Raw genomic sequence first — 144,179 nt, 5'->3', positions numbered from 1 at the left:
TTTGACAGGAGGGGAGAGGGCAAACGTTCAAACGAGCGCCACACATACACATGGACACAAACAGGCACATAGATTTGGAGCCGCACCATGCCACTCAGTTTCAGCTTCCTGTCAACGGCCACAATAGTATCTGCCTGCAAGCTGTGCAACCCAACCCTATCTTATCAACTGCAGGCTCAGACACAGCCACAATACTCTACAGTGTGTGTGTGAGTGAGAGAGAGAGAGAGAGGGAGAGAGGGAGAGAATGTGTGTGTGTGTGAGAGTAATAGTGCATTTGTGTGTGTGCCCCAGGAGGCATGGGGAATGAATTCACTTCACAGGAATGCACAGCTGAGTCTGTGTTTTTACATCAAAACACCTACTGTATGTTTTTGATAAGTGGCTGCTACTTTGGTCTCATTTTTCTATTAACGCTTGTGTTTTGTTGACTTTACGTCGCTGTCGTTTGGGATCCCACGGATCTCCACAATTGTATGTGTAAAATGATAATAATAATTGCAAAATCAGCCTTTTATTTCAAATATTTCGTCTCTTTTCTTCTGTCCTTAAACAAATTAAAGTGGGCTTACACACTTCAATATAGTGACAAAATAATGAAATTTGAATAAGGAAATATTATATAAGCTTTTATTTTGCATGAACAATTATATTCCTTTCATTTGCCATTCACAGACTGTGATGTTCCCTTTGTATGGGGCGGGTTAAAGCCCAGAGAGGCCTCGCTGCTTGTTGCTGTGGGAGTTGGACATGTGGGGGTGTTGAAAATATTTCGACAAAGACTTGCATCTATCCTGGAGTTTTATGAATCCGCTTCATAAATGTACAGAGACGACAGGAAACTAGTTTCTTACGACCTCTGCTCAGTCAGAGGCTGACACACAGACATCGTCATAGCGTCGATGGCTAGCTAGTTTACAGCTAACATACAATAGGCATATTGGTATTTGGGACCAATAAACACAAGTGGTCCATCAGTGAAATTTTTCCAAATGATGCAAGGCAGACATCTAAATCATGTTTATGAGCAATTCTTGTGAAATTAGGACAAGACGCGGAATATCAAGGTCATAAAAAATATATCTCAGATTGCAATTTTGTCTTCTTTTTAACTGTAAGATACAAGAATAGACTATAACACTGTCTGGGGTTTGCATTTATTTACATACAGGCTCCTTTCTTGCTAAATATCTAGTTGAACTGTGATAAAATGGGCTTGTTCTCCTCTCCACATGCATGTATTTCTCTGTCACTGCAGCTGTTGCATTCTTACATTTCCATCTTGTCCTGGCTCGAATACTTGCTCTTTACCGCCTACAGTTCTCTGAAAATAGACAAATAACCAGTAGGGAGCCTGAGAGACACATTCAGAGCTCTGCACCTTGAGAAACAGTAAATTGCCATTTGCCAACTATGATATCACAACCTAATCCTGCTTTGATTCTCCTCCTTGCTTTTCCCAAATATTTTGGAGTGTCCACACCTATGGAGAGTTATTACACCAAATACTGACAGGAAAGCCTGATAGAGAGAGTGACAAAACAGAGGATGAAGAGGAGACGCGCTTGCAAAAAAAGAAAAAAAAAAAAGCACCCTCTTCTGTTCTAAGCATTTTGTGCATAAGCCTGGAACTAACCTATCACATCAGCTACTCTGCAAGCAAGTCCCAGCCTGAAAAACTACAACAAAACCTTTTCTGATTGCTTGCATCTTAATTACTTGTTACAGGAGTATAAGCACATTTTATGTGCGACAGAGGAGCCAGGAACTTCTACACAAAAGCTGCACTGCACTGAAACGTACTGGAAAATGAGCAATCTTCCGTCCAGTAGCAGCAGCGTTTAGGAGTTAAATAGGACGTGAGATAAACATGAGACACCCATTTTCTCATACATGCAAGTACAAGTCAGTGTAAACATACCCTCCCTGTTCTTACACAGAGCCCGAGTCTCTTTACTAACAATCTGCCTTGTCTGACATTTCACCTATCATCTAAAGACTCTTACTGCTCTCAGAAAATCTCCCACATCGCACTCCTAAATCCTTAAAATCCTGTCTGGTAACAGAAATATTTCATTCAGTAAATACAGACATTTGCACTTAATGCTTCATTTTGTTGATCCAAAAATCTACACTAATCTGATGTGGCAGTCACAGTAAGCTTAACCATATTACAGTATTACATTACAACCCAAACACAATAATATATACCATATCATAGGCAGGTTTGCGCTGGTACATGATACCCACAAATCACACTGTAATTATATACTGTACACAGAGGGAGTGGATGGAGATACAACAGACAAGTGCAGACAGCACCAATTAAATGCTGGTTTAAGTGTGTTGTTGTCATGGTGACTAAGCTAGTAGGATACCTCTGAAATTCAGTTTCATATTAAATGCCGTTGCTTTTGTTCCTGTGCCCGTCTCTTCATCCTTAACCTCCCTCTGCGCTTGCCTGTCTCTCTCACTTCGTCCCTGCCTGCATCCGTTCGACTGACTGAAAAACATCAAAAAACAGTCAAAAACAGTCCCAGTTAACCAGCCTCCAACTGCCTCGTCTCCTTCTCCGCCCCTCTCTTTGTACGTCTCTTTCCATTTCTCCTCCAGCCGTGCCCTCATCCATGCTACCACGTTCGACAGTTAGCAGACATTGTGGCACAAGATGCAGTGGGGGTGGAGGATATGTGCCACGGGGGTTTTCAGTCTGTCTCTCTCCACATTTCTAAAGAAAACACCATTTTTCATTGTTTACCCCAGTGTTCAGAGACACTGAGGTAAATGGTTTTATGTGATCTGTCTAATCTGGGAGAGAAAGGCTGACTAGAGGAGAGGCGTGGGAGCTTTGGAGTACTTTGATTTCAGTGACCTTCCTTTTTTATGCTGTCTGGCTCTGCAGCAAGTCTATGCAGGTATAAAACACACAGAGACAGCCTGCCACACAAAGAGGAACATGCAAGCATCGAACGGGTTGAGGGCTCACAGCACTGGATTCAACGTTTCCGTTCATTTCAATATGAAAATCAATTTAATTGATGAGATCTGGCAACTCATGAACATAGAAACAGACAATTTGGGTAATAATTTGACCTTAACTTTTCATTCCCTCCACCGATACGTGTGGCTAACCTGGGTTTTTGTTTAAAACCTGTTTGATTGTCTATGCAGATGTGCTGAGTCAAGGACACCCGCTTAGCTTCTTGAAGGATTTTCACCTGTCGTTCATCCAACTGCTCGTGTTCACTGCCACGTGACACTTCTTTTTAGCCACGAGATCAGATGGAAATGATGCACAAAACCTAGAAAATAAGACTTACCTTGAAAACTGCAGCACATTATAACACAATGATTCTGTCCCCCGAGTGACAAAAATGAATGCAGACTTCATTTTCATTGTGATCCATGACACAACCCGTTTTTAGAGCTCGCTGACGCATAGTGAAATGAAGGAAACCAGTGATTGCCTGGGAACAGCAGACAGAAATATAGTATATTCACACTACAGCCCAAATGTATGGTTCCCCTGAGAGCTCAGTGCACTGCAACTTAAGAAAACACATGCAAATAGCCAAAACACAAGCAAATTAAGAAAACATATTCACCAATTTGACAACACATGCACGACATTTAGAAAAAATACTGCAAAGTCAGTATCTGTAAACGGTGTTGGGAACTAGCTAAAATGTTTTTTTCAGTGGGACAAGTGTGTTCATCACTTTTTTGTGTCCTCTGGAAACAGATTTGTTTGTCACCTGTGCTACTTGCAGAAATTCTGCGTTGTGTTTCCTTAAGCTGCAGTGTATTGAGCTCTAAGGGCCACCGTACAGATGAGCTAAGACATGCAAACCCCTTGTATGTTCCCTTAAATTGTGACGTTTACATAAGGCTTGAAAATTCATGCACATATGGAGGAAGGGAGATGTAGATAGAGGAAGATAAGTAAGGCAGAGCGAGAGTGAACCGACAAAGCAGACAGACAAACCTGCATATGGGCAGGCCCAGTTGGACATGTGGGAAGACGGTATGAGTTGACTTCTGCGTTATGGCTCAGGAAAGGCCTGATGACTCAGGTAGGCTGGGGGCAAGTTGCTTCAGAGAAAGATAGAAAGCATGAGATGCAGACAAGTATAGGCAGGCAGGTATAAAGCAAATACGCCAGAGAGGAGGAGGACGAGGAGGAGGAGGAGGAGGAGGAAGACAGCGAGGGGAGCAGAGAGACTGACAGATGAACACAAGACAGGCCTGTTGTGTATCACTGTTATACAACAACAGACGTGAAGGTGCAGACTAATTACAATGCACAATACAAGTACATGATACTGAGGTTGTGCTAATTGTGTGGAGCGTGTGTGTGTGTGTGTGTGTGTGTGTGTGTGTGCTGGTGTCTCTGCAGCCTTTGCATGTGGGATTTATCTTTGCCCAGCAGGCAGTGTTGTACCATATGGTCCACAGATAGATATTCCTAAAACAACACACACACACACACACACACACACACACACACACACACACACACACACACACACTCAGACACAAAGACACGTAATCTCACACATGAACGCAGACATGTGCCCACGACGGAAAAAAAAAGTGATGGAGAGGAAGAAGAGGAAGAGAGAGACAGCGAGTCATTGGTGAGAAAGATAGAGAGCCATCTGCCCATCCTGGATTGCTGGGATCCACAGATCACAAAGCAAATAATAATTACACAACAAGCTAACACTTTGCCGTGGCATGAAATTAATTTGAGATATTTGCTTAGAATTATGCAAAATGTTAGGGCTTAAAGAAAATCAGACATGGGGGGGGGGGATGCAAGATGACAACAGCCCCTCAGACTTTTTGTGATTCTCCAGACGGAAAGTTTGAAGCAGCTGAAAAGATGACAAGATGGCCCTGAATTCCCCTCAAACAGCAGGCCCTCCAAGGGGGGCTGGCTGGAGGTCCACTAAGCCCCTCAGAGCCCATATGGTCTGGAGGCTTACACACCCCGAGATGACATGAGAAGGCAAGCCCAGAGGCTGGATCCACGGACAGGAAGAAGACAGAGGAACGGGGTGGGGGTGCGTGGAGGGGACTGGAGGCATGTTAAAAGCTTTAGGAGATGTGCGCTCATGTGTGACACACTCTCGGAAAGGCGGAACTCGCGTGAGCCCGTGTGTGTGTGTGTGTGTGTGTGTGTGTGTGTGTGTGTGCGCGTGGATAGTCGTCTGTCTGGCTTCAAGGCTACGCTTGTAAGAGGAAACTAACTCTACAGGATATGTGACATGCTGGAATTTATGTGCGTGCGTGTGTCAGGGTAAATAAATAAAGAGCAATAATGACTCTGTGTCATATGATCCGCCCGCACGGTGACACTAATGGCATTAGCCTGAATGAGAGACCGGCAGTGTGGCCTCCTCTCGTCCCTCATATCCCTGTGTACCCCTCCCTCCCTGTTTCCTCTCGTCTGTCTCCTCCAGCTTGTCTCCGACACTTTTCCCTCTCTTGCATTCATTTGTTCCGTCTTGCTTATTGATTTGTTTTGGATTGTTTAGGACAGACGTGCAGCGATGATTAGGCCTAAACACCTTCCTAATTGGATGGCGTCTCATTACAGCTGACAAGTCACACACTCAGTGATAAACATCCCAGATATCAGTCAGTATTATCATGATTGGGGTCGAGTCACAACTCCAGACTGAAAGAGGATCAAGAGAGGCAATTAAAACATTGAAGATGAGATGTGTTTGTTTAAGCAATTATCCTGAAAATTCAAAGGGCTTTGTTTTTGGATATTTTTGATATGCCCGTCTTGGTACCACAGAAGTTCTTTAACACAACAGCTTTGAAAACAAACTGGATTATGGATTTGCTTGATGTTTTATGGAGTCAAACCAACACAGCAGATGAGCACAAATTAAAGGAGTAGTTTGATTTTGGAAAAATACGTTTAGTCGCTTTCTTGCTGAGATTAGATGAGAAAATTGATACCACTTTCATGTAAAGTAAACATGAAGCTGCTGTCAGCAGCTTGTTAGCTTAGCTTAGCATTGAGGCTAGAAACAGAGGGCAACAACAAAACTGAAGCTCACCAATCTTGTTTGCTTTACTCATCTAAAATGGAAAGTGCAAAAATGATCATTTGTAGTTTTTGGTTGTTAAATGCTGAGCTAGGGGACTTCCTCTCATCATGTGCACGGCCATGAAATAATCCAGTACACAGAGCAAAGCTGTTGGAGGTAGCTTTGTTTTCACTGTGTAGACATGAGAATGGGTTCGATCTTTTCACCAAACTCTAGGCGAAAAAAGCAGAGAAGGGTTTTTGAACAGTTTTGAAATGTTGAACTTCTCCTGTAAAGGATTGACAAGCTAAAAAAAAAAGAGGACAATAACTCTTGCAGGAAGCAGCTAATCGATAACACGATGACTTTTCAAAACGTGGACAGATGGTCCTACAAAAGCTAATAAAGTAAATGAAGAAAAATGTGAGTGACAGAGAGGTAAGTGAAGATAGGTTTAGGCCTGCCCTGAGGGAGGGAGGAGGACAAGAGCGAAGGGAAAAGGAAAAGAGCAGCACAAGGACCGACACTGAGTCACACAGCAGGACAGGAAGTCTTAGATGGAGACGCCCTTCCTTCCTGTCAACGCACTGATCACTGGACACCATTCAGTCTCACATCACATGACACATGTGACAAGTATTACGGTGGATAGTGGCATGTGTTGTGCTTTGTGCACTCTATGTGGAGTTGTAGTGAAGGCTATGTGATGCCCGGCATGTTTTAGCAAAACTGCAGCATCGATTCCAAAGACTCCGACTCCACATGAAGCCAGTCAGGGTGCAATCTTCTCGAGGAACAGTGGGTTTTTTTCCACCTTCTGCTTTTGATTTCAGTGCTTGTGATGATAAAAAATTGATCTCCAGGGGGGTATATATTCTATCTCTCCTTGTGGAGTTTTCTTTTGGTAAAACGCCACAGGCAGCAGGATTAGGACACACTGAAATCTCAGCAGCCAGACAGTGAATTTGAGCACACCCATTGATCAGCAAATTACTTTGTAACCAAACACACAGTGCCAAAGGCAGAAAGGAGCAGTGAGCTACAGATTTATGTACGGCTCCCATCTGTTAACATGCTTTTCAGTTATCGTGTTGCGCCTGTAGCCCAGCAAGACATTGCATATGCATATGAGCACAATTTGACTGCAAATATCATTTTGACACCTTTAGGAAAAAAAAAAAGCAGGACTGGATGTAATTTTCACAGGCAGGCACTTGCTAAGTTAGATTACACCACTAAGAGTGTGATCAGTAGTACTGGCAAGTGGCTACAGTAGCTACACACACACACCGACCATCACTCCACCTATTGTACCTGACTTTCGATTTTGGCGCTGAGGGACTTGAATTGACTTTGAGAGTTATACCACAGTCACATCATATCGTTCAGTGTTATTAAATGCACCTGACGGGGAAAATCATGACTGTAACTGAGCTGTATCGAACTGAACCAACCTGTAATTCTGAGTGTGAGATATCAGGAATTTCTGACATTTATCAGATCTCTTTTCAACAAACTGTCGGAAACATGGCGGCAAAGCCACCTTCGCTGGCAGTTACATCTAAAAAAACATGTATGCCGCTTCACGTACAAGTGAGTTAAAGATAAAATCTGTTGCATTAGCTTTGCCTACCCTCTCTGGCGGACCAATCGCAGCTAGGTGACAGAAAAGGCATCACTATGTCGCCACAGATGCTCAGTTTATGCAAATGCAGGGGCTTTCATCAGCGGGCCATTGGCTCAGTCACCTCATTCGGCCATAGGTAGTAGCTTCACAGACATTTATTTAAATTCAAATCTTCAACATTAATACTTAAAGATATTTATCTGGTGTGACTAAAAGGCTAGCAATGGGGGAACCATCTTGGAATACTGTGTGAATGCCCACAGATCAGTCGTATTAAGCACCTTAAAGACACCCTGCTGACACTAAGGAGCAAAGTTTTCATGTGTTTGTATCTGGTATCTGGTGACCCTGTTTGCACAGGAGTATGCAGGTGACAGTTTTGTGCTATTCCTGCAAAACAAAACAAAACAAAATGGTGGCAATGGGAAGACACTTGGAAGTGAACATGCAAAAGGCAGGAATAGAAAAAGACTGTTAGCCTATGTGAGCAAGTTTGAGTTAAGGTGCAAATGTTTGAGAAGGAAACACATTCACCAAACTTGATGGGCCTCAAGCATCCAGATAATGTAGAAATGGTGGATATAAACATAATGGCTGTTTGTTTACAAGAAAACTCTGCTGGGCACCTTTTAGTAGAATTGCACCAACATAACAATGCAACATGTTCTCCAAATACTGACATCGAAATCATGACTTGTAATAAAATGCAAACGTTCATAGGAACTATAAACTTTAGCCCTGCAGAACAATAGTGCTGGTAACCATAGAGCAGCAGGCTCCAGAGCCCAGCGATGTGGGTCAGTAGGCTGGAGATTCCCAGTGTCACAGGAGACTTCCTCTTCCACAGCTCCACTCAGGATATGAGCAATTTCCTCCGAGCCCAGTCCCTCCAAAATTCCCAGAAATCATTTCAATGCAGAGGGTCATATCTGGGCCATCCGCTACATCTTTAAGATAACGCACAATGCCGGCTCCATGTATGACCATTATGTTCTTGCATGTGAGAAAGTGTGCACGCAGGTGTGAGTACACATGTACACACTGTACCGCGTCAGCACAAACATATCACAGCGGTTTCAGCGAAAATGAGCCTCGTGTGTGACTCATGTCGTAATAACCTGGTGTGATTTGGCTGCAGAGGTATGAATGCTTGGGTCTGATACTGCACTGTCACGCTCACTTCCTGTTGCAGTGAGTGTTGGTGTGTGAGACAGATACTCTGGCATTCTGGGTGGGGCTTCAGAGTAATTTTACAAGGTAAACTCAGCAGGCACTCAGCTGGGCCACACACTGATTTGTCCAATGCACGCTTCCTGTCAGGGCTGTATTTGGACAATGTTTCCGCAAGGTAAACAGACACGTTCTGACACCTTGGCTGTTTGCTGTGTACGTGAAGAGAATAATAATAAAACCCATATTAAACAATCCATGAATCTCATTTTTACATTATTAACTTTTTTTTTTAATCTTGCAACTTTACAAACTTTCCCAGAGATGGTTTTAACTTTAAGGGCAAAGTTTATCTGAGCATTACATGGACTGACTGCCTGGAATGTGTTCCAAATACGAGACCCCTGAGAATCGAAAATAGGCCACAAATTCTAAAGAAAAAAATACCAAGTTTCCTTGAAGTGTAAGATTGGCTTATTGCCTGGCTGGTTAGCAGACAAAATCAAGGGTAATTTGAATGTGATTCATTTAAAGACAACAAGATCAGTTAAATATTATCTGAACATCAGAGGGTTTTTTTCTGTGGATGAGCTCATTTGTTGGTTTTGGGAATGTTATGAGAAAGCCAGTGATGAAGATGTACGAGACATCCTCACCAATCGTCCCTAGCAAACTCATGTTTCCTCAGAGCTCTATATACATCTCTATATAAGAAAACTTCAGTTCTTCTTTTTGTAGTTTCTCTCTCCCACAAGGGTCTTTTTCTGCTCCCTGGTTGCACAGGTTATAAAAGAGATGTTGCATAACCCCGCCTCAGGAGATACGTTTGATGATGAATCTGGACTCGCAACTGGGGGTAGGAAGCAGGCAGACATGTAGAGACAGAAGAGGAGTAAATAACTAAATAAACACACCCTGACGCTAACATGGTAGCAATCTGAAGAGCCTCTTCAGTTCTCGCTCTGCCAGGGAAAACGCACGCCCTGAACTGAAAAGCCACAGAGTGACACATTACTAGAAAGGCATAACAAACTAAATTGGGAGAAAGAGGCGGCAGGAATCGCAGAATATGGTGTAATGATGAGAGCAGTGAGAAACTCGGCAGAGGACGGGGGAGAAAGATGATGGAATGAGAAAAAGAAATGGGATTGCAAATGGGGGAGGAAGGTCACGGATGTCACGGCATGTTAGTCAGAATGCTGACGTTGCCGTGGTGACAGGAGGGTAACGCCAGAGTGGTGGGTGGTAGTCACATGACCCAGCATCAGGCCCTGGAGGAGGATGCCACAAACCCTCTTGCGACCACAGCTTTAACCAGATGGGGGGATGGAAAGGAAAGGAGGGCAGGAAGATGAAGCTGACTGCAAGTTACATGTGTGTTCAAAAGTTCAGCGGTGAACAAAAGTCTGCGTGGTGAAGGTTTAGTTTGGGGAAGCAGATATCTGTCATCAGGTGGTTCATACCCCGCTGACATCAAGCATCCTGTCCTGCTGTAGTGTCCATAGCAAAACATCAAATCTCACTGAGGCCTGTTGCACCAGATCCGCATAAGCTCAAACGGAGCCAAGTGATACAAAGCTTGCTAAGATACAGTAGGACATGTTTCTATTGAAGTGTAATATCTAACCTCACACTTGATCAGAATGCTGTTAAATGATGATGTAAACTGGAGATATTTTAAACTAAGTAAGGCCAATAACATTAGACTAAAGGATGTCCGGTAGGTTAGCAGAATCAGATATTTCTTAAACATACAACCCTGATTCCAAAAAGGTTGGGGTGCTGTGTAAAACACATGAAAGAGATGTGGTACTTCCCTAATCCTTTTTGACGTACAGTCAATTGAAAACAGTACAAAGATAATATATTTAATGTTTGACCTCATCAGCTTCACTGATTTTTGTAAATATATGCTGAGTCTGAATTTGATTTGGGGACAGGAGCAACAAAAGACTGGGAATGCACCAAAACACCTGTTTGGAACACTCCACAGGTAAACAGGTTCATTTCATTGGTAACAGGTGACAGCATCATGACTGGGTATGACAGGGGCATCCTTGATACTAATACTAATGCCTCTATATGACTTTCAGAAGCAAACAAGGCCATCAGAATTGGCTATTTCTATATAGCAACAACATCAACACAAAATGAAAGCTCCTTGGTGCTGCTTTAAGCTTTAAACACGCAACCAAATTTACTAAAGCATTTCCTCTAAACTAGACACCAGTTTTCAACAATTTTGCATTTTAAACACAAATTATGTAACAGATGTGCAAATAGCTGGTACAACCCAATCCAGATGCAGAACTGTTGTTTTGCTGCTAATTGTGCCCTGAGTCGACCTCGTGGTGGGGGTGGCAGTGGTTAGGGGGTGTGGGTGTTATTATATCACAAAAAATCCCCCAGGGATTATCAAAACCAATAGTTTTAAGGTTCTAGCTCTGCTGTGGTTTCACCCAAACCTTTCAAAATCACGCAAACAGCACGGTCAAGTTCAGATGACGATGTCGTTTTCCCTCCTCTGAATGTGACCTAATGCAGGACTTCTAAACATCGGATGTAGGCCTATGATCAAGTGTGACACAAACAGACTAAAAGGAAGCATTCAGGGCCTTTCGGTTCTTGTAAGTCCTCCAGCAGAGAAAAGCCAGTCATTCAAGTGAGAAACCACACCCTAACCTCAGGAGTTACATCTGAAGCCTGCTGTGCAGCAACAGGCTCGCTCAGGCTAAAGGTCACGCCATGCTGGAAGAGATGTTATTGAAGATCTTAATGCCCTATAAGTGAGACAGTTTATCCAGCAGCTTGTACCAATTATGTGTTATACCTACAGAAAGATCAAATTGCAGTCTGCCATACTCCACAGGTTTAATGACCTGATTTTTCCCCCCCATCATAATTAAAACACTGATTGTAACTGAGCTCAATTACAAATCAGGTCCTTAAGCATTACTTGTCCTCACTGACACCAGTGAACAAAAGCTATTAATCCACACAGGGGACGCGGCGAGTAACTAGTCCTGTCTGACTGGCTCATTTGGCCTAGTTTCCTTTTTGAGTTCCAGCTCTGGTGCAAACCGAGGCAACTGTGCTATGATTATCTAAAGATGGTATAAAGAGCAGTTTAACTGCATGCCCATTGGGATCTATCTTGTGACACAGTGGGGCGGTGTCTGGAGGCCTGGTCGTACAAACCATGCACTCTTTCTTTTATCCTTATCTTAACTGCTCTATCTCGCTCTCTTTGTGCTCGTTGTAGCTTCTTGGTGATATTCTTCTCTCGGCCTCAGCTGTGAGCAGCGGCGACAAAACAAGGCAAAGATTAGGAAACAACAAGGAAAAGTTGTTTCCAATCAAGACGTGAAGGGCAACTGCAAGGAGAGAGCCCTGAGATGAACCACAAAGAGCACAGAAATAGCGCTGTAGTCATATCTCCCCCCTGTTCCATCTCTCTTGCAGTTCAGGCTAAAGACATGTCCAGACATTACAGCTGAAGGAATGACAGGAATGAGAGGAATTCTGGGGCATTCCCATCTCGGCTCAGTCAGCTCTGAGTGAGAAGGCCACTCCCTGATTTACAGAGAGAGCTCAATGAAGAAACTAATGGATGATCAGTCGTGACTCGACTTACTCTCAACTGACCTTTGTTACGCTTCTCAGTCCAGCAGACGTACAGAAGAAATACTGAGTTTACACTATCAAGCCCAGTGAAAGACACTGCTGGCTCTGGCTAAATCTCCTACAATCTACTGTCAATGACCAGATATCACAGTTCAAAGATCAGTATTGTCAAACAATATGATACATTCGCACGGATTAAGTAACAAGTGGGTCATAAGGAAGCTGACATGCTCCGCTGCTTGCGTCTGGACAAAGTCTTGGCGTTGGAATGCTGCAGGAATCTAAACTGCAGAGGCTTTAAATGTGCACAACGTAGGTTAACAGCAGTGTGTGTGCTCATGTGTGAGCGAAAGAGAGAAAAAACAAAGCTCATTCAGCCTCCTGAGCGACGACAAACAAGGAGCAAAGTGGCCGTTCCTGTGTTGTTATGGTAATGCACAAAGAAGCGACGGTGACACACACTGTAAAATGAACCACGCCGCTGCAACTCAACGCAAGCACTGTCGCATGTGTGTGTGTTGTTTTTTTTTTTGTTGAATTACTAGAGCAAGAAAGGCTAATAGAGTCACATGGATTTCAGAGAGCACACTGCCGTCGACAGATACAGCCCATAACAGGCACATCTGCCAAGAAAAAAAAGGGCAGAAACCACACTCTTGAACACAACAGAGTCTCAAAAATAGCGTGATGACGCTGGGAGAGAAAGAGAAGTCTGTAATTCAGCAAGGAGTCTATATAGTGATTAAGTCCCATGTAAAAAAAAATGCAAACACACACACACCACCCACTCTCACTGGCTCTGTCGCAACACTTCCTGTCAGAGCAGGAAAAAAAAAACCCACCACAGATCTTGCATCTGTGCAGCAAACAACACACCCTCATCTTAATCACTGAGAAATCAATATTTAGTTTACAGTGACCAGTCTAAGGCTGTAAAATCTGCGTCTACGGTTCCTCTTTACGCAGCAGAAATGGGCTTTAAAGGTAGAACCGCACCTCACATCACGAGAAGAAAATATACGTTTGTGGCGTCTGCGAGAGAGATGATCAAACAGACCGACACCCTCCTCTCTTACAGTCACCATTCCAGCAGTGACTGAACTCCCATAGGTCATGAGGCCACCCTGAGCAGCCATACCACATCCCAACCCCCCTTAACCATGGCAACCACATCACATGACCATCTCCCATGACCAGCAACCACTGACAAGCCGGGCCGTCTGTAAACCTGAACACCGCTGATTTCCTGCAGGCTGCAACTGAAACCGACGCGTTTAAAAATAGCCTAATTAAATTGGTTAAAAAAACAACAACACTGCAGTTCAAGTATGCAAAAATGTGGCTGCTGCACACTGAAACTTAATCACTAAAAGGCTGAAACCAATTAAACTCACAAACACACAAAGCAGATATTGCTGAGATGTGCAAAAAGAAAAAAGAAAAAAAAAAAGACAGGAAGTGAGAACTTCACCTTCTCACTCCTTCGAAAGATATAGAAAAAAAGAAACAGGAACTCGACTGGCCCCTTTCTCTCCAAAGGGCAAATTCTTCTGCTATCAGATGTTTATACCACAGCAAGCGACTGAAGCTGCGCAGCAGTCAAAGATGGGGGGTGTACATTTACAGTATCTGGGGCATAACTGTAATAACGCTCCCTCTCATCCACCACCAGTTCAACTATATTATTTCAAGGCAGAGTTCAGCTTCAGCTCTGCTCGGGTCTAATCACACAATCTGTGGCGAGGCCTTGGAGGAAACGTGCTATTAGCCTTGACTTTGTATAGATAGCACAGCTGTGAACTAGCCACGGCTCGAGGTGGATGTAAGGAAGATCTGAAAACTGGCACCAACGGCCACACAAACGCAAAGCACATCTGCGCAGGACACACTGGAAAGATGTCTGTTCAGCTAAATACACCGAGTGTGAGCATGCGCAGATGCTTTTCTACTAACACAGACAGAATCCGCTAATAAGACTGTTGTATATCTACACTATAGCTGTGCAATACATCAATATTATTGTCAAACAGTCCTGTGATAACCTGTCATGTCTAAATTAACAATTACAAGCAAAAAAATCCCATAATTAGTCATTTAGACGTAAGGAATTTGGACAAATGTTCATGCACACATCAGCTTATTTTCTATGTGATTTGCCATACATTTACCCTAAAGCGGTTTGCATCAATATCACAAAAAAAGACTCTTATTAACATCGCAATATTGATTTCAACCATACCGCCGAGCTCCCTCGTGCACCACTGTTCAATCACACCTGTTGGATGCAGTATTCGCACTGAATTACCCCCTTGCACAACCCTGCACCGGGACCTCCCCATGCCCCACAGTCACATGGTGCAGACAAAGCCAAAGAATACACATGATACCACTGCTTACCCTGGCTAACAGGCACAGACACCCAGGCCCACACGGCAGTGGTCTGAGCCTGTGTGGGGCAGCGACAGGCGGACACATACGCTCGGACATGCATACATAACACAACACATATCCAGTGCAGCTTGAAGAGCAGCACATACCTACTCTCAGACAGACTGGACTCTATGTGCAGCTTGTCTTTGTGTTTGTTTACTCTCTCCCCCCCAAGCCATACTGCGGTCCACCAGCCAGCCCGGGATAGGTAATCCCTGTAGGTAAACAGAAGCAGAGCGGGGCTTGCACGGTCATACCAGCCTCTCCACATCACACCACTACACCCACACAGACACACTGCACCCAGGCTGAAGCTCTGGGCTGAAACACTACTACACCCACACAGTTAAAAGAGACATTTCTCTGGAGCTGCATCGCCTAGCCTTGTCTACTAATGCATGGGAGGATGATGGAGCAGATAGAGGTGCTTTCATCTTGATCACATGTTGGTGGTGAGGACAGCTATGGTTTGTCACAGTGGCAGGAATGACAAATCTCATCAGGTACTTTACGGTTATCTGTACACAAATTCCTGCTGTTCAGTGACGGCGCATGCATTCTAATAGCCTGAAAATAACCATGCTTGGATTACCAGTGTCGTGTAAACACCCTCGCACACTGACAGAGGTGAGCACGCAGCTTCTTTTCAAACCATGCGAGCACCTGGGACTGTTTTCTTTCAGCTTTTGATTTTGCACACGCACCATCACCGGCGGTCTCAGCATTAACCACACGGAATGTTTCGAGTTTGAGAAAATAAAAGCACGGTTAGGCAGCAGTAGCAAAATAAAAGCAGGTTTTTGGGGCAACTGCAACTGCAACTGCTTGAATGTTACAAATAATAATAATTAAGCAATAAAGCACCCATTAAGCTGCTCTGGGCATTTTTCAACATAAAACTCAACAAACACATTGTTATTTCCTGTTAGCATGTGGGCTATCCTCAGCTATCAAACACCTCGTGTACATCTGGGTTCTATGGGAGTCGTGTTACTGTAAATTACGCACACAAATGAACATTTCCTTTTTGAACTACTGTATAACTGTAGTGTTTGTAGTAATCCAGTTATTTGCGTGTAGTCATACATACTAAGCTGGAGTTTAAGCAATGATCAACTTGTCCAAACTGCTCATGACAACTGTTTAGACGCAAACTGGCAATTAGCCATTGTGGTAAAATGTTGAAGTAGATGTCGACAAAGAGAAAACACAGCCTGGTTTCTTTTTTTAAAAATGCCATTTGTATTAAAAGTCTTGTTTTTTTTTTTTTTTTTTCTTAAAACAGACAGCCCAGTGTTAAAAGGCTGATCTGAAATTAAACTTACAATCAGGTTAGATTTGTCAACGGTACATCGTCACATTTCCTGTTAAAAACAACAAAATAAACAGAACAAACAGAATTTGTTTTAAGTGGCCTGGAAGGTAAGCGTTTGGTGTTCTCATCGCGTCTCAGGGATTCCAGTACCTGTGCATTTCAAGATATAGGTTTGGCCAGACTAAGCAGACATTGCAAAATGAACATCTTAGACTGCGAAAAAGGCCAACGTAAATATACAGAAAACCGCCATTCCATTAACAAAAAGCCTATTGTAGTTTTTTTTTCCGCCTCCACCCCTACGAGATTATCCAGAAGAACAGTTCGGTGAATTGTGGATTGCCATGTTGAAGGGTTCTTTTGGTGATACATGTAGGTTGGCACTAAATCTGAACAGCTGATTTGTTTTGGAAAGGCACTCGACACAAGGGCGACCAGGTCACCGTCCCCATGTCACTTCAGTTAAGGTCCTCTCGCACACCAAAGAGGAGATGAAGGAAAAAAAAGTGGCACTCATCAGGTTTACTCCATCGGCAGAAAAATGGTGTCAATTTCTTTTGACTTTGGAAAAAGAAAAGAAAGAAAGAAAGGATTTGGAGTGTTGCGGAGCAGTGCTCCAAAACGGGTTAGGCAGAGATATCACCCAACTCTTTACCCTCCCCAGACTGTGCAGTTATTTAACAAAATATACTCTATCTCTCTGTCATCTTCTTATACAGAAATATCCATTTATGAGTGTCTCTAAGTGTTGCCCTCCATATCTTTTCCATTGGGGTTTAGTTCCAGTTGTGAGTACAGTTGGAACTGGCGAGGGGGAGGTGCTGCTGAAACTCTGGATCCGACACTGCGTTGACATCAATGGTGGACACTGATCGTGCAGCAAAGATACTCCAACCCAGCAGAATTCCTGAAGAGTGGACCCCTCCCTCTGTCTCTGTTGCTCCCCTCCTCCTCCTCCTCCTCTCGTCCCCCTGCAGCATTCCTCCCTGTATTTTCCTCCAAGGCCAGGGTGAGACACGAAGAAGAGCTCAACAGTACACACTTGCTGCAACACACTGCCACAAACAAGAGATTAAAAAAAAAAACAGAGTAAGTCACAGCAACTTCTGACAAAGGATCAAGAAAAACACCCTGCTTTTAAGGCTCATTTTGGGCCGGGCTCAACAAAAACCAACTTGCACGATGTCTTGAATGTAGGCCATGCATGCACACTGGAATCTCTGGACTCCTGTTAACCTCATTCTGGAAAACACCATCTGAGCAGCTGTTTGATAACTCCAGACAGTAGGTGTACAGATTCAACCTCTTCACTTTGTAAATCTCATTAAGTCAGTCACAGCCTGCCCCTCCAGTTCTGCAAATGAGTCAGACACTTCCCCAATCTGCTTAGCAAAACAATAGGCTGCAAGTGTCCTGCTGTAGGTTCCCTGTGAAAACTAACACTGAGCTCCTGTGAGCAACAGCAACAAAGGCTAAACTTGATTATGAAGGACATACATGTGCACATACGTGTTTTGCTGCTCACTATACTTAATATGGACTAAGAGGGGATTTCATGTGTGTGATAAGTGCTGGTTAGACTTCATCAAACTAACCCAGCCCGAGTGTCAGCTTTACATTTCCAGTGTGCGGCGCGTCAACTTACCATTGCAAACTTAAAACCGAGCAAAGAATAAAACTTTATGGTTGTCCTTTTTTCTTTAAAGAATGACACAAGACGAACAGCACTGGTCGTCGCCATTTGGTGTTGAGGCATAGTTCATCTGTCGGACTATCTCTGCAAACAGTTCGTCCACCGAGGTTTTATTTTTGGCTGAAGTTTCCATGAACGGGCAGTTCCAGTCGTCCGCCAGTGCCTTCCCCTCACCGGACGAGACCTCCCTTTCCCCCTCCAGGTCCACTTTGTTTCCAACCAGAATCATCGGCACTCGCTCGTACCTTTTCACCCGAATGATCTGATCCCTCATCGGTTTGATATCCTGGAAGCTCTGCTGGTTCACCAGGCTGTATACCAGGATGAAACCCTGCCCGTTCTTGATGTACAGGTCTCGCATGGAGGCGAACTGCTCGGTCCCCGCCGTGTCCAGGATCTCCAGGACGGACGGAGAGGAGTCCACCTCGATCTCCTTCCTGTAGAAATCCTCTATCGTGGGGTCGTATTTCTCTATGAAGGATCCCGTCACGAACTGGACGGTTAATGCGGATTTACCGACCCCTCCGGACCCGAGAACCACTACTTTGTACTCTCTCATGGTTCCCAAAACAGCCGACACTCCTGCTTCCTCTCCGCTGTGAGCCCGCTAGCCGCCCTGCTGGGTTTCAAACCGCTCGCCGTTGCGCCTCCGCCAGCAGTTTTGTACGGGCTCCGGTCGGTGGATACGGGGCGTGGCCGTCAGTTATCGCCGTTCAGGAGGTAAATACTGTTGTTTCGGACCCACGCTCAGCATTTGTATTGTGGCATGCTGAGTTCCCGACGACCGCCCAGCCGGTTCTTGTGCAAGCTTCCCCCGTTTTCGTTCAAGTAGCCACCGTGCGCCCGTTGCTCTCTTTGGCAGAGTCAAGTCAAACGTAACAGAATGCTACCACTTCCTGTATTATCTTTCAAAATAAAAGTACAACGGCCTAATTTGTCCGTCATAGTCAACTCTTTCACCGTTTCACTGCTTGCTATACATAATAATTACATACTCTTCTGAAAAAAACGGCTGTTTGTGGCGCATTATTTTCGCTTATTATTATTGAAATATAATAATTTCTTATTACTGAAAAAGAGGAATTTGATTTCCCGTACAATCCTTGCTAAGTCTGGCTAACTTGACGCCGCGAGCTTGTTTGCGCTTCCTGCCCACACTCAGCACGCAGTCTGCGTCCCACGTCACTCAAACACTTTCGAGCGTTTAGTTAAAGGTGCAGTGCGGCTGTTATCGCACAGTCAGCGCGGCTGCTACCCTCAGCACCCACGCAGACCTGCCACACCTTAGTTTCGACATCACTGATCCTTGGGCTTACGACTGCTTGACTCATTCTCACACATCTTACTGGAAAGGCCTCTCTTCTGCAATTTCTGCTGTCTGCTTATTGCTTAACCCCCAAAGGCACCATGGGTCATAAATACACTTAACCTAAACTCCTGGTTCACCTCATGACTTTTCCAAAGATACCAAAATAACTAAAGCTGAATTACAAAAAAAAATTATACAATTATACACAACTCATATAAATTGGGTTCAGGTGATGTGGGACATCAACACAAGTGGGACAAATATGTTGATACAATGATATGACGTGTAATATCAACAGTGAATCACCAGAACTGATCTTGAATTGCTGCAACTCTTCTGAAACTAAATACTGTTTTGATTGGTCTGACATTATCAGAGCGTGGTCCTGACCTGTCTTTACAAAAAGTCTGCTCAGTGCAAACACATGGCAAGTGCAGCATCATACATCATTCTGCATCACAATAATTTGGAAGTGACAACCCATACTACTGGATCATAATGAAATGATTTAATCACTGGTTTAAACATGCAAAAGTGTGTAAAATAATGCTTTTATTAAAAAAAAAAAAACACCCCACACCTGATTCCTCATTATTGTGTTGTAATTGTATTACATTTAAACTGAAATGGTCTACAGTGGCAAAACATTTTTAATTTTTAAATGATATAATATTCAGAATATTTTCTACATTTAATGACATGGTTAATGGTGTCTGGTTAATAAAAAGGCTTGGCATTTTCATATGAGAATGACATGAAACAAGCTGTCCCACATAACCTGAATTCACCCAATATTTCCACATTTAAGGAAAAAAACAAGAGTTAAGTGGTGGATTTCCACCATTCTAGTCTGAGCTACATGCTGTTCCAAAATATTAACAAATTTGAATGACATAACAAGTGGAGAGGAAGAGGAAGTGACTCACATCGGCAGTCCTGCGAAGCGTAACCCCACATGTGACGCAGCATAGAGCTTTTGTCGGGCATGTTCTGACACTCCTGTGCTGATTTTGTTTTCTAGATGCAACCCAGTATCGCATTAATCTCAATTTCCTGGTTCACTGACATGCGCCACTGAGCCTCTTCTGTATAGTCAGTCAGATCGATATCTGAACCACACTCACACCCACCAGGAAGGCAACTTTTCTGTTCTCCTGGTTGTTCCTCAAACATATTCTGAATCTGAAAGTTATCCATGACTCACGGCTTGTGGTAATCCAAGTGGAAACACATGATAAGCGTGTAATAAAGTCAATTACTTAAGTCATTCTCTGATTGTGTGTGTGTATAAGCTCATCATTATGTCCTTTTGCAAATTGTGAAATAACCACTGTTTCCGATCAATGCCTGTCAGCGCAGCGCAGTGATGATTAAACCACAGTCGTGACCTCATCACCTCAAGGGATGGCTGGGAAAACTGCTGCTGGATCAATGGAGTTTTAATTCATCCACAAATCACCAACAGCGATACTGCACGCACATACTCATGCAGAGCGGTTAGACCCGTGAATGGAGAATTAAATCTGTGAGCCAGTATGTGTCACTGCGGTGTCAATAAGTCATCCCACAGACGGAACAGATGGAAGCGCATGCAGTTGCAAAACACCCCTTCAGAGGACTCTATCACATGTTTGGTTTAAGGTGACAGTAGTGAAACGTGTGAATTGGCCCATCATGTGGGCATTAAAAGTGGCCTCCAGCCGGACCCTCGTCAAATGCCGTTAAGAGACAATAAGCCAAAGCTTACACGAGGACAATCAACGCTCTGCCCCGTGGGGAGTGTGGCTAATGTGACCTCGAGCCTTGTGATGTATAGACTGTCACATCTGTGAGAGTGATCACCCTGAATGTAAAGCTGGGTCATCCTGTCAGAGAAGAGTTTATTTTCACACACTGCTGATAATTAGATAGACATGGAGACACTTGATTTCCCTCCCCAGGTGAGTTCTCAACAACAAACTAACAGAGAGGTGGACGATGGTGGCGCGTGGCCTTTCACACGGTTGTCCTGGTGTTGAGGGCTCTTGATGGCTGGACCATAACTATTGCACACAAATTTACTTCCCTCTCACACACAAACAAGAGCCACATTTAACAAGGAGACAGCATTTGGTGGTAAAAACAGGTTCTAAGTTCTATGAAGTACCCAACACTCATGCGCTCATATGTAGGCCACAAAGCGTTACTGGGTGCTCTTTGTGTTACTGCAGCTCAGCAAACACAAACATGGACTTTTAGACTAACTTTTCAGATTGTAATGTTGGAAAATATCCAATTCATTTGGCTAATTCAGACAGCTGGTGACTCACGTTAGCTTTGGCTGATCATTAACAAGGGCTGCAGATTTTGTCCCCGATCTCTTACACTTTATGGCAGGGTGGAAAGGAGGAATGAATACTTGTTTTACAATTGAGGACAGCGGAAGTAAGTCAGAAACATAATGCTGACGTATCACTTGCTGATAGCTGATACGATGAAATTGTTAACAGTCAACTAGATAAGAAACAACACTGGCACTCAAGTGCAGCCATATTTCTGCTCATCTGGTGAATATAAGTTATATCAATTTTCAACTTGTTTTAACTCTGTTTTTGGTCTCCACCAACTCCTGATGGAAATATCTGTTTTTTTTAGCTGCTAAAAGCTGCACTGCGTTCTCCAGACAGTTGGTAACTTCATCTGTCAGGGGTCTGGCTGTGGGGCAGGTTGAGTAAAATGAATTTTTTGGGAGCATTTTCACTGAAAACATTCTGCTGCCTCTGGAAGTGACGTTGATGACAGCAGTGAGACCGAACCAAACATTAATTACAGGCTGGAAAAGCAAAACAATGTGTTAAAAGAAAACCTCCACAGAGCTGAGGGGAGCTGCGTCTAATTAGCAACATAAATGCAATCATTTGATCCATTGGTGATGTAAAAATGCCAGTTATTGCAGCTTTAAGGTTATGGTGAGGTTAGAAGTGTGCAGAGTGAGAAGCAATGATGTCAAATAGAAAGAAAAACAGGCTACATGTTCTGCTTGGTACTTGCATTGCTAAAACTTTGCTAGTCCAGATCTTTTCTTTCCTCGTTACGGCTCTTTATAACCTCTACCAAGGGGCCTGGGCTCATTGCCCCTCACCTAATACCACTTTCATCTCATATCATCCCCAGCATGCTCTAATTGAAACAGCCTGAAATAGCCCGAGGATGGCCCCTGTGTGATCTATTCAGTAAAAGGTGAACATCTACAACAACAGACAAAGATGTACAGCGACAGGTCTTTAATCCTCACTCCTTGTCCTGTGAGAATGACAGCAGACTAATTAAAATGTCTGTGACCACTGAGCTAATTAATGGCAGAGATAAGTCCACCCCACTGTTTTCATCCCGAAGGGACTCAGAGGCCTTTCAAACAATGAGTTTCAGGCTGTAATTTCAAAAGGGGAAAGACTAGTGGCAAAATGTTATTACCTAACCTCCCGACCTTGAATTAATTACTCTATTTTCATCGTTTGTATTTGTGCTCATCCTCTGTGGCAATGTGTGCGCTTTGATTTATGAATTATGGTGGGAGATGGTCATTCATCTCTTCAACTGCATTGGAGTGGCATAAATAAAGGCTTTCCAAAACCATCTTGTGATTAGACCTCACAGCTATAAAGCTGCAATTGTAGCCAGACCATCACAGTTATGTATTGTACATTAGTGTTCCCAAGTGTTTCTCATTATAGATGCTGAAATGAAGGCTATGAAGGGTTGTTGTGTCTAAATCGCTTCCTCTTTTTTAATCTATTCATCTGACAAAAGTTGATCACCACAGTTCCTCCTGTCAGTGTGACTAGAGCTGCTCAGTCTGTTGTTTCCACAGGTCCGACCAGTGTGTTCACTGCTGTGATGTGTTTCATCTGAAGCTTAAAGATCTGTTTGATAGACACAGACTCTCATTAAGAGCCAAAAAACACATACTTAGCATTGTTCTGTGAGCTTGACTCTTAACAACTTTCCTATTTTTTTCAAAAATTGCTTATAAACATGAAATGATGAAATGCTTCAGAAGTTGGCTACAGAAAATTACACATTACTTCTCTCTGGGGTCTGCAGCTGCAAAACAAATCCAATGGATTTTCACACATTTTCTATCAGTGCTCGGTGTCGACAGCACTTTTCATGCAGCAGTATCTTTCCCAAATCCCAAATAAGCCAGTTGGAGTTCTAGCACTACATCTCATTCACTTCATTCAATGTGTTAGTTGTTCCAAAGGGGAAAATGTGTTGATCTTAAAGTGTGCGGATAAGATTCGCATTTTCAGACTGTCTCAGGAGTGACAGTCATAGTGTTGCACTCGTTTGCTTACATGACAGAAATACTTATGTTAATAAATGATGATGATGAAAGAGAGCAACAGAGAGACGTTGAGCTATTTTCTTGCCAGTGTTGCTTCACCCATGGCGTGAAGCGATGTCAGATGCTTGGTTGTCAGTTTTATGAAGTTCCAGAAATGGTTGAACACAGCTCACACCAGAAGGATGTGTTGCAATATTGTGTTGTGAATGATTTTCTGTCCTACAAAAGGAATTACTTAAGACAAAGCCCATATGATATATAAAATATGAATCAGAGTTTTAGCAAACTTCATTCACTGAATTTTTTAAAGAATATTTTTGAGCATTATGAGTGACGGCTGTTCAGAACCAAATAAAAAAATAAATCTGCTTATCACTTAAGCTTTAGATAATTCAGTCACTAGGCCACAAAACACAAACTGACAGGGGGCATAAAGCCAAATATTTCACCTTATCTCTTTTCTGCAGTGAGGAGTTTTGTCCAGTGGAGGGCAGCAGATCTACATCCAACCATGCGAGTGCGCCGACACTTCCTGCATGCCTTCAAATGCTCAGAGCTCAGGTGAGCTCCCCAGGAGAGTCCACAGTGAGGCAAGAGTGCGATGAAATGAGCAGAGTGTGCGTCGTGGTACACCAAAAATACAGAAACTCCCATTGAAAATTTCGAGGAGTTCACATAAGAAGCACAAGTTAATCTGTGATTGTTATGATTTGAGTCAGAACATGTTTTATTGGATAAATGTGCGACACAGCTTCACAATTCTAAGAAGGACACAAACATAATGCAAAAACACAGCAGGAGAGGATTTTCTTTTGGCATCTCGCTGGATGAGAATTGTTCAAACTGCAGAGAGAGTGAAGACAAAAGGCTGTTGTCTTGTGTCAAACCCCATTATATTCGCCAACAAAGCCCGAGCAGTCTGGAGAGAAACTGATAGAGTCAGTGACACAGTGACATACCACTTTTCAACCAAACTGATTACAAAATGTATTTAAAAGACACACGGAGGATGAAAATGTATGATGCAAGATAAGACAGAAGTCAGAAAAGAGAAAGAAGTGGTATTAAATAGCAACAGGGCGACAGAGCGAGAGAGAGCAGACACAGAGTCTTTCATCCAGCCAACAATGCCAGCCTTTCAGTGAGTGGAATTTGACCATCATTAATAATACATACAGTTCTATCAGTCCAGTACAGTTGACTGCTGGGGGTTAAAGTTTAGGGTTGACCGTCATGCTCACAGAGAGGACTCTGACATTCCCACTTCCTCTCCAAAGCCAAAGGGGGAAGTTCCTAATAACGAGAAAAGCCGTGAGCGAGTGTGTTGTTTTCATGGTTTGGAGCTCGAAGTTTGCCTCGGGAGGCTGCGGCAGTTTTGTAAAGTCCCCAGGCAGATGTGAATATTCTTGTCATAACCAGATGCCATTCTGGTTGACGTGACATCCACGGTTCAGTGTTTGGCCGAGGAGAAACGACAGAATCCCAGCAGCAATGTAATTACTGCTGTTGCTAACACAATGGAAGCAATTCATCCATTAAAATAGGAGAGTGCGCATGCGTGTTGTGTGTGTGTGTGTGTGTGTGTGTGTGTGTGTGTGTGTGTGTGTGTGTGTGTGTGTGTGTGTGTGTGTGTGTGCACTCATCCTCCTACCCACTCCACACACTCACTCAATCTAAATAGGAATTGGAATTGGAAAGGCTCAGAAGTCCGCTGGGGTTTCACGGACGACCTCGAACAGACACAAATAAAGTGACTGAGTCCTCACCTTATAATCGACTGCTTACCACCATTGAAGGAAGCGCTTGGAGGACGTTGGAAATAGCAGTTTGACAATATAATCAGAACTCAGGGTCCACTGAACGTTTGAGCTTTTTCCAAGACCTTTTAGGACTGTGTGAAAGCAACACATTTCTGTCACCTCCAGCTGTGTCTGAGATGACTTTTTAATGTGTTTTCGAGATGGTCACATCTCAATACAGGATGAGAGGATCTGTACACAATACAGGTGTTCCACTGAGACAAATGTTTCTGAGTATGAAGATAAAGTGAGAAATCTGATTTGACCAACAGTCATAAACACTAAATAATCAAGGCAAACTGCACTTCCTGATTTCAGCATTGACATAATTGATCAAACTGCTAACATCGTTTTGCAGTCATCTGACTGTTGGACATGTCATACTAAGAAAAGCACAGGTGCTTAAAGTCAGTTGTCCCAGTTAGCCAGCATACACACCAGGATCCTAAACCTGCAGCAGCGAACTGGAATTCAGCCATCATTAATTTGACAATTTACACATGTCAAGATGTCGAAACGTCTTCTGTGGAAAAAAAGGCAAATGTCAGTTACAGCACATGCTCTGTGTGATATTAGAAACGCAAGATAAGTGATTACCGATAGGTGAAGGGTTGGTCATATTGATCGGTTTTTCCCATTCAGACCTCACATCAATTCATCCTGAAGAGCTTTGGTCTTCAGTGGACAGCAGTATAGACTGTACATGGATGGAAACTGACTGAATGTTACTGCATTAAGTGCACATGACCTTAAACCCACAGACAGCCCATAAAACTCTGAAGTCGAATCTCTGTGACTCACAGTGCAGCCATCCGTGGCTGGATCAATATTCATTTGATCATTAAGCAGACGTGTAGTGCTGTTTGTTTTTGTGCACGTCCACACTCGAATGTTACATGATCGTTTACATACAACTGTATATACAGTGGTGGAAAAAAGTTTTCGGACACCTGGGTGGGTGTCCGAAAACTGAATTCTTGACAGTTTCAATATGTCAGTTCTCAACATTGTCGGTATTAAAGTCAACAAATAACAAAGAATGTGTTCAAAACTGAACAAAAAATAAATAAACCATCACATCATCAAATTAATATTTAGTAGTCTTGCCATTAGCACGCAGTAGAGCTCTAATCCTGGCTGGCATGTTCCCCACGAGCCTTTCATACTGTTGAGGGGTAATCTTGTCCCATTCTTCTTGAATTACTGCTGGTTTACGCTTTGAAACAGACCTTTTGATAATCCACCACAGATTTTCAATGGGGCTCATGTCCGGGGATTGAGCTGACCACTCTAAGACCTGGATACTGTGCTCCTGCAGCCAAGTTCCACTGGCCCCGGATGTGTGGCGAGGGGCATTATCTTGTCAAAACATCCAGTTTTGACCTTGACGGAACAGTGCACGTGCAGAAGGGAGCATGTGGGTTTCAAGAATGGCACAATACTCAATGTGCCATCACAGACAGTGAGATGACCAACACCAGCAGCACTCATCCACCCCCAAACCATGATACTGCCTCCACCCTGCTTGACAGTAGGTACTGTACATGCTGAGATAATTCTTCGCCTGGCCTTCTGCGTATCCTCACATTAGCAGGAGGAAGATAAAGCTGGAACCTGGACTCATCTGACCACAGAATCTTCCTCCAGTTCCTGGCTGTCCACTTCTTGTGTGCTTAGGCCCAACGACGCCGGGCTAACCTCTGTCTCTCGTTGATCAGGGGCTTCTTGACAGCCTTGTAGGACCTTAAGCCATGATCTAAAAGTCGGCCACGTACAGTGCGGGTTGAACACTGGACACCAGTTTGGTATGACCACTGCTGCTGAAGCTCCTGTGATGTCATTCGGCGGTTTTCCCTGCACATGCAGATCAGGATGCGGTCATTTCTTGCTGAAGAAACCCTTGGACGCCCAGATCTTGATTTGTCTTCCAAGCTGTTGGTTTGTCTGTATTTCTGCAGAGTGTATCCAACTGCTGAAGGACTGCATCTGCACTTCCTGGCTATCTGGCGGCAGCTGTGCCCTTCCTGGCTGAGAATCTGTATCTTCAGGCGTGTTTCCTGCGTTAGGTTCCTTGTTTCAGCCATTTTTGTCTTTCAAATGTGCTGGCTTCATATAGACATGAAGCACGACAACAAAAATTGTGTCTTTTAAAAAAGCCACGACCTTCATTAGTGGATCACTGGTACCAAAATGACCCAATACTCAAAATTTCTTTTGTATTTTTATGGAACCAATAAATTTTTAGTTTTTAATGGCTTTTTTAGGATTTGTTTAGTATTTTGGCTGTGACTGTACTAAAAGAAATTGCACTTGAAGACCTAAGAGTGATTCTTAATGCAATATTTCACAAATGCATGGGGTGTCCGAAAACTTTTTTCCACCACTGTATATCAACTATAAATGACCACATGATTAAATGTTACCATGACTTCATGAATAGTTTTATCACGTTGAGAATGATTAGGCAGCTGTCAGCCAAACATCTTAGCTAACTAGCATTATGCAATACCAGGAATGTAGCAGGTTGTAATTAGAGTGGCATTAAGCAATACAGGAGAATGAACATGTGTTTTGAATGATTTAATTGACTTACTTGTGCCGAACCAATGAAGCCGCATTTGAAAAATCCATTCTGAGCACAAGTTGCAGTGCAGGCGGAGGTCAAGCTCATCTAACAGGCGAGCTTTCATTTCCAGCAGGATTGTGGATGCAGCACAAACTGGCCAAGTTTAACGGGCCAGCTTTGTAATGTTTCAAAACAGAAGAGTGATGATGATGATGATGATGATGATGATGATGATGATGATGATGAAGAATAAAAAGATGTTTTGCTGCCTTTTCGTTTTTACCAGTAGGCCTTATCTGGCTATAGACTTGAGAAAAAAATAATTAAATTCACTGTAGTGCTCAAAGGCTACCTGCAGCTACCACAAACTGTTAAGGTGGAATGTTTTCTTGCATGTTAGTCAATGCAGAGCTGACGTTGTGAATCAGCACACCTTAAATGTTTTATCATTCCATTTGTTTTTATTGGCTCTCTTGCAAGATGTACGCTTTAGTGATGATTGGATCCTCAATGACTCAGAAAAATGTACAGAAAATGAATTTCAACCCAATTAAGCAAACTGTGAAAGGCCTGTTTCCTCAATTTGAGAAAAAAGTGTCAGAGCACCTTAAGTTCATACAGTGGGAGCTCAGCAGGCTGAAGCAACAGGTACTCAGGCCTGCTGCAGCCAGAAAAAGAGTGCCGGGTCTCAGCCAAGACCCGCTCACTGAACCATCCTGATGACCACTCAATCATGACCCCTGCGTCTTGGCTAAGTTTAGCGGGGAATCCAGGACAAGTGGATCGGCTTACAGACACACACACACACACACACAAGTATATACACACATGCATTAGCCCAGAGGGGAATCCCAAACTTGGGGAACAAAAAGCCACAAAAACTGAACGATCACTGTGGAACAAAATCATTTACAGGCAACAGTTAACTGCTGATGCAGCTTTCTCTTCACTGTCAAACTTGTATTTTGGGGGTGTGAGGCGGTTTCATTTTAAGCTGTTACGGTCGACAGGAGTAGTTTCACAGATGCTGTGTATTCCTCTTTAGTGATCCATGGCTCCTTTTAACACACATCACTTCCACTTCAGTTTAACCACATCCCCATTTCACTTCTGTGTCTGACGCATTTCATTGAGAGAGACACAACCTTGCTCTGAAGTCTATTTATGTCCAGGAGGACAAACCCTTCCAGACAAGATATTAACAGAACACCTGAGAAAGGTAAGTGTGTGCGTGTGTGTTTATGTGTGTATATATCTTATGTGTGTTGCGTGCATGGGCGTGTGTGTTGCCGTTTTTCACCTCGCCTAACCCAAACCATTAATCACCCTCAGTCATTCGGTAGCCACTCACACACTGGCACCACTTGTGTGTGTGTGTGTGCTTATAGATGCACACGCATGCACACACACACACACTGAACTGCTGGGATTAATGGGGTGAGGCAGCCAAGCAGCACAGGGTAATAGAATCCAAACAACAAGACTGGGGTGAAGAGAAAGGAGGAAAGGAGAAATAGGAAGGGGAGGTGTCTGGAGAGAGAGAGCGGCTAATCACCGGAGGAGGTCAGGGAAGGGGAGGTGAATTTATGTCCCAGAGGGAGAGGTCACAGGTGAAATTGGTAACGCAAAGTAGGTGTTGGATGTAAAAAATACAACTTTCATTTTGTCTGGCTGCTTTTGTCTCCCTCTTTTTGATTAACTCTCGCTCTGCGGATGCGTGCGGGTGTCAGTGCAGCAGTTTTAGAGGGCAAACTGTTTGGTCAGCTACTTTCTCAAGAGCAGAATGCACTCCACTGCTGATCATCTATTTCTGCTAATGGATAATGGAGGAGAGTGTGCATAGGTAGTGTGTGGATGCGTTTGTGCGTCGGATCGTTAATATTTCTGGACGCATTTGTGTGTGTCAGTAGAATTCAAAGATTCAGAGGAAGGCGCAGCAGCACAAGGAGAAATGTAAGCAAATCTGTTTTTAGATGCTGAATAAAAAAGCAGAAATAATGTTTTGTTTTGTGCTGTTCTATAATTTTCTGGCTCAGTTCATTTCTACACCAGGTAGCTGATGATCTCTTATCTTGATTTAGATTTAATGAGGAATAACAAGACCATCCCTTGGTACATTTCACACTTTAAACACTCCCAAGCCAACAGCGCTGCAGCAATAAAAACCACCTGACAGTCACCTGACAAGCATGCAAGTTGTATCTCTTTCTAACAAAGTAGGAGAACACACTTCTTGTGGGAGGCTAGATCCATGATAATGGAGCTTTATGTGCGGTGGATCCTTAACACTCGCATGCCAGAACACATGAGGTGACAGTGCACTGAATACTGCGTCAGTTTACATGTGCGGCATCTACAGCTGCACACACTTGCAGTATGGAGAGGGGGGAAGTGACAAAATAATGGAGGCAAAGAATTAAGAAGAACTTTGAAGTGACTGACTTTGAAGTAGCTAAATCACAATTTCAAAGGCAAAGTTAAATACCAATTAGCACCATGTGTCAGCTTTAAAGGAGATTTGCTATCACTGCTTTTTCATGCGAATTTTCAAAGCTGCAGTTGTTAATTAGATTGTTCAGTTTTTTTAAGCCATTCACTAATATTTTTAAACTTTATCAGTTTTATATTGTATAGAATACCTTTGCATTAAAATTAAAGAAAAACCAACATTTGGGCTTTTACTTTTACTCAGCATGTTGCTATTGTGCCAAATCATCAGCGGTGGAGGAAATACTTACCTTTAACTTTAGTAAAAGTAGCAATACCACAGTGTAAAATTACTCTACATTCAAAATCTTACTAAATAAGTATTAGCATTAAAGTACAGCACCAAATTTAACAGTAGTCATTATGCAGCATAGCACAGAATCATAAGTATAGATAACATGAGTGGATTATAACTAATGTGTAAGCTGCAGCTGTAACAGTGGGTCTAATTTCAGCTACTTTATACATAATCTGCTGATTAGCTTAATCCACAATAATACATAATGATTTATTAGGTGATTTATATTTTCTATCAATAATATCAATCTACAAAGGAACCAGTAACTACAGTTAATATAATGGTAAATGGAGTAAAAAGTTCCAAACTAGTAAACTGGGCACATAAGAACCTCAAAAATTGAATTTAATATCCATAGACATATTTTTTATTAGGGTATAATCACATGAAAATAGGAATCACTGTGTTTTCATTAGAATGACTCTTTATATCTGTAGAGGAAGCGTCCAACCTGTTGCACGGCCATGTTTCTACAGTAGCCCTGAATGGACAAACCAATCACTGGCTCTAGAGAGCACCATTTACATTTTGCAAGTTTCATGCCCACCATAGGCTCTCCTACATGCCTGGAAAGGGGGCAGGAAGACGAGGCTTATAATATGTTGGTGAGCTGGTGTCATATGTCCTACATACTGGTCATTTAATGTTTGTTTTATACTTCAAGTTTGTTCATTATAACAGCGATCATGCACAAAAAACATAAACCTTACATAGGTTGGTAAAATAATATTAACATATTGAATAATATTGAAATAATGAATATATTAATATTAATATCTTGACTTGCATGAGTCATTCCAGTCTGACGAATGTCCAGCAGGGTTATATATACAGTGACAAGTTCATATGGCATGCAACTGATTCATAAACTTCTGGCGATTTTGTTAAAATTTTCAACCATTTTAAGCTAAAAATAGATCCATAATCTCTGCTGAGCAAAGTCAAGAGTGGTTTCATGAACATTAATCATGTTAGATCTAAACAGAAATTACTTTTATGGTGTGTGGAGTGTGTAGATGTTCATCTCCTAATCCCTCACAGAAACAGAGGTTTATGTCTTTCCCACCACACACAGCTCCGGACCTGCATGACAGCAAACCAAATGGTGAAGAAGAGGGAAGCTGCGAAGGCGAAAGATGACCTTTTTCCTTCCTTCGATGGCATATACGGTTATCTGTTTTCAATATTTACATTATTCACCTGCTGTATATAGATATGCCTACACACCACTTGTTGCAGGGCTTTGCTTTCCCTTCGCTTTCGTAAACAAGCTCTCTGTAACCCCACACTCGCTGACACACTGTGAATATGCAGCAGTGGATGTAATCAGCTGCAGCATAAACTTTGATCTTAAGAGATTTATCATCCACTGTGCAGCAGGGCAGCAGGCAGACTAAAGGGGTTGCCAGCTAATAAAAGCATTGGCCTCTCAGTGGAGTGCATAGCTCATCACCCTTTACAGGAGTTTCACAACTTGCAAACAAGCTGCAAGTTGAGAGGAACTCTCTTGTTCCCTAGTTTCTGAAAAATGTCTTCTTTTTTGTTGTCTTCACAGCATGGTCTTACCGTTAGGCCCTTGGTATTAGTTTTATTCTTACTTTCAGATGGATCTTGTTTCAGAATGTATAAATGTACAAAAAGGAAGTAGTCCAGAAACTCTTCTACCCATTTCCTCTTTAATGGACGGCCCTTGGTCTCATTATATTACACTTTGACTTCAGAGTATAATAATAAACATATTATTCTACCTCTCAGGTGCAGAGAAAAGAGCTTTGAATATTGGACAATAGAGAGACGAAATGAATTGAAGGCCAGAGCAATAGAACATGCAGAAGCCTGTACAGTTACTGATGTGATTGCCCTAACCAGCTGCATTAAGTTCGGGTTTCTTTGTGTCCTTACTTCTCAACGAGTTCTCTCTGTTTCACCTTGATCCATGTTGTACTTATTCCTCCCTCATACCCCACCAGCCCTGGCATATGTGTATTGTACAGAACATAATGCTACCGGCGAGCCAAGCGCCTTCATGTGCCCTTTTATTTCCAGCCGTACTTTCGCTCTGGTGGTGTTTCTTTTCTCTTACTCCTATATGCCTAAAGCACATTCACTATTGCCACGGCTCTCAGCTCCTCGTTCTCACACCTTGCCTTATCTTGTCCTTTCCGTATCTTCCCAAGCAGCAGACACCCTTTTATTTGACTTCAGTTCATTTCAGAGTCACACTCCCTATCTCATAACTCTTATCAGAGAGGCCAGCTAGCCTGCTCTTTCTCTGACTACACTCATTCAGCCACATCGGTCTGTTTGCGAAACTGCAACATCTGATAGCTGTTAAAAGGGAAACAGTATATACGGTATAATGCATGGACCTATAGGATGAATGTGAAGCCGAACCACTTTCAGGCTTTCAGGCGTCTTCCTGTTGGGCCGGGTTGAGCTGGTTGACGGCATTATTGTGGCCCACATTGTGCGAAATCAAAGGTGCAGGTTTGTGGATGTCAGCCAGCAAGCCGATCATTCAAGTTGATTGATGACAAGATGCTGCAGAAAATCAACAAGAAGCCTGACAGGAGTGGCTGCAGAGATATTGATCATGACCCTTATGACAGGCGAAATACGACAACCTCTGCTGTCTGACGCACGCACACACTCCCACGTGTTCCTCCAGTCCCGTCTAATCCCTGCACGTCATATGTAGTCTGATATTACTGTTAATGGCAGCAGTCCAAGTCACAAGCATGATTAAGCAAGGAGACTCTGTCTCTCATTTTGTTTGTACTTGTCCGTACAAGCGTTAGATCAAGGCCTATATTTGGCTCTGACACCAACATGTACAGTATGCCAGCCAACATGATGAATGCAAAGTCATTTCATGCGGTCAAAGCAGGCCAGCACGAGAGGCGATGGCAAACATATTGTCCTGAAGACACTCTCATTTCAAACGGCTCTTCTTGTCGAAAGCAGCCACAGCCCCGGTCATCTGTATTTTTGACAGGCTCATCATTCATGCTGCAAGGCTTCATTTATTTTTTATCTCGGCAGTATTGCTGTGGACAGCGGCGCCGCACTGTCGATGCAGACGTACAAACACAGCACAATGGATGGTCATTAGCTGAAATAAAAAAAAAGTACTGTTGTTTTTGTTTTGTGAATTCTATTTTGTTGTTCTCGTGTTTGTTACAGCTCTGCCTGTTTCATGCTAAATGCTCTTATTGCAAAGCACTTTGTGATTTTTGATTTGAAAAGTGCCATATATATAAATCCTATACTTCCTTCCATGTGTTATGGCAGTGGTGGAAGAGGTATTCAGATCCCTTTCTTCAGTAAAAGTAGCAATACCACAATATAAAAAATACTCAATAATAAAGAATGCATTACTCATCATCAGTTATTAGCAAAATGTCCTTAAAATATAAAAATATACTCACTATGCACACAAAATAGCCTCTTTCAATGGCAGATTATTATATATACTGTGGGGTTGTCATTGGTGATGCACTAATGCATTTTCATGCTGTTGCTGGCTCAGGAGGAGCTAAGGTGACCAATTATACATTCTGTTGGATGTACAGCAGTGTATAACAATGCCTTACATATCATAAGATCCTTTTTAAAAAAAAAAATCTTATTGTGCACGGTGGCGCAGCAGGTAGTGCGCGTGCCTCACAGCAAGAAGGTTGCCAGTTCGATCCCCGGGCGGGGCCTTTCCGTGCGAAGTTTGCATGTTCTTCCCGTGCATGCGTGGGTTCTCTCTGGGTACTCCGGCTTCCTCCCACAGACCAAAAACATTCATTAGGTGAATTGGTGACTCTAAAATTGCCCCTAGGTGTGAGTGTGAATGGTTGTTTGTCATGTGTGTTGCCCTGCGATCGACTGGCGACCGGTCCAGGGTGTACCCCGCCTCTCGCCCGTTGACAGCTGGGATAGGCTCCAGCCCCCCCGCAACCCCGAAAGGGATAGGCGGTATAGAAAATGGATGGATTGATTGTGCAAAGTATGGCACTTGAGTAAAAGTAGTTACGTTCCACCACCTGTTTCATGTAACGTTAAGAATGCAACTGAAATTCTAGGAAGACAGGTTCGAGCATAAACACATTCTTTGATCATGGATCCGTGTTCACCTGTGTAGTCTATAAAAAGACTACATTTGTCATCCCGCCTTCACACACTGATGATCAGGTTCAGCTGTAATAATGTGGAGTTTTGGTTTCTGATAGCTTCTTTCATCAGACCTGTGAGACTGTGTCATTACTGCGTTTGACGTTTGTGTGTGCTCGTGTGTAGCTGCACCTCACCGGCTGCACCCGCGTTTGTGATTGTTGGTTGGCAAGTCGATGACTTGTCGAGCAGAGTCTTCCCTGTGATGAACGATTCTGCAGACATACATGCACGCACAGGCATACTTGTTTGCATTCAGGCATGCATCAACAGCCTGAATCCTTTCACACACATTTTGACTGTCAGTGAGGTGTGAGCTATCCTTACCTGACCGGCAGCCGGAATCCAGATCTTCTCTCATATGCAGACTGCTGGATAATGTAAGTGTGGCCAATGGAAAAATATATCTTCTACTTCTGAAAAGTTCACAATAAAGTGTAAAATATGTCATTACAGCCTGACACTACCATATAAGTGCAATAGCGCTCCCTGAATGCTCTGGTGTTGGGCTGGGTGGTTGGTTGATGCCTGATCGGAGCGAGTAAACACATGTTAATATTGAAGTGGAGCTGTGGTGCAGTCTTGTAGCCAAGAGACAGTGAACAAAATATTTTTCTAACAGGTTTACTTAACTGCAGCAGCTGAGAACATGTGTGGTTGTGTGACTTGAAAACCTGCATCCTACTGTATACAAACACTACGCTTCCCTGATGCATGGCTCTCTGTTTTCCTCCAAGTTTCTCTGCTTTGCAAAACTAGTGCGATGCTACGTGTAAAAATCAGAGAATAAAGTCTTGTTAATGTACAGGTTTTTGATCCATTATAATGTAGCAAAAATATGGAAATGTACCTGTACAGTTTATAGTATGTTGTGTGGTCTTTGCAGCACTGTCACAGGGTTCAAATGGATTCAACACAACCACACCACAGTGATCATGCGCCATGATTGCTGACATCACGGGCTGCTCACCAAGGACCACACGCTAACATTTTGATTACGTTTGGTTTTTGTGTGGTTGGCCGTAGCTTTTGGCTCAGGCGGGCGGTGCCCCTGTGATGGATGTGGTTGCACCAGCCCCCGCTGTATATCTTCAAGAACAAAGCTCAGTATTTTAGAGTAGATGTCCTGACTGTGATTACCCTGTGCCCCCTCCCTGCCACCAACAGAGTCCGAGGCAAAAACACACACACAAAATTTACTCTCCACAACCATTACTCCTCTCGCTCGACTCTTCCCTCTGTTCTCGTCTGTAACTCTCTTCCCAGCACATTATTCAAACAGTATTCCCCTGAAATGCAGTGAAGAAAAGCTTTTGTCTCATTCTAGAATAAAGAGAGGAGGATGTGAGAGAAAAGAGGTGAAAGGTGGCTCGGAAGGGAGGGAGGAGATACTGGCAAACAGCCCAACTTTCTGCAAGTCAAGATTTGACACTCTGGCTCAAAAGCACTGATGTTGGCTTGAGATTTGGCGCTGACTGAGTCTAACCTCCCTTTCATCCAATCATGTGTACGAGGAGCAGAGGACATATGTTCCAAAAATAAACAGGCATACATGCATATTTATGTGGTCCATGTGCACGTCGCAGTGTCTCCCTTTGACAATGAAACAACGACCAATAACCAACAAAGAGAAATAACAGCGAAGACGTCCACCTACTCAAAAAAAGTCTCCACTTCCTTAAGGCTCTGTAACATAGAGACACAGACACACACACACATTTGCCAAGGCCATCTATGCAGCCTGCACCTCAAAGCCAGGAAATCAAAAGTCGTTTGTATTCATGTGGGCTGTTTGGAGGAGGAGGCTTGGTCTGTTTCCTGTGCCCACCACACCGTGCAGCCCCGGGGTCCTGGCGACAGCCTCACACCCCCGTCTGCATCAATAACCCCACGCCATTGTGACGGACACAAAAGCTGTCTTAGGATAAGCCAGGAGAAAAAGGTGCCACTCTTTATTCCTCCCTCGTCGCCTTGCTTCCTCCCGGCTGTGTTGAAAAATAAAGTCAACAGAAGCGTGGAGAAAGAGGAGGAGTGGCAAGAGGGCAGAGCTCTGCACGAATGTCTCCAAAAACCAACAGCAATCGCTCACTCACAACAGTGCACGCATTCACCTAAGAGCATGTGCAGCTGGTTCGAGCGGGGTGACATACATGCTGTAAATCATAACATAAAATAACCCACCATTTCAAAAGAATCGTCTGAGCTGCATTACATTGTCCGGCATGTTTTAAATATCAAAATTTATTCACAAAGATACACGTCGCCTCAGATATCCTGTGCAGGTGATTCACTTCCTTTCTTGACAATAGCTGACCACATTACAGATTTACAAAGGTATTAGTACAGACATCAAACATCTATGTAGTCCAGGATAAAGTATGTACAGAGAGTATGTACTTCTCCAAAGTGATAACAACAGATACAAAAGAGAAATGATAACCTGTCAAAACACGGGCACAGTGCAGTATTTACTTTGAGGTATCTCATACAAACAAGTCTTCAATATGTTGATGGAGTCACAAAGCAGGTCATCGAGTGTGTGTCTGTTCTGCTCATTTCAAAGCTATTTATTCCCTACAGTGCAGTTAGAACCTGCTGTTGTTAGTCAGTGTTTCACTGATGCTGTTTGATACTGGATTCATGCACTAAAGTTCTGGATTAGTGACACTGACTTCAAGAAAAACAATTAACAACACAAAGTCATCTGGAACGTCACAACATCCTGTACAGTACACCTCGAGAAAAAAAACAAACATTCATTTTAGTATCATATACGCAAAAATACTGTAAGTATTATCTTCTCATTTTTTTTGTCTGTACAGAGCAAGTTAACAAGGAGCGAAAGATTGCGGTAACAGAACCGTCGCAGACCTCAACCTCAGAGCTGTCAAAATGAAAAACTAGTCGACCACATTCCTCGCCCAGTCAGTAATAGATGGAGGAAGAAATGAGGAGTGATAGGTAGCCCTCTGAGCAGAGGCTCCCCGGTCATAGTGCATTACAGTGTCTGCACGGCACATCCATGCAGCGATCTCAGGTTCAGTGCATTTACATTCTCCTCTAAAAGCCATCCCAGGCACACAAGCTCTCACCTGCTTAATAGCTATTGATTAAGCATCAGCTCAGTGGCTGGAGTAGCTGCTATCCATTCTCAGTCCTATTTTTCCAGATCAAATTGACGAACAGGACGTTATAGCTCAAAGGTATTTCCCCCAGCTTTTCCTGGTCATGTGTAAGCAACACTAACTACTCGCTCAGAATGAAGAGTGATGGCTCGAACATTAAGGGTACAATACGTGTACAGGACAATACAGTACAACGGCTTATCAACACGGACAGGCGTCGAACGATCACAGGGTTAACTATGGAGTGTTTAGCCTACAGTTCTATGAACCATCGTCCATTCATTTTTACACGCAGCCTTCAGTCCACACAGTGCATTTATTCGTTCAATACAAAACCCATCGTGGTTTCAAATAGAGATCCACACCCATGACCAAGCACACAGAGGTGCCCTGTCACAGCCTCCGGTCCCCATTCTCCACATACTCAGCCAGGCTGTTGAGAGCCGTCTCCTCGCTCTTGGACTGAAGGACATTGTCCCCCTTCCTGGAGGGTTTTTTAGTGGCCCGTGACAGCTTCCTCCTGAAGGTATCTCCCGCCAGGAAGTAAAGAATAGGATCCACGCAGCTGTTGAGGCTGGCCAGCCCGCGCGTCACCTGGTAGGTGGCGTAGACGCGGTTATTAAAATCACACATGTCAGGGCTCTGGAAGTACAGCCTGGCCCTCATGTTGAGGTTCTTCATCACGTGGAAAGGCAGGTAGGAGACAGCGAAGACCGCGAGCACGATGATAACCAGGTGGATCGATTTCTGCCGTAGGGGCGCGTTGTTCATGTCATTGTAGATTAACGCTTTGACGATCATGCCGTAGCAACAAAATATGATAATAAAGGGGATGCAGAACCCAAAGACAGTCAAAGTCATGCTGTAGATGAAATAACCTGGTAACTCATCCTCCGTGGTGGTGTCGTAACAAGTGGTTGCATTACGCTTCAAGCCGGTCCTGGAGTAATAAAGGATGGGGGAGATACCTACAACAACCACCGCCCACACCAACGCGCTGGTGATAACTGCATTTTTCTTCTTCAGTCGGCCCAGAGACTTGAGCGGGTGCACGACCCCCGAGTACCTGTGAACGCTGATGCAGGTCAGAAACAGAATACTCCCGTAAAGATTCACATGGAATATAAAACGCTGGAGGCGGCACAGCACGTCCCCGAATATCCAGTCTGTTTTGTTGAAGTAGTAGAAGATGAGGAAGGGCAACGACAGGACGTAGCAGAAGTCAGCCAGAGCCAGGTTGAACATGTAGACGGAGATGCTGCTCCAGGGTCTCATGTGGCACACGAACATCCAAATGGCCAGGCTGTTGCCCACCAGCCCCGTGATGAACACCATGATGTAAACAGTGGGCAGGTAGTAGAACTGGAAACCTGTCTTGGTGAGGGAACATCCTCTGGTGTGATTGTGGAGATCTGTCACATTCAGCATGGAGGTCAAGTTCAGGTCTGTGGACATGGTGTCAGGGGAAGAGGCAGGTCCTTTTACTGCATGGGAGGGATTGACACACGAGCAGACACGTGATGTTTAAGCTTAGAAAGGGTGTTTACATGCATAATTACACTCGCAATAATGGGTTTACCATATCAGCGATCTGTTGCTATCTGCTACACTTCTTTGGTTTCAACTTTAAACGGCGTTTGCATTCAAAACCAGTCGTGCACAGACTCGACATTCAAGCCCCAAACTTAATTTTGCGGAACGCCTACGAGCAATCTAACAAACACTTGAGTGAACACGCACGCGCAAGCACGCGTACACACGCACGCACACACGCACGCACACAAACAGAGAGGGGGGGGGGGGTGATAAACATATGACTGTACTTACCGCTGATAAAGACTTGTATTCCACATTCCTATAGCCGTCACAGTTGCAGAGATTTCAGTCAACACGCGGATGAGGCGTTACGAGCTGTCAGGTGTCTCCACTCAGTCTCTTAACAGGGTTGGAAATTGTTTAAAAGTTGCGATATCCCAGGGGTTTGCGCTGACACTTCCAAAGGGCGAAAAAAAAAGAGAGTCTGCGGTCAATTCGTCACGAAGGGGCGACGATTTCCCACCACAGCGGCAGCGGGACGCAGCAGAGACAGCTGCAGGCTCTGGCACGAAGAGCAGGAATTGCAAGCAGGCTCCGTAAAGCGAGAGGCGGCTCTTTGCGCTCCAGAGAGGGGAGGTGCGCGCCACACGAAACCACTGAGCGGCTCCTCGTCTCCAAACGCGCTTCTTCTGCTCCTCCCTCTTCCCACTGGACCATGATCAGATCTGACCCGCCTGCACGGGCGGGATATAGGTACAGAAAGGCTGGATCCTCACCTTTGTAGCCAGGCTGAGTCAATGTGTTTGGGCTATGAGGAGTAAAGATTTGAAAATAAAAGCTCTATATAGGCCTATATAAAACAGTTTAGATATATATATATATATAATAAAAACTGTATCATTTGGCATCGTGTTTAACCAGGGGGACATTTAGGTTGTGTATTTGTGCAAGCCAGTCATAACATAGGGCCCATAATGCACAAATCTATTATGCCAAAAGGTTTAGTAATAACATCACTGCTGTTTCAATGAGAAATTAGAAAGGAAACAATAAATCCCATTCAGAATAATGATTTCAAAATGCTTTGGCAGTGAGAGTGCTGAGAGGAGAATCATGTATTATCATATAAATGAAAAGTGGGCAGAGCTAATGGACTACAGTGATACGTCACGGTTATGGGTTTGTTATTGCAATTCAGATTTTGTATGAAATATTCCTCCACAGTGGCTGTCAGTCATGAGGAGTCAGGAGCCAGTGATTAAGACAGAAATGGGAGAAGGCCAGACAGGGCAGAAGCATAAAAACAATGAATTACTGTTTTCTTTTTTTATATCAAGATGGTCATTTTGTGTCTCCTAACGAGGCTGGGACAGACAGCTGGATGTGTGCGGCAGAGGCAAGGACAAAGCAGTCACTGGCAGAGGCAGCAGACAGACGGATGGTGGAGAATAGTGAAGGGATCTGCCACGGAGAGACTGAGAGAGCCTAAGGTCAAGTTAATTATGCTGTGATGCCAAACATCTTAAAATGTGGATGGAGCAGTTAGCCCAGACTGCAGCAATAATCTAATGGATGTTATTAATTGGACAGAGAATAAATGCCCACCATGAACCTGGTGGATGTCCATTATGGTCCATCAGATGATATGAGGTGATAGTCTGATGGCTTCACAATTTATTTTGTTAAAACTCGAAAACCAAATATTTCAGGGAAGCGGCAGTATGTGACGTTATCCCAGTGTGCACAAAACATCCATCCATCCATCCATCCATCCATCCATCCATCCATCCATCCATCCATCCATCCATCCATCCATCCATTTTCTATACCCCCTATCCCTTTCGGGGTTGCGGGGGGGCTAGAGCCTATCCCAGCTGTCAACAGGCGAGAGGCAGGGTACACCCTGGACCGGTCGCCAGTCGATCGCAGGGGTGCACAAAACAGACAAAAGCAAATGCTCACACTTTATTTTCCAGGTCGTGTAGTTCTCTGTTAATTTCCTAGAAAGGAACTGATATGCAAAAATAATTTCTTAAGAAGGTCTCTGGAGAGGAGGCTTAATTTGATATTCATTATGGGGGAAATGGGTACAATAAAGACAGACTTTGAATCATTAACTGCATTTAATTGTGGCATGACATGACATGAGTCTTTCAGTCAGTTGTTTCAAGGAAATTCTGCTCAAAAATCTGGTTCCTCCTTAGAAACTCAAATAAGAGAGCCGGCCTCAGAACAGCATCTCTATTTCCCCTTTAATTATTAACTGTGCTGGGAAATTATTAAGAAATTGCAGGGCCTTTAAAATACAGCACTGCCAAACAGACAGCATACACATAAAAAGAGCATCATCTCTCATGAAAACATGTGAGCTATACCGTGCTAATGGAAAACTATTAGATGGAGAGAAGAGCTACAGCAGTCCCAGTGGCATGCGATCATGAGAGAGGGAGATATTTGAAGTAAATGGATGGACATTTGAGCACATTTTACTCCAAATTATACTTCTTCCACACTAATTGGCACAACAGCTGAGGGCGTTTAAATTCTTGCCCAGGCTTATTTGAGTGTCGCTGTGTTGGAAACTTGCAGCTCTGTAGTTACACATAATCAGTTCAAGATATCTAACAGTTTACATTTGCCAAAACACATGAATGATGGAATACGCACCTTGTGGTTTATCCTCTCTGTACAGCGCGAACACAGCAAGTGTGCAGCTGTTGGCTCGCAGCCATTGACTTAAGTCAACACACATTTCTGCAGCCATTTTGATTGTGTAAACTCATTGCTGAAACAAAGCTGACGGACAAGTTTCACATGTGACACATTAAGTGCATCTGATTGCTCCTTCCACTCCTGTATCTCTGCCAAACTGCTCCAAATGTAGTTTTACATAACAAATGAAAAGCAGGGGTGAAATATTCAGCGTCTGAAGGCAGGGTGAGCAAAGTTAAGAAAATGCTTGCTGCACCTGCCATTACATGTCCTGCCAAGGACCCTCTCCTATTTGGCTCTGACCTCCATTTTCAGCCCCAGAAGCTGACGGGGACAGAGACATATTGGACACGGCTGGACGTGCACTGCAAGATTCATTTGAATGCATTAACTCCGACGCTGACGAGGTCAGTGTACCTCAGCCTATTAGAGGAGCTGCTGTGCGAGGTTAACGTTTTCCCTGCATTTCTTCAAATGGATTTAGGACATTTAGTCAAATTTCGGCCTTTGGGTGAAGACCCCAAAATAAATAGATTCATTCTTACTGAGATTATGTTCAGTTGATTGTATTTATGAAAAACCACCAACAACAGTATGTTCTCTCAGCTCTTCCCATTACCCTTTGTTCTTATTCCTTATCATGCTGAAAATTGTCTGACACACACCTGGTAGACAGGTGTGGAGGAGATAGAGAGCATACAATAGAAGGTAGTAAACAGTGTCAGCATGAAGAAAACAACATTTAGGACATACATCTTTGTGAAGCATTCAACTCACAATACAAAGAAAATCTTTATTCTCAAGTGAGGTCTGCAAAAAGCAATGTCAAAAAGGAGTCACATCGCAAACATCTGGAAAATAACAACTTGAATAATTCTGCATAAAATGATACGAGCATATGACACACGAAACCTGGGAATATTGTACAAAGTCCTGGACCATCAGTAAGAAAATGAGTGACTGATTGTTGAGCTTTTGATCATGTCACATGGTCCTCATCAGCTGGAAATTTTCTGAGCAATTTGAGGACTTCTTACTCAGTTCAGCTAAAAGCTAAGTTTCAAAGTTGATTCTTAACTGTGGAAACAGCAGAAAATCTCACCCCAAGGTGGCTTTAGTAGCTTTTTGTGGAGCTTTTGATTATGCTGTTTCTTTCTCAGCGGATGGAGTTTGGCCAGTTATCGTGGAAAAAATATAAAACATAAGGTTTACAAAGGAATTAATTGTCATGAGTCAGTCAACAAATCATGATTCAAAAGACAGATGGCTGTACAATCAGGTTTAGTGACAGCAGGCAAAAATATAAACAAATTAGCAGACTGGCAGTGCAGAAGCTAAGGAGCAGGCAGGGCTCAGCAAAAAGATGTCACAATCTCCCTCGTACAACTGAAAAGTTTCATTCATAAACAATAAAATGCACCCTTGCTTGATTAAATGCACTCAAGGGGTTTCCAGCTACAACCTTACTTGGTCTGGTATGACTAGTGGTTTATGGTGGCTAATCTCGACGAACTTTAGACAGATATCAGTATGTACTAAGCGAGGTTGTTGACTTTATGACTCTTTTCTACTTGTGCTCCTGTTACATCATATTGTAGCATTATGCAGTAACTGTCACTTGTGATTACTGCTATCCAGGAAAGGTTGCACAGGCTTAGAGAAAGTCAGAGAGAAAATTTCTATTTCACCGATCTACTAATGAACACAAATACAAAGATAATGTCTTTAGGAAACTGTAACACTGCTGCACGTTGAACATTATAAACCTGACCTGACGTCCACTCAGCTCACACTGTCACAGATTCTGGTGAGTCAGGTGTTCCCAGTCAAAACCGATCCACGTCTGAGGGAGCAGTGCTGCCCTGCACATGCTTCCAGGTGTGAAGCTAGATAAGGAAGAAGATGTAATTACCTTTCGCAGCTCCCCTCCCCTCCCTCTGCAGCTCACGGATCACTGCCTTCCAGTCCAAAACATCCTAACCACTATTTCATTTGGTCTCAAGTGTGTTAAAAGCTAAAAGAATGCACCAGCAAGCGTGACATTATTGCAGGCACTTGAAAACAGGTCATTATATTAGAGACACAGCTGAAATACTCCACACAGTCTTAACTTTAAAAAGCCCATTGGGTGCCTTTGTGTCTTGACTGCACCGCTGGATTTGGGCCCACGTATCGCCACTTTTCTCTAAACTGATTGGCTGTAATAACACTTATCTTCGTGTCCCAGATGTAATCATGATGACAAGTGTAAAGTGAAGGGAAATTCTGTTTGTCTCAGGCTTTGACCTCTATTTCTTTACATCGTGCTTCACTGCGTCGTCTGACAACCTAATCACCATCAGAGTCTGGATGGCTAATAGCGCTGTGGTGGGACTGGGTCTGTGGAGCAACACTGAGATATGAAAATCAGACCTTAAGCTGCATTAGCATAGTTAAACAAGTATGTGTCTGTCTCATTAGGAAAATCTAATTGTACAAATTAGTGAATTTGCGAGAAAATGATTTTCCTCTTTGCTATTACAATCCTGTATTTCTCTTGAGCTCCCTGTTTTTCATCCCGTCTGCTCTCCTTTTCTGTTCCTCCATTCATCTGGATGCTTCTGTCCCTTCATTCATCTTTGTGTTGTCTTTGTCTACCTTTGTGGCTGGCCTGTGCATAGTTTCTTTTTTTCTATCAAATTCATTGGTTTCTTTATTTGCTTCATCCAATGCCAAGCTTATCCTCACAAGAAGACCATCACACACAACACATGCGTGCTTCTGATGGGCATCTCCTCTGGTATTGATCTCTCTTATCAGCCGTCCTACAGACTGGGCTGGAAAATAATTAATTGTTCTTTTGCCGCTCTTTCTCTGTCGCTCTGCATCACTCCACCATCCTGCCGCCTTTTGCAATCCCTCTTTCATGTTTCTCTTGCTCTCCCTGCCATTCATACGTATATGCTTCAGATGAACATCCGCACTTTCTGCTCTCTCCCCTGAGTGAACGCCTGCAAAGGTGAAGTGAGCTTTACCCACATGGAAACCCTCGGTAGCCTGTATTTTGCCATGCATCCTCTGTGTTTCCAGCCTAAACACCCATTACCGCTGGCATCCTATACAGAAGGTTTGGGAGAGCAAAACAGTTTAGCCACATTTCCAGTAATAGCATGTCTGATAGCCTGGCTGACTCTTGCCCCGTGGGACTTGCTGTAATGACACTGCATGGCTCACTTGGTAACAAACTTGGTCCCAAGCACAGTGTGATCACAGTGTGTCAGCTGTCAAAAATGTTAATGTTGTGTTTGTAGGCAGTGAGTAACATGCCATGTGATTTAGATCACAGCTCTGACATTTTTAATCTTGCATAATTGGAATTAAAGCATAATATTTATGATATCATATTTACTTTTGCACATGAATGTGAGCACACTTGAAGAATGCATGAATATATTTTGCAGGTATAACCGTGATGGACTGTTAAGTCTACATGAATATAAACTCAAATCTTTGACAGGTTGGTGTTCATTGTGTAACTGAATGAAAACTATCATGATTCTTAGCATTTAATTTGTGAGATATAAGATATCTCTCTTAGCTGTTTTGAGCAAAACCCACTTTATTCTGCCCACCTTGCACCAAACAGCCGACATTGAGTTCAAGTTCACAACTAGCTTGAATCGCGCAGCAGGTAGTGCGCGTGCCTCACAGCAAGAAGGTTGCCGGTTCGATCCCCGGGTCAGGCGGGGCCTTTCTGTGTGAAGTTTGCATGTTCTTCCCGTGCATGCGTGGGTTCTCTCCGGGTACCCCGGCTTCCTCCCACAGACCAAAAACATGCTCATTAGGTTAATTGATGACTCTAAATTGCCCGTAGGTGTGAGTGTGAGTGTGAATGTTTGTTTGTCCTTGCATGTGGCCCTGCAATCGGCTGGCGACCAGTTCAGGGTGTACCCCGCCTCTCGCCCATTGTAGCTGGGATAGGCTCCAGCCCCCCGCAACCCCGAAAGGGATAGGCGGTATAGATAATGGATGGATGGATGGAACTAGCTTGAATCACAGTGCAGCATTTGGCAGCTAAAGAGCCAGATCTTTCACTCAGGAGTTGGTAGAGACCAAAAACAGAGCTAAAAACAGAGTGAATATTGAACTTTTGCCAGTCTGACCTTTTTGCTAACACCACATTAAATTAACAGGTTTCTGTTTCTGTAGCCAAACAGTTAAAGATGTGTTGGACAGACTGTAATGTTAGATGTAAAATCATCAATCAAAAATCCAAATTGTAACTTCAAAAGTTTTTGGCGACATCAGTATCTCATCTGAAGTACCGTGCTCCACTGCTCTCGATATGTTTGCCAGAGAACTATCATTCACACTGGTTGGACCTTAAAAGAAAGGTCAGTTAAATCAGGTGGACTCTTTAGTTTTTAGTAAACAGCTCGGGTGTGTTCCCGCACACACACACACACACACACACACACACACACACACACACACACACACACACACACACACACACACACACACACACACACACACACACACACACACACACACACACAAAGGTCAGCTGCTCCCCAGGGCACTTCTGACTGCAACTGTGATCAACAGGCTGAACCTTATGACCAAGGCCTGCATGCAGTCTATGCTCCATCTACTCTTCTTTTCATCTAATCTTCCTTCTCGCTGCGCTCCTATCAGTCAATCTGCATTTCTCATATCTGCTATCTGTCTATCTTAACCAAATGGCAAAGTATCATTTGCTTCTGCTGGTCCACACTACAACACAACTGACTTTTCTATAATCTGATCAATGCAGCTGAATGTCACAGAGCCTTTCCATCAAGCAGAGAGAAGGTCAGGGTATCTGTTCTGTGTAAATACCACAGTAATGTAGTTCTTGGGTCACCGTTCTGCCAGGCCCTTTACTGTGAGTCAAAGTATAGCTGATATTTGTGCATTTTCACAAAGGCAACCGTGGTGTGAATGGGATCGGACGAAAATAAGATGAAGTTAGAGCTAATTGAATGATGAGGTAAAATCTTGTCATGATGACCGATAACAACCTGTTGAAGATTTTGCTTTCTTAAAATTTCCTCTTAAATATTCAGCAGTCAAACTGATTATATCAATTCATCTGATCAAGAAGTACTTTACTGTACTAATCCCCGTTAAGCGATTTGCCGTCATATTTCCCATAGCCAGTTTCTTGACAGGCTTCTTGGAGGGTACAAACACCTCATTAGAAGCAACAAGAATTTGTTTGTAAATTGTGACGTGGTGAATCAGATTTTCCAAAGAATGCTAATGACACCCAGTGACCTTAATTTCTAACAGTCCCCCAAGTTTGATGGGATTTTCCCCATTGCACTGTCTGTTTCCTCTGTATCAAAGGTTCAATCTATTTTTTTCTATTCCCTTGTTTATTTTCCTGCATCATTCTTCTTCCTTCAGTCCATCCATATAAAGCCAAATGAGATCCATCTGGACATCAAACAACCAGACCACAAAGTTTATGTGTGCTGTATGTCAGTGACTCAGCACACATTCATTACAGTGAATCCAATTCCACAGTAAACACTCACATTTATTGGTTTTATGTAATTACTAAGTAACATGTGAAACAAAATATACAGAATATAGAATGAAAATGTTCGCAACAAATCAAGACATTGCATTTATATACTGTATATTAAGCACCCCCCCCCCCCACACACACCATCCAACCAATCAGCTATCCCTGTAACAGACACCAATGAGAGCATTCACATCTACAAGAATGCATATCTGCATAGTTGCAGCAGAAGAACTTGTGATGCACACATTAAAATATGACATAAGGTAAAAGAAAATAATGAAATAAAAGGAGAAGACAGGGTGCCCAAATACTCTCCCAATATCATGCAACATTTATATTAATGGGAGGAGGGAGGCTGGCGATGGCTGACAGGGGACGTTCACAGACTGCTCAGGACCTGGACCGCTGCCTTCAGAGTTGCTGACGCAGCTGAGCTGAGAACACTGAGAGAAAACCTGTGGCAGAAAAGCCAAGTGTCTGTACACAAAAGGATATTTCAAAGACAGTAGAGACGTATGGCAGCCTGGTCACCAGAATAAATATTGGTATTTTATGTTCCTTCAAACAACAGTGTATATTTCATATGTATCATATCATTGTTTTTACAATCAGTATCAAAGTGACGTAGTTCAGATGACTGGTAAATATACATGAGCTGTGCTTTCTATCACTGTCGAGCCGTGTTCATGGCGACAGTATTTTTATCGAGATATCGCAACACAATTGCACTAAATACACCAACTCCTCTCAGTGACCAGGTTCTGTGCCTTTACTGGACCAGTCAGAGGAAATCATTCTCTCCATGAATAAGGCTCACAAGGCTGCCAGTTTGGACAACATACCCGGTCGAAATCTTCATTTCACAGTCAAAGCATTTATTGAAGTCACATATAAAGCAATGCAGTGCTGGTCTCAGACTGACAGTTCCTGCAGGATCTCAGCCAGAATGAGCCCAGATTGCAGGTAAAAGTTCACATTTATCTTCTTGGGTTTGACCAAACCCTGTACGATAAACAGGCATACGTTACAGAATGTAATTGGCTGTTCCCCAAGACTTAGACATACCATATCTTTGTTCTAGACGTGATAAACAACCTGTGTGTGTGTGTGTGTGTGTGTGTGTGTGTGTGTGTGTGTGTGTGTGTGTGTGTGTGTGTGTGTGTGTGTGTGTGTGTGTGTGTTGTCATTAGGGATGTAACTGATGTAATGAGCGTCATAAATAAAGAAGAGAGGACACATGAGTATCTGTTGTTATCAGAACTGGTCTCACCAAACACCTAATATTTACGACTCAAGGCTACGAGCAACATTCTTCCAGAACATGCAAGTGCAATAAAGAACATGGGATTACATCAAAGTACCAAGGTGTTTTATGTACCAAAGTGTTTTATATTACAGCTTGGCGCAGAGATCATGAGCTTTCCCTGAATGTGGGGAAAGTATAAGAGATTGTTATTGACTTCCAGAGAGCCCGCAGCGAACACCCCCTGCTGACCATCAGTGGTATTGCCTTTGAACGAGTGAGCATCATCTTGGACCTTTCTCGGCCAAGAAACCCTCATATCATCAACCCACACATCACTAATCAAGAAACCCCGGCAGTGTCTTTATTTGTGCTGCAAGCTAAAAAGAGCAAGACCCCCATCACCCATTATGTGCTCCTTCTACCAGAGCATCATTGAGGGCATGCTGACCAGCTGCATCAGTGTGGTTTGGGAGTGCACTGCCCTCAACCGCAAGACCCTGCAGCGCATTGTGAACACAGCTGAGAAGATTACTGATGCCTCAGTCAAGCTCCCTCCTGGACATTTAAAACACCCGCCTAGCCCACAAATCCACCAGCATTGCAAGTGACCATCCTCCTCAGTCTCCTGTCATATGGCAGAAGATGTCAGAGCCTCGGAGCTCCTCCAGACTGTGCAGCAGCTTTATACGTCAGGCTGTCAGGATGCTGAACTCTCTTCCTTACTTACCCATCCCACCCTCCATACATCCAACAGCACCAGCCATATGAACGTTTCTATACGCACATATACACACAGACATGTACATTCCTATTTAGGGATGGACAATATGGTCCTGATGGTGATTTGAAAAGGAACAAATTTGAAATAAATAATGAAACAACAAAAGAGCTTTAAAAATCCATGAACATAACTAAGATCAATCCAAAACAGTAACTTACATTGAGATTCTAGTCAGAAGGGCACACAGCGGATGGGAATGAAGAGATTAGCTGTTCACACATTTGTTCAATTAAAAGATTTTTTGAACAATTTTCTTTTTAAGAGCAGGTAACGACTGACTAGACACATAATTATCTAATGTAATTGTAGACAGGTGTCATTCTGATCTGATAAATCCTTTGCCAGTGAAGTATTTTCTGTTTGTTAGTAATCAAATAATAGCAAATAAAATTAGGTAAAGTAAAATCAACAAGATGTTAATGTTTATCATCTCACAATATTCAAAAGGGATCATGAGTTTCATGGTTTTAAAACTCCAGATTTTCACCTAATCGGTTAACCCTGAACAACATTTGAAACTTAGGTGGCAAAACAAGTACATTTTAAAAGTGAATTTGCAACAGCAAGGCTGTAAAAACAGACTGAAATTATGTACTTAACCTGATTTATGAGAGGAGTCGGGTTAAATGACAAAACATTTCCAAAGCAGAGTGGTTCTTAGCGTCAGATGTGAGGAATGTGGAGGGATTGATGGAGGGGATTGCAGGGTAGTTAGGTTGTCTAATGGAGAGGGTTCTCTCTTACTTAATAATTTGTTGCCCGGAGGATGGAAACACGGATGCTGAGATGTTCAGAGCAAAGTAGGGGCGAAAGAGTGGGGACTAATGGTGCACATTAGCGTAAAGCTCTTTGTGTGGCCATGTAGTGAGTCTAATACTGGCTCACAGAGACTCAGCATGGTGAGACATACAGGATGTACATTACCCTGCTTCCAGGAGAGCCCCACATCGATCTTGGCTCTGCCAGAATCCCACCAGAACTAAATAAGGTTTTAATCAAATATTTCCTGGATGACTTCCATTTTTACCCAGCATAACTGCCGTACGTGCCTGCGGTAGCACTGAGCAGAAAGGAGCTCTAATTGTATTTCTGTTTGTACGAGTGTGTAAGTGCCTTGGTGAAATGTCCTATTTTGAATGCATGACATCACTTGAATGTATAGTACCTCACAGCATTCACATTATCATCCTGTCTGTGAAGCATAATCACAATGGCTCTGATTGACTGTGTCCTTAAAGGAATAAAGCCCCATGATGAAAGACTGGGCTGACAAATGGTAGGAAGGGAGAAAACAGAGGAGAAAATGACTTTGTCAAACTTTTCCCATTAAGTGACCAAGCCAGTGTAAAATTGCTGAACAGTCAGAGAGTCACTTTTGATGAGACAAAAAAATAATGAATGTTTTGTATATTTGAGACAAAGCATAGAACTTGAGGATTAAATCATTTCTTAGAGCAGGTATCTTCTGTATGTTGCGTAAACTAGCGTGTCCAAACACGCTAAGGAGTGTTAGTGCACATTTGGCAATACAGAAAACACACAAGGAGGGAGACTGGAAGGAAGGAAAAAATGAAATAAGAGAGGTAGAAGTGGAAACGGCATGATGCAACAAGTTTACACACTAACTCACTTATTCCCTTTGTGCGTCTCTCTCACACACACACACACCTACATTTACGCATGCATACCAGCAATGTAATTGGGTACGCCTTAGCATTTTCTCAAGAAATACACACTGCAGATTGACCGCATTCCAAAGCGTTGACTCGCTCACTTGTTTTCTGATTGCAGTTCACTTAATTAACTTGAGTGCTTTTATTGCACACCACCGCCATGACACCGAGAAAAAGAGAAACAGATAATGGTTGTGGTCACACGCACAAGAACCGATGACGTTTTAATTGTAATATGACATGCTTACAAGAAGCCGCAAGGCAGCTTGCCAATTCAGACGGGCTTCAAGTCGATGCCTGAGAAATAAAAGGAAAACGTTAGAGATTTTTTCAGGAGTTGCAGTCAAGAGTCTCTCCTTGTCATACTGCTGCTTATCAATATTCTGCACCATGACAGGAGAGGCTGAGAGACGGATGAAGCACAGGAGGGAGGAGGACTTAAAAGGCAGATGAAGGGACAGCACATAGAGGGAAGAGAGATGTGACAACGGGAAGCATTAGTGACACAGAGAGGGAGCAAAGGGTGAATGAATAAAAGAGAAGAAGAGAGAGAGGAAAGGGATGGAGAGTTCAAGCCGAGTGAAAACTGACAGTTATGAAAAGAGAAGGGAAGCAACAGTGTGTTACATCTGGGAGAGAAGGGAGCGCCAAGAATGAAACAATTCATCCTTTCTTGTTATTGGAAGCAAAGAAAAAGACAGGAAGGCAGCAGTGCACCACGGGAGTTCTGAGGCATTTAATTGGAGATGAGGAGAAGCAGGCTAAAAGCCAGGCTCAAACTGAGCAGCACTGAAGAAAATAATTTGATGTTGGGGGTGAACGTTCAACCACATCCCGCTCTTCACTTCGGCCGTGAAACTGGAAATTTCGAGTTCTGTTTCAGAGGTGAGAAAACCATCAAAATCATACCGGCAGTGCAAATGAGTGAAAACCCAGCCTTGGACCAACGTTACTGAAAACTGCTGAGTGGTTGATGAAGATGGTAATTTATAGCTTTAAAGATCCAGCAGTGGTAACGTCAGTCTGTCAGCTGGTTGACAGATTTGTTCCAGATAGCTCAACAAAAAAAATACTCAGAAGAATACTCAGAACATCGCACTTTTCCTGAGCTTTGGTCATTACCACGCAGCAAGGCAGACAATATGACAAATACAGGCTGAAACCCTGGTGCTTATATACTGTACAGGCAGGTGAGTCTTGATTAGTTGATTGAGCGCACCTGTGCTCAGGAGGAGAGGAGATTGGGCCCAACCTGTTGGCCACGCCCTGCAGAAACACAGAGACTTGAGAGACAGGGGAGAGACAGACAGGAGTCAAAAGCGGGGGGGAAACACAGGACTACAAAAGGAGAAAGGAGAGGAGACTGCAGATCTCAACAATATGGCCGTTTTTCTGGTGAGGACGGGCTGGAGGTGAAGTTATAAGTTTGGCACTCAATACAATGCGTTTAAATAAGACTTTAGCCTAAAAGTTGCTTCAACTTGACAACAACCTCTGCTACTAATATTGAGCTCCATGAATTTCTCCCTCAACTCATGAGACTAATCCTTGTTTCCTCCTCCCTCCCACATTCTTCAGTTTTTACCCCCTCCTCCTTTCTCAGACGCATTAAACCAAAGGGCAGATATGCTCCTTTTTAAACTTCATGCTAGATAGCTGTATGGTCTGGTGAGCACCATTTTCCAAGCCTAATAAGGTGACAGAAAGGATTAGAAGTGAAGAAGTAATGAAGTCAGTGCAACTTTAAACACTTTGCTCCTCCAGTTTCATCCACTGGCCTGTTACTGTTGGCTAATTAATATTAGGTTAGCAAATACCGATTAGTCTAAATATTATGAATATGAAACAACAGGATTTGGTGCTACGTCAATAAAACAGTGGCTCAGAGGAGGAAATAGAGCATCCTTAGCAGCTGTTTGCTCTTGTGTGATGAAGTGTCTGCCTGAGTCACAGTGCGATTGAGAATTATTCACACACAGGTCCATGAGAAACTGCCTGCCTCAGGTTTGGCTGCCTACATGAATACACTCAAGTTGAAGGTCACGCCGAGGAGCGCGGTGGTGGGTTGCACACAGGAGCAGCAAGAAGCAGAGAAATTAGACTGACAGGCCCTAAATAAAACAGCAAGACAGTATTTCTCTTTACCACAGTTTGATCCCCAGCAGGTTCTTAAACACATTTCTAGAGTTTAACTTCAACCGGATGGGAACAGCACTCTATGGTGTGTGAGGAGGGAAAAGAGACAAATCTAAGCAAAGCACATCTTCTGTACTGTGATTGCTATCTTTTGTATAAATGGCACAAACATTTCCTGTTTCCTGTTTGGCACCATGGTTAAAATGTAAGAGTAAAGTAATGCCCACACACACTGGGAAAAATGTGTAATGAGGGGCTAAAGATTTAAAAAAAAAAAAATGTTAAATTGATATGTGGACATTTTGGGAAATATGCTTATTTGCTTTCTTGCTGAGAGTAAGTTAATGGTTAGCAGTATGACTCAGTTATTGTAGGTTTGCTAACTAATATCATAACCTTTGTTTATTGGTGCAGATCAGATAATCAGACCTTGCATTGCGTGTTTACTCTGTCCTTAGCTCTGCTGCCATCGCTGAACTTAGCTGCAGTGGAAACAATGGCGCCAGTGAGGTGGCAACCGCCAGTGTGAATAGCTAGCTTGGCTCTGTCCACGTCGGTAAAGAGTGTACTTACCAGCACCTCTAAAAATTACAAATGAGCACATTTCACCCCGTTATTGAAATCTGTAAATCTGTTTCCCCTAGTTTCCAGCCTTTATGCTAAGCTAAGCGGCTCAGACAGGAGAGTGGGACTGATCTCTTCTAACTCAGCAGGAAAGCTGTTAAGTGTGTTTAGTATGTTGAACCATACTTTAAAGAAAACATTGTGAAGAAGTTAGTGACAAATGCGGAAGCAGATCACTTAGGGATCTTTCTTTTTCAGGAAACTGCAAAACAACCACTGGAACCATTAATTATTCTTAACTACTGTAATACAGCACATAATGCAACCATTAGAGATGAGACAGCAGGGGAGAGCTGCATAGGTTCAATACGCCGAACTGCCTGTCTCAGCAATAGGCCCCTCTCGCTCTTCCTAAATCACTGTGGATTAATTACACCGCCAGTGATTTAGGTGCTAAATGCCACTGTACTGATCGCTTGGTGATAGCCTGAGTGAACGGATTGCTTTATGAGCTAAACATGGGTAGCAGAGATGGACGAGATAAGGAAGAGTTAGAGAGAAAAGCGAGCAGGAGCTGTGGAGGAAAGTCATTAATGAGAGGGATAGATTAAGGGTATTACACGTACACACACATACAAGAGCAGCATACTGATTTTCACCGGGTCTGCCCCGAAGTGCAGATTTATATTAAAGCTTCAAATAGCCTGTCTATGCACTGAAAGGGTGATCTCCACCTCCCTTCCCCTCCCCACCTTCACAAACCGGAGGCTGATGCTGTGACAGAGTTGATTTGAATCCATTTTGGCTCCTCACTCTTGTGACTCCACTTCATCCTCCTAGCTGTCCACAGAGTGCTGTCACAAAGATGAAGTTTAGCCTCCACCACAGCTGTTACAACAGATTTTTTCCCCCTTTCTTCCTGTGGGCTCTGGTGTCACAGTGGGATCTTTCTTTAGGCTTTGTCTCTCTCTGTACGGCTCTCATTCGCTGTTGAGTTCCCCCACTGCTCCTTCATTCGTCCTCAAATAGTACGGCAGTCCTGTAAAGACAAATGACTGGCTAATTACCTCACTATGTAGGATATTGCACAGTATGTTAATAGGACCTCCCCGACCTCTCCTTTATTCCCTTCTTTGTGTGTTACACGTAACGCCGAAGGACATCCTGTCACCATGTGAATAGCCGCTGTTCATCTCTGGGTACAGCTGTGCCCTCACTACCCTCTTTGTATGACCCATATTCTGTCAGCAAAATGCCCTGCCTGTTGTTATGCACCCCCTGACTTGTTCTTTTCCCGCTATCTACGAGCTAAAATATTCAGCAAACTGCAAATTCTGTCACTGAAGTCTGGTAAAGGCTCAAGGCCAAACCATACACCTAAAAATGATAATCGGTGTTCTGATCGGCAGTTCAACGACTTGCTCCATCATTTATTTCTCATTTATACTCTGAAACAGGACAGACACGGACGGTCATCTGTGCCGTTAATGCTAGGATAAAATGAAAGAAAACGGATGAAAGGAAGTTTGTACCAATTTATTTTTAAACTTTCAAGCCACAGAACAACTTTATATGTTGTCAGATTGATGGAGACCGGAAGTCATGGACTCCATTGGAGGGTGCCTAATGAAAGGGAACTGATTAGTGCCTCTTTGTGGCCATCGCACAGTTGACGGTCAATGAAGCGTCCTACGATAATGAAACAAGATAAGTTTTTCGACAACTTTTCAACACCGCTTACAGCTTCCAAGTGGCATTGTTCGACTTGTGCATGAAGAAAAGATGAACCTCACCTTAGAAATGAGGGAGGAGAAGTATGTTCACTTCAGAGCATGAGGGTGAAGGGATGAGTAGAAAAATTCATTAATTTGGTCCATAATGGAGACATGAAAGCAGACAGAAACAGACCAGATCACCAGTCGGCCTTCATTTTCTCAGCAGATCGTAGAGAGGATGTCATATTGAAAGTGATATGGGGAACCTCTGTACTACTCCGACAGTTTACGAATGTGTCAATCAACACCAATTTCAAGATAGACGTACGTGTGTCATGCAAGTTTGCCAAACCCACGAGGCCCCACTGAGCTGCCAAAGTCTGTTTGTTTTTCATACAGATTGATTTTTGCCCCAAAAGTGCTTCCTGCGGTGAGGTCTCTAAAGGTATAGCCTTCCTGCTATTTGCCTTAACTGCCTATTCTGGTCCAGAAAAAAATGACAGCAAAGCCTAAATGGGACAGCCTCAGGCCCAAGTGTTTTTGAAGGGTTTTAAGTGGCATGACAAATCGCAAATCACAGGCCCGGTATTGGCTGTGCAGCAGACGGTTGGTGTTAAATTCTGCGATGAACTTCAACCGGCCTGATCGATTCCACTCGTCTTCCAGGAGGAGTCGCGATTAGACTAACCTGCAGCTACTCCCACTCTCTTTTTCCATCAGCAGCTGAAAACACCCACAGACACTTACCGTAAACACATACAAACACACTTACTGTAATCAGATATACCTGAGTGCGCGCACACACACACACACACACTCGTGCATACACCCTAGAGAAAATTGGATGTTTGAGCTGTGCTCAGAGCAGCACTCAGTGAAAGTCAAGTGGTGACTCAGCAGCCAGATAACAGTGAGGGAGAGATAGCAACGGGGTTTAAGTCGAGCTGGAGAGGATGCATGGAAAAAATGAAAGGAGTGCTTTGAAATAAAGGTGTGAAAGAGTGAAGAAGGTCATCATCCAGTTGTCTGTCTTTTTGATCATCACGTATCAACCCTGGAATTACCCGTCTGTCTCTTGTTGTTTGCACATCAACCCCCTCATGACGCCTGTTGGTTCTCTCTGATCTCAAAGGGAAACATATCACCATTATTTCTTCGTGCACTCCGTCTCACTGCTGTGCCTGCTGCCACATTCAGTGAATTTAAGGACTAACGTCTGCCAGCATCGCCCTCTCTTCCTCATTTCGGCTTCTCTCTCCTTTCTCTTGCTTGGTGTCACGCTCTCTTCCTCTCCCTCCCTCTTTTCTCATTATTTCCTCCATAATGAGATCAGAGCATTAGTCTATCATGGGGTCAGTTTAAAAAAAAAAGGCGTTTAATTCAACCGTTCATCTAATTCCTCAAATGACCAGACGTCCCACATCACTGTTTTGTCTGCAGCCATAATGCACAGATTGATGTGTTTACATTTTATAGTTTTTCTCAGTATTTTCCTCTCCTGAGAGGTATTTCATTAACTGACCTTTGTTGTTTATCAATGAACATTTATGGCCGAGTGTTCACAGTGCAACTCTTCTTTTTCCTTTTTTTGCCCAGCTTGGCCGAGGATGGGTGCAATCATTTATACTCACATGTTCACACATTATTCAGCCTTTTTTTTTTGGGTCATTTTAAGAAGAGCCTAATTGAAAAACTAGGCATGTTGACGGGCCAGTGGTAAGTGAGATTCATGACGCGTTGCGGACATGAGGTCGTACATCATAGTTTGTGAGGCGGGCGACAGAAGTTGCCATTATTGGATCAGCACTGCTTCATTAAGTCTCCACACGACACAGTCTGCCGCTAACGCCTGTGGACAGAGAGATGGAGGGAGGGGAAGGAGAGAAGTGGGAGGGAAAGGATGGACAAAAGCTGGGGGGGAAAGGGATGGAGAGGAAGAGATGGAGGGGAAGAGACAAGGCGAAAGAAGCTGAGAGCAGAGTGAGACAACATAGCTGTGCAATAGGGCGGAGGAAAGAAGAGTGAGACTGAAAGTGAGAATGAAACACTGGAACAAAATCACACAATTTTCTGTAATTCAAGGTAATTTAACCATTTTTTCAGGCAGATAATCTGATGGAGAAATGTGTGAGTAAGGAAAAAATGCATCAGGGATGATGGCCTGCAGCTTCCTGTTAATGCTGGCTTCATCAGCATTTCCAAAGCTCAAGCAGCGTGTTGGCAACCCCACTGATGGCTCACCGCATCCAAGTTTCAGAGGTTAATTCCCACCCACCCACCCAACCATCTGTCTTTCCGAGCGACTGTCGCCATTATTTCATTAGAACAGATAAAGCATCAAAAACAATAATCCCTTGTTCAAACAGTTCTACATTATGATGGCTGAACAGGTGATTGCAGATTGCTGCATTATGGCTTCGCTGCTGATGTGTGAGCCCCAGCTGACAAAGAGATGGTGCTATCTGGTGGCTGCACTGTGCATCACACCTTTGAACAAACAGCACGGTTTTTATTTTTGCTTTCAGAAGGACCTCTTACTTGTGACTGGTTTCCATGAAAGGATGCCAAACTAAAACTCTGCTGGAAAACTGCACCGGTGTTTTCATCGATTTTGGCTGATCAGAGGTCTTTCCAGGGCCGTGAGGACGTGCTCACATCCCTTGAGGTCTAATCAGCCACATTTACTGGAAACACCTGCGTCACTGAATCAGGCTTTAATTCAGGACTCATCATTTTAAATGCTGAAACATGAACCTCGTCTCCCCCACAATGTGTGCACACGCTTTATTACCTCGATGAACATTTCACAGTATTCCTCTTCCCGCTGACTGAATTTACCTCCTTAAAAACTGCATCTGAATTAAGTCCCATTCAGATTTTATCAGTGTGTCTGCACGTTTCTCAAACAGATAAGGCACTTTATCTCTATCTCAATTAAAATCTTGGCTCCTAATTAGTGGGTAGGACAAATTGATGCATCCCATGTTGAGATAAGTTAAATAGGATTTTAATGAATAACATTATTGATTTTCCACCACTGAGTGCAATGAAAACATTTAAAGTGTATCTGTAACATGTCGGCTCAATGTTTGTGTTTGTGTTATTGCTCACTGAATATGACGAATGTAAAATGACAAATATACACTAATTAGATGACAGAATTACAGATATAGATATATTTGACAAAAGACGTGATTTTATGGTGAATTACTAAGAACTTCTTAACAGGATAAAAAGTCTTGTGACGCATTAGTAATGTTAGACATGAGTGCTGACTACGTATTTTCACATGTATCCACTATTGGACTGCCTTTTAAAAGTAGCCTGTTTTATTCTGCGAAATGGCCTGTTTAAGTGAATGTGTTCATCACTGTTCACAAATTTGGGGAAAGATGAAGAGTTAGATGAGGCGATATGTGGGCTGATGTCCAGGACTATCTCCTGGGTCGGCACAGAGACTTCTTGGAGTCTCTGCTATGTCCACCAACCTCAAGGTGATGACAAGAAAGATGTCACCGTGTCCAGCCAAGAAATGCTTGTGCACACACACACACACACACACACACACACACACACACACACACACACACACACACACAGCTTTTCATCACTTGTGGGGACATTACATACGTTACATTCATTTCCTGGAGACTTACCCTGACCATAACCACTACTTGCCTAACCCTAACCCTAACCCTGACCCTAGTTTCTACCCTAAAATCTCATGATTTACATTGTGGGGACCTGCATTTCATGCTCTCTACAGGAAGGGCCAGAGTCACCTCTATTTTCTGAGGCGACTGAGGTCCTTCAACATCTGCCAGACTATGCTCAGGATTTTCTATGAGTCTGTGGTGGCAAGTGCTATTCTTTACACTGTTGCGTGCTGGGGCAGCAGGCGGAGGATGGCAGATGCCAACAGACTCAACAAACCGCTGATCCGCAGGGCCAGTGACGTTGTGGGGATGGAGTGTGACTCTCTGACGGTGGTGTCAGAGAGGAGAATGCTGACTAAGCTACGGACTATCTTGGACAATGTCTCATACCCACTTCATGATGTGCTGGCAAGGCACAGGAGTACGTTCAGTGAGAGACTCATCCCACCAATACTCAAGAGAACGCCACAGGAAATCATTCATGGCCATTAACCCGTACAACTCCTCTCTCTGAATGGCCCTTAGACTTTTCACTATATATATATATATATATATATATATATTCTCAGTATTAATATTTTGTTTTTTATATGTGCTTTTTACATACATATTTTTTCTGTCTTTTCTAATTTTATTCTTGTATGGAGCACCTGCAACAAAAACAATTTCCCCTTGGGGATCAATAAAGGAATTCTGATTCTGATTTTGTCCCCACAAGTAAGGGGAATCCCCACAATGTGACTGTGTAAACACAGTTATGCCACCACAGCATGAGTAATACATTGGCACACAAACACACACACACTCATAAACACAAACAACCCTCCGTAAAATCATTTTTTACACCTCTGTTTTTGTACAGATTAAACCAACAAGATATCACATAAGAATTTACAAGTGCTGGTAGGTGGATTTTGTTTGCTTTAGGGCAGGCTAGCTGCTTCCATATGTTTCCAGTCTTTGTGCTAAGCTAAGCTATCTGCACTGCAAAAACTCAGCTCTGAAAAACAATTTAAAAAAGCAATAAAATAAGGGGTAAATATGACTTAAAATAAGCGAAATTGTCAACAAGAGCAGGAAATTTTAACTTACCTTAAGATTTAAAGTAAAAAAAGTTAAAATATGAACCACACTGATCTTAAAAGTAGTGAAAGCCTGAATAGAAAGAAATTCTTATTAAGAAAACCAGAAAAACTTATTAAGATAATTAGGGACCAAAAAGTTTGAAAGAAGTGAAATGCTCCAACATAAAAACTGCCTGGAAAGAAGCTACGTCTTATCAGAATAATATCCTTTCTCTTACTCTGACTTTGCTTTTTGCAGAATGGCTGCAGCCTCATATGGTTAAAAACAAACACTGTGTGTGTATTTTGTGGAGCTCTTTAACTAGACAGAGCAAATTTAAGCTCCAATCCCCAAAATAACACCTCTCAAGGAAATGCATCTTTACTTCAGTTCGTTTGTAAATTTTTATTACATTTTTTTAATTCATAACAGCAAGAATCAAATATAGCAATGCAGGCCCCGTGAAAAAAATGTGTCAAGAGCTTTTTCTCTTCACCACACACATCCATCAAAGTTGGCACAGCACACATCAGGTTCTATTAGCTACGTTCATGGCTTCAGTTATTACATGATGTTGTAGTTAACAAACCCCCAGCAAACATGTTCCTACCACATCCTCAAGGTACAATTTCCCACCTCGATTTCTTTGCTGCTTTCTTCTCACACATTTCCTTCAGATGAGATTATATTTTATGGCTTTAGACTGCAACAATCCAAGGTTTTCTCTGCAGGTGCTTTTCAGAGGTGGCCGGCATGCAAACATGACACATGCTTTCAGGGGGCCCGGAGCAGTAAAACAAGCAGAAACAAACTGCAGCAGAGGACAGAATACATCATATTAGCACTACAAGCAGAGAAAACAAACAACAAATGAAAAAAAGTTCAGTTTACATTATATCATAAACGTAAGCATGCGTGCTTGTAGGAGATGAGAGGTGACAAAGATGATCAGGACAATATTCCAAACTAACGACTTAATGACCAAACCACAAAACTGTATTTCAATCTGAAATGACTCCTAAGTTCTGCCTGATGTTGAACTACATTCCTGTTTGGTCAGTTTCATCTACTAGAAGCACAGCTTACATCAACATAAAGAACATACTTATAGCTATGGTGTTTGTGTTGCATGTATTTTAACTCTCCAAGTGGTAAAACTTCAGTGAGTATATTTTCAGGAATCTTTTTTTTTTTTTAAATAAACGACTATTCTATTTTTGTATTTTTTATATATATTTTATTCCATTACATTGATAGAATATTGTATACTGTAAATACATCTTTCTGTGTAACATGTTTTCTTATTCAATATTACTGTCGTGATTTTTTTTAAACGGTATATGTATTTCCTTTAACATGCATTCCTCTCTGAGTAAAGTAAAGAGACAGGACGTGTTGTGATTGGTTGGGCCTGGGAGGGCGTGGCCATGACACACAGACCTGTCAGTACAGGCAGGTTAGGGGACCAGACAAACCCAGTCACAGGCCCTTGCTGGAGGGTAGTGGACGCCTCCTCCGGAAGGTTACCTGGCAAACTACAAGCTGCTGACAAAAAAGAAGAGCAACACTTGGCCTTTTCTGAAAGGGGTCGGAGAGCGAGAACTCAGTGCCCTTTTGATGCAAGCAATTTTGTTCAGCCTTTCATAAGATTTTTTTTTTGTTATCCTAGCAAAATTCCTTGTCATTATAGACATTATTTTTTTTATTCAAAATAAGATCTCAATATACATGATTCTCTCTTTTTTGACTATGTACAGAAGTGCAAAAAAGTCAACCTTTATCACCTTTGTTGCCTTGAGATTCCCCACCCCACCCTTGTTGTTTGCAGTTGGCTAAGTGAGAGATGAGTGTGCACACTCAGTCCCCCCCTCGCCACGTTCACCTGACCCCGCCAGCAACGCCCCCGAAAAAGTGATCAAATATGCAGCTTGTTTTCCAACATGGCCCAATTTCCAGGGAGAGTAAAAATATTCAAACAATAGTTACTATTTGAAATGGATACAGTAGAAAATAACATCTTTACTCTAAACATCTAAGAACTAGATTTTTATAATAGTCTTTTTTTTTCTTAAATGACTAGTTACAAACCTTACAATCATTAAAATATTACTCGGTTATCGGCGATGGTTGCCACAGTGACAACTTAGCCTCTCTGTTCTATTATTTCATCACTGTTAGATACTCATATAAAACATCTTTGTTCAAAGAACACAAAGAGACTAGAGAAATGAACAATATGCATACAGTTCAACAATATGCATAACGTAGAAAATATTGAGTTTACAATCATAATCATACTAAAATTAACATTACATGGAATTTCAGGAAACTGTGCATGAGGAACACACAAACACACACTTTTACCTTATATCCATTATAAGAAAGATAAATATAATAAGCAAAACTAAAAAATCAGAACTAAATATCAAAATATCATCCGGACAAAATAAAGTAAAACACTTCTCATCTAAAGAAAAACTACAAGAAAGTTAAGAAAACGCTGACAAAAAAGTGACAATTACATAGTGCTCTGTGTGTGTGTGTGTGTGTGTGTGTGTGTGTGTGTGTGTGTGTGTGTGTGTGTGTGTGTGTATGTGTGTGTGTGTGTGTGTGTGTGTGCGTGCATGTGTGTGTGTTAATGTGGCGTGGATTAGGCAACTGGATGGTTCAAAATGGCATGTTGCATTGTGCTGACCCGATGGTACATTCTAAGGCTTTGGATGAGTAATACAATCGTTTATATTCTTGCCACTTTCCCTGTACTATCCACCAATTAAATATGCCTGAAGAACACCCAGAACACAACGAAAACTAAGAGTTCTAGAGATCTACTCTTTACGCCCGACCTCTCTTCAAGCTCGCCAATGCGGCCCACGCGTTTCAAAAGTTCTGCCCCACGAGCCTACCTACAATATCTAGTAACAGTGACACAAAAAGACTTTGGCTGACTATCTGAAAACAGTTCTCAGGTAGACGTATTAAACAAATATTCTTAAATATGTCAGACTATATATACACTACACTGAATCCACTTTGACAATCTGCCATAAAATATGCATAACCATACAAACATAAAAAAACAAATCATGTCGTACAAATCACATCTCCATTGCCAGTTGCGCCGTCGATTGTGACTTCTGTCTCACAGCAGTTTGGATACCGACTGATCGCCCTGTTGTTTCAAAGCTAGTCATCGTAACATCTTCATCGTTAGGAGAGTCTTTGGTCTCTCGTGCTGGCCGTGACCCCCGCATCCAACTCAATTTAGACTTTTAGAGTCAATAGACTTAGTGATCGTGGAGAGATCTGTGTCAGCACAGATCCGGTCATTTCCTGTCTAAACACCGACAGCAAGTCCAAAAAAAAAAAATAAATCATTCAGTAGAACATTTGAGTAAAGCAGACAATTTGGGGAAGGTAATCTAATCAGCAGTGGTGCTATTGGGAATCACAGGTAATGACAGGTCACGACGTTGGACACTACATGCTGTCCAAGAGAGAAAATAGACGTATTAAAGGGAATTGTTGAGTTGAACACTTTGTAACACTGCTTAAATACCATTCATGTGTTTTGAGATGTATGGCACTTTACAGGGATGCCTGCGTGGTTAAAGACATGTGCTTAAGAGACACTAGAAAGGTAGGCTACAAAGGTTTGAAAGACACCTCACAGACATTCAGTTGCTATTCTGCCTCTGAGTGCGCTCATGTCATTCCCCTTCTCACCGGTTGAACAGAATAAAATCAGAAAGAAAATCATCGTGCATGCCCATGTGATTCAGTCAGATTTCGCTTACCTCAACTGAAATACAAGGTGCACTTTTGTGTAAACAAATGAACACATTTAGGTCAGAAGACCAACAACCGATAAACAAACACAAGTCATGATTCTTGGTCAATGGACGTGCCAATCCAGCCGGTTTTTTGATGACTGCTCCACACATTTACCTCATGTTAACATTCAGAGTGTGTCCGGTGAATAAAGGTAAGTTGCCTCTGCAGAGCGAAAGGCAGTCTGTAATGCAAATGACGTTCTTTTCGGTTGTTGTGTAATAGTGTGCGTGAAGTACACGTGAAAACAATCCTAACAAACTGTGCCTCCTATGTTAACATGCAGATTTATTCCAAACCAACTGAGATTTGGTTCTCTTGATGTTACAGGCATGATGGGTGACCGCTAATCTTGGACTCGACACCAGCAGGCTCCAGTTCCATCTGGAAGGAAAAACACAGCAAATCAGCTGCGAAAGAAGAGGACAAAAGCTCTAAAAAAGCTCAGTTTAGACATTTCTTATTGTCTTGAAATCAGACGGATCAGGCCTCAACTCTGCGGCCAGCAAGAATGTCAATAATTCAACATTTTGGGGAATGCATTTACTCCATTTAGGGATGTGACTGGCCTAAACATGAGTGAACCAAGGATTAAATAGTGAGATATAACATGCTAATTAGTGAGCTTTAGAGGTGCTGGCAGATTCAGTTACCCATACACAGACTCAGGCTAGCTGTGATCCTCTGTTTCCAGTCTCTATGCTAAGTCTCTAAACCAGTTGCTGCCTGCAGCTTCATATCTATCAGCAAGAAAGCAAATAAGCACATTTCCCAAAAGACCAAACTCTTCCTTAAAGTTCTAGATTACTTGAATAAAGTGGGTCATTAGATTAAAAAGATAATGATGATAACAGTAATAAATGCCTGAAGAAACAAATTTGTCAGCTGCAAAAAAAAAAAAATGAAGTTGTGCCAAATGCTTCTCATAACAGTTTCGGAGCCACTTGGATGAAATGTAACAGTGTTGGTCCAAACGCAGTGTGTGATATGTGAGAAAGAGGTGCGGTACATACTGTTCTGTCTGAGACTCCTACATCTGGGTCACATACTTGTGACTAGTCAGATGGTCTGCAGATATTATTGGAATCTGATTGAGAGGGGAAAAGAATGGAGGGGAGGGGGAGAAAGACAGAGAGAAATAAACAGAAGACAGAGACGTCAGCTGAAATGAGGACAAACAGCACTTCAACCTACACTGATAATAAAGATAAGCATTGTAATTATCTAAGTAATCACAGCATGAGATGCTCTGAAAAGCTAGCGGAGATCAGAGATGAGCCTTGTGCACCATTCATGCATATTTCATTAAGAGGCACGTGGGAATTATGAGATTAAAAAAAAAAAAAAAGGAATAAACTAACAGATACTGAAAAGTCAAAGCCGACACCGGGAGTGAAAAGAGAAAGAGAGAGAGAGAGAGAGAGAGAGAGAGAAGGCAGGAGAGGAGCAAACCTGATTGGCTGTTGCGGTTGCAAAGGGAACACTTGTGGCAGATGTGGTGGCTGCAGACACAGTGGCTGGAGTAGCACCGTGCATCATGGGTACTTGGAGGGAAAGATCACACAGGCAGTTGAACCAGAGCAGATTTAAAGCTTTTCATGTCAACACTTCATTTCTATGTCTGTCTATGGAATGCTAATAAACATGAGACAACATCTTTTTAAATTGCTTTCTGATGATCTTTACTGCTCTTGCTGACGATTACTCTGAGTGAAGGAATAGCAACAGATGTGCTGTGGAGGAAGAAAAAGAAAAACTTTCGAGTGATATGCAGCTAATTGGCAAATCTGCAGAGTAAATATAAATTCAGATTTTTCTTTTACAGCCTCTTTTGGGGGGGCATTCATACTAAACAGGCTAACTAATTGGCTTTTGTTTCACCTCCCTAAACAGGAACATTATAATTACCGCTACAAATAATGCGAAAAGTCAACGACTACATCTTCCACTACTTCCACTACCACTAATAACTCCTCATGTTTATATGGCATGTATAAGCAGACAGTATAATGAGGTGCTCGGGGGGGTTAGAGAGCTTGGGATGGAAGTATAATGAAGCAAGGGGGGAGTCAGGGGGATTTTGAACTGCAACAAGCATTAGGTGACAGACAGAAGTGTGGCAGAGCAAAGAGGGGTTCATTCCATATCACAAAGATGTACTGCAGAATATCACGAAACACATCAACTTCCAATTGAAATTACACACAGTTAAATTCAAAATCAAAATTTGCAAATCATGTTTTATCAACCCACTGTCGACTGCTTTGAAAAGAGCTTACGTACATACGTTTTAGGTTCATGTCGGAGTCTGAATTCACAAAATGGAGAATGTGCTCACATTATGCGGTGAGTTGAATGACACGTGAGTGACTAAAATGGGCTAAAAGATAATCAGTAAGGAAAGCTGGCACCTACCAACACTTGTTGCAGGTGTCATGCACAATATCGAGCCTGCCCATCATGCATTGCAACAGGGAGTAGAGTGAATAGGGAGGAGAAGAAATCAAGAAAACTCATTACAAGTGTTATAAAGTCAGACACACTGGATTCAGTCTTGGTATGAACAAACTGTGCGGTGAATATGGTAATCAGCTGGCTTCTATACAAAGGCCGTATAGCTCTGATATGTACCGATGTTACATAATCATTCCTTTGCGTGTCATGGTCGCTGCAGCTGCGCATACTGCACAGCATACGTAGCATATGCATGAGGTAAAAAGCTGAGAAAACTTCATGCTCTGCCCAACTAGCCCCAGTTTACTGTTCAACTCTCACTGCTCCATTAAAAGGAAGGGCAGATTAAACCCTGCCAATGGTCCTATTTTCCTGTCAGCAGCGTAACAGCTGTTTGCACCGTGGTAGTTTTCAAATGACCTGCTTTCAAATTCCTCAAAGTGCGTTGCAGTGACCTGACAGTCCAGCAGTGTGGGACATGTGAGGATCTGAGTATCCGAATCGCTCACAGAGGGGAATCGATGGCAGGCTATTCTTAGGCTGTCAGATGAGAATATGGAACGCAGGGTAAGATGACTATGCAGTGGCCAGACAAGAGCAGCTCAAAGGAGCTGTGCACGTGTCTGTTTGTGGACTGCATACGCACACATACTGTATATTAAGGGCGTCATTTCCACTGGGGATGGAGCAGAGACATGTCCCCCACTTTGCAGTTTGATTTACTCAATAAAATTTCTTTAAACTGTGTCACGTTGCTGTCCATCTGCCAAAAACCAGATGAGGGAAAAGAAAAGTTGATAAAAGTGTTGAGTGATCATCTGGTTCACCTTGTAACCCAGCACTGACAATGACAGCGTTTTGAGGCCCCGAGTTTTGCCTGTCAGGCTGCCCTGACTCTGTGATGGGTGATTTGTTGGAGCAGGAAAAAAGCAACATGACCCGCCTGCAAGGTTTATGGGATAGGTTCTGATTCCCACTTGATTCTGTGAGATTATAATATCCTCTTGAAAAATGAATCAAGCATGAGGCAGTAAAGGACAGAGCTGTAGATACAAGAAATGATATGTAGTAAAAGATGCAAAATTGTTCCCTAGTCTGTATCCATGAATCTTTTCAGGAGTTTTAAGCCATTAATAATACTGATACATTAGGAGAATATAGTGACCAGTTTCAAAGCAATGTGAATTTGCTAAGTTGATATACTAAATGCCTACACATTAGAAAAAAACAACCCTGACTTCTGATACTTGCAACCATGCTCTACATACTATACAGGTGCAACTGTAAATCAAATCCATGCAAGTTTGTCAAAAAAAATGAAATCACACCATCATTCAGCCACTCACTGCTGATGCCGCAACACAATCAAGGAGATTTGTGAGAAACTGCATGTGATTCGACAGCCAATAGCAATGGGACAACTGCCACAAACACATAAAAGAAGGCTTGGGCCTTACCTGATGGTATGAAGGCAGCCTGCTGCTGAAACTGCATGTTGGCCAGGGCCTGTTGGTACTGGAATACGCCAGCATTGAACATAGTGGTGGCACCGTTGGCTTTTTCAAGTGCAGGTCTCTTTGGTAAAGGAGGCAAGACGGGAGGGAGCCCCTGATGAGGGGACAGCACCAAAATAAAGGGATGGGAGTGAGGGAAATCAAAGGATGGTAGCAGTGACATTCAGGACAGAGAGAAGAAAGAATTTCATTAGAAGATAAAGTTGCCCTTCCAAACAGCTATTACAAACACTGGCAAGCAAGCAGTGAACTACACTAAATCTGTCAGAGGGAGACAGGACAGTGGCTCTAGCTGACAAACTGTGACATCTATCAACAAAAAAACAGTCAAAACTCAGCACAATGTCACCAACCTTCTGATATGATTTGGAACAATACAGTACAGATATAATTACTTTGCAGGCTAAGGCATAGCTAGATCTTTCTGTACAGATAACGACAGCTATAATACAAGTTATTGTATTGATTGTTGGACCGTCAAGAGAAATGATTAGGGAAAGCTGCACTGCCAGCTCCATGATAATAGTACACTATAAGCCATGTTAAGACTGTTATGACACCTCTTCAACAGTTACACATGCAATATGGGAAGTGACAAATCCATGCAAAGACTACCATACCTTATTAGACACTAAAATATTACACTTTCATGCCAAGTATTTGCTTTGGAGACTCACTTGAGGTGATGAACTGACCATTGACAGTGAAATAGGCAGAGGGTTTCCTATTTAAGACTTTTTCTGTAGAAGTTAAAATCAAGATTCAAATGGGCATTTTATCACAATGTTTATGCTACAAAACAAATGGACACAATCAGTTCATCACCTTCAGGGTTTCCTCAGTTCAGATCATTAAATATCTACTTTATTTTAGTACTACAAAAGTATATCTACTACACCACAGCTACATGCCAAGCTAAAAGGTGAAAGGTCATAGTACCAGGTCAAAAGTTGCGTCGAGGGGTCGCTTCAGTGATTTGACAGCCGACTGAGTCTTAATTAGCAGGCAGCGAGCACATGATGGCAATGGGCCAATGGGGTTCAAGCGCATTAACATAAACCAGCAAGCGGAGGTGCATCATGGGGGCAGCAGTGCAGTGTGGGTTGGTGAGAAAAAAAAACAAACAAAAAAACAAACAAACAAATAAAAAAACAAATCATTGGAATGCAGTATACAACAATAACAAGACTAATGCATGCACATTAATGGCTGTAAGGTTACTGAGAAGAGTTATGGCCCTCGACGTAGTTTACTGTCAGAAGAAAGTTATTTTTCATGGAGTGTTCTGGTCCAGAAAGGAGGATTAGCCAATTAACTAGACCTGTCAAATTCAAGTTTAAGGTAATCCTGGGTTATTGTACAGACATACATTATGAATATGATGTAATATACTCATGAAAAAGACCCTGCTCCAGATTGTGGATTTACTTACAACTGTCGCCCTGAAACTAAACTGCTGGGTGGTTAACTTGATCCTGACCCCTGGTCCCAGGCCAGTTCTCAAACCAGTTCTCAAACAATGGCTGCAACCACCACTACATCATCTGAGCAGCACAAAACACTGAGTTTTAGTTGCAGTTTTAAAATTTCATTATTAATTGCTTCAAGAATACATTAAAAAAAAAATAAAAAAATCTATGAATCAGTAATATGTTTATTTTGAGCTACTAAAACACATTTTTACATTGTTTATAACTTTTATTATTTTATACATCCTGGGTAATATAATACAATTTAATTTCATGAAACCTTTCACTGTTTAATTTTGTAGTTGTCTCACATCTTTTAATAACATTACTTTTTAGATATTCAGCTCATGTTAGTGTGTGCTTTCAAATACTCTACGAAAATATTATTTGTTCCTTCATTTACGTATGTTCATAAAATTAGAATGCCACATTGTGAAATTTGCGTTTCCACCTCTGATTGTCAATTGAAAGCTACAGTAAATAAAACTAAGGGAATTAATCTGCTCATGACATTTAAAAGAGGTTGAAAAGGGCAGATATTACTGATGCCATCGCCCGGATGTGGAGGCAGACCTGATTTGGCTGCATGGAATAACTTTAACATGAAAAGTTAACTGTAATCAAGCTCACCCTCCTTTCTGGAGTACCTGTTCATAATGTCATCTACAGTACAGGTGGAGAAAAACTTTATTGAGTCATTTTATAGAAAACTATCAGTGCTTTGCAGAAACAGGATTGAAATTAACAATAGCCATCACTTTCTTGTCTTTCTAGCAAACACAGTAACATACCTGACCGTAAACAGCAAAATACACAACTAACAAAGCAGCAAAATAAGGAGGAGCAGGAGGAAGGGAGCAGTAGGCTCAGTCACGTAGTAGCACGATCACTACAGCCTGCAGCTAACAAAGCACACGTCGACTCTGTGTCTTCTCAGTGCGCATTGGGTCAGAGCTGAAGAGAGCGGGAACAGAAGAGACTGGGATGTGTGCTGGGAGGTTGAGTAAAAGCACAGGGTCGAAGACTCATACAGCTGCACTCATAAGAAAGGCGAAAATCAAGGCTCTTATCATCAAATAAGTGTTTGCAGGCTGTGCGCTGCAAAACCGGATAGACGCACGTTTAATGAGTCAACACTACAAGGGCTTCATTATTTGGTTTACACGAGAAATCAAATCAAATCAAGTTTTAATTGAGAGTAGTTCCTCTGGCTGCACTTGACTGAGGCTGCAACGATACAGCAGATGTTGTTTAGCTTGCGTCCTTCTCTGTGTTGTGATCCGTGGACTGATACCTACCATGGCTGCAGCAGCCGCTGCCTGGTTGACTTGGTGTTGGGCGGCTTTGATCTTGGCCTGCAGGTGAGCAGGAGGGTGAAAGTACTTGCACTTCTCCCTCGAGCAGCGACCCTTAATGTAGTCCATACACACAGTGACTGTGTTGTCGTTGGTGTCGATCATAGTGCTATCTGCAGGGTGGGCAAAGCGGCAGTCGTTCTCCCCACGTGTGCAGTTACCCCGCTGGTATTCCCGACATACCTGGTGCATAAAAATACACAAACGAACACATATTTACCACTTTAATTTTGTTTTCATAGAAAGCCCCTCCCGGCACATACATTATGACGTTACTGTTCACTTTACTTCCCATCTGATGAAGTAATCAATCTGTTCAGTCATTTCAGAACTTGACAATCACTTTAGCAGACAGAGCTAACCAATCTTAATGACATGTTCGGCCATTATTGTTGATTGATAAGCAGAGCAGACCGTAACCAGTGTTTAAAGGCTCATCAATCACACAGCATTTATCCATTATTCAAATGAGCTGTGTTGTTGTTGTGCTTCCTCACAGAGACAGAAGGGGGCAGCATCTGCGCGCAGAAGCATCTGTCGACTGACTGCCTCAGCCTGAATGTCGGGGCTCAATGAGGCTCATGGGAAATATGAGACTGGTTACCCTCAAGGGAAGCTGTGGCTGACGTAATCGCCAGCCCACACATAGTAACTCACACACATGCACACACACTAGCACGTGTTTCCATTATTTTTGGGGACATTACACAGACTTACATTAATTTCCTGGGGACTTATCCTAACCATGACCATGACCACTACTCGCCTAATCTTAACCCTTAATTTAACCACCTAAGCCCAACATTAAGTTTACACCATAAAAGTTATTGATTTACTTTATGAGGACTTGACATGTCGGTCCCCACAACATGAGCAATACATGCCCACACACACACAGCTGGGTTTCCATCACTTTTGGGGACATTACATAGACAAACACTAATTTCCTGGAGGCTTACCCTAACCATAACCCAGGTCTTCACCCTAAAATGTAATGATTAATGTTGTAAGGGCTTGCATTGTGTAGCCATAAGTCCCTACAATGTGACTATGGAAACAGATTTAAGTCCCCACAATATGAGTATATACACATCAACACACACAAAAGTTAATGCACATATAAATTATGAGGCAGCGTTTTTCCCAGAATTACATTTTGACACTTAAAGAGCTACGCAATAACTTAAGATCTCCGTTTGAGCACATTCAGCCTCCGCTGTGTCTGACTCGCATTCAGACTCCAATCCTACACCAAATGAAATGTGATTTCATGCTACGTTGTATCGATCTATCAGTTATTGTGACAGAACAAGCCATTTACCAAATGTCTGTTTACCGGTCTCACTGTCTGCATGCATAAAGGATTTGATTTGTGGTGGAACGGGTGCCAGACAAAAGGCCACCGATGCCGCTATCTACAAGCTAACCCTGCTCCGTCTCCTGTCATGACAGCTCATCATCCACAATCACCAACCTGTCTCTCCGTCTGTCTGTACAACCCCACCTGCACACTCACACATATCCATTCCCCACCACTGCCACCATCACCACTGCTGCTACTGGTCTTACTTTTTTTTTTTAAAGACAGGCTGCCTTGTTGTCAGGCAGATGTTGGAGAGGTGGGTGAGGGAGGGAGGGAGGAAACAAGGGAGAGGAAGGAAAATGTAAGAGTGGTTGATGAATAAAGCGTAAAGGACAGGGAGATGGGGATCAAGGAGACAGAGCGTTAGAGTCTTATGGGATCGAGTGAGTGTGGCTGAAATGGAGAAGACAGGGAGGACTAAATGGAAGCAATTTCATGTCCTCTGCACCAGGTGTGGACCAGTGTGCCTTTCTTAACAGTGCTTAATCATGCATTAGAGAGAGCTAAACCAGTGGAAGTGCTTAGCTGGACAAACAAATACAGCGCCTGTTAATCATATTTCTGTCCCCATGGTAACTGTCCCTCTGGGCCATTTACATCACCATGGTTGCAGGTAAGCAACATATGATTTTATGCACGCTGCCAGGCTGCAATATAGCTCCATAGGGGAGAGAGAGAGAGAGAGAGAGAGAGAGAGAGAGAGAGAGAGAGAGAGAGAGAGAGAGCTGGAAAATATGTCTCAAGGAGAAGAGTCTGGTGGGCTGTCTTCTAAAATAGGAATTTCTCTCAGCCTCGAGGAACTAGCCTGTAACATATATCTACTGACTGGTATGTGTGTGGGTCACAGAATCCCAGCTATGTTTATTTTGAACGACACACACTGGAAGCGAAAATATGGCTGGCCCTTTTCTCCAAGATATTTTTAGCAAACCTAGTTCTTGACAAATTAGGCTAAGGGTATGAATTCTCCCAATCAAAACGCTTCAGCAGCACTCACAGGCTGAGCGCGCCGGGCAGCGTTGACTGCTGGGCCCACATTTGTTGAAGGGAAAACCAGTGAAAAGGAGCAGGTTTTCCCTCCACTGCCAATTATTACATTTGGCTAATAAATATTTCATATCTGTTTGTCTGTTTACTGGACTTGCAGAATGCTTTGAATCCTCTGCCAGACAATCGTTTCAGTCCACAGTCTGAATCACGACCTGGATGTTCTTCTTCTACTAACAACAACTTGTTGCCTCCAACCCCCCCCCCCCCCCCCCCCCCCCAACTCTAGAACTTCTCACTGGTCACGACTCCTCTATGAAATCCAATCACTGCTCTCTCCCTTTCTGTTATCTTCGTCTCTGCTTGTCCCAACCCCACCCCTGATGACCACAACAGGTCTACAAATTGATTTCCTATCTCTTCCTCCATCTCTTTTTCCTGTCATTGACCCACTCCCTCGCTCTGCATGTCATCCACTCGTTCGTCAGGCCCTGAGACTTCCTCGGCCTCGCTGCCATTAATTACCCAGCTACCCGATGTTACGTTTCAAATGTAACCTTCCTAACGTTCTCGCACGCCTCCTGCCTGCCTCCAACGATTTCCCCATTATTCCGCTGCGAGTGTTTCCCGGGTGGGGCTGCATAATGGATGAGATTGACTTACTGTCCAATTAATGATTATCTGAACACAGCTAGAGGAGCGGCAATCATCAGGCTTCAAATGACTGATTGCTTTCATAGAAGAATTAAAGATTTTCCTGAAAATTACAGACTGATACAGTATAACTTAAGCTTGTGCCAAACAATGCTGTCTCCTGCCTGCTGATGGGATTCAGCATCAGCAACGGTAATGTTTGCAGAGAGATACCCTCATTAACGTCTCTTTCTCTTTGCTTAAATCTGGGTAATGACTGTATTATGGTAATGGGATGTAGTTACTGTAACAGAAACCGTGTACCAGATACATAATTAAAGTCTACAAACACAAACTGTTGAGGCAAGACTTTCCAACCCACGTCTTTAATATTCAAATAGGCACAGCCCATATTTCAAAGCCCAATTTGTTTGTATAGCTGCGAAAAAGACCCTCGCAGGGTAATGTTGACTAGCGTTTTGTTAATCTATCTTTTAATCTGTGACTGTTATAAAAGTGAAAAAAATAATTATGCAAATCCCCTCATCTGTGTGGTCTGCGGTGTGTGCTTGCGGTTGTATTTTTCCTGTTTGTACCTGCGTCCACCTGTGTGTGAATGTGTGTGTTTCTCACCTCCAGTCTGTCTGTCCTCATGAGTTTCTGTGCAGCAGCAGCAGCGGCAGCAGCTGGTACCGGGACATTGGGGTTGCTGGTGACCAGTACAGGGGCGCTGGGCAAGATGTCAGCAGGCATCAGGCCGGGCGACACAGGGCCAAGGTAGGGGTTAAACGCAGCGGCCGCCGCAGCAGCAGCATTGACATTGGTTGCAAGGCTGGGTGTGACTGAAAACATGGGCTGTGGGCACAAGCAAAATGAGAGAGTTGGTCAAAATTGAGCAAAAAACGAAGCCAAAATAAAAGTCTATATATAAAAATGATGAATATTTCATTAGGTCTACCATTATGTATAATGCCATCCTTCCTCACTCCTGCTCAAATTACCCACTGAAGATATATGACAGTAGATGGTGAAATAAGAGATGTATGCAGTTAACAACAGCCAAGCAGAGGGAAGGAACCGTGTTTGGGGATGTGGAGACAAAGAAGATGGCAAAAATAGACAATTAATGGGCTCACATCTGAGGAAAAAACAAACGTCTTTGATGGCTGCTTGTCTTTCATTTGAGACAACACAAAAAGGAAGCTTACATTCTGTATGTGGTGTCGACTTTTCCCCACATGGATCAGATGGAATCACACGCTTTTATACACCAGAGATCACACACATATAGGAGTAATAAGGCTGAGGGACATCAAGCTGTGTGTGCATTGGGAGGGGGTGGGGGCTACACTGCAGAGCCGTCTCTGTGTGCTTTACTGGAGTTTGAAAAAGAAAACGTCCACATTCTGTGAGAGGGAGGCTAAAGAGTATGCTAGCTGACGTAGCGCACTGCAAGTTTTCCCTGCACGTTCCTGACCTCAGCCCCAGTCTGAGGATTGTCTCTTGAGCCTCTGCCAACACGCCACAGTGAGTAATAGAGCAGGAAGTTTTGGGAGGAATGTAGCCCTGGACGGCTACAACCCTCCCAAAACCTCCTCTTTGCTCTGTAATGACTCAGACAATCAGGAATAATGGCACTGACTGTCTAATTCTTCCAGTGCTGCCCTCTGGAAGGATTATGACCGAGTCGATGTGTCTCTCTCAAGGTGCTCAGACATCAGTTTGGGATGTTTGCAGCTCGAGGTTAAGATGAAATAGGCATGATGTCAGCGAAGAGACTCACTGTCATCAGGTCGTAACAATGCGGTGATCTCATCCTGCAAAAAGTTTCGGACAGTGCTGACGGCCTTTTCTGGAATATCTCTTCACTTAGCATTGAATCATTTCCAGTAATGACAGGACATTTCACATTCTTGCTATAAATCGCAACAGACAGAAAACAGTTATGTTAAATTGAGCACATTTACACAGTAGGAACAGAGAAATACCTCACTGCTTACTGACAGCAGTTTGGTTGCAGCAGTGATGTGGTGTTTGTGTTGCTCTTTCTCATCTTTAGGTCAGAAAGATCCTCCTTTTATATACCCTCACATAAAATACACACTGCAAATATACTATATATACATATGTATGTCAGGAGTGAGACCGGACAACTCAACTTCCTTTCTAGAAATGAAATAGAAAGATCAAAAGCAGTGTGATGATCTAGAGCTTGAAAATAACATGCAATCAATATTTAAACCACGCAGCCAATAAATGACACTTTGAAGTCTTTAAAGTTGTACAATAATCTTATTTTGCCACTAATTTTTTCTAAGTTTATTCACATATTGTGTGCTTAACTCCCAGGCTTTTAATATTGGCTTTAATATTCATCTTATTTCCTGATTATTTTATGCATCACATTATTCCTTACTCATCAGAGCCTTGAATTTCCTAAAATGTGCACCATGTCCCCAAAAGATTTCCCTTTCATAAACTTTATAGCAAAACTACTTTTGTGCAGTGTCAGGGCTGTGAATGTTGAGACAACAGTCAGACAACAATATGAAGAGGAAAAAATGATGAAAAAAAACAAATATAATATATTAGACATTGTAACCTACCTCCCTGCACCTCCCACCCAAACATGGAAATGCATCTAATTACAGAAATAGGACGCCACTGGAGTGCCCTTCCCTTTTATTTCACTTATTTTTAAACACTCTCTGCACCAATCAACTGCACCAGATTTCCTTCCGGGAAGATTTTGGATTGTGAGTGAGTGACTGATACAGAACCGTGGATAGATATAATTGTAATGTGGGCCGTCGGCTGACGTCAACTCCGTAATAAAAATCATCACGAGCACCATCATTCACAGCCAGCTGTAATGGACCCTAATTACTTCACCCTCTGCACACTTCAGTGCTTGAAATGAAAGCACTCTCCTACGCACATAGAGGTAGGGGGCAGAGATATAGACAAAAAAAGTGGGAGAGCGGCAGATAAAATGTAGTAGAGAGGCTGAGGATGGGGGCAGGAAACTCAGCTAAAGACACAAGGGAGGGATGTAGGAAGAAAGTCTGATTCCTGAAAAGACCGGTACCCAGTTTTACCTTTTATTCCCTGAGCACACAACACGGCTCTGTTTTCTCAATCTCCCTTTGTAGCTCAGGTCTGAAGCCCTCTCCCCTCACTGCTGTTGTCCTATCTCCTTCACTTTACCGAGCCGTCTTTACTCTGTCCATTTATCTCATCCTGCCTCGCTCGGTCCTCCCTTTCTTCTTCTCGCTGTCCTTCTCTGTCAGCCTGTCTTCCTCCTCCTCCTCTGCTCTCCTAACTTTCTCTCTCCCCATGACATAAACAGAAAGGGAGGGCTTTGCTGTCCCAGGGAGATCTATTGCTTTTTTAAACCCTTTCATGGTTTCCTCTGTTCCTCTCAATGGGCCTCTCGACTCAGCCCCTCTTCCCCAGATAAGGGTGATAAGCCATCGGCTAAGTGTGCACGTGTGTGTATGTGTGTGTGTGACCAAGCATGCAGCATCTGAGGCTCTTTGAATAGTCTGAGACAAATTCACTCCAGCGCTCCCACTTAAACATAAAGGGACAGAGGAGAAGACAGAGGAATCACTTCAAGCCTGACTGGCAGCTCTCATTGGCTGTGTAAGGTCTCATGGAGAAGGCGGGGACGGATTCATCTGAGCTGGCTGACTGGAGCTCCGACCATCACTGTGAACATCCTGGGAGCATGCAGCGTACACACAGGGCAATTCCTGATGTCATTTGCTGCATGTGTGTGCAGGTGTGCATGCACTGATCTGTGTGTGTGTGTTAATGGCTGTGTGATGGTAATATAAAAATGCTCCCACAGTGACGAAAGGGATTCAGTGACTGATGCTTTAAAACTCAGTGCTGTCGATTGAGTAGTCAATAATGATTGTTGATGAATCATTACATTTATTCTTTAAGGAAAAATACCAAACTTTCTGTGATTCCAGCTAATCAAATGTGATGTTTTGGTGCTTTTCTTCGATGACATTATTGTGAATTAGACATCTTTGGGTCTTCAGGTTGGACAAAATAAATGTTTGAGGATGTCACCATAGGCTCTGAGAAATTTTCTTTAACATTTTAGACAATGTCACAGTCTTTCTTTCTTTCTTTCTTTCTTTCTTTCTTTCTTTCTTTCTTTCTTTCTTTCTTTCTTTCTTTCCTTCTTCAGTCAAGACTAAACTTTTACACTCAGATTATCTGACCCTGTAAATTCTTATCCAGCTTGATATTTGATCATTTTGGCTGGTTAATTAGAAATAAAGACAACATAAAGAATCAAAACGAAGACCAGAATTTCATTACTGGTCTGGCATGACAAATTCAACGAAATGAAACCCTGCAAGACTCTCTCACGGAGCATGTTACAGGCACTGTAAAACTAGATTAAAGTGCATAACAGTCCTCACATTTCAGAGTTCAGTAATTAATTCGAGTGAAAAATCCTCATTAAAGTGTTATAATCAATTTCACGAAACATTTACTCGAATTCATCTATTCTGCTCGTAGAATCACAACCTGAATTTGTATTTGTTCTTTCATTTTTCGAAGTTTACTAAAGCTCTCTGGCCAAAAAAGACGTTTCCCGATACACAATCAGAAAAGAAATGTTTTCCTGAGTAACACCAACACTCTGACTCTTTGCAGTATCTAAATGTGAGTCATTAGTAAAAATTAAAAAGTCTCAAAGGGTATAAGGCATAATCATTTCTGTGTCGTTCTTGTCTGATGGTAGCCAGCAGGAAGTCAGCCAGCTTGGCCGGAGAATGATTATCTGGGAAGCCGGAGGACGTCTGGCAACCTTTAACTCCGTACACACTAGTTTTAATTTTGTTCACGAAAACTATGACTAAATACATTTGTCAGCAACCTTTTCTTTCATGACTAAGACGAGATGATGATGGGACGGAACCAACGTCGTTAAACACCAACTGATATCAACATTTGTGGACAAAAAACAGGAGATGAAATATTCTCGCACATTAGTTGGAGTTGCAAGTATCTGTTATATGCAGGGGGATGCCAACGTGGCACCATCATCTCAATGAAAAAGCATCATGGAGGTTAAACTAAGAAACCCAGACGTGTGTCAGATCACCTGAACCAGACCGTGTCGGGTCATGTAAATTTCCACTATATGGAGAGTGTGTACACCCCGTGTGTGTCCGAGTGTTTCCTGTGAGTGTTTGTGTACGTGTCCTCTCACCACTGGCTGTAGCTGCGTGCCGGGCATCATGGCGTTGGCGAGCTGCATCTGCTGGGCCAACATGGCCATGTTTTTCTGCTGGATGAGGTTGTTCCTTCCATTGATCTCCAGCTGGGTCTTTAGGTGTGGAGGAGGATGCAGGTACTTACAGTTCTCCCTGGAACAGCGGCCCTGATGGGGTGAGAGGAGGAGAGGGGGACGTAGGAGGAGACAAGGAGGGCGAGAGAGAAAAGAAGGAGGGATAGGGAAGATAGAGACATGGAAGGAGACGAATTAGAATAATGTTTCCGTGAACTGTTGCCTAATGTAAAGAAGTAATGAGCCTTGACTCAAGTTGCTGCCCTCTCATTTAGCAGGCGCTGACCGAACATCCCTGACATGTGGACCTGCCACTGGGTCTGTTGTGAAGAAGACCGATCAGTTCTGCTTCCACCCCCACCCCCCCATGACCTAAGCTGTGCACTCGCTGCCTCCCCCTATCTTCTCCACGTCCCGTCGAGAGACAAATTAGCTTCACGAGCGGAGATAAAGAGGATTAGCTGTCTGTCTGCTTCTGCTAACAGATTGTAATACACACAGCGAAACAAAAAAGAGATGGAGAGAACGACGATATGGATACTTTTCATTATCCCTTAAACTGGTAATTATGTTTTTGATTAGTTATTTGGTCTATAAAATGTTGGAAAATTTTGGAAAAATCACAAATTTCTTATTTTGTCTGACCAGCAGTCCCAAACCCAAAGAGCTTCATTTCATTATCACTTAAGACAAACAAAAGCTGCAAATCCTCACATTTAAGAATCTGAAATAGAGAGTTTACTGGTTATATTTTTTCACAGTGTCACTTCTCTGAAACTCACACTGGTCAGGGTCCAACAATAAGGACTGCCCGATGGCTCGGGTCAGTGCTCGAAAGCACAAAAAAAATTGCACAAAAACATTGCAACACAAGTGACTTTACCTCTGGTCTACTCTCAGACTGACAGGCTTGTTTACTTCATAGATGAAATGGCCCTCGAACAACCTAATGCTAAGGATGATATACTGCTTCCTGGAGAAAAACATACGACCAGGTTGAGGTCGGGTTTGTCTTAAGTACCCAACAAAGTCTGACAAGTCAGGGCTGTTTTTATCGGACAGGAAATGATCGGAAACAGTCGCTTTTGTTTGGTCCAGTAGATTCTTGTCCCACCTGCTGGACCAGGCCTGACTTTCACGGTTTACAAATACACACATTGATTGCTTCTTCAATTGATCCATCCATTTGATTCGTTAGACTACGTTGTAATGTATGATTGCGTCTGTCGCAATAAAACCTGATTTGATTTGTTTGACATTTTTGCTTGAAAACTGATTTTAAATATTCACAGATTATCAAAATAGCTGCAGGCTGATTATCCCGCTGATCGATCGCCGCATCGTTTCGGCTCTAATGTTCCACCTGTGTGGTGAACTGTTTTATCCGAAAGGTCAATTTTTCTTTTCTTGAGACAAATTACATTACAAAGAAAAGAGGCTCGAGTTCAGAAGGGTCAAGAAAAAATGTCTTTGCATTGCAGTTAAGCAGGAATAAAGACAGGAGATTGAAAGGAAATTGGGAAATTGAATTAGCAAAGACCCCGGCTCTCCTCCGTCCTATCACCGTGCAGGCTGTCCCGCCTGACGCTGGATGTTTTTACGAGGCCCAGTGAATCGCTATTGATCTCCCAATTGTGACACGTTATTGAAAGTGTCGATACTTTACATCATTTCAGAAGAAGAGCAGCGATGTCGGATCGATGCATGATTGGAGACCCCTGTGACAATAAACATACACATCATGGCACTCTGTGCAATATTCTGCTCGTGTCTGCAGACGGTGCAGCGTGTATTTCTGGGTGCTCGGTGCTGTGGGTGATTATATTCATCCAGCAGCCGGCAGCCCAAGGGGAGAAGGAGGGAATGTAATTTACACTCTCATAATGCCTGCTCCACTGAGCACTCCCCCTGATAGGTGTAATATTTTAGATCTCTCCTCTTTTTTACTCCCACTTTTCCCCTTCATTCCCTTCCTGCCGCCTTGATCCCCCGTACGCTCCCGAGCCCCATGCTGATATTTGCTCTCCTCATCATGAATACAGAGCAGCGGAGGTGCAGAGGTGCTGCTGTGATCTGTGTATGTGAACATGTTCATGTATGTGCGCTGAATGTGCAAAGCAGATCTCCAGCGTTTGTCGCGTTCACTCTTTCTTCTTGCCTCGCCTCAATCTTGGCCCATCAAAATGCATCCTCTTCTCTTCCCTTTACTCCTTTGTATAAATCTATTTCCAGGGGATGGGGAGACCAACCCTGCAGCAACTCCACAGTACCACCTCCCATGGGGAATTAAAGGCTGGCTGTCATGCTACTGCTTATCTCAGTGAGATTACCTGCTGCCCACTGCGGCCCACTATGACACCTGCTTTCACAACCTAACACATACACTCTCCCACTCTTCCTCTATTCCTCCCACCTCCCTTCCTTTCTATCTCTCCATCTCTGCCTCTTATTTCCTCGTGCAGCCTGATCTGCCTAGCTACAGCGGGAAAGGTACTTTGCATTGGAGAGCAGCAGAATGTCAAGAGTTCTTCCAGCATTTTCATTGGCTGAGAGCTGAGGGCAATAATGGTCCCGAGCCTGCCGATTGGCCTAGAGGCACACATTAACAATGCTGCTAGTCTGGCCCGCGCCTGTGTGGCTGCGATTATTGATCAGAGCTAATTGGTTAATGTCTTTTGATTTTCAAGGCACATTCCCTCTGGGTGAGTAGACTCTAGCATGTCAACGATAGCTCTGTGTGTGTGTGTGTGTGTGTGTGTGTGTGTGTGTGTGTGTGTGTGTGTGTGTGTGTGTGTGTGTGTGTGTGTGTGTGTGTGTGTGTGTGTGATTAACTTTAACAATGCAGAGCTTATCATTGCATAAAATCTCCCACATTGAGGGAAATCTCTACAATGTTTTACACTCTTGAATGACGACAAACCTACAGAGATTTATCACCAAACTCTGCAGCTCCCGTTAAGTCTTTTCAGCATCTTTCTGCTCATTGTCCCAGCTCTCTGCTTTGGATTCACTCTCATTTTCGGACACATCAGGCAGCTGTTTTCATCAACAAAGCTCTACAAACCCTCTGTTTGCTACCAGCTCGGCACCGAGCAGCAGACGGACAGAGTTAGCCACTAGCTGGTGAACATAGTGGAGCATTTAGCAGCTGACGAGCCAGATACGTTTCTAAGATGCGAGTGCAAAGACAGAGAAGTGAAAAAACAGAGGTGAGAGGAGAGTGAATACTGAATTGACATTCATCAGGTTGCTGGAATCAAAACTCCATGTGAATGCTAATTTCGCCTGGATGAGAAAATAAGCAACTTTTTGCTCAAAAGAAAATCATCAGTGTTTACAGCTTCTTTTTTTTTTAAGTGGCCAAAAATCTGTTGTTGCAGGTTTTAACAAGCTTGAAACATTTTTTAACATTCTGCCACGTTTGGGCCTAACCATGAGCCGCAGAGCTCATCTATAAACTTTTAAATGTGATGCAAAGATTTTCAAAATAAAATGAATAAACAGTGTTGAACAAACAGCCATAGATAAATTGTGGAACGGAGGGAATTTCATCTCCAACACTTGAAAAGCCTTTGACCTTCTCTCGGGAAACCATGAGTAAAGAACATTTTGTGACTAATGAATGAAAATTTAGTAGTTGAACCAGTGAACTGAATATAGGAATGTTCCTGTCCTGAACTCAAGCTGGGAGGAAATTAAAGACGGGAGGGAAACACAACATTATGATGGATCAAAAAAAAAAAAAAGTTCGGGGATGTTTTTATTCTAATGGTTTTGGTCCTCTCATTTTCTTCAGGGCTGATCTGGCTGCTCAATCAGCTGCAGAATAACACTGTAAAATCCAGAATCACTTGTAATACAGTGAATCTGATCTGGATTACTGTCTGTTTATCATAACTTACATGTTTTTGAAACAGTTCTATAGATGATTTCATCCCTTGGAGATGAGAACACATTATTTGGACAAAGTATTATACTTGTATACTTGTAGAATTGAGAATTTTCCTCAGTTGAATTCAGAAAGGTCAACACCTTCACGTCGTCATATCCCACCAGTCGCCCCATTATCTGTTGCTGTGTTGTTGAACGATGCGGCCGTGCGTGAGCCTGAGGTCCCCACCAGTCACTGCCAGTGATGCTAATGTCCTGGTGTCTCTCCTGCCTCCTCTCTGCTGCTTTCCCCGCTGTCTAAACAGTGTCAGTACAGGTTAATGGTGAGCCTGTCTGACAGAAAGCAGCGCTCCCTCTGGCTAGACTGTATGACTGAAAGACTCACTCAAGTCGACTCTGTTCCGCCTTCACCTGTCTGCCTGTCCTCCGCCGAGACGCTAATATGTTAACAGACTTTGTGCATCTGTCTCTCACGCACCCTCTCGATTGCTCCGTCTGCCTCATTGTCTCCTCTCTGCCTGATTCCCTCCCATCCTTTCGGGTGATTGTCTGGATTGGTCTAACAGCAAACCTTTGCACCAAAACAAATTATATTCTTTCCTCATTCAAAGCTGCAAAGCAACTGTTAACCTGTCAGGGTGAGGTTCTGGAAAACAGCCACATACAGTCGTCTCATCACCAAATATAGATTCTGAGAGTTGTGAACCAATTTGCTTTTGCCAGGTTTTGCCAGGCTTTGGCTTTCTCTTTCTTTTAATTGGCAAGCAATTAAAAGAAAGAGAAGCAGCTGCCACAGTCCCACTCTGAAGTGCATGTGTGTGCATGTACATGGTTGGGGAATGGAGCATTCTGCACTTATAAATCACCTTGGCCTCATTACACCGGCTATCTTTCAGTTCCTGGACACACACTCACATGCACACGTGTAGCGCACACACAGTCACACTATTACTTCTTTTTAGGACAATATAATAAACACTTTGGGGTTGCAGAAAGTTATTGTTGCTTATTAATCAGTACAGCGGAGAAAATAAAGGAAAATTCATTCCCAGATGACTGCATATACGTGCAAGCACAAACACAAACACACATGCACATCCTAACCTTGAGTTACTTCAATTACCAATGCCATATTTCCGCTGTGTTATCAGGTGTCACATGTGTGGCTGGTTCTGCAACAACAGGGTTTTAATCAGCATCACCTAATCCTCTATGACAAGGTTACATCGACCAGGGCGTCCACAAAAACAACAGCAAGGCAGGACAGTGTGCACTGGATTTCTTTTTTTTTTGACCTTTTAAATCCCAGCCTCTGGACACACCATCCTTTAAAGCTGCTCTGATCAATATTTATCAGTGGTCAGCTGATATGGGCTTTTTCAGACACCATACACTGAAATATTTTAAAGGAAAAATCTCAACATGTTTCTTGCTAAGATGCCTAAATGTGGGCCACCATCATTTTTTAATCCATTTATCCATGCATCCATTTATCTTCCTAATACCATGGCCACCAGCTTCATCAGAAAGCATTTAAGTTTGCATTTCTGCTTTTGAACATAATCCAGCAGCATTACTTCCCTGCACCAACCAGAAAGATTTCTGATTTTCTCATTTTCTTTGTGACCACAGTTGTTTTCATTCTTCCCTAATTTTTCATCATGTGCTTTGTTCCTGTTTTGTCCCCGTTTCATCTGTTTGATCCAAGTCCTTGAAATGAGGGGTTTCAATTAGAGGACGCTGTCATAAATGTTTAAGAGGTCTTGTTAGTAATCATCCAAAGTACAAGAGGCTTGTAACCACCTTTGTCAAACTAAGGGTCAAAGCACTTTGGATCCGATGTTTATGAAGTCATTGAAATACTATTGTGTGTGTGTGTGTGTGTGTGTGTGTGTGTGTGTGTGTGTGTGTGTGTGTGTGTGTGTGTGTGTGTGTGTGTGTGCTGCGACTATGTGATCAAAACCTCAAACTTTCAGTATTATTTGTTGCCTGTGGTAGTTTGGCAGCTTTCTGAAGGATGTGTCTGTGGAATCCCAGAGAATAAAACCTGTGGCAGAATTCCACTCACGGACTGGCAACAGAGACAAAAACAAGAACAGAAGAAGAGGAAGGTAGACACTCAGAGACAGGAGTGAATAACAGGCTGAGGGAGACAGACAGACAGACAGACAGACAGACAGACAGACAGACAGACAGACAGACAGACAGACAGACAGACAGACAGACAGACAGACAGAGACAGGTGCGGAGTGTGCCTTCCCTATTAATATTAATCAAAGCAGTCTGTCGGAGTGATTTCAGCAGTGTCTTTGCTGGCAGATATCTACATCCTCCAAGGTTTAATGGCGCAATGCTTTCCACCAGGCCCTTCTGCATGTTCACTCCCGTAATCGCCCATTGATTCTAAATGATCTTTTAATCTACCGTCCAGAACGACTCATTCCAACTTAACCGCACATAATCCAACAGCCTCTGATCTTTTCTGCATTCCCTCTCTGTGCTCACGCTGAGCCTGAGCTCCCCTCAGACTGTGGCTGCTGCTGCTCGCTGCTGCGAACACCGTGACCAGTGTGACAACTGTAGAGCTCCAGTCTGGACAGCCACCGTCCCAAACCCCTGTGCATTATTAATTTTCTCCCAATCGCACCGCCCCTCCCTCCTGCTCCCGAAGACAACCATCAATCAAGAAAGCGCCGTCTGGATGAGGGCCGTGATGAGAATGCACAAGCGTGCACGCCCGCACACACATGCACACGCACGGGCATGTGCTTTTCTTGACCAAAGGTTCCTGTTGGCAAGTGTACGTCAGAAAAATTATGACATCAGACGCAGCACAAAGAACGGCCTGTCTGAGGACTGAGAGTGCTGCCAGGCTGGCCAGTAGCACACACACTTTCACACACATTAACGCAGCACATTTATTAAGCAATACACTCCAGCTGCAAACCCCTGACCCATTATGCCACATACATATTAGGAAGTAAACCTGATGACAAACATGTTTTTTTTTCTTTGAGAGAAAAAACATCCTGTGTTCTCTCTCAGTGCCACTGCTGATACAAGATGTCTATATAAGTCTCATTAACTCTTTCCAATCATCTATCAAATCTGGAACAGCCCTGGTGCATTAGTATAATAGCCTGGATCAGTTAATGGCCTTGAAACCTCATTTAACTGGGCATGGGGATAAGCCTTTGAGACAACGACAAAGATAGATAGGCAGATGAATCGCAGGTGATGACAGACGGAGGTGACACAACAAAGCTCATCGAAGCTACAACTGAAATAAAACAGCTGACGAGTGCCTGGAAAAACACTGCTCCACAGAGTGAGGCTCCTCTACGTCACAAATCACAGCAAGTCCATTGAAAGCTTTTAGCCGTAGTGGTCAATTAGCCAAAACACCAATTACAGCTCCCAAAAGCACTACTTAGTCTGGCAGTGTGTTAGCATGTTTTGGGTGGGTGCGGGTACAAAATCGTTAGCACAGGAAGCTAATGATGGGGCAAAATCATTAGCCGTCATGGCTGCTGACAGCACTCTGTTAAGCTGAGCTGTTCCCTGTTTTTTTGTTATCACCATTGCACATGGCTGGCTCAAACGCTCCACGTTAAACTAATATTTAACTGTTTGATCGTGTTTACTCGTGGTTATCAATGTTTTTCATGATCAGCGGTGGAAACTTTAAAAAGTGTTATTTATGTCCCTTTTCACATCAACTTGAAACTTCTGGTTGAATTTAGCTTTTTTCAACCTGCCTTAATGTGCCATTGCTAATTTGAGTCCACGTCCAAGGACATGCAGGTTAGGTAAGACCACGTTTCCTAAAATTCTTGTGGGTACGAATGTGGTTTTTTTTGGGGTTTTTTTGGTATCATTACGTGTTATTCATGTGCCACACTGACAACTCTCTTCTCACCCTGCTTTTTCTTTCCGCAGCCTCCCCATCACTCTGCAAAGGATAAACAGGTTCAGGGAACAGATGGATGCGTGCAGGCCCAGTTTCGATTTGTCCACCCTGAAGCTGAAGCACTGATCCTGCACAGGCTTTAATTAACATCACCTGTGTGATCAAAATAAGTGCGTGAGCACAGGAAGGGGTAATGCTGCATTCACATCATTGCACAAGCATAATTAAAAGGAACTGAGTCAGAAAAAAAAATTAATGCTGTCTTCCTAATTGTAATTCTGAGTCGGATATACTCACAATTTTCTGACAACGACAAAAGTCATTTTAGATGAATCAGCATCCTCTGAGGAACTACTGGCAGCTATGGGCAGCTCCAAAAGAGGTTAGCATAGACGCTGCTATAGCGTCAGTCATATCAGAGCTGGAGAGTATTTCTTCATTAAAAGAAAAGCAAAGAACGGGGTGAAGGTTTTTCTCCACAGGAAAGATGTTTTTGCTCTTCTCCTGTCTGGCTTCGGTACAACATATGGTTCGCTGAGCTGATCGGCTAAAGTTAGCCAGTGATAGACGCTGATAGACAGATGGTTCACCCAATCACCCGCCAAGTATTTTTTGAGTGTCTATCCTTTTCCAGTTTCCGAGGACGACTTCCCAGATGGTTCTGTGTAACAATCCATCTGCTGTGTCAGGTTAAATGTCTTCCACTTGGTGACAAGAAGTACCGAAGTGTCAACAAAGCCACTGCCGTCACTGGTAGTTTGGTCTGAATAAAGTGCAATATTGACATCATTAATGGGCTGGATTCAGCTTATTTGAAAGAAGCATTGCACAATTTGTATTTAGCTAAAAGTAGTTGTGTAGCTAAGTTGATAACTTAGTGGCTATTTAAATTAGGGGGGTGCAGTTTACAGTCTCACTACATGAGGAATGTGACAGCACTTTGTGAAGAAACGTTACCTGGACAAACATTTCAGTGGCCACTTAAGCGAGGATCAAATTCCATGCATAGTCAAACGAACTGCAGTGTTTGCTGTTTGCTCCATAACTGCAAGCAAGACTGTTCTGTCACTGCAGATCAACAGGAGTCACCTTGCTCTCATAAACAAATTACACATGGTGACGTGTGTGTTTATAGCTCCAGAAAAAATAATATTTTAGGCAACTCCTTCCACGTTCTGTTTATCCTTTGTTTAAGCTTCCACTGTCACTGCCGTTTTAATATCACAACACCATGAATTGTGAGTTACTCCTCTGAACAAAGCCTGCAGATTTTCCAGATCTACAAAACGTGAGCATGAAAGGCTCAAAAAGTCTGCAGCACCAGCTCATTTCACAGCAGGGCAGCCCTGAACCCTCAAGACCCGAACCCTCATTAGACCCTTTTGTGGTTGGACAAATAAGCCATACCTATCTGTTACCGAAGCCTTTGAAAGTGAACATCCCCGTGGTCAGAAGAGCGGCGTTATTAGCATTTGAGGAATAAGTTTGGCGGTGAGTAACGGGATTAAATGTAATGTCAAAGTCACCAAGTCAGCAGCAGAGCCTCCTTTTCATCTGCGCTCACTCCGCTCCTCCTCTCGCTGACCCGGCTGCGGCCCAGACTTGCAAACTTTGCTTGAAAAGGAGGAATAAAGTAGTTAAAATGAAAATGTCTGTCTCTCTTGAGGGTGCAGTATAGGTGGCAAGTGTTGTCCCGGCTGCAGTGGGAACGTCATTGTCGAATTGTGTAAGGCAAAGTCTCTAATTAGCTTTGTTCTCATTAGGTCTACAACCCCTCAGACAGACAAACACACGCATTCACCAGCACGCATGCATGCACGCACGCGCACACACATACACGAGAGAGAGGCCATCCCACAGCCCCTGAGATCTGGCCCTTCTTCTCGATTTCTCTTTCAATTAACCCTCTTCCTCCATCCTCTATCTGTTCATCTTTTTTCTCCTCGCCTTCATCTCTCCTTCACTCCCAGCCTTTGCATTCTCTATTCACAATCTCTAAAGTTTAGTCTAATTCAGTTTTATCTCCCCATTCACTGTGCCAAGGAGGCAGGCAGAGAGCAGAGCCATTAAAACAGCCTTAATGGAAGACTGGTGAACAGGCACACAGGATTCAACAGCTTTTAGGCCTAATTATTTTCTGCCCATCTTTCTAACACTCATTCTGCAGATATATGGGCCTCACTGGCAGTTGGGAATAGACCTCTTTCTTTCTTTTTCTTTTTTATTTTTTTTTCTACATCTAAACCTGCCTCCTTTCTTCATATCTCTATCTTCAGCTATTTTCTTCTTAGATTGCTTCACAGCCATTGTCATCAAGTGTTCAAGTTGGCCAAAAAAGATCTTCTTGAAAAATTGTTTCTATTTGAGGACGGCGATGGAGAGAAAATCTGAGTGGTTAAAAAAAGGAGAAGATGAAGGCGTCCCCGTGAATGAAGCAAAGATGCTGGCTGACGAAGACCGACGGCTGCCTTTGGTCTGCGCTGTGATCTTTAGCGGCTACGCAAAGTGGCACCAAAGCGAAAACAAAAGACGCTGCCGGCAACGGGGAGGGGGCTCGTGAAAGCTGCGTGAGTGGACGCAAACAGCAAACAGACGCAGCCGCGTGAGCGCTCAGAAATTGTTAATGTGCCCTCTTTGTATAATGATCTGAGGAGGGATCTAGTTTCAGATGGAGTCGGGATCAGATGCAGCAGAGTCAGAGGGCTGGAATGTTCTATTCTACGTCTGATGAGTCATAATCACGAGACCACACCCTGAAGCCGACGAGCAGAGCGAGAAAGACCGAGAGAAAGTTGTCACATGTGAGTAGAGACATCTTATGAGCACGTCTGTGCACACACACACACACACACACACACACACACACACACACACTCCTATTCTCCTCTATTGAAGGGTGTCACTGTACTGGCATCAGCAGCTAGTGTCATTGCCTGGAGGTTAAAGCAGATAAGAGAGGATTAGCATTCATTACTCCATAAAGTGATGATACCCCCCGCAAGCACACACACTCAGTGATGCACAGACATGCTCAAGGTGCACACACACACACACACACACACACACACACACACACACACACACACACACACACTCATACACACACACAAGGTGAATGGCCAGAATTTGTCTCCCTAGCCGCGGCTTCTGTTGTTAAAGACTCACTGTTAAAGCTGAATACTAAATAAAGGGAAACAGTAATACAGAACAACGGCATGTAATCCTTTGTATCACAAACAACTGCAGTGCTGGAAAATCCTTAAACTGAAGTCTTGGGAATTCATGATGAGTTCCGACAAAGACGACAAGAGAGAAACAAGAAACATGAATAACAAAGAACTAAGAAACGAATGAAAAAAGTTGACATTTAAGAATTTGATGTCATTTTTTTGATGCTGAAGTTACATGTTTTGCATCCAAGAACACTCACACAAATAATTAACAGAGCAGTTAAATAACTGTTGTTTCCCTCCAGGACTTTGGCTTCACCACAGCAAAGGACAATTCAGCAGGTACCTTGGCCTGTTCCCAAACACACACAAGAGAATGTAAGTGAGACTTACTGGGAGAAAAGAAACAGCCATTTGTAGGTTAAGGATATATTTTGTTAGAGCGATACATCATGTAGAAAAGCATGACACAGTGTGTCTTAATTCCCTCCCACACACTCTCACACACACTGAGCGACAGAGCAGAGGGCCATCACCCCTTCCTTCTCCACGTAGCGCCTTCCGGCTGCACACTCATCCACATCGATCCACATTGATCAAAGTCGGCTTGTACCACTTCAGCAGAGAGCGGGGTAACAGGGCAGGGTGATCACCTTCCCTGAGCCTCTCTCACAATGGACTCATCCGTTGTCAAAGATGCCGCTGCCACGAACCGTATACAGACACAGAAGTAATGTTGTGTATCAAAGGAGCCCAAATCCAATTAAAAAGACATGAAAATTAACATCTGAACAAGTTGAATTTGCACTGAAGCTTAAATTATTTGCAATGCACGATCATTACGGATCTGGCTGGAATCTCCGCGCCATTAAGATCACATATTTTGTGTTGTGCCGTCCAGCCTGGATTTCAAATATCAGCAGGCGAGCTGCAGCGAGAGACGGCACGATGACAGACAGCGTGCTGTCGGCAGACCCAACACAACACAGCTGCTGTATCTCTCTCTGATGGCTGAGCCTGATACCGCTGTAATCCCGTTAAAGCCTTTTGAAGAATCACAATGTCCAACAGCAAGCCCTGCAACATGCACTATAACAATAAAGGGATATTACAGACATTCTTCAATCTCGGCGCACGTTGAACAGGCGACTGACATGACTCCCGTTCACTTCCACGCTCTCCTCCTCTTATTGCTTTCCCTCCATCCACACACCACCTCTCTGCTGTTCTTTCCTCTCCATCTGTCCATCACTGTCCACGTTACACCATTTGATGTCTACGCACCCATCCATCAACCTTTCACTCTCTTTCACTCCATTTCATTGCTGCACAGTCTCTCTTCCTCTCTGGCTTTAATCTGCTTGTTGACACCACCCTCCCGTCTGTCCGTCCCTGCAGGGATCACATTCTTCGCCTCATATTTAATGTCATGATGATGCAATTACAGAAGCAGCCATTTCCGCAATCAAATTGGCTTCTTGGGTCATTTCACAGCTATTTTTGTTTTTGCTGCAGACTTGCATGACTTGCATGTTTTAGGGTGGGGAAAAAAACAAGCGGGCTTCACAGGTTGCTCTAAGACGGCAATTCGGGGTTGATGTATTAACTTTTTTAGATCGAGGGAGAGAGAAAACCCAAGCAGAGAGCAGTGAAAAACATCCGCTCCATTATGGTCATGAAGGATCAATATTGCATGGAGACAAAGTGCGGCTAAACAGTGCGGTTTCTGTTAATTAGCACTTCTCTAATGATCTCTCTTTTCTCTCCTCCTCCTTTCTCCACTCCCTCGCTTTCTGTACTTCCCCTCCTACTCTCCCACTTTATTGCTCCCTGCCATTAAAACCCTTTCCTTCTTTGGCTTCATCACGTTCCTCTGTCGAAGTCTGTTGATGTTGTCCTCCTAACCAGTGCCCTGTCTCTCAGCAGAGAAAACAAAAGCGAGAGGAGGTATCTGAGTTCTTTTCATAAGCGTGATGAATACCCCACTCCTGTGTTTGTGGCTGATGGCTCTCAAGGATGAGATTTAATGAACCTCTCATCCAACTCTGATTATTTTCTAATTAAAGGAGTGAATGATGGGGGCAATGAGTAAATTCATGAATGCATGTTTATGACTGCGGGGGGAAAAATAAAACAACAAACATGCTAATGACAGACGCAAAGACAGAAATCATACTCAGTCGAGCCTTGTTTACTGCACTCCCTCGGGAGCGGAGGTCGTTCGGCGGAAAGGAATGTTTTCAGCGTTTAAACAAATTACAAATCTAAAATCAAATTCGTTTCATAATGCAAAATATGTTTGCATCCGGTGGAAATATTAAAATGTTTTCAGTTGCATTAATCAAGCTGGACTTGCCTGCTGACAAATTATATATCTGCAAGCATATTTGTTATGATGCTTGGCAGAGCAGCAGGTGTAGAAACTCTACCACTATTCACGTACCTCTCATAGCAACCCCATCTCTTGACAGTTCTGCTTATATACGATTAGTTAGGTTCGTCAAAAAGCTGCATGGCTGGCAATACTGGTTCACAGTCCCATGTACGGCTGGGCTGAGCTTAGGAAACAGAAGCTCTCTGGAAAGATTGCAGTTTTGGTCGTGTGAACAGGTTGTGTCTCATGCTTCAAGTCAATTTTGGCTAACACAAACCTAACCATCATTCTCTAATCCCAAACAAGTGCAGCGAGTCCCTAAACATAACCATAAACAAGGCTCAGCAAGCACCTACAGCAACACTAGAGGCTCTATTAGGTTGTACTTAGGGATAGTGGTTGAGCTAAATGCTAACATTAGCATGCAAATATGCAGACAATAAAATGCATGTCTTTAATTTTATGCAATATTTATATATTATATATTATTTTATATTTCCAAATTCCTTGTATGTGCGCACACTTGCCCAATAAAGCCAACTCTGATACTGACCCTGGTCTGATTCTGATGCTGATGCTGACAGGTTTAATATTTACAGTGTTCACTGTCTTAGTTTAGTGTGTTTGCACACTAAAAAAAAAAAGGACAGCTCAGGTTGATGGGAATGTCACTAGTTTTGGACATGATGCTGGTGCTACATGAAAAGTCAATGAATCAGCAAAGTTACTACTACAAATCCTGTGACGACATGAATTTCATTGCACAACTTTGAACCTCATGTTGTTAGCATGGCTACAAATATATCCAAGCAGTATTATATGTTACAAATTCGTAGTATACAAACAAAGCAAACCGATAAAACTCGTCCCCTAAACCATAAACATCAGTAGACAGTTGCTCATCAACATATAATCCATTCATCAATTATCTATGCCTGTTACAGGCACACCTATGGGCATTTTAGAGATGTTAATCAAGGTAATGTGCATATCTGCAGGAGGAAACCCACGAAGGTACAGGGAGTCGATTCTGCATTCAAACAACGTAAAAGACAAACCACTGCACCACATGTCAGCCCATACACGATGTCAAACCCACAATAATAACACATCTGCCTTCTGTTTCCACTGTGATCACCCAAACTCTCTCCTGTCCCATTTTAATTTCTTTCTTCCATTACGTCAGAGCTATCGTGCGATGGCTTCCATAACAGCACACGCATACATAATCAATTCAAAATGCCCAGTAACGCAGCAGAGAGAGACTTGCCCAGCCTCCAACTTCCTGCCTGTTCCAGCCGGCAATACCATTAACCAGGCACCACTGCCTGCTCTAACATGATTACCTACCTGAGGTGAATGCTCATTATTTCACAGGACTCTCTCTGCTTTACCGGAATCAGTGTTCGTGTGTGTGTCACTGTGTGTGTGGGTGACTGCAGTAGAGAGTGAGTGGATGTGTGTGTTTATGTGTTCAGGGTTGAAAGTGAAGGATTACGCTTCAGAAGTGCGACTGCATAGCGCCCGAACTCCTGAGATCAGATGGAGAGTAGAGGGTCAGTGACAGGGAGAGGGAAGAGGAGACGGAGGAAAGGCTAGACAGCGGCAGACAGACTTATGGCGCTGCCAAACGACAAAAGAACAAGTTGGCGTACGGCTCGCTGTCCTGGAGTGAATTAATGTTCCGTTGCTCCCACTCTCTGTCTACTTCTCCCTCCACCCCCGTACACCTTACTTGTCCGCATTCTAATTTACATGTTTGTTTTACTGCATCACTCCCAAAGAATTAGACATGGTGTGCTTTAAAAGCAGTCGGAAGATGGTGAGGTAAAAAAAAAAAAAAGTTGGGAGGAGGAGGAGGTGGTGATCGGTGCACTTGGAGGAAGACAGGGAGTTAGATTGGAGAGGTGGTGGTGTGTTGGGGGGTGATTAGATATTCTGTCCACAACAGCAGTAGCAGCAGGAGCAGCAATAGCAATGGGACATCACGACTCAGCACGCAGAGATGCTGATATTACCTTCAGACTGCCTAAACATCCGGCGCCCTCCAGCCTCGCGCCAAAACACGTGCACATATACGTAATGCCAGAAGACTCGGTCATATACGCAGAGACATTTGCATGCAGAAAGTTGTAGTTTGAGGCAACATTAATAGTTTTGCAAGATTAAAAGTGAAAGGACGAAGCGTGCCAAAAGGTGAAGGAGAGACGGCTGCGTGTGGTGAGACGCTATTCCTGAATGCCCTTGTATGTATTTTGGCTGTGATGTTGTTGTGTCATGTCTCCATGCTGATGCAGCGTGTTTAAAGATGGATGTGTGCGTGTGTGTGTTTGTGTGTCTATGCTGAGGCAGCTTATCCACAGATGGATGCAGAAATGGTGGCCTCTCTGAGGACAGAGAGACATTTAGAGGAGACGTTTTGCAGGGAGGACTCGCTCATGAATAGACAAAGTTAATAGCTGCTGTGTGTTTCCTGCTTACTTCATGGCAATGTGCTAATAAAAGCCTCCTTTCATAATGTCCTGTGTAGGCTGAGCCATGTGAGAAATCAGATATGGTATATCTTGTTTAGTTAGGCCCGAAAATATATTCTAAAAATGGATTTGCAGAGTGCTAGATGAAAACAGTTACCAGGAGTGCACCCACTTGCTAACACTAATGTTTTTGAGCATCTCTTAGACCAATAACACCACTTTACAGAAACAGCTCAGAGGATGCTCGTATGCATGTACACACAAATGAACTTTAAAGGCACAATTCAAAATACAACAGAAACCTTTTCCAAACATAAACACCAGTGGGGAACCTGCTATCACTCAAGCTAATGCTTCTCCAAGGAGCATAATGTTGAAGGAACTGGTGCTAACATTAGCATGTTAGGCTAACTTTCTCTTTTCGAGCAGAGTACAAACTCCCAAATGTTGCATGCTGAGAGGGACAGACAGTTGACAGCCTGTGCTCTGTGGACTTGTTGAAAAAGGGAGGAAAATGTTTTGTATTATGGGGTGCACAGTACATCCTACAACAGTACAACAGTAAGCAACAACAAAAAAGAATCTAATGAAATCTAAAGTCTAATTCTAATCTGATTCTTTGAGGTTTGTTTCCATCAGGAATGTTTGCAAGACTGAAACCATATCATAAATGATTACATGTTGAGAAACGTCCTTTTATAACTTAATTAAATTACATGTGTACAGTATAAACCTGTAATCTACGACTATGCACTGACCCTATTAAGCGACATGATCAATCACTGCTATTGGATCAGCCATCGGAGGAGAAATCGACATCAGGAGAGAACTTGAAGAAGTCTGAAAACTTATCTTTTTCTCTGTCTGGGCCTTCTGTCGACCCTGAGTCAGCATGTTTGAGGCTTGTCTCCTTGAAGTTAGTTTATATCCAACTCATTAGCAACAGCAAATACGTTTTAAAGGAAACGTAATGCGACCGAGTTACGTTTGGATTAACGTAATGAGGAAATGCTGTTAATTAAAGTACCTGGCAAATCACGTTGATCGGGTTGATACTGAATGTATTTCATTTGTTTTCTGCCAAAGTAGGCAATCTTGCAATGTACGCACCAATATGTAATGACTACAGCTTCATTGAACTTTTTCTGGTGATGTTTAGGCACTGACAGCTCTTGGTTAATGTTAAGGAAAGTTCATGGTCTGTTTTTACACAGAGAAAAAAACAGGAATCACAGTCTTTCTCTAAGCTTGATCAAAGTGTGTTTATGGCTTAAACCTGACCGCAGTCTGGATGCAAACCCTGAATTCTGGTGTCACAGTCCTGCACTTTGTACACCCACCATAAACATCAGCCACCTCCCTGCTACTCCAGCACGGTCTGTCAAATGTACTTCCATTCAGTCAAACAAGCTTTGATTCGAAACATAATCCAGCCAGCGATTGCGTTTGCCAACACAGAGTAATTATACATGCAAATTAGTTGTATATAAACGTAATTTCTGGGAGACAGGGTCGCACTGTTCGCGCCCAAAAACAAAGTCCCTGATGTGGATAGATTCAAAAAACACTGGCCTCACATTGTTGTGTTGACAGGGAAAACTGTGGTTCTGGAGAACAATGAAGCTAAGACTGCTCAGACACAACAACCTAAACCTCTCGAGTGGATGCATATGTGTAAACAGCATTTTCAGATTTAGCCAGCTTAGTGCAGAAATAGTCTAAACAGAGACCCGAGTGACCCCCTGCACACGAAAGTATGATGACGCACAACATACACAAGCAAGCATCATGGAAGCATGATTCATCTCTTTCTGATGGTTGGCCACGGTGGGGAAAAAAAAAAAAAAAGACAGCCAGAAACAGACAAATGTCTCCACAAAATATGATGAAAAGCGATTAAGAGAAAAAGATAAAAATCACTGTGTGTGAAATGGAAATGAAAGCGTCTGGGATGGCTGGGAGAGAGAAAAAAGAAGAGGAGAGAGGAGGGGGGTGTAGGATGGGTTGAGTAGAGACAGATTAACAGAGGTAATGAGAGGAGAGGATGAGAGCGGAGAGCATGACGGTAGAATACAGATACAGAGCAGATTAACACTGTTGGAGTACGTTTCCCTTTCAAAGAGTTCTTATCCAATATACTGCATCCCTCTGTGTGCGCACACACACACACACACACACCTCTACCTCTGTTTTCTACTGGGCTCTCATCTCAATACATTGCCTTACCTATTCTCCTGTTATCTGTTCTCTTTGCTATCTCTCTCTCTCTTTCGCCTGCACTCACCCTCAACACTTTTTGTGTCTTTTCAAGGACTCTGTAGTTTACCGCATATGTAGGTCACCATACGTTCCCGGCGTTGCTGAGCTCGTGTTTGAGTGGCTGCGTCTGCGCTGCAAGAAAATGTACATCTGGGTGCGGGCGCATGTATGTGAGTTGTACTCTCTAAATTAAGGCCTGTAATCATTGATCGCAGTAACTCACGTCATGCAATGACCATGTTTATTTCTGAGCATGCTGCATTTATTCAAACACTGGGGGTCAACGACACACACTGTGCATTAAAGTGCTGCAGTGTTTCTGTGTTTCTGAGAGCACATTATGAAGTTTACAAGAACTGTAGAGCTGTTTTTTATTCTAATAATTTGAATATTACATTAATCATTCAGGCACTTTTATAAAAAAGACCTTATCTTGTTTTGATTACAATGTGCTTCTTTAATAATGTCCCTACTGATTGGTGTGTCAAAGCCTTTTCTTTGTCCACAAAAGGGGCTCGGTGGACACCAGACCTCGGTGCAGACCAAAGCCACACTCATAATTGGTGTCTATGCATTTTCGGCATCTGGGGAGATTGTGCCTCTTACGTATTCAGCTTTAAGAAAATATTTCAAAACACATACTGGCACTGGCTCCACTTTATAACAACCATTATACGCTTGAAGTGGCTGTTTAAGGTGATTATGGGGACATAATACACAGCAGCATCACTATAATGATGGCAAGGCATGCCCTGTGTTATTGCAATAATAGGTCCACCAATTCTCAAGGACATGTGGCCATTACTAGCACAATCTTCACCTTCAGGATAATGTAATGCATAATTAAACCGAAAAGGAAGTGCTAATGTACATATACAGCACACCAAGTTTTCATTAAGCTCAGACCATAAGAGGCACCTTTATAGGCCTTTCAGTTAAGGACATGGTTGTGTTGTAGCAGTGGCCAACAACCTGGAGCTGAGCAGCATCTTTGATGACTGAGTGACTCAGTGTTTTGCTAAATGGCGAAAAAGCTTGAAACAGCATCTGTCCGGTCAACTGCACGCTGTCCAACTCCCAGATCCAGGCTGGATCTGAGTGTGAAATTAACACCGCTAGAGCACCAGATATGGAGTAAGTTTGCTTAAAGTTAATAACAGTCAGGCGCCACACCGGCCAGAAAACTCTTACCAAAATACCAATACCAAAATATTTGAGTACTTCATCTATAAGGAATGCTTTTTCCTCCTGATAACCATGTGTGGTCTCTGACAAACTGATTGAATAAATCAAACCAATGGCTCTCTATTAAACACACTTTCTGTTACTGCAGCTCCTTGATTGGCTCAACGCAAAGAGAATGTCAACTTCTATTCACTCGGCTCTCTGACTGGATAATTAGCATAAAACAGTTAATAACAAACAAAACGTCATTTTCTGAAACAACACTAGATTTCTGACATATTGCTGAATATGTGACGTACTGTATTTACTCCACTTGCTAACTTCTCAACACCAAATTGGATGCTAAGCATAAACCCCTCGGTGCTAGATAAAGTTTTTATTATCATACATCACATGATCAGGTGCAGCCCAGATTCTAGCTAGCTCATAAATTCAGTGGAAAAACACACAATGCACTGTGGGAGTGAGACCGCGGGAAGATTACATTTCTCCACTATGAACAACACCACAGCCTCAATTCCAATGTGATGACCTACAGGGAAAGTTATCTCAACACTGGAGTTGTAGGTAACAAAAGTACTAAAACGAATTAGGTGGAGGTTAAAGTCATGGTAAGGCTTTGTTTAATAGCGAATAAGAAAGGCACTCACCCACACTGCAAATCCTTTCTACAATATATTGAACGTCAAATGTCTGTCGTACCCGGTTCTGGCAGTGTTTCCTCAAAATAATTTTGGAGTGGGAGCTTTTTTGTATTTGCATTTTCAAACATCTTGCTAATTGATTCAAATTTTGGCAAAGCATTTTGGGATCTTCATTATGAGCTGAAGGAGGTACAATTTAGAAATTTCCATTCCTATTCTTTTAGGCGATAAATTCAAATAAATAGTCAAAATTGTGTCCTTGCAACATTTTCCTTTCAAACCTCTCAGCTTTCACAGAAGCGGGCGAGATAGAAGACATATCCACAGTATGTATATATATATAGTCACAGAGCATTTCCCTTAAGCACATAAAGTAATCGCTACAAATTCATATCCATGACCACTTTGAAGTTTTTCATGTAATGTTGTTTTCTCTGAAACAAGTAAATAAGCAAATTGGTAAATCCTGAGTGGGCTTGTTAGGCACAAAAATAAAAAAAAATGTTTGTAGATAGGAAACTGTCTTCCTCTGCATCCCTGACATAACACATTTGGTACAAATAATAGAACAAATGACAACCTTTACTCTAACAATGAAGCATTTTGGTTGCTTAGAGGGGTTCCAAGAATTTTCATCCACCCAATAGTTCACCCAAAGAAAATAAACCCAGAAATACTCTTCTGTATTCCTTTCATGCAGCGACTTTGTCCAACTACAATGGATTCCAATAGAACTTTTCCATTAGAGAAAACGTCACACGTCAATAGAATGGATGAAAATCTAAACAAGAAGAAATTACTTGGAAATTTGACCCACTGAGACACTTTCTGCATGGTCATCAGTAGCTCGTCCATCATACAGGGCTGATGTGGAGCTCCCGTGGCTCTTTGGCTCACTCTCACCTGTTTCCCATAACAGCCCGATGGTGAGTTTATTGTATTTTGTCAGACTAAATGCCCCCAGATTTGTTTTTTATTCTATTACAATGAAACCGGCTTTGTCTCCAGCTGCTAATAGCAACAAGCTGCTGAATTCCTGCAGCAGGAGCCAAAAGGGCAAGCAAATACCCCATTTTTAAAAAGAATTCTCTAATTATAGACATTTGTCCGACAAGGCCAAAATTGGGTGCTTGTCTGTGCCTTCGTGTTTTGTCTGAACGCACCTTTAGACGGCCAAAAATCCCTTTTCAGGAAAACATATAGACACGCTACAACTGAGGAAGCAGTTGGGGATTGATGTGACCTGAAGCCATTCAATTCCATCAACCACAATACCCCTATTTTTTTACTTTTCAATCCAAAATGAGCAAATATCCACTTTGTTAAAAATAATCTTGAAGTTGCCCCGTGTACTCAGACAGTTTGCTCATGTATTTGTCAGCTTGCTTTTCTTTGTCACTGCTGTGCTTCCAGCCCGAGAGGGTCAGTCTCTCCGTGATATCGGCCAATCCTGCAGAGCCTCTCCCTCTGACTCATTTCCTGTTCACCTCTATCTCTCCATCCTCTGTTCACGCCACCCATCAAATGGAACTTTCCACTACATTCACGGATGACAATCCCCTATTTTTCTGGAGGTAGCACTGAATGCCTGAATGACGTTTATGACAGAAAAGGAGAAATGAAGACATTGACACATGCGGACTAAGTGGCAAGCCTGAAAACTGGCAAGAAACTGTGACTGGAGGAATTTTTTAAAAAAGATACAGAACAAAGTGCATTTATAAAATCTGAGACAAAAAGAGAAAGATGGAAAAAGCAAGTGAGAGCCGCTCTGTTTCTCCAGCTACAGGCCCTCCCTTCCTTTGCCGGCATGCATTTCAAAAGGAATTAAGGGCAGGTGGTATGCCAAATTGTCCCGGAGTGCAAAGCCAACATCCATCCCTTTACTCCCCCTATTTTTTTCCTCTACATCCTCCCGCCTGTCCTTCCCTATCCCCTTGCTCCCCTCTCTCCATGCCTTGCTGTGTGTTATGAATTCATCTGCAGATAAAGCAGATCTATCATTCTGTCACAGAGGCAGGGAAGGGAGGTAGACTGTGGAATGCCCTGGCACTGAGAGCAGGGAAGGGCTCTGAGCATAGTGCTACGCTTCCTCGCACATTCCCTGCTGTGCCTGCTCTCCTCCCCTCCGACTCAGTCTCCCTGTCTGTTTTCATGATCCATGCAATGCCTTTACTCATTCCTGTCTTACCTGTACCAAACAAACCCACCCGAGCCATCGGAGCTCCAACCAAGCAGGCCAGAGCTGTAATAACACAGTGCCTGGCTTAACAAGAAACCCCCCCTCTCCCAGTTACAAACCAAGGTAAGCTGTGGCCTGGACTGGCTTGACTGACTTCCAGCTCTGGTCTCCAGTTACACTGAATAACACCCTGCTTGCCAATCAGATAGGAGACAAATTACGGAACATGTGCACGACACGGTAGACAGAACACTAGAATCCAGAATCACTGTGCTCACTTGAGCCAAAACAGCCAGATTGACTTGACTGATATCACTGTATCCAACACATTTCCAGCATCTGGAATAATGAGACAGCAGGCTGAAATGCCAGCGTGAGGCTTGCGTGGCATATGTTGTGTATGAGCCTTGTATTCTGCATATGCACATGCATATGTACTTGTCTTCATATACATTATACTATATTAGAGAAGGCCAGTGTCCAAGCTTGGCTGTCAGCCATGACACATGGAGCCACAGCTGACCTTTTACAAACTCTCACTGTAAATTAAAAGTGTGACCAGCTGCACACACACACACACACATTACCGTGAACAGTGTACCACATGTTTATGATTGAAGGGGAAATGTGTTGCTTACAGCCCATTAAAATGTTACTTTAATCTTCTCTTCTCTTCTTAAGCTGAAGTGAGTTGACAACGTGTCTGACAAACATGACTCAACATATCTGCAAAGCATTCGCTAAAAACATATTTTCATTTGTTTCATCCACAACATCAGCTCATGGCAACTAAAGCATGATTGATGTTATTGTTTTGTTTGGTAAGGTAAGGGAAGGGCTTCTGGTTACAATTTATGCTGAAAAAGTCATGGCTGACGTGAAGCATGCAGCAGGATGTTTACTTTTTAGCCACGCTAGCGGCATTTTTCTAGCGCTGGCAATGTTGGTTAGTCTGTTGGTCAGTCAGTCCACCACATCGGTTCAGACACAAATATCTCAGCTGTTGGATGGATTGCAGTGAAACGCACAAAGACAATCATGGTTCCTGAGTCTTTTGTTTTGGTGATCCCCTGAATTTTCCTCTATCAACATGAAGCTGGCATTTGTGATTTTGGATGAGACCACAATAACCAATTCCACTGCAGTCAGTCCGATTGACTGCAATGAAATCTGTCCCTCGTTAAGTAACAGCAAATACAGCTGGCATCAGGAAACGTACCAGCCACCTCACTAACAATTAAAACTATAAACCAGCAGAAGAATTACCAACATAAACCAGCATCTTCTGAACACACACATTACACACACTATTGTGCAAACACTAATGTTACAAAGTAATTTTTGCATTTTGGAAGATAAAACAGCAAACGTAGCAAACTACTCAGTCAGCACGGCATGATGGGAAATGCCGACAACCGCTATAGCTCCAGCTATCAGCAAACATGACGTAGAAGAGGTGTGTGTGTCTGATTCAGTGCCTTTGTGCTGGGCATCAGCCTCACATCTATGCACATACTGTGGAAAAGCAGACTTGAAGCGTAACGTTTCAGGTTGTCGAGACACAGCCGAAACGCGATCCTGTCGCTGCAGACAGCTGCAGAGAGTTAAATGAGAGCATCTGCTGCGCGAGATGTGCGAGTAGAAAAAACGCATCTGATGAAGCTTGTCAGCAAAATACCTTTTGAAAACGATCACAAAGATGCCAAAGAGACCAGCCGAGGCTGTAGTAGTGATGGCCTTATTATTACAAACTGTAATATATAGCCAAATATAATGCTCCTTGTACTTCTGCAGTTATTTTGGTGAAAGCAATGCAAAAAAGTGTAATCAGTAAAGTGACATATTACCTTCAGATGAAAGTAACTAGCAATATGGGATCTATTACATCTACCTGACACACAGAGACGACTGGAACATCGTCACAAGCTGCTAACGTGGCCCTCAAACGCCTGCTCTTTTGGCACTCACCATCTCCACCAACCACCTTACTATGACTTCTGTGTTTGCTCAACGCATTTCGAGGGAAACCTTTTTACAGATAAGATTGTGATCGCTGGCAGAGTTTTGTCCAGTCCAGGAAGTGCCGACATTCTTGTTCTGTAGTACATAAACTGACTTTGACGGAAACATTGTCGGTTTGACACAACACCATGAAAAAAAGACTTGCGACAGAACTCACAATGACTTAGTGTTGACATTTTAACCCAGACTAAACTCAAGCACTTCAGGTACAGTCTATCGACGCGACAGACCCTCCAATCAGCTGTGCTTTTGAGCATCAGGTAAACATTTCTTGCCACAATGAATACACAGCGTCCTTCAACGAAGCCTTTAATATATATTTGCCTTTTCCTTCACAACTTCTCGACCTGGTCCGTTCTATTTTCCACCGTCTTTCCATCCTCTCTTTTTTGATTTTTCTTCCTTCTCTCCAAGAGAGAGAGAGAAAGAGGAGCTGCATAGTGGGAGTGTGTTGTCCCAGTGCCAGGGCGAAAATAGACAGTAAATTACAGAGCCTTCTGAGAACACCCCACTGTGCTGCATGACCTCAAAATAACACACAGACATACACTCGCAGATTCACTTACAAACACGAAATACACAGTGTGCTGCCCTACTTCTACATTTCCCATTCAGCCTGTTGATGTGACGATCACACAGAAACTTTCGCAATGTGCCAACTGACGGTCCTGCGCTGAAGTCATGTGCCAGCGAAGGAAACTCTGAGTCTGATTCACAGATGTTAATGTGATTACGGCCTCATCTCAGTTTACCAAGACACACACAGGGACACACACACACACACACACACACACACACACACACACACACACACACACACACACACACACACACACACACACTCTCTCTCTCTTCCTATATATGTTTCACATATGTATTTATCTCCTTAACATGGCTTCACCTCAAGGAACAATTTCTAACTTTGCAGTAAACTCACAGCTCTCTCCTTGCAGCTCACTACCCGTGTTGGAGGAAGCACGCTACAAAGTACAGTAACGCGTTAGAGTACCTAGATTACTTCATCATTGTAACGAGTAACGTAACATGTTAGTTTTGCGATTCAAGTAATCAGTCATTGGATTACATTTTCAAATACGCAATCTGTTACTTTGGAAATTTTATCGTATCCCTCTGTTCCACAAAAACAAAAAAAGAGAATTCCCACATGTTCACACTGTTTCTGTGTCTTTCCTGCTTCTTGGGTATAGCCTCAGCGCATATGTGTCGCACAGCTAGCATTGTCATTATTTCGAAGTTTGGGTGAACGAGACGAGAACATGTCAGTGAAATGCAAATTGTGCCTGGGTGATAAGTGTCTGTCAGCTGTGAAGAGCTCCACTTCAAATCTGAAGAAGCACCTGCAAAGCTGAGCACAGCTCCACAACACTCAGCTACCCTCGCTTTCTGTTTACTTTCATGCACTTCAAATAATTTTGCTTTATTTATTGTATTTGAATTGCATTAAAAATACATGTTGCGTGAAGTTGTTATGCTATGCACTGAGCCACGATGCCCTCTTGATTTTATATATGTTCGTAACATAATCTTTACTAAAGAGCTGTAAAGGGGATATTGCGTCTGTTATTCCTGCTGTTAGCTTGCAGTTACAGATTACGGGCTGTAGGCTAGGTTATGCAATGATGGTAGAGTCAGTACACACAGTGGGCTATATGACCAACATGCACAAGGAATTGCGAAGTGGTTTTCATTTTGGTAATGCAAAAGTACAAATGGCAATAAATTTAATCTGCAGTGGCAAAAATCCAACGCTGTATACTCCAGACTGTTTTTCAAAAAGAAGCCCCTGATCCCCTCTGCACAAGCTACACTTTCTCTTAAGGAAAACATCCATAAATCCCCCAAAGTAACACTTAAAAACATGCTGAAGACAATGCTTGTCAACACTGCAGGCTAGAAAAAAGAGAAGACGGGACAGTGATGAATGAACATCACAGGTGTTTGTCATACTCACCTTGAGTGAGTCAAAACAGGCAATGACTCTGCCGTTTTCCACTTGACAGCTCTTGGCAGGGTGGGCGAACTTGCACTCGCTGTCCGGTCGTGAACACGTTCCTCTCTGGAATTCCCGACAAACCTCCAACGTCAGCCACTTCGTGTCCCGGATCGGTGTCACGTTCACCGCCATTTTCAACCAGGCAGGAGGGGCCGATTGAGAGGAATAGGTATCCGGCCAATGCAATTATGTGTGCGTCTGTATGTTGCTAATGACACTGGGACAAATGATGAGAAAGGATAAGTAAAGGACATGGGAAAAAGACGGATTTAAGAGGTTTTGTCCCCAGGGTCTGATTCTGAGGTGAAGCCAGTGAGGCCTGGGACTCGCCTACCACCTGCAGCCCATCCTCAGAGTCTGTTTGTGGCTGGAAAAGGAATCCGTCAGTGCCTGTCACCCAGGGCCTGGGCTGGTGACGGCCACAGAGGTTTACTTGGTAATCTCTCTCTCTCTCCTTCTCGCTCTCTCAACACACAGCCAGTCCTCTCTATCACCTCGCTCCTCGGCCGAACTGTCAGATGAGACGAATGGCAAAACACATTATCGATCGAGTTGGCCCATGATGAAAAGGCGGAGGGCTGGAGGAGGGGAAGAGAGGAGGAGGAAGAGGAACAGAAGGAGGAGGACGAGGAGGAGAAGGCTGCGGTGGAGGGGGAAGCAAAAGAGACAATCTCCTTCCGCTCGCAGCAGCCGATAAAAGCTGTCTGTCTTCAGTATCTGGCTCTGTCTGCAGAGGACGGAGGAGTGGTTGACTTCCACAGAGGAGGGCTGAGTGGCATGGATGGAGAAAGGTCTGGCGGGCGGACAGAGCGGGAGATGGAGGGAGGTGTCTGCGGCGTGGAGACTGGCTCAGTGGATGGGGTTGGCAGTCCTGGCAGTCCTGGGGCTCCTGGTGTGGTTGGCAACCCCAGCAGACATGGACAGGCACGGAGGCAGAGGCGGCTTCAGTGGAGCCAAACAGCCAAAGGGGTCAGCGAAAGAAGGCACTTCTCTCTGTGGAGAAGGAGGGAAGAGTGTCAGTGGAGCAGGGCTTGACGCGCAAGCGCGCACGCACACACGCACACGCCAAGGTTGAAACACTCAGGCGCACATTTGCATTCACACACACAGCTTCATTCGAACATGTTTCCCAGTCATTCTCTTGCACATCCTCTCTCACGGTGGCCCTCACAGAGACTGGCAGGCTCTCAGCTGGAAAATCAAATCAAACACCGTATCGCTAACAGTAAAGCTCACGCGTTCAGGCGCAGACAATTTATTTCAAGGGAAGACAGTGAAGAAAAGAGAGAGATCAAGAGACAGAGAAAAAAGAGAGTAAGAAGGAGTCTGTGTACGCGTCTGTGTTTGTGTGACCCATCGGCATGGGTGACAGTAGAAGTCTTAATACCAATATACAAGTAGTATTCTATGCAATAATATTAATTATGCTGATTCTAGCTGTAGTTTAGGTTTAGGGTTAAACACCTTTACAGGGAATTCTTAACCTCTACAATATATTTCACAGAACAACGGCAACTGATCACTTCTTCAAAATCAACAGAGCCTGTGCCATGAAATGGATCACTGCAACCGTTTTTATAGGCATCAATAACAAATGAGCAAGAGTTTCAAAGTATTGATTAGTGAGTTATCAATCTGCCCATACCCGGTGAGATTGGAAACAGCAAATGATCTGGCTCGATGGTTCCTGCATCACTGCTGGCAGGTGGCCAGGTGAGAGAGGAGAGATGAGGAGTAGATGAAGTCATATGAGAGACAGAAAAAGAGACCGAATGTGACATATTTCCACACTTTTCTTTCATTACACACTGCTCCTTAAAGCCACTCATCCAAACACTTTCTGACCTTTCTGCTCACATCCGGATGTTGAAAGAACTGCCCCCCAAACCTCCTACAGCTGCTACACTTCCAGTGAGTGCCCTCAAACCTACATCCCACATGTGGTTACATCACCTCTAAGTCCCCCCACACTCAGATGAAATGTTTTTATGACTATGCTGACATGGAGCACTGGTTTGATTTCTATATAAGTTTGTGGGCAACTTTAAAAGTGATTTTATTTAAAGTAACAATTCTGTTACTCAGGTAGCCCTGTTATTCATACGGCAGTCCTTTCCCTAAATATGAAGACTTGGGAATATATAACTCCCCTTTACATTTACTTTACTGTATATCATAGATCTATATTAAGAAACCTGTGAGGGGCCATGGGTCCGAAACTGAATGTCCTGCTCTGTCTGCTGGGCTGACACTGCCTGTTTTTTTATCATGTGCTGGTGGGAAGCACCAACATTGAAGGCTGTATAGTGAGCGCACTTTCATAAACTACTTTATTAGAAAATGAAACCCAGAAGACAAACAGCATCAATGATGAATGATGTGTGTGTGGTAGCATCTTGCACCGAATGGTTTCTGTTTGGCAGCAAAGGATGCCAGAATTTCCCACCAGCGTTTGAACACACCAAAATGACACTTTATAAAGTATGCGAGCATAAAATATGATGTGTTTCTCTGGATAGACGTCAAGTCCTGACTGGAAAAACTTTCAGCCCATTTTTATTAGACTGCTAGTTTTGCTACCTACATGTATCAATGCAGCAAACTGAGGCCTTTTTCTCTTTCTGGCAACTGAAAGACATGAAACAGAAATGAGTCAGGTTGAAGCTATACTAGAAAAGTGATTTGCAGCTATTTATCACAAAATAACCTTGAAAACACCCGACTTTGCAGATGATATTTAACAGTAGTAGAGCATCAAAAGATTATTTTAGATCTGCAATCACTAATGCTGCAAAAAAAAAATGGTGGTTTGAAGAAAAAAAAGCAAAAAAAGGAGGAAAGGGAGAGAGGAAGGAAGAAAAAGACTAAAGTAAGAATACTCCCTTGGTCAAACATTGATTGCTTATGTGTCATGCTCTTTTCTTCTATTTGGGCTGGTCACATCTGTGGTGAACCATTTTTTCAGGATAAAGCTGACATTTTGGGCAGTGTGTGTGTGTGTGTGTGTGTGTGTGTGTGTGTGTGTGTGTGTGTGTGTGTGTGTGTGTGTGTGTGTGTGTGTGTGTGTGTGTGTGTGTGTGTGTGTGTGTGTGTGTGTGTGTGCGGACAAAAGCCAGAGGCCAGGGTAGCCCACTGTATCTGGCAGGAAGACTGTGGTAAGGAGAGAGAATACAGACCAGTGCATTAAATATGGAGTGGCAAAATTAGTCTTCTGCATTGCCTATTCTTACTCACTCCCTGACCTCTCCTATGAATTTCTCCCTCTATTGCACTGCGAAATCCCAGATTTTGGGATGGCAGGCAGCATTTCTTGCATGCAAATGAAAGCAGGAGGAGCTACATACCTACACAGCCATGCTGCTTTTGGGTCATGCTAAAGGCTTGTGCAACTTATATTCTAATTTTGGATCCACCGATCAAATCTGCAGGCCAAAGCTGACGTTATTAAGCATACTGGGCCAATAAGACCTGAAAATCCACAATTTAATACTATACTATACTTTATTATATGCACATGTATATCAGTTACATTCATGGAGTGGCAGTAGGCTGCAGACACTTTTTAGTGCATGGCTGCTTTGCTAACACGCTGCTGTCACCTGCAGCCTAAGGTGTAACTTTCAGTATGGTGCAATTTTGCTCTCGTCACCCTTTTTGCAGACGTTCACAAACACACAAAACAACTTAGTTCGGGGCAAAGCAGCATGATCATCGTAAAGGTTCCCAAATAAACCTCAATTTTACAGAAATCCTTTTCAGTGTTTGTCCCCGAGTTCGTCCAAGAGTAAACACAAACATTAAATGCAGGAGGATCTACCTTTGGAGAAACTTGCCAGCTAAACCAAACTGATTTTTGAGTAAATGTATGCACTTTCAATGCAGACAGATCGTGAATGCATTTTTACATGGGACCTGTATGTTACATGTATTGAGCCAATTCAACACAAAGCTCACCACTGAACAGGACAATAGGGCCTGTGTTTTGAATGTGTCTCTGTTTGAGGCAGAAGGATGTGGAAAGAAGAAGCAAAATGTCACAAAAATGACAACAAAGCAAAAACATCTAAATAAAATAATAATACCAGCACACAGTTGCACACCTGAAGTAGAATTTTGGGGCCAGAAACACAGACCACCATAGCTGTCCCATTGCTGATTCAGAGGCCACGGGTCTGAGCGGAGAGGAAATTTGTGTTTACAGAAATATACCCAGTAGCACTGAACTCGACATGAAAGAGAATATGCCCCATTTACAATGACTGGGTGAATGAAATGGAAGCAAATAGCTGGAGAATGTACACATATTAGATTAGACAAACTTTCCCAAGAGACCTAAAGCAATGTCACACTAGTTTCCTCACAGGAATAATGTTTCCTGTGGATTTTCATACAGCACTCGTGCGACACACGAGTGGGAACAACCGTGTCAAACTGAGCCGGCGTGAGGTTTCACGTCACAAAAAATAGATGAAATAAAAGGGGCTCCACCTCCGTCTATTATTAGCCCCAGTTCCACAGCGACGTATCTTGTGCCAGGGTGAGCTATACTCCCATCAACAGGCGCGACCCATTTGAGCGAGCGAGACTCATTAGATGAGGCTCATGTCAAAAGAGAGGATTAAAACGAAGGGGTTAAAAATATGAGGAATGGCTCTGGCATTGAGGAAATATATAAATAAGGGAGTCATCAATAAGCATCTTAGCATGTGTGAATAATGCATGTGGCCATTTCCCGTAGCCAGAGGCAGGAGATATTATTACACCATCAGATCAACTAGCCAAGGTAATAAATTGGAGAGGTGAGGGAGGAAGAGAAGGCTGGGGATATTACGCACCCCCACACCCCCCACCCCCCACCCCCTGCCACCTGCCTAATGCCCCAACTTCCCCAAAAGACACACACATCTATATACTGTATATATATACTTCTTTAAAATATTGAGAGTAAAATCTCAGCAAAACTCTTTGTCACTCCTGTCTGACTTCAGCTGTTGATATGTGGTCCGCACAAAGCAGAGTGACATGCCGGGGGTGTCACCAGGGTTCACGTATCTCCTCGTTTAAAGACAGCCGCACGATCCTTCGCTAATCCGTCGATGCCACTCGTTTGGCAGAACTCTGGATCACTTCATGGCTATGACAACTCTCCAGGAAAAAAAACCCACCGATTTAGCCTTCAGTGACACCTCAGCTGCTGAATCACTGACTGCTCAGCCCCAATCACTTCCACGGTTGTTTTAATATTAGGCTACACGAACGGGAATGTCGGCCAACTGTGCAAAAGCTGAATTTTGTTCATCCTTCTTGACAAAAAATAATGAGCTTCTATGAGTTGCATATCATGCAAAGGCTGCATTTTGAAGCTTTTGTTTGGTCTAGCTGATTTGTTTGTCTTAGTGTTTTGAGGAAGGCCTCTGTTGTTTTTGTGAAGTTTCAGTGAACAAAAACTAAACACTACTGACAAAGACGTCATCAAATGCAGGGTGCTGCATATTCATGGGAGATGGTGAAATGAACTTACTGCGTTACTAATCAACAGCTACAGTGTGAGTCCACAGACGCGTGCAGGTCGTTGAATAAGACTTTGCATTCAAACAGAAAATAGTCCATCTGTGCATCGTTCACACTATTATTTAGCTTTAATTAATTAACAATATCATGTCATAGCTGTCATTTTCAAAGGTCACTTTTTATTTTGTTGTCAACAAATATTTTTCATTTCTGTAAATGACATTAACGCTGCACATCTTGATATGCACATGCCGGCCACATGGAATTGCACTTTCTTTTATGGCAAGGCCTCTCGCGCCGTTAACACAAGCCACATTCAGCCCTGCATCTGAGAGCAATAGGGAGGGAGAAAGAGAGAGAGAATGAGGAGTGAACGGGGGCCAGAGATGGGAGCTATTTATTCACCTTGAATGACTTCCAGAGAAGGGAAAAAAAAGAAGATGAAGAAAAGAAAACCAGAAAGCAGGTTCCTCCATGTTTGATTTCCTGTGGCTGACCTTTGAAACACAATAGACAGAGAAACAAAAACAGCAATGGCCAAAACTTGCTGGAAAGTAAGAGGAAACAATTTGCTCTTGTTCCCCAAGAGGGTCAAAATGTAAACTGCGATCCGTTAAAGTGCCCTTGGAGTTGCTTTCTGGTAATCAAAAGGTCCTGTTTAAGCGGCGAGCAACGCTTCAGACATTCCTGAAGTGTTACAGATTCAGCGGAGGGCTCAGAATCAAAAAAAAAACAAAACAAAACAAAATTTATGCCTTCTCCCTGAGGATGTTGGGAAATATGGCTGATTATTGCACCTTCTGAAACACAAAACAGAAAAAAAAGAGAGAAGGAGGGAGGGAGGGGAAAGTCAGTAATGTGAGAGGTTAAAGGGCGCTGACTGCAGCAGCAAAAACCAGATGCTGGACGGTTTGTATTACACCGCATCACCGGCTGACCAGGATATCATCTATATACGACCTGAGCTGCCCTTTATACTGATAGGAGCATCAGGAAGAAGGGGGGGGGAGAGGCAGGCTGTGGGAGACAAACAGAGCAAAGGAGACCAGAGGTGGTGACAGGATAGGGGATAGAGGATAGAGGCTAGAGGAAGAGTGATGGGAGGCAAACAGGAGCAATTAGTGCAAGCTGGTGGGAGACAGAGGCGGGTGTCTGGTAGTGAGAGGGGGGAAACAAGGTGAGCACTGTCATGTCTAAAAGAGGAGGGATCAGAGGGAAGGAAATGCAGATTTCTGTTCCATTTCAAAGCACACTTGGCGCTCCACTGTGATACCATCTTGACACTTCTCATCTCTCTTCATTTACCTTTTCGCCGATCCCCACCTGTTCTCCTCTTCCATCCCTCTTCACGCATGTGCTTCACCGTTTTGCGCTCTTTCCTCCCAAAATCTTTCCCCCTCTTGGAAAAACCTCCCGCTAAGTTGCACGCCGAGTATCATGTGACATAAACAACTTTGTCATCGTGGCTCGTCTTTTAATAGCAGCTGTCCTCATTTTATTCGCCCACTGTCTCGGCCCCCTCTGTCTCTGCTTCCCTTTCCTTGTTCACACAACACCTCATGCTGCAGTATCACAGTAATGTGCTGCAAGGTCATCATCGCCACGGCAACTAGAGAAGCCACGTTTAAAAGCAAGGACAATGTGATTAATGGTGTCACGTCCAGCCTGCAGAGACAGAGCGGTACGGTGGAAATCATGTGACGGACAACAAGTTTTCAAATGAACGCTCTGACATTTGAACCATTGGACTTCTCAAATGTCTATTAATGAGGCTATTAAGCCGAGTAAGAGACGATGCAAACACTTCAGCTGTATAGAGTATTCAAACAGTCCCTTTAAACTAATACGAAACACTTAGCAACGTCTCTTCAATGTCTCACAATATGCCTCCTCCCAAAACTGGTGACGCCTTAATTAAAGCAAAGAATCATTTTTTAAACCACAAAATAACCTTTTGTTGCCACAAAATCATTTTTTCGACAATGAATCCTGCGTCCTTTTGCACAAACCAGTACGAGCAAACCTCACAATATTCTGTCAACAGAGCTTGCCCCCGTCATTTCGTCGGCCGCTACTTGTTCCCCTTGACCCACTTGGCCATATTTTCACGAATCAGTGTCATCACAGCCTGATATCAGCCCAGAGCAGCGTTCATTTTGTCTGCAACAAAATATATGAATTGAAAATGCTTTTTCCACAAAAGCAAGACTAAAACTCGGAAACGATGATATGTATTACAATTCTGGTCGAAGAACCAAAGCCAAAGGATAATTTGAAGAACAGCGATGGACAAATGCATTAGTGAATTACTGTTTAATTGCAGTCCTCTTCCATGACCTGCAGACTCACACATTGTCTGCTCCTGATTTGGTAAATCCTGTCCAGACCTATCTCAGACGTTGTTTTAGCTGCTTGACCTGTTGCACTTAGAAGCAGAATCCCGCCTTTCAGTAATGTTCGGACTGTGCCAGTAATTTTAGCTAACGTCACCGCTTCTTGGAAGGAAAAAGGCAACAGATTTATGGACTATATTCATCAACAGTCCCACTACAAAATGAGCCAAAAAGGCAGCAACAGTTGAGGCGAACCATGAAAACAGACAGACCAGCATGCTGACAATTAGAAAAAGATAAGCTAACGATAATGTCGCATTATCAAAGGCTGTGGATGGGACTGTACCTTTAACATTACTTTCAGTCTGATATATTTCGTGTTTAGAGGCTAGCAGTAGGAGTGAGTGCAGGATTAATACAGAGATGACCAAAAAAAGTAGAGGATTGCAGAGAAAGGTCACAGTAGGCAAGAAACTGTCTGGCAGAAATCACAATTCTCGCTTTACCTCAGCTTGTTCTGACCCAGAAGCCTCCAGTTTCCACATTATTCTGAGTCTTGCTTTGTTTTTCTTGAAGCGAAATGGTGCATACCCATTTAGCCTGGAGTATGAGCAGAGTTTTAGGAGCTTAGGGGAACAGTGGCTAGCTAGTGGAGAGGGCAGGACTCTCATTCTCTACAAACACAGCAGATGACAGTATTTACTGCTTATATGAAAGCTTGCTGTGTACTTGATTGCTCTGTTGGTGCACATTGTTGTTTTCAGTTTGTTTTCGAGCCAGCGTGACCAACAGAAAGCTGCTGACCATCAGCTGGCTGATCACTTGACACAAGCAAGGAGGTGAGATGGACCCCGAGGGGCTGATGTGATGTGTTAGGAGTTTAGTTAACATGATGACGCAATTTACCAACAGGAATGCAAAACATCTGACCAGTGAGTGCTTTCTAAAACACAGCACTTGATTTGGTTATGACTAGCAATATTATTTGCTGTGTTAGTGCTGCATATCAAGCTGGTGTGACATCAGCTAACAACAAGCCATGCTAAGATGGTTCATCCTTTCAAGTGGTCTTAAAAGTCGTCATTGTTTGGTTGGAGTGTACTGTAACACAACATCTAGTATTAAGTCATTATTACAATCAGACAGCTAAACTCTAGCACAAAAGTTGAGTTATAAGGTAAAATATTAGCAGCATGAAAGCATGGTTCCTGTGCTATCTTGGGGGATATATACAGTATCTAGCTGGCATCAAAGCAAGGTCAGATCTCAAGAGCTTGGTGTTGAAATCCAAGTAATGTTTAAGTGTTGCACATCCTCATCAATGATGGTGACATGGCTCATTAAGAAAACATTAAGTCACATGACAGTGAATAATGGAGGCTGGGTAAGTTTCCCCTTTTATGTTAGCCAAGGATATTGAGGTTGTCTCCATAAATTTTCTCTATATCTCAATCACAATAATTTTTTCTTCCTGCTTAAACTGCTAGAGGAACACTGAATGATGGACATCTCAGTGGCATTAATGAGCTCCAGTGCCTTGCCGGTGGGGATGAAAGTATTAATAATGGTCACACATGAAGCCTGTCAGACAAACAGTCCCACCCGTGCAAGCTTGAGATTTGATCCATCAGCCCTGAGTGCCGATTCGCTGTGCCGGTCATTCTGAAATGATACTCCATTACGGTGATGTTCCCACAGATTGTACCATCAGGGTAATCTAAGACTTCATTCCATTCCCTTGCCTGTGATACACACACCCGCGCACACACACTAGTATTGACCACAAACCATGAGACAGCAGATCTGCATCATCTACGGAGGATACGCAAGTACAGAGATGAATGGAAGGTCAGCCGGTGCATTTATATTCAGGACACAACCATATGAGTAATATGTATGCATATGCACAACATCAACTATCTCTTGGGCGCGCTCTCTATCTCACACACACACACACACACACACACACACACACACACACACACACACACACACACACACACACACACACACACACACACAGACAAACGACCACGCACAATCTATGACTCCCTCCTTCAGCTGTAAGACAAACAGAGGGGAGGGGAGGCGACGAGGGCAGTCAAGTGGCACGTGTGCAAGCTGTCGTCTGCACTGTGATATCAGCGCAAGTGTTTAAACAGCCTGACGTGCACAGAGAGACGGTGGCGAGGTGGTTGTAGCAGACACCCACAGGAATAGGGATGTGAGATAATAAACGTTTAGATACGCGTATTAATTTGTGTGTGATGGGGAGGGGGCAGTTACATGTGCATGCGCATACATTTTGTTCATCTGTACAGCTGCTTTTCACTGTTATCCTCACTGCAGTGTGGCTACCTGGCTGTGGTAGTGCCAGGGTGGTGTAATGCAGCGGTAGCGAGGGTGTCATTGAGTTCATGGACATAAACCAACCGACTGCCAGACCACTCTACTCCTCTCAGGAATAGCAATGGAGGAGGCGCATGTATGTGTGTGTGTGTGTGTGTGTGTGAGCAAGTGTCTGCGAGAGGGTAGATCGAGGATGATTGAAAAACGGCGAGAATGAGAGGGCAAGTCACAGAGACAGAAAGACAAATAGACGAACGGACATGAAAGGAGACGTCGGAGAGATATAGATGTAAAACTGTGGGTGGAAGGGAGGCAGACAGATGCCGGTGAAAAAGTAGTCTGCCCACTTTGAAAAAAGCTCCCTTGTGTAAATTTACCACCTCCGCATGTGGCATTTCAAGCCCGGGGGCCTTTATCAGACATAAAAAAAAAAAAAAGGCAAACACACACACACGTACACACAGTCTTTTCTTTCTTTTACTTTTGCTGTGTCTCTCACATGCCAAACTGGACTGAGACACACAGGTGAATAAGAAACAAAAAAAAAAAACAAAAACAAGGAAGACTCACAGATGGACAGACAGGTAGACTGGGGGGAGGTACAGGTGGCAGAGGCAGACAGAGGGGAGAGCATATAATGAGATGGGAGCAGAGAGGAAGGAGAGTCAGACAGAGAGAGCTACAATAAGTACAGCAAGATAAGAATAATTTATGGCAGTGGAAAATCCTTGACAGGAGACGGTTCACTAACAGCAAGATGATCTCTGATTAGGAGCTGAAAAGCTTAATAGCAGAATTGTTGTAAAGATTGTGAAGCTCAATAGAAGAAGATGATTAATGCTTATGATTTGGCCTTGTGAGAATGTTTCACATTCTGCTCTTTCTGGTCTGGTATTTCCGACCAAATCAGGAAATACCAAAGACGTGGATGCTGCCCAAAAGAAAATATCTACAATCACTCTTCCAAATCGCAGCCGCGCGCACGAAGTGCCGAATCCCTGACTTGTCATTTGGCCAAATGGGGGATAATCTGTACTCTTCAGATGTCTATGACCAGTGATTCAGTTTGACACCTTAATCTGTGGAAATCACAGAGGGCTCCTCCGTGGAGCCAACTGTATTTACTATAGATTACATCTTCCACTAGTGTGCATTAGTCCGGTGACAGCTTTGCAGACTGCAGGGAAAACAGCAATCATACACCATTGACTGACTCACTGTGATTTTTTCCACTTGCCAAATGGCCTCGCAGGACTCCCCCAAGCATTTTACCTGAGTGACTGTCTATCTGCCAGTTAGGTGCTCTGTGAGACTTGAGGCTCAAAGTCATCTCCACTCACATCCCCCTGCCGTCACCTTGATCACAGCATCCGCCCTATTTTCTTTTTCTTGATAATTGAATAATGTAAATTAGGATATCCGGGTGCTCGTGTCATTAAGCACATACACACGCATTTCCCCTCACACGCACTCAAACGCACAGCTCATCTGCATTCAACAGACTGCCCTGTGCCTGCTGAGGACAGCAGGCAGATGACATCACTTCTAAAGGACAGATTAGTTGAGGGATGAAGCGAGAAGGTGGGGGAGGAAAAGGAAAAAGAGAGGTCAAATATGTAGAAAGACCTCGGTCAAATTTTTTAGATCAACACCATCAAATGCAGGTAACCATGCATCCTCTCCCTCTCCCTCATCCTCCCTTTGAGTCTCTTTCTTCTCTCGTACATGGTTGTTTAGTCAGAGTCGTGTGTGCTGTGAAATTCAGTATGTATCTGAGTGCCTCTGCGCTCTCGCTGTTCTATACTCTAATGACCTTGTAGATCTGCCTGCTCTGATCTGCAGAGAGAAGCTTTTTCAACACCCTGAGAGTCAGGCGCCGAAAGAGAAACACACAAAATGAGCCATAAAAAAAAGCAGAAAGACAGAGAAGAAGACAGACAGCTGCAGAAAGAGAGAGAGAGAGAGACGGAGAGCAGCGGGGAAGTGAAACTGTGAAACAGAGACGGAGGTGTGGAGATTAGAGGGTGAGCAGAGGGTGTGTACTCCAAACAACAGGGAAAACACAGAGAGATGCAGTGTCTGTTGCAGCATCAGTTTGGTAAATGATAAAATCAAACATATGTTCAAACCGTGGTTAAAAAAAAAAAAAAAAGGGCAAATAAAACACTCACACAGTGTTTCCTCTATCGTACCTATTAGTAGGTGGGCCACCAGCAGATTTCAATCAACATTCAGGCAACATGACGTCCCCTGTTCCCAAATTCAAGCTCTCACTTTAATTTCACTACCTTTAGTATTCTGAGTCGCTGTGATTTGCCAGAATATACTGTAGGAGGTGCAATTAAGTTTGCAACTATTAATCCACCACAGCTTCAAAATAAAAGTCTTTCATCATCAAACCACTGCAAGGCTTTTATTGTGAAGTATGCAGCTGCAGAAATTCTTGTCATGAAGGTTAGCAACTGTGCTAATTTGCGTATTACAACACTGCAGGTGAGAAGAGCTGCATAAAGCTTATATGATGAAGAGCAGCAACACGTCATCAAAGTAGGTGACACCTTTTACCGTAACTTCCTGCACGCTGTGTTGTAAATTGGCACCATTTGTTCACAGTGCGGCACAGTGCAGGTGTCCAAACCGTATGGAAAATTGCAAATGAGCTGAGCGTGTTGTGAAGATTCACTGAAAGAGTGTTTAGAGTCTGAAGCAAATGCATTTGAGACACTTTCTATCTATTCCAGTAATTAAGCTTTCGATGCAAAATAAACAAACGTGTTCTAAAACCGAAACTCAAAATGAGAGTTTCTCCACAATAATATAAATCCATCATATAGCTGGCTCCCATCCAATTAACAGCCACTGTCACTTAAATTCAGAGTGTTTGAGGGGAAAACATTAACATAAATACAACAACATCTACATGCATCTGTTTACTTTCTTCTTCAATAAATACACAAACTTTACTAAAGAACATTAAGCCATTAGATCCAAATTATGTTCACTTTTTCTGGCTTTTCTACAACACACAAACTTCACCGATGATTTCTGATGACTGTGTGTGTGCACATGCCTGCGTGTTTGTGCGTCAGACTGGTACAGACGGCCTGAGCAACGCGGGAGTGTAATCATTTCCTGAGGGCAGAGTAGTGTAAACACCAGTAGTCCAGTCATTATACAGGAGGAGTGCAGGGCTGTGTGTGTCTGAGTGAGTCGGTGTGTGTGCGTGTGTGTTTTCATTCATTCATCCATAAGCGTGAGTGCATATTTAGCTTTAGTGTTAACAGTAGGAGTCACACAACAGGGATTTCAGTGCAGTCCAAGAGAGAAAGAGAGAGACAGAGTGTAGTCTGCCAGAAATGGGAATGTGTGTCAGTGTGTGTGTCTTTGTGTGTGTGTGTGTGTGTGTGTGTGTGTATGTGTGTGCTAACTACTCTGCGGAACATTAAACACTCACGTTACCCATTCTTTTGTCCGCTCAGCCCTTTTCCACATTAAAAAACTGTCCCGCCTCAAACTACCACACATTAGCGGTGGAGCACGGTGGCCATCTGCATATGTACACACACACGCGCACATGCTCGCAAACACACGTATGAGTCGAATCAAACGCGCATCGACACATCACACTCAACATCCAAATGGTGGATTAAAAAAAAAATAAGAAATCCAAACTGGAAAATGGCAGAACAAAGCAGAAAATGAGCAGGGACAACTTAGTCTTGTGTCTAAACAAACACAAATGAACACACACCCACCCACCCACACGCACACACGCGCGCGCACACACAGAGTAAACAGCAAAGACTTACTGTATCTCTGCAAGGACTCATCTGACTGCTGCTGAGGGGAGAATGGAAAGTGAAAACCTCATGCTTGCTTCGCGGCACTCCTCTCTTTCACTCCCTCCGTCACTGCCCCCTCCTCCCTCCTTTTTCCTTCGCTTTTCTCCCTCCCCTGCCTCTTTTCCTTCCTCCTCCTCCTTCTCCTTCTCCTCTTCCTCCTTCCCTCCCTGTCCTTCACTCCCTCGCGCCTTCTCTCTCTCCCTCCTTCCTTCTTGGCAGAGCCCTACTGTATTCAGATACACCAGTCTCCATATAAGGCGGCACAGCTAAACATGTCACACATAATTTATCCACAGCAGGCTGCAAGTTCACCTTTCACAGCTCGCGCTTGGATCGTATGCAAAAGAGGGAGGAGAGGAGAGGGGGGGAGGGCAACACGGGGGGATCTTAACTCAGACAAACTTCTACTGTCAACAGCCACGTTCCCACAATTTCACCCTGCCTGAGAGTGTGAGTGCGCGTCCGCATGAGTGTGTGTATGTTAACCAAAGCTGACAATCAGACCATGAAAATGCTACCAGAGACCAAACCGTAGTTCACCTGCACTGTTGCAGCACCTCCCTCTTGTCTTCCTCACAGTCTCTCCACCATCTGTATCTGCAGGCAGTAAATCTCATACAGATGCTGTCTGTGAGACCTGACCACCTGCACCCCCCCACCACCACCACCCACCCTTCTCTACCTCCCTCTGCACTCCTTATCTGTGCTGCTACCTTTATAAAATATGACCGACAGGAAGAGAGAAAGAGCGAGGCAACTCACATTAATAAAAATGGGTTAAACAGAGGCAGAAAAAGGGAGAGTTAAATCATTTTGATTTGCGATTGAAACAGGGTGATGCAGCGAGTGAGAGTGGAAGGGGGGCCACGTAAAAATAATATGTCAACGGATAAGACGCCATGTGGAGTGCTGTCTGGCTGAGGCCAAGAGAATCAGCGCGATTCCCTCTGATGATGTGTCAGGTTTTGCACAATCGATGGCTTTAAAAATACATGCCTGCTGACCTCTCCTCTGCCTCCTCGACTTCCCCTGGTTGAGTTCTTTTCAACTTACAGCCCATATATCGCACTTGGAAAAAAGGAAAAGAAAAGGAATGCGGCATGCGGACAGCAGTTGTGGTGAAGGCAAAGAAAAAAGAAAAGCAGAGAATAGAGAGACGGAGAGATTGGGAATAATAATAGCTGCACTTGAGCAGCAGTGCTAGCTGCTAGCTTTCTCCTCCCTCCTCCACAGCTTCAGTCCGCTCACAGGACAGCAAGAGTCACCGCTCTGTTGCCATGGTGTCTAACTCCATCAAACACTACGTCAGGTGCATGCGTGTCTATTCGACCATGTGTGAGCGTGCGGTGTCGTGTGTGTGAGTGTGTGTGTCAGGTGGGTGTTACCAAGTGACTCAGAGCCACATCACTGACTTGTGGCTGCAATATATCAGGGTGTTTGGAATTTATCACTGTATTGGCTTTAGTGCGTGTGTGTTTGTGTGCGTGTGTGTGTGCGTGTGGGTAACAGTGTTGATTGAACAGCAGCCTGCAGCCTGGCCTCAAAAGCATCTATGATGGATCTGTGCTGCTCTAAGTGTTAATGTTGAGCTCCAGCTTCTATAAATATTTATCAATTTGTTCATGGAGTTAACGCACTGCACAGGCCGTTAATATGGAACTTTGATTTTAGAGTTGGCAAGTTCGCTGACTTGTGCCCAAAAAAGGCCGTGCAGTTGTTTTCCGAGATAACACTGACTTGGGAATGTGATGCAGTGTCTCCAAGTGTGTACAGCGCATATTGTGTTGTGAACACGCTCCAAACTCAACATGTACGAGCGCTTAGTCAGGACCTTTGGCATCATTTTTTATGGCACTGGTTCCCCTTCAGCATAATTTTTCATTGTGCAGGGCTCTGCGGTCAGGTTAGCAAGAATAAACATACAACGTCTGGTTAGCAACATCCGGTTACACTTTCAAAATAAAGTTTGGTGACAACAACAGTAAACATGTGGTTAACATTGAGACACAGTTTAACTTCGGTTAGGCTGAGGCACCAAAACTACTTGGTTCAGAAAAGATCATGGTTTGGCTTAAAATAAGTAGATTAAGGGTTAGGGTTAGACGTACCCAGTGCCTTCAAAATGGACGCTGAGGGGTCCTGACCAAGCATCTGTATGTTTGGAGTGAGAACGAGTTGAGAATGCAGATGAACTCTGAAACTAGAGGACATGACAGCACTTTTCTCTGGAAAAAGCTTTGTCGGTAAAGTATGTCTGAGTCATGCTCTGTGAGGAAATATTTATTTTCCTTTCCCTCACTCCAAGCACAGATGTCAGGTACAGATTTAGTGTCTTGTTGGTCTACACTTTCAAACATGCGCAACATCATACACCACTGCGATAAGTAGCAGTGCAAAATCCTTTATGTGCGTAATAGTAGCAATTTCACCACATAAAAATGCTCCATTACAAATAAAGCTATTTCAAAAAGTCAAAATGTTCCTTTACTGAAAGTCAAAAAGTATTGAAAGCAGAATGTACTAAAACCTGCATTTCTACAATGTTTGGCCACTTGGGGGCAGCAGAAACAAGCTGTAAATGTAACACTGACATATCACCACCTTTTAAAGCTGTTATGGGGAACTTCCTGGCAAACAGTTGCCAATTTATACAATCAGCAGATACGGAGCAACATCAGTCTTGTTTCTGGTCACCTGGCAAACGTAAGGCCAACATTCACTCCCCTTTCACCTCTGATTTGGTCTCCACCAACTCCTGAGTAAAATATCTGGCTCTTTAGCCGTTTAATGTTTCATCATGGTCGCCAGCTAGTTGAGAACTTTGTCTGTCTGTGAGTTGCATGTTTCCCAAAATACATAGTCATCTGACTCACCGTTAATATAAAAATATTGATTAGCAGAGCTTTCATTAAAAAGCTGCAAAAAGTTAAATGTAATTAGTATCAAAACTATCAAAAGTAAAATTACTCATTATGGAGAAAGAATAACCTCTGGTGGTGTCCCAGTATGTCATTTCATATTTCTATTATAGAATATAATTTGTGTATTCACATGTAAGCACATTCTAATGTTGCAGCTGGCCAAAATTCAGCTAATTCAAGCCATTTCCTATACCGCTTAAATTTAATGTATGACAGCGCCTGATATTTTAAATGCTCATTGTAAGCTTTTAAAAAATGAATCTGCACAGCACTTATTCCCCCTGAGACACAGTGAGGTGCAAAGTAGTGTAAAATGGAAATAACAAGTACTTCAGAATCGCACCTGAGTGCAGTACTTGAGCATATGTACTTTCCACCAGCAGGCTTCTAGTCTAAAGGGAGAGACACAGTGATGAAGAGACAAGGCACAGCGAAAGGTTTTGGACTTGCAGATAATTGCCGCAATTGCAGATAATTTAATGCACACTAAGGTTCCTGCTCACTGCTTTGCTGATGTCTGTGTATGGAGGAGAGAACGAAAAGGACTTTTGAGGCGCTGCTTTCCAGCACAAGCCAGTGTCCCTCACGTCCTCGCTCAATCAGATCATCAAAACGAGGCCGCGGATCCATGAACATATGTCCCTTGTGTTCCAGATCATTAAAGGCAGGAATGAGAAAAAAACTGACAGAGAACAAAGACAGGAGGAGTTCAAGTAGGACAAGGAGATCTGGATCCATATATCATTTTTGATCCGCGCTGCTAAGCAAAGCCAGGGCTGGACGGAGAGCAAAACAATATCTTCTGGAGAACCTCAAGGATCCTTAGTGAATGGAAAATCCTGCAGGGCGACCTGGCGTGAGCCTGAGAGGTTTTCAGCATTCGTAACAGGCCTCTGCTCTACTGTCAAATCATTAAACAGATGATCTTCAAACAACAGGAGTTATTTCAGACTGTTAAAACTGCATGACCTTGCAGAGCCTCTGCGTCTTTCTTTCTTTGTCTTAACAGCTCTGTGTTCTGGTTCCAACATATTATGGGACCCCTCGATGCGACCTCGGGGGACCATGTTTGAATCTGTCAACACGGAGCTCTATAACAGACCAGTGGTCAGATACATATGAATGAGCATTGTTCAAAAACCTCCTAAACACTGAAACTGGCCACTGGAATAGCTGTGGTTCAAGCACTCTCCAACTTCTAACTAAAGACAGACATACACCCTCGTACTTTTCTTTATCTTACTTACAGTATCTATCCACTATCTAAAACACACTCAAGAACACCTTATATACCCAGAGGACTGCTGTATACAGACACATGAGTGTATATACTTCTATCAGGCAGCTCTGAGTCTCCTGAACACCAACGCTGAATTATCACAGAGCGGAGGCTACTAATGCTTCTGTCATATAGGTGTCTGGTGGATATTTCTATCAGTCGACAACACAGATAGCGAAGGGCGGGTGGCTCTGAATGAAAGGAACCATAATGACAAAGAGGGGCTTCTCCATTTTGAGTTGTGACAGGTGGATTTCTGCAGGGGAAGTGCAGATAGAAGTGGTGCTCTGTCAGAGCTAAATGGAGACAAACTGAATATTCAAAAGATTTTTTTTGTCTGATCTGCATTATGGCATTCATTTCCCAAGCCACTAAAGCTCTTTGCATAGTCTGTCTACAGTGTTCTGCATAAACAGCCTCCCACAACCACATAATAAACCCTGTCAAAAGGTGCAAGGTACACAAGTAAAACAGCCTCGAAGCTCCTGTGAGACCTTTGTGTGATAAGGGGTAAAATAAATAGGATTACCTTGAGCTTTGTTTTATTTAAAAGCTGAATTTTGAGTTAACTTTATTTATTTTCTCAGGCATCTTTATGACTGACATTTAAATTATGTCCTTTCAGAATAAACATTTAATTTAGAAATTTCAGTTTTATTCTAAACCTATTTCTCACTCGAAGCCCTTATTTTGACCCTCTGTTGTGTCTGCATATGACAGCGCTGAAACATGATTTCACAATGGGGTCCCAGGGTGGAGGGCAGAAATTTCCTATTTGAGTCCTGAGGTAATAAAGTTTAAGAGTCCCTGCCCTAAGCTGCTGCAATCGTGCTTTCCAGGCTGTCTGTGTTCTGGCGCAACAGATATGGTCACAAGCCTCGGTGGCCGTTAAACCACAAAATGACCCCTGATGGAGAAGCCACGCTTTTACCCGCCAATCAGCTTAGACCAGTGTCACAAGTGGCACAACATGTACACACAAAAATAGGTTCAGTTTATTTAAGTATTCATGCAACTAATGTATGTTTATATTTCGTTTTAATGACAAAGAGCTTTGGAAACTTCATCAGTGATCATCAGTGATGCGTCACCAATAGCATAAATTTTCTTATATCAGACAAAAATCATGCAACATTAACTGGATGTTTCCTCATTAAATCTTTAAGAACAAACTTTCTAAGTTACTGTTGAAGATTTTAAAGTCATCTTTAACTATTCTACCACATAAATATATGCAGCACTGTACCCGATGCACGCAAAAAGGTAAACAGCCTTCAAAATGACAAAGTGAATACTCTGCAATTCCATGACACATTATTCTTTCCTAAAAGTTTCAGTGTGTTCGCAGCACTCCTGCTTCCAAAACCCTCAAACCCTAGCAACAATTCAAATCAGCTACAATTAAACCGTATCTGCAAGCTGGAATCAAAAAACAAAACAAAAAAAACATGCAACAAACTAACCCAGGGACAAAAACTAACACATATTCCTCACACATATCAGCTATTTCCAATCATTCTAAGATATATCGTCTTTCGAAAAATCTCAAACAGCAGCAGCAATCACTAGCAACAGGCAGGGAAGTTGTCAGAATCATAACATGTCAAATATTAATGACACCCTGTCGAGAGCAGCTCTCCCCTCTCCTCCTCTCAAGAGGCAGCGGCAGACAGATAACACATCATCTCGTAGAGCCAGCAGCCGTCTGCACGGTCAGAGCAAAGCCGCCTTACCTGCCTGGTTGTCTGTGTCTTCCTCTTGCACTCGGTCTGGGTGTACGAGTGTGTGAGCGCTCACACACAATCCCTCCGAACAGGAACTGATGAATCTGCACGACTTCAGCCCTGCAGCGTGCAGTGCATTGTGGGGTTTCTCTCTCTCTCTCTCCCTCCCTCTCTCTCTCTCTCTCTCTCTGTTGGCACAGCGTTAGAGGGGGATGTCCTCACCTCCTGTCTGGAGAGAGGAGGGTGAACTCACACGCGCTGTGTCCACACACACGCATACGCACAATGCAGAAGAAGCCTCATGATGACAACTGCCGCGGCTCTGGTTGCCCTGGCAACAGCATCCCCCTCCCTCTTTTTCTCGCCCCTGTAGCTGTTCAGTCTCTCTCTCTCTCTCTCTCTCTCTCTCTCTCTCTGTCTCTCTCTCTCTATCGGTGTATTCTGTTTAAACAGTGAAATAGAGTGGAACACACACACACACACACACACAGAAATGTCTCACAAGTTGCACTCAGTCTACTTGCTTCTGCTTTCTCTATTTAACATTTGCTTTGAGCCTGAGCTAATCAGCTAACAGCTAAGAGGAAGGACTCTTGTAGCCATGTGATCACTAACTGTTGCTTCTGCCTTCTGAGATAAAGAGAGGGTGGTGTGTAGTAAGAGGGAGCTGAGACAGACACAGAGTGTTTGAGTGTATGCATGTGTGTGTGTGTGTGTGTGTGTGTGTGTGTGTGTGTGTGTGTGTGTGTGTGTGTGTGTGTGTGTGTGTGTGTGTGTGTGTGTGTGTGTGGGCTGATGTCGTGGTTCCTGGAAGCAGGCTACAGTTCCTGTTTGTGGTTCCTTTCCTCTTCTCCATTGCTCCTGCCAGTGCACTGAGGCCTGCAGCCTTTTGATAACACACATTTCAGCCACATTACCAACACGGGAAGTACAGCTGGGCTGACCAGTGACATGAATGGGTCGTGTGCATGCAGGTAGATACACACACAGGCAGACTGACTGCGCCCACTGGCGTAATTATTTCAATTTGCATCATTATTCACCTCCCTGGAGGCTGGTTTTAACTGTTATGTAGGGGGTTGATTCAGAATGAAAATAGAGAAATGGAGGCAGAAGAAGAACAGAGAGACAGAGAGAGAAAGAGAGAGAGGGATAAGCACAGTAAAGGAGGGAGAATGAGGGTGAGGAAGAAAAGGAGATGAGATCTCCTCTTCACCGTCTCCCATGGAGACAGAGTGGGTGGACGGCCGTGGCTGTCCTTCAGGTCCTGTAAATCAGCAGTTCACAGCTGAGTCCTGCACTGCAACTGGAGCACTGGTAACCCCTGACGCTCAATCTTTCAACATCTAGCCTTTGCCGTTGTTTTCTCTCTCTCGCTCTCTCTCTCTCTCTCTCTCTCGCAGCTGTCATCCCTCTGTCTCTCGCCCCCATTCTGCTCCGAACGCCCTGCAAGATTCTCCCCTGTCACTAAAACATGTGTATTACATGATCATGTTCAGATCAAGATGAGTGACACCACCATGCTGCTGAAGCTAGAAAGAAGAGCTGTTAAGAAAGAAAAACTACATCTCCCATAGTTCTGTTCTCTGTCTTTCTAGTAACCATGGAAACAGGTACACTGTAAAAAAATGCCCGTGAAATGCACAATATCTCACCGCACAGCAAATTACTGAATAGTAATTCACAGTCGAATACTGTGTTCAATTGATAATCACAATAATGAAGGAGTTACTGTGAACATCGCTTTGTAGAAAATCACAATAAATGAAATACTGTAGAAAATCACAGTGAACAACAGTGTCCTGTGGACAATCAGAGCCAGTAATGTAGTGTAGAAATTCAATGAATCCCAGTTCCTGTGCTGTAAGTAATGGGATTCAAACAGGACTCTGCTGCTTTCCTATAGGAACTGTGATTCACTGAGCATTGATTCTTGAAATTCCTGAGAGGATGATTTAATCCGCGAGCTTGGCAAAGGAAGGCAAAGGGAGCAGAGTATGCTATAGACAAGGTGGGAGACAGCAGATGGTAACAAGTGTGAATGTACGAGGATACGTGCGCCTGTTTGTTCATGCAGGTTGCCAATTCCTTATTCTGTCGGGGTCTGCGGAGAATCTGCCGCTGCCTCCGGAAGAAGGACACGGCGGCATTATTGCTGAACACTCATGTGCTCCGTGTAATGAAGGGTCCTCGAGTTTGAGGGACACTGAATAACCTGCTCAGATTTGAAAGCCAGGGTGATTAGTCTGCTCTTTGGGACTAATGGCAACAGCAGGTGTCCACAGGCTCCGTGTGCTACGTCTATTCATTAGAGACATTAACACTAACCACTTGCACATGCACATACACACACACACACACACACACACACACACACACACACACACACACACACACACACACACCCACACACTCACAGCTCACTGCTCATTGGAACTATTCATTAACAACATCGCAGCTCCTCTTAAGCGCAATGACCATTGATTAGGTTTATGCATAATGATGGTGGAGGAACTGCTGGTTTAATTATTACTACCCTCAGACTGGTTCACCAGGGTTTGGTTTTCATCATGCCTGTACTGTAGGCATTATGTCTCTTCTGATACCGTGTATCAATAGTAGTCCTACATATTATAATTACTGTGTGTGTGTTACAAGAGTGTACGTTTTGGTAAAATTCATGCTAATACTTAGCAATATATCAATGCTGCAGTGGATACAGACAATAATAAAGCTGTTATTTCTCCCAGTGAAAAACTTTTTTCTTTGGTCTCAATATAATATGATATTGTATAGGTGCTTTCAGAGCATCTCTTAAATATTTCATCCTCCATCTTTATTCTCAGCACGGCCAGTAGCCTTCAGCAATGAGCTGCGCTTGCAAAGGTCAGAGCAGCTTGGGGTCAAAGTTCAAGAAATTTTAACTTTGGCCGCAGAATGTATACAAATAAACTACCGCATGCGTATCCCCAGCAGCAACAACAACAAGACCGCGTCCACGACTATGGAGGAAGCCCACACAAAAGTTTCGTGGCATAATGTGAAAACGGCTTTGTTCAGAATTTGAATATTTCATTTTGATCCTTTTTCATCAGACCACAGGGGGCAAGAGGCAGATAACCTTTGCAGTAACAGATGCAATTAGAAAATCTGTGAACGATCAGCACTTTGTTGGGACGTTGAAGGATAAATCCTGTACAGTGTGGTGCAAATACAATCTTAAGTGTAGTTTATCATTCTGCAAAAAAAAGTAAAGGGAACACTGTGCTGCACAGCAGATCATTAGTTTCCTGTTAATAGTGCACATGCAGACAGGTATCCTGGAAGTTGATGTATTGTCCATTATCTCTATTCCTAAAGGCTCAGTTTGTTGATTCGAGCACAGTACCATATCCCAATTATTTTACATTTAGCATCTAAACAGCAATGTCTAACCTGGGATCCTGCGTGTGATCTGTCGACAGCAGAGCGACAGTATTAAAGGCTTGAGTTCGAGTCGCTGGCGAAAGTTTGAACAGGCTCTTCAAATGATGCATCCGACAGCAAAATAATATTTACCCATTTCTTTTTAACCGCATCTTCCCTCATCTCTATCAGAGCGATGGAGTGGGGCTGGGTGAGAGGTTTGATGTCTGTCTCTGTTATAATCAGTGTGTTCCTGCAGAGAGAGACTCACACCAAACAGAATGGGCAAGCATGACAGTGTGGAATTCTTTTTAATATTCCTTCACATGCAGACTATCAACAGTCCCCTCAGTATCATCCCTATAGGCTGTTGTAGGGTAATATTAGTCTTGCACCAAGCTTTGCCCTGAACAAGGTTACATCACCTCTTTGCTCATGGCAAGTGGAAAAATCTTAACAAAACAAAACATATGATTTTACTTAATCTGTGCAACAAACTGCCATAACCTTTGAAAGAGAGGCTTGCACATACAGTCTCCAGTAATCACTTTCCCGCTAAGGCTGGAATGCCATGTCGTCGTCGCTCTTAAATCAAAAGTTGTTGGTGTCTGATGCTGAGAGATTTCCACTGCATAACACCAATGAAATGCCAAGCGCAGCTTCTGTAAGTCATGGGAGCAAACACCAGCAACTCTCAAGAGTTTGGCGAGTGTCAGCATGCTGATCAAAAAATAGTACACCAGTTTCCCCTCCTAAATGAACAAAACATTCAAGAATGTGAAGCCAAGAGTAAAATCATAGTATTAAAATTACAGCATCCCAGATGAGCTCTCACTTTTAACCTTCAAATGCCAGAACAACAGTGCTTTTGTCCAATGTGAATTACAGTACATGCAATAAAAGTCCAGTGCATCCCTGCCAAACTAAAAGTGTTTGGTGTAGTCTGAAAATGTAGGCTTTCTAGAAGAGAGCCTTGAACCTGGACTATAACTGAAATGATACATGTGTGATAACAGGTTAACACAGTCAGAAGCTGAGCATTCAGTGGACTTCATAAAGTGGCCATTTATTCCAGTAAAAAACCATTCAATCAAATGCTTACCGTCCTCTGGCTGTCAGCTTCCCAACCAGCTCAGCCCAGCTGCCCCTGACTGCATCTACAGATGAACGCCACTCCACTGTTGGCACAATAATGTGAATTGCTGAAAATAGTTAGAAAGACGGAAAATTCTTGTTAACACCACTCAGAGGAGAATGGCGCAATGTAGCTGCAACCTTGTGTGTTTCGAGTCGTGTCCTGCAGGTGTGCAGCATGCAACATATACACACTGCATGCTTACAGATGACCCAGAGTGCAATGCACAGACTGAGTGGGTGTCGCAGGAAGTGCTGGGGGGTAACTACATGTAACGGCTTTAGTAATTGAATTACAGAATCCACGTGATTGTAATTGAATTTTCACTGCCTCTTGTCTACCAATCAAATCAACGTGCAGAGCTGGAAGCAACCTGAGTCTGCCATGCCTGCCACCAGCCATCAAGGCGGGTGGCCATGAAAATGCCGTCAACATCACTTTGATTCACTAATTCAAATAGTTACATTATTTATTATTATTGCTTATTTCTAACAGAGTAACTAGTAATCTTTAACCTATTACATTTCAAAAGTAACCTTCCCAAAACTGGTTGTGGATTAGGTCAGTTATCTAACATTGCAGACAAAAGGGCTTCGACTGCTCATGGAAAGCACTCAGCTTTTCTCTCAAAAACCCATGAAAATATAAAATAAAGCCGGTATGCTCAAACACTTTAAATATGAATCTGCAGTCTGTCAGGCTCTACGTGGGAGAAATGCTGACATTTCTGATAACATAGGTTACTCTGGGGTTTGATCCAAATACCTGACCCTGCCTAGAGGAGAGTCAGAGTACTGAAAAACAATACACACACACATATGCAGTCTGAAGCCTACAGACATATGCATGCAAACACATGAAACAGGGTGGGAGAGAACAAATCTCATCAGATTGCCCTCGGTAACTTACTGTTGGTAAATATTCATAAGGTCAATCTCTAGGCTCATTGCAACCAGCAGAAAGATGTGAAAATGTGTGAGAAAAAGGTGGAAAGATACTGGGAGATAATGACTATTGGAGAGCGCGTCGGAGAACGAGAACAGATGCTAATACGGAGAGGCAGAAGGCTGAAGGATAACCGTGGGAAATACAGAAGAATACAGTTTCTCTGCTGGTTTGGGTAGTTTAGATCCAGTCAGAACTGGAACGCTTCAGTAGCTTACCGATCCATTGACAAAACTAAACTGCGCTGTGCTTATGTGGAGCTGCAACATGTACATATACACAGCTGATTCTATATCCTGTATACTTTTTTATCTTGACTCTTCTGTGCCACTGTTTTTGCAATACGTGCTGACTTTAACAACTTAATTTCCCCGGTGCGGGACCAATAAAGTCTTATCTTATCTTATCTTAACATAACTCGATCGCTAACGGGGCTGAAAATTGAAGCGCGGATGGTAATAAGATAGATTCGAAGCGTACAAGAGCCATGTCTACAGTTTGCACCTCTTCAGAAATTTGACTGGGAATATCAAACTCTTACTTTTGCTGCTGTGGGAGACAACCTGACAAAATCACCCGCAGCAGCCCCCAGGCAATATGAAATCGAGATTTTCTGTTTGATTGGACAAACAAATGCCTCGTGAAACAATATTGCCTGTGGTGAATGTGAGTCCTGAACATACACTCTACATATTCATGAGGCCGTGTTTTTTTTTTTGTTTTTTTGCAGGACGAGGAGCTTGCTATTTAATGATTTAGAACACATCTTCTTCTCTTAGTTCTTAATTCAAAGTCAGAATGTCTTTCCCTGAAGGCAGACACTCGTCTTCAGCGGCTGGTTGTAGAGGCAGAATTCGACCCAGAAGGAAAAGCTGTGGGGGAATCCTGGTGGGCAGAGCAGCTCATGTCCACTCGCCACAACACACTGTAATCCTCTGCTTGTCTCCCCTGTATTCTTGTACAGGGGTGAAGAAGAAAAGAAGATGTTGGCCTTCTGAAACTATATCCTGCTGTCAGGGTTTGGCTTGTCTGCCTGTTGGACAGTGTACCATATTTAGGTAGGGATGATTCTCATTTCCTGCTGTACAGTATGCCCGCTACCCAACACAAAGATCTCCACTTAGCTCAGAAAATAATTCTGACACTGACGACTAAGTTGTCGGACAGGTGGACATGCTAAAAAAAGGCCATTCCAACAGCAACGTTCTGAGCGTTTGGTGTTTAAAATTAGACTTTTCTGCAACGTTTTTGCTTCTTTTACTTAAATGCTGCTTTGTCGACTTTATTCTGACGCAGGTAAAACAGATCAACCCTCTGCTTCGGTATCAGATTTCAACTTTGGCCTCCTTTAAAAAAAAATAATAACCGTGACATCTATCTCTCTTTTCGCTAAAAATAAATCTGTTTCTATGAGGTGCTGGCCAGCTTAATAGACTAATTAACTCAAATCCCAGGAGGACTGTAACAGCCAAATGAAATGGAAAAAAAAAAGACAGCTCGCACAACACTTTGCATGAGAGCCAGTGACTTAGTGTTTTTGTTGGTGCGTAATAGTCTGCATGAATATCCCGCTTTTTTAATCTCTCTCTTTTTTCTCTCAAATACATGTACAAACATGCAAATCTCTGTCGCACACATACTCCCCCAACACAATGATTTTTCACTTTTCACGCCCTTTTCCCCTCTCCTTTTGAAACAGTAATCCCTAGCTGCAGCACTAATAGCATTAGCAGAGCATATCCAATCCCCTTAGTACCCGACAGGGAGCACAGAGCTCAGACCTACACTGAGACAGACACTCTGGGGGACTACACTACCCAGACTGCCTCAGGAAATCCATGCACATTATTCAGCTCGTTATTGATTTAGGTAAACTAAAACAAAGATTAAATAAAGAGTAGAAAGGTGTGAGTCAGTTACAGCAGAGTGCTTTTTGGTGGGCTGCTGGTTGGGAGGAAAGGCAGCAAAAGACAGGATGAAGAGCGTTATCTGGAGAACAAGGTAAACGCAAAGCATTGTTTAAGCCGTTTTATCAGTCAGCTGAGTGTAAGTGTGCGACAGGGAGAGATCTGTGGAGGCAATGGACAAAGATGAGAAAACGTGAGCGAAAGCTGTCTCTGAGAAGGCACTGGGATTTAAATACACACAGGTACAATAACAGAAACATATCAGATAATGACCCTACAGTGCAGGTAACAACATGATCACTGTATTGATTTCCTATTGATAGCCCCACAGCGTTGAACCTAAGCTAATTAGTGCTGCATAATGGCTCATTTATCGTGAATTGTTCTAGTGTTTGTATAGAAATGGAATGCACAGATATATTTCCTGTATTTTTCCATGTGGCGTTCTTTATTTTCTTTGTTTCTTTTGTCCTTATTTACTTATTTGTAACTCACAGTAACTATAAGAACCATGACATCTTAATATTAGGATTTCTGCCGATGGCTGCTTCGCTCCATCACATATATGCATGACCAAGCAAATTATGAAAACATATTCACGACATGCGGGGCGTGTCTGTGCGTTTTGGACGAGTAAACAACGTCAGACATTGTGAACATACAGTAATTTCTCAGATTGGAATTCACACCAGCATCCTGGTGTGTCTGGAATGTGCCGCATTCGTCCTGAATTATTCATTCACAAACAGAGGAGACAAACATTTGTATGTAATGTGTTTGTGTGCATACGCGTGCATGCGTGTTGCATGTTTCTGCAAAGCAAGACAGGGAAAACAGACAGATAGATGGATAGATAAGGACAGGGCAGCAACATAGGGGTATATGTGCAGTTGAATGGTTGATTAGCCCCACACTGCAAACAAACTCCTAAATGTAGCCTTCTAAGGCCGAGCAACACCAAGACAACCAGCAGACGACTTGTCTTCCTTCGTCCCGGCCCCTGTTAGCCAGACCTGCCAACCACAACGTGTCTCGACTCAATCGGCATCTCGGCCGTTACCCAATGCTCACAGTGAGTCACTGAATTTGAAAACAAGCTGCAGTCTGCAACGGCATCATCTTGAAAGTAATCATTCTACTATGCAGAGTCAATATTTCTTATTCCTGTTTCTGTGTGTGTGACAGAGAGAGAGAGAGAGAGAGAGAGAGAGAGAGAGAGAGAGAGAGAGAGAGAGAGAGAGAGACAGAGAAAATGGTGTAGACACAGGGAAGGAGGGACGACGTGACAGAGGAGAGATGGGGAAAGGAAGAAATAACACCAGAAGCTGTTGTGTGTCAGGCCTAAGAATGAGCTGTAACTTAATGAGTCTAGATGAAAGCTGACTGTCTGAGCTAACTCAATTCTTTGCTCTACTAGTCACACTTCTTAGCTTAATGATGTTTGCTCCAGACTACTGATGCCACAGCCAATGCTGGATTGCCTTTTTTTGGTCATATGTTTTCCTGTGCGCGACGACCCTCTTCGCCGCTCGCATGTGTAGAATGTTGAACTTGGCTCAGGCTGACATCACCCACACTGTGCAGCAGACATCCGTTTAAGACGTGTTTACAGTGCTTAAACCACCGGCATGCCTCCATCCCCAGCTCGTATAAACACAGAACGTAGCTGACCATGTGCGCGCTTGTGTGTGTGCGGCGTGTTTACACAGAACAGATAAAGAAATATAACTAAAGCAGGAGCTTAGGCAGCAATCTGTGGGGTTGTGGCGAGGATGTTCCTGGGAGGTCTTTGAAAAGGGTATCAGTGAGTTTTGAGGGGCAAGGTCTAGTATGTACACAGAGGTGAGAAGGAGGCATGATTCTTGCTCAGGAATGCTGTAAAGCTGTTTGTAGAGTCAGCAGGCCAATGAAGAAGCTTAAGAGTTGGAGCTCTGCCAAAGTGGTGATGGGAAAAATGAAGAAAGGGAAGAAAACGGGGGAGAGGGAATAACAGAAAAGAATGGGATCCATAAAGAGAAATCTCAGGCATGCTGTCCATTGAGGGGAGTTTTACACTCTCCATGAGAATGCAGTCTCAGGTTAATGAAATCTGAGAAGCTCTCTTTAGAATTGTATCAAAGCCCTCCCTGCCCGACTGCACCGTTTCTACCATTTCCATCACTGCAGAATGCATTCCTCCTCTTTGTTTCATGCTGCCTGGTAGCACGTCTGTTTCACAACATCACTGCTGGTCCACAGCACATTTCCATACCCATCTATCCAAACCATGTGTGTGTACAGTGTGTGTGTGTGTGTGTGTGTGTGTGTGTGTGTGTGTGTGTGTGTGTGTGTGTGTGTGTGTGTGTGTGTGTGTGTGTGTGTGTTGTTTCACTCTTCAAAGTAAAGGAACACATGCTGTACATGACATTGTCCCCCTCCCCGTCAAAGGGAGTGAAATACATAAGGCTAATAACACTGCAATCATAAGACAATGTGCAATATTAAATGATACACACCAGTAGAGCAAAAGGGTCAATAAAAATCATTTTTTCAGCTTCTGTGTCATTGAAAAATAAAGATCAATTCATAGCGACGCCACTGATGTCTAAAGGTTAAAGGTTTTAGACCCTCAGGAAATGTGGGCTGATCCCTGCACAGTTACATGTGGAATAGATGTCACAGAGGTTAATTCAGGAGTCAGAAAGAAGGTGTTATACTTTCATAATCATGACGGCGTGTTGATAGGAAAAGATGTGAAAGAAACTTAAAGCTGCAGTAGGTAATTTGTATAAAAGTAATTTTTTGTCATATTTGCTAAAACTGTCCCTATGCCCAGACAGCAGTACATGAAATAAGTGATCTGTGACAAAAAACGGCTCCATTGGTTCCACCTACTGCAATTGACAAATATCCACTGTGCCCGACACAAAACAGCCAATCAGAGCCAGAGGAGCGTCTGAGGGAGTGTCTGACATCTGTCAATCACTACTCACACACGCTGCGAACGCATCCTCCCTCTGCTCATGCTGCCGGCTGTCACTCAGTCAAACAGCTCTGTGAGCGGCGTCAGGAGGCTAGTGAAAGCTATGGTGGTGCTATGGAGCTATGGAGTTAGCTTGCTTTCGATGCTAAGGCTAACGTTACTGGTTGTCACAGCAGACGCTGCAGGGAGGAGGGGCTTGGAGAGAGGGCATGAGTGCAGCGGAGAAGGAGGGGGAGTGACGTGAACTTGTGTTGGTTCAAATTTACAGGCTAAGTCTGCTCTCTTCTTCAGCTTTAAGGGATCACCAAAGATATTCAGTCCGAAGGGGACCATGAATGTCTGTAACAAACATCATGCCAATCAATCCAGCAGCTGTCAAGAAGCTTCACTAAAAGACCAAACTGCAGACAGCAGAGGAAAAGTCTGGAGATCACCAAAATGTGTATCCTCCAAGCAGCATGAATTTCATTTGCTGAGATATTTCAGCCTGGACAAAGTGGTAAAGCCATGACACTAGCATGACTAAAAAGGTGGAAATAGGAGAATTTATAGCTGAGGCAGTGAGCTGGTGAGACTTTTATGAAAAGACAAGGTAACGCTTTGAATTACAAAAGAAAACATTGAAACTGCGGCATAGAGAGTAGAGAATCTATGCAGGTTGGTTTTAGATTTATCTCCATCTGAGCAAAAATCCAATTTAGATCCACCCCTCCTTGACCACATACCCATGCAGGCTCCCCTTTGAGGCGCAACATAATTCAAGGACAGTGAGTCAGCCAGTCAATATGAGCCTAATCTGATCTGTGATACTGAAACCTGAGCCGCCATGAGGCAAGCACGGAGCTGTGATGTCACAGGGCAAGACCTCCGCCCCGTCTACCTGCCGAGAGAGGCGATGAGAGGGTGGAAACAGGAGATGGGAGAAGGGAGAGACCGCTTCCCTCGTCCTCACGCTGATGGGGTTTTTTTCCTCTTGTCTGTGCGCAGCAGAGCGCGGAGTCGAGACATTGGTATTATGCCACTCATAATCACCACCTGGGGAGGAGTGAAGGGAGAAGAGAGCAGAGCGACTGACCAACGAGGGAGAAGTCAGAAAGCAGAGATAAAGAGGTAACACTGGATCAGGTGCCCGGATGGACGAGAAGGCCGCCGCCGCATACACAAGCACAGACACACAAGCAGGTATACATCATAAACTGGATTCGACTTCTCGCAGCGTTTTGATTACGGATTTCTCTGTATGAGAAAGCAAACAGGATAAGCCTTCTCGACAGAGCAAACATTTAAATTCTTAGTGGCTCTGTTTCTCTAGTCCTTCAAGCACCTCCAAAAATGATCTCTTCTTATTTCCTCTCTTTATTTTCTTAAAACCAAGCAGACTGAGGCGAATTCCTGTGGGTGCGTTATTTAGGAGAACTGTTCGACCACTTCGGCAACGGCTGGCAAAGTGAGTCCTGTCCTTTGGCGCCAACATACACAAACCAGGAAGTGAAAGACCCCACAGAGAAAATTCGTCATTCCCCAACTCTGACACTGAGACCTCATATAGAGAGATCTTTAGAATTCGAGCTGTCAGGGCTTATTTGGAGTATTTTCTTGTCATCTTAGCTTACTCTGCCTTTGTGTCAAATCTCAGTCCACCATTTCACTTTTTATCTCTGCAAATTTACAGAGAAAAACATCCAGATGATGCCACTGCAAGGATTGTTTTCCTCCATCTGTCTCTTGCAAACTCTCGTCGTGAGTGCGGAGACAGATTTCTGTGACGTCCTCAGCGGTGCTGTGAGATTTCCCCGTCCCCTGACAGCGTGCAACACCAATTAGAAAGCTGCGGAAATGACAAGCCATTGGTCCAAACACTGTAACTGACAAAAAAAACCCTCTCTAGCTGCGCTTCTCTGTGACTGTTATCATAGCGAGGAGTCAGGGAGCAAAACGGAGACAAGTCAAGAGAATTACAATGATGAGAAAGACAGGGGGGGATCCCTCACAGGAAGGTAAAAACAGGGAGACAAAAAAAGAGAAAGGGGGGAAATTGAGTTGAAGCCGAAAGCGAGTCAAGAATGGCTGATGTCAGTGTTGCAAAGGGAAGTTTTCTGTCAGCTCGCACTTGAGTGCCAGCTCACGGAGCTGCCGATTCAGGCCTCACAGAAACGGAGTCACGAGAGAGCCGATGTGCTGTTAGAGTACTGATTTCCTCCACGGCACACTATTCCACAGACGCTTACAAGACACTCATTGTCTCTGCTAACCTTGCTAAACCATTACAATGTGCTTTACATAATATAACCTGTTTCACGGCTCCCAGGTTCCCCCACAGCAGAGGGATGATGTCATCAAGTCAAGACACAGAACAGGAGGGCCATTATGTTCTGCGCGGTGCAGTAATGTTCACATCTGTAAAACCTGCTGATGCCCATAATGAAACAAGTGAAGACATTGAAAAGGCCCCCGAAATGAGTGTGTGTGCGTGTGTGTGCACGTGCTTGGAAAACAACTCCTGTAGAGGGAAAGGTACAACTGCCACCTGCCGAAATGAATGTTAGTAATTCACATGCGCTGAGTATGACAAGGTAGCAACAGGCAAATCATACACAGATGCTGCCGTTGGGCACGCACCGCCGTGTGTCACACAGCTGCCACTTTCATGCAGGAAACAAGTTTCATAGCTCGTGAAAAAGCTACAAAGGTTCACTCAAGCTACCGTTTAGGAAAATGAAAAGGAAGCTGTGTGCATATGCTAACCATGCATTATCTTAAAGGTCCACGCCAATAAAAATCGGGTTTGAAAATGCAGGCAAGAGAGAAAAACAGGGCTTGGTTTCAGTGCAAAACTTATATCAAAGCCTGATATTGTCCCATCCGTTTATCCTGGGGACACAGCTTATTTAGTGAAGTTTATTTTTCCTGTTTTATACGTTGACTGTGTCCAACATATTTTCATGTGCTAGATAATGTTAGCCAAGTCACATGGTGATTCATATCAAATGCTGACAGGATGTTTTATACGGCTTTGGGATGTTGAAGCTGAATGCTGAATGTGATGGTGGCTGTGTTCATTGCAATACTTTCTGACAGAAGACAGGAAACAATGAAAGCATGTCATGATAAAGGTCATCCTCATAAGCTGCTAGTGTAGCATTAGCAGGATTAGATAAGGTTAGGTCATTTAAGTGCAAATGGCATGGATAAGGGTTAGGGTTACCACATGAAGGCAAAGGTGTAGAGCTACATTTAAGCCATTTTCAGGCATGTTTTTTTGTAAATATGTCATATTGATGAGCAGAGAGGAGTTTTTAGGGTTTAATCAGCGCTGGGGGAGGAACACAGCAGTTGGGCAGCATTAAAGCAGAGAGATTTTGTCTGAGCTTCACTCACAAATGTAAAGCATCTGGATCGAGCCACGGCTTGACTTCAGCTGTGCTTGACTGATCCTGAGAGCTGGCTATCAGAGGCTGAAGTGAAAACATGGCAAGGTTAGATATTAACCCCCGCCGAGGCCGGGAAGTCTTAGCTCTGCAAACGTGTCCAGTGACTAGCGTAGCGATTAGCTGACGGTTAGCTGACCTGACGGTAGTTTTGAATTTATACGTCCCAGTGGACACCAGAGGCAATCATATCAGTAACGCTGAGAAAGCCTGACACAGCATACACCAGCAGCGCGTGTAAAACAAGCCTCTGAAGCGGCCGTGACTGAAAATGAAATAGATCCACAGCAGGGCAAAGAATACAAAAACGAAGGGTTCCAACTGATGGGGGGGCGGCAGGTCCCAGACCACCTGAAAGACTCGACATGGTGGAACATGGGGGTCCTGGTTACTTAAATACATTTCTGTCAAAACGAATACCCTGACATAAATTGTTTTCCTCACCTTGTCAGCTGACTTGTCACCTTGTCAGTTTTCATCAGGCCTTCAAACAGGGAAAAAAAGTGCACCTATGTGCAGTTTTGACACATTTTATGATACATTTGGATGAGAACTTGTGTTTTTTAGGGATTCTGAATAAAGAAATACCCAGAAAGTGTCACTTCATGCTGAAGTTTGACTATGACTTCTCTCATTAGGCTTTAGTTTTATTTTCTTGCTGCTGTAGTCGGGAGAAAGAGGAATGGGAACTTATTTTGACAGTGTTTCTGACACAGATAAATTAGCATGAGCCTAACTGGTTCCGTCACTGAAGCGAAGCTGTAAATCAGCCAAAAAAAGCACTGGCTGGCTGTATATTTTCAGAGCTAATGATCATGTTTCACTAAGGCAGCGTGACCACACACACATGAAATAGGAAATCTATCTACGGAGGGCTTTTAAGGACATTTATAAAGCAGTTTGCATAACCAGCCCTGGCTGTGACCCCCCAGGACAGGACGAAGGCAGGTGAAGCCCTCAATCTCACCCCTGTATGAGCAAGCGAGTTTGAGCGCTGCTCAAACAAACACTGGATGAATTATTGAAACACCCTTTCACTCGAGCCTATGAGAACATATTGGAAATTGAAGTTTGGAAGAAAATAAGGGAGACAGGAACGAAAAAGAACGAGAGAGGAGGTTGAGATGATGATAAAGGAGGATTGGAGGCTATGGGGAGAAAAGTACTGAGAAGTGAAAAGAGATGATAGATCACGGCGAGCACAGAGAGTTCAAGGACTTTACGCAGCACTTACAACTTTTGGACGTAACTCAACCTGAGCAACCTTAGCATTAAGCAGGAAAGAGATACCACGTCTCCATTAAATCCCTCACTCCCTCTGCCTCCGTCTCATGTGCTACACATTACAGCGCTCATCAGCTACATCCGGTTTTGATCCAATTAACTCGCTGTCAAATGTGAACCATGTTGATAATTAGTGCAGAGTTGTGGTGATAAAGCTCTAAGTGTGTCACCTTCCAGAACTAGGACGATTTAAGCTACAGGGGCTAATGGGAACACTCGCTCACAATGGACCAGCACGAGATACACCCTCACTCACATGCGTTGACATGATAATCTACTTAAAATAACACATGTATACTGCTGTCGGGCCAAATAAGTTATTCATAATTTATCAGCAGATTTTTGATTTTTGGTGTTTCTTTTAGGTCACTCAGTCCTCTCTCTCTCTCTCTCTCTCTCTCTCTCTCTCTCTCTCTCTCTCTCTCTCTTCCTATGTGTGTCTCTGCATGTGTGTGTGTGTGTGTGTGTGTGTGTGTGTGTGTGTGTGTGTGTGTGTGTGTGTGTGTGTGTGCATGTGCGTCAGGGTACATTTGGGACAAATTGCCCATCTAAAAGAGGGGAGGGAGGAATGAGCAGAAGTGAAACTAGCAGATACAGTCCATCACCTTTTCATTTCTTCATTTCACACACAGACACACCAGCATGTGCACACACACACACACACACACACACACACACAGAGTCAGAAGTTATGAGGGCACTGTGACATACTGATTGGCACAGCTTCACCCTCTGCTAACTGGTCCATCGGAAGCTCTGCTATCTTTTTTCTCTTCCGTCTCACTGTTCCTCGTTTTGTGTCTTTTTTTCAAGCTTTATTTCCATTTAACTGGTAGCAATTAGGACTTGCTCTCATGTGTTGTCCCACATTAATCCATCTGATTGATCTGGAAACTTCTGAATGTATTTCACTTAATTTTTTCAACCTTTTTGTTGTTGCTACATAATCCCATCAATGCAATTTTCCACAAACATAATGCAGGACACTTGTGGAGTTTTAGCCTACTATGAGCTTTGGGTTAACACTGCCCTCTGCTGGAACTAATCTGTATTACATGGTGTCTGGTGGGTCTCACTTGTAGGTGGGTTGTAATTTGCATATTTTGTTTTGGTTTTTTTGTTTCTTGTAGCAGAAGGACAAACACCACAATGACATCTTACGGCAATATATTTATGAGCTCTTTTTACAACCGTTCTGTTCGTAAGTTGCCGCTGCGCTCTGACCATCTGGTGTGTTATCCTAGATGTGTCCATATAAAGAAGAGTCACAGAGTCAGATTACATAATGTACAGAGCAGTAACATACTTATTTTAACTCATAATCTTTTCCTAAACCTAACCAAGTAGTTCTGGTACAACAGCACTGTGAGGGCAAAGGTCCCGTACCGGCTCGTCAGTGTCATTTATGTCCTTGTGGAATTGGCGATTGGTCTGTTCAGTTGTTCAGATATGAGGATGTGTTGGTTCAGTGGTTTTAAGAAGTGACAGAAAAGCAGAAAAAACATTTCTGCTACACAAAGTTGTGCTTATTTTTTCTGATTTTTCAGGATTCTTTTCATTACTATTTTATGTAAATTTATATATTTATATAAACAGACACACACACACACACACACACACACACATGCATGCATGCCCTATTTGTCTGAAATAGAGATATGGCACCAGTGGGTATTAGAGGAGATTAGGTACTGGCCAGTATCCAGAACCCCGCCGCAGGGGTAGAAATTATTGAAGGTCATACTGTAGGAAGTCTAAAAAAAAAAATAAAAAAGTTTGGTTGGTGGCTTGGAGGCCAGGGGTTGAAATTCTGCATGTCTTTCCAGTTTCTTGTGTTTTTCTCCTCCACCTCCAACGTGAAATTACCTATAATTTCAAAACAAAAAGCTACAGATAGTGATGAAGAATGGGCCTGTGTGACAACCTCAGGAGCACTTCCTTCTGTCCAGACACTTTGTTTGCTGTGGTCTGCCACCAGAGGGCACTCTCATTATATAAAATGGCAATTAAAAACTCTTTCATAATACCATCCATCCATTATCTATACCGCCTATCCCTTTCGGGGTTGCGGGGGGCTGGAGCCTATCCCAGCTACAATGGGTGAGAGGCGGGGTACACCCTGAACTGGTCGCCAGCCGATTGCAGGGCCTTTCATAATACCACATTATAAAATATAAGGGATTGTCAAATATATGATGATGATTTATAAACTATACAAAACAAGGGATACAGCATCATAAAATAACAGTAATAAGTGAATCATTGTAAAAATACAATTGCTGGCCTCCACTTGGGCAAATTCAAACACTGCTAAAGCACAGGAATGCTGACAGACTTGTCTTGATCCCACAGTAATATAAAACCAAAGTCAGTTAGGTTTCTTAAGGACATGCCCACTCTATTATACCTAGCTTACTTTCTCTGCATGATAAAGGTAAAAAAAACAAGCAAATATAACTCCATCCTGGCTTTGCCTCACATGCCTCTCAGCTGTAGATCATGTGCTTCATAAAGGCTGACCAACATTGTAAGCTTTGTTGCCAAAATATACTGTAAGCTCTCTATCAGAATCCCCATCATCGTGATCAGGGTGAGTTATGCAAGCACAGTTTTTCCCTGTGCTTGACAACGTAGACTGAGAATTCAAAAGTCAACACTGTGGTAATGTTTTGTTACCTGCCAGTGAATGAGTAACAGAGGTCGCTCACATTATTTTCACAGTGTTAAACCTAATCAAATTACAAACAGGGATATTTGAATGCGTTTTTTTCCTCACAGTCATAATGATTACTCCAAGGCCTCGCACTTTTCTGACGTGGAGAGAGTGTCTGAACATCTCTCAGGTGTTTTTCATCAGCACACCCGACCACCATGTTCAGTTTCAAAGAATAAGAATTGGCTAGCACGACGACTGAACTGAAGCGCAGCATCACTCAGTTTATGTTGCTTTCTGGGGGAAGCTTTCCCCCACAAAGCTTTGTATTGATCTCATGGACTTTTCACACTGCACTTTTAGCCCCAGGGTAAGGGAGCTGTTAGTCCCATGCTAAACAACGCTGTTAGCGGAGTGTGTGTGAGGGCATGTGTGTAAATTAACCCATAGGCCGACAAGTGTAACCGGAAATATATCGTCTGTGATTGACCGATTAACAGTAACCGCTGACATCCCTAATTTGAATTACATTATTGTTTGTTTAGATGCTAAAGAATAATGCTGCTCAGTTTGTTAATTTAAGTAATACTGTAGATCATGCAGTACTTGTACACACTGCAGGCACTTGATGATTCTGCTGTAACCTGTTTTGCGACCTTTCTGACAGACCAGCGATATGCTGGCTGATGGTAAAAGTCATGTTTTGTCTTTAGTGGTAAAGTCTATTCGAAGAGTGACTTTTTTTTTTACCTGAATAACCTGAATTCTGTTCAACCAGAAGAAAGTCTCAGTATCATTTTATGCTGCTGAGATGATGCTTCGAAAGCCTCTCACAATATT

At 43.2% G+C, this 144,179-nt stretch overlaps 3 protein-coding genes across 11 annotated transcripts; all 3 read right to left on the bottom strand.

Moving 5' to 3' along the window:
- Positions 1 to 16,127: 16,127 nt before the first annotated feature.
- Positions 16,128 to 18,783, bottom strand: LOC139336498 (ras-related protein Rap-2b). Its single transcript, XM_070970632.1, has 2 exons — positions 17,859 to 18,783; positions 16,128 to 17,268 (listed from the first exon to the last, which is right to left on the bottom strand). The coding sequence occupies exon 1, from the start codon at positions 18,463 to 18,465 to the stop codon at positions 17,914 to 17,916; it is 552 nt and encodes a 183-aa protein (XP_070826733.1). The 5' UTR covers positions 18,466 to 18,783; the 3' UTR covers positions 16,128 to 17,268; positions 17,859 to 17,913.
- An 18,277-nt stretch (positions 18,784 to 37,060) lies between these two features.
- p2ry1 (purinergic receptor P2Y1) lies at positions 37,061 to 40,160 on the bottom strand. Its single transcript, XM_070971272.1, has 2 exons — positions 39,803 to 40,160; positions 37,061 to 39,459 (listed from the first exon to the last, which is right to left on the bottom strand). Exon 2 carries the CDS (start codon positions 39,428 to 39,430, stop codon positions 38,369 to 38,371), a length of 1,062 nt encoding a protein of 353 aa, XP_070827373.1. The 5' UTR covers positions 39,431 to 39,459; positions 39,803 to 40,160; the 3' UTR covers positions 37,061 to 38,368.
- Positions 40,161 to 60,999: 20,839 nt separating this feature from the next.
- Positions 61,000 to 125,726, bottom strand: LOC139336056 (muscleblind-like protein 1). Of its 9 annotated transcripts, none has more exons than XM_070969911.1 (11): positions 125,630 to 125,726; positions 105,620 to 106,654; positions 79,459 to 79,629; positions 74,853 to 75,074; positions 71,180 to 71,419; positions 69,352 to 69,405; positions 68,356 to 68,506; positions 66,860 to 66,895; positions 65,897 to 65,988; positions 65,458 to 65,531; positions 61,000 to 64,828 (listed from the first exon to the last, which is right to left on the bottom strand). In XM_070969911.1, the coding sequence occupies exons 2-10, from the start codon at positions 105,791 to 105,793 to the stop codon at positions 65,475 to 65,477; spliced, it is 1,197 nt and encodes a 398-aa protein (XP_070826012.1). In that variant the 5' UTR covers positions 105,794 to 106,654; positions 125,630 to 125,726; the 3' UTR covers positions 61,000 to 64,828; positions 65,458 to 65,474. The 9 variants fall into 9 exon arrangements, with proteins under 9 accessions (XP_070826012.1, XP_070826013.1, XP_070826011.1 ...); XM_070969912.1 differs by having other exon boundaries at positions 105,620 to 106,650; positions 125,630 to 125,687; XM_070969910.1 differs by lacking the exon at positions 125,630 to 125,726 and adding an exon at positions 119,664 to 120,218.
- Between the last annotated feature and the right edge of the window lie 18,453 nt (positions 125,727 to 144,179).

This window comes from Chaetodon trifascialis, chromosome 9 (assembly GCF_039877785.1).
Source record: "Chaetodon trifascialis isolate fChaTrf1 chromosome 9, fChaTrf1.hap1, whole genome shotgun sequence".
NCBI classification, from domain to species: domain Eukaryota; kingdom Metazoa; phylum Chordata; class Actinopteri; order Chaetodontiformes; family Chaetodontidae; genus Chaetodon; species Chaetodon trifascialis.
Note: the sequence above shows the minus strand (reverse complement) of the source record. Positions and strands in the feature narration are given on the sequence as shown.

Excerpts from the sequence above, each read along its gene's own strand:
- LOC139336498 (XM_070970632.1), bottom strand. The coding sequence starts at position 18,465 with ATGAGAGAGTACAAAGTAGTGGTTCTCGGGTCCGGAGGGGTCGGTAAA.
- p2ry1 (XM_070971272.1), bottom strand. The coding sequence starts at position 39,430 with ATGTCCACAGACCTGAACTTGACCTCCATGCTGAATGTGACAGATCTC.
- LOC139336056 (XM_070969911.1), bottom strand. The coding sequence starts at position 105,793 with ATGGCGGTGAACGTGACACCGATCCGGGACACGAAGTGGCTGACGTTG. Across the intron at positions 79,630-105,619 it reads CCTGTTTTGACTCACTCAAG|GGCCGCTGTTCCAGGGAGAA; the intron begins GTGAGTATGACA and ends TCACCCCATCAG. Across the intron at positions 66,896-68,355 it reads GGCTGCCTTCATACCATCAG|GCTCGATATTGTGCATGACA; the intron begins GTAAGGCCCAAG and ends CATGATGGGCAG.